The 139809-nt window shown below is 41.8% G+C and overlaps 12 protein-coding genes across 26 annotated transcripts; 6 read left to right on the top strand and 6 right to left on the bottom strand.

Annotated features, from left to right (window-relative positions):
• Positions 1 to 38945: 38945 nt before the first annotated feature.
• slc25a22a (solute carrier family 25 member 22a) lies at positions 38946 to 53504 on the bottom strand. 3 transcript variants are annotated; one of them, XM_028430239.1, is made up of 12 exons: positions 50063 to 50079; positions 49892 to 49956; positions 46630 to 46823; positions 46418 to 46543; positions 46268 to 46323; positions 45950 to 46040; positions 45288 to 45342; positions 44558 to 44618; positions 43596 to 43737; positions 43360 to 43514; positions 43199 to 43274; positions 38946 to 43046 (listed from the first exon to the last, which is right to left on the bottom strand). In XM_028430239.1, exons 3-12 carry the CDS (start codon positions 46647 to 46649, stop codon positions 42893 to 42895), a joined length of 936 nt encoding a protein of 311 aa, XP_028286040.1. In that variant the 5' UTR covers positions 46650 to 46823; positions 49892 to 49956; positions 50063 to 50079; the 3' UTR covers positions 38946 to 42892. The 3 variants fall into 3 exon arrangements, with proteins under 3 accessions (XP_028286040.1, XP_028286037.1, XP_028286038.1); XM_028430236.1 differs by lacking the exons at positions 49892 to 49956; positions 50063 to 50079 and adding an exon at positions 53353 to 53504; XM_028430237.1 differs by having other exon boundaries at positions 49892 to 50123.
• A 3404-nt stretch (positions 53505 to 56908) lies between these two features.
• pidd1 (p53-induced death domain protein 1) lies at positions 56909 to 62476 on the bottom strand. 2 transcript variants are annotated; one of them, XM_028430234.1, is made up of 13 exons: positions 61443 to 62476; positions 60922 to 61335; positions 60563 to 60721; positions 60423 to 60474; positions 60112 to 60313; positions 59361 to 59510; positions 59049 to 59222; positions 58827 to 58974; positions 58605 to 58740; positions 58365 to 58515; positions 58163 to 58286; positions 57909 to 58020; positions 56909 to 57016 (listed from the first exon to the last, which is right to left on the bottom strand). In XM_028430234.1, exons 1-12 carry the CDS (start codon positions 62107 to 62109, stop codon positions 57971 to 57973), a joined length of 2427 nt encoding a protein of 808 aa, XP_028286035.1. In that variant the 5' UTR covers positions 62110 to 62476; the 3' UTR covers positions 56909 to 57016; positions 57909 to 57970. The 2 variants fall into 2 exon arrangements, with proteins under 2 accessions (XP_028286035.1, XP_028286036.1); XM_028430235.1 differs by lacking the exons at positions 56909 to 57016; positions 57909 to 58020 and having other exon boundaries at positions 58242 to 58309.
• Positions 62477 to 68288: 5812 nt separating this feature from the next.
• Positions 68289 to 73607, top strand: pnpla2 (patatin-like phospholipase domain containing 2). Of its 2 annotated transcripts, XM_028430246.1 has the most exons (10): positions 68289 to 68307; positions 68544 to 68759; positions 69414 to 69646; positions 69851 to 69916; positions 70623 to 70832; positions 70969 to 71029; positions 71216 to 71416; positions 71575 to 71707; positions 71902 to 72024; positions 72533 to 73607. In XM_028430246.1, exons 2-10 carry the CDS (start codon positions 68573 to 68575, stop codon positions 72771 to 72773), a joined length of 1455 nt encoding a protein of 484 aa, XP_028286047.1. In that variant the 5' UTR covers positions 68289 to 68307; positions 68544 to 68572; the 3' UTR covers positions 72774 to 73607. The 2 variants fall into 2 exon arrangements, with proteins under 2 accessions (XP_028286047.1, XP_028286048.1); XM_028430247.1 differs by lacking the exon at positions 68289 to 68307 and having other exon boundaries at positions 68314 to 68759; positions 71902 to 72013; positions 72533 to 72729.
• Positions 73608 to 74389: 782 nt separating this feature from the next.
• LOC114451547 (protein phosphatase 1 regulatory subunit 12A) lies at positions 74390 to 85395 on the top strand. 5 transcript variants are annotated; one of them, XM_028430242.1, is made up of 25 exons: positions 74390 to 74753; positions 77716 to 77846; positions 77986 to 78104; positions 78580 to 78736; positions 78885 to 79029; positions 79127 to 79201; positions 79321 to 79400; positions 80235 to 80416; positions 80544 to 80653; positions 80735 to 80932; positions 81088 to 81170; positions 81264 to 81353; positions 81524 to 81625; positions 81716 to 81814; positions 81898 to 81988; positions 82078 to 82197; positions 82281 to 82383; positions 82485 to 82588; positions 82705 to 82764; positions 82855 to 82877; positions 82971 to 83034; positions 83115 to 83219; positions 83667 to 83717; positions 83913 to 83963; positions 84635 to 85395. In XM_028430242.1, exons 1-25 carry the CDS (start codon positions 74478 to 74480, stop codon positions 84719 to 84721), a joined length of 2706 nt encoding a protein of 901 aa, XP_028286043.1. In that variant the 5' UTR covers positions 74390 to 74477; the 3' UTR covers positions 84722 to 85395. The 5 variants fall into 5 exon arrangements, with proteins under 5 accessions (XP_028286043.1, XP_028286041.1, XP_028286046.1 ...); XM_028430240.1 differs by having other exon boundaries at positions 80211 to 80416; XM_028430241.1 differs by having other exon boundaries at positions 74478 to 74753; positions 80211 to 80416; positions 80738 to 80932.
• Positions 85396 to 87387: 1992 nt separating this feature from the next.
• Positions 87388 to 92567, top strand: pgghg (protein-glucosylgalactosylhydroxylysine glucosidase). Of its 2 annotated transcripts, none has more exons than XM_028431144.1 (14): positions 87388 to 87613; positions 87974 to 88302; positions 88371 to 88581; positions 88657 to 89092; positions 89182 to 89301; positions 90149 to 90280; positions 90358 to 90469; positions 91019 to 91091; positions 91175 to 91311; positions 91404 to 91537; positions 91672 to 91767; positions 91839 to 91936; positions 92030 to 92241; positions 92342 to 92567. In XM_028431144.1, the coding sequence occupies exons 2-14, from the start codon at positions 88059 to 88061 to the stop codon at positions 92416 to 92418; spliced, it is 2082 nt and encodes a 693-aa protein (XP_028286945.1). In that variant the 5' UTR covers positions 87388 to 87613; positions 87974 to 88058; the 3' UTR covers positions 92419 to 92567. The 2 variants fall into 2 exon arrangements, with proteins under 2 accessions (XP_028286945.1, XP_028286946.1); XM_028431145.1 differs by having other exon boundaries at positions 87602 to 87741; positions 87826 to 88302.
• A 622-nt stretch (positions 92568 to 93189) lies between these two features.
• On the top strand, positions 93190 to 100916 carry incenp (inner centromere protein). Of its 2 annotated transcripts, XM_028430858.1 has the most exons (21): positions 93190 to 93379; positions 94213 to 94361; positions 94518 to 94628; positions 94732 to 95327; positions 95417 to 95447; positions 95713 to 95806; positions 95905 to 96025; positions 96105 to 96138; positions 96305 to 96389; positions 96485 to 96625; positions 96777 to 96794; positions 97302 to 97411; positions 97490 to 97610; positions 97703 to 97807; positions 97920 to 98086; positions 98876 to 98996; positions 99334 to 99432; positions 99594 to 99629; positions 99847 to 99909; positions 100003 to 100159; positions 100641 to 100916. In XM_028430858.1, exons 2-21 carry the CDS (start codon positions 94222 to 94224, stop codon positions 100814 to 100816), a joined length of 2526 nt encoding a protein of 841 aa, XP_028286659.1. In that variant the 5' UTR covers positions 93190 to 93379; positions 94213 to 94221; the 3' UTR covers positions 100817 to 100916. The 2 variants fall into 2 exon arrangements, with proteins under 2 accessions (XP_028286659.1, XP_028286660.1); XM_028430859.1 differs by lacking the exon at positions 96777 to 96794.
• A 2141-nt stretch (positions 100917 to 103057) lies between these two features.
• On the top strand, positions 103058 to 106679 carry LOC114451551 (ferritin, heavy subunit). The gene is given in 5 exon segments (XM_075353440.1): positions 103058 to 103148; positions 105663 to 105766; positions 105868 to 106014; positions 106138 to 106263; positions 106354 to 106679. Coding segments are annotated over 4 exon segments (534 nt in total). The 5' UTR covers positions 103058 to 103148; positions 105663 to 105664; the 3' UTR covers positions 106513 to 106679.
• Positions 106680 to 107770: 1091 nt separating this feature from the next.
• On the bottom strand, positions 107771 to 110637 carry best1 (bestrophin 1). Its single transcript, XM_028431512.1, has 9 exons — positions 110486 to 110637; positions 110284 to 110378; positions 109966 to 110199; positions 109716 to 109870; positions 109556 to 109633; positions 109327 to 109479; positions 109164 to 109244; positions 108932 to 109083; positions 107771 to 108851 (listed from the first exon to the last, which is right to left on the bottom strand). Exons 1-9 carry the CDS (start codon positions 110635 to 110637, stop codon positions 107771 to 107773), a joined length of 2181 nt encoding a protein of 726 aa, XP_028287313.1.
• A 1014-nt stretch (positions 110638 to 111651) lies between these two features.
• rab3il1 (RAB3A interacting protein (rabin3)-like 1) lies at positions 111652 to 118407 on the top strand. 4 transcript variants are annotated; one of them, XM_028431257.1, is made up of 13 exons: positions 111652 to 111785; positions 112067 to 112353; positions 114032 to 114215; positions 114345 to 114440; positions 114680 to 114757; positions 115083 to 115319; positions 115483 to 115602; positions 116010 to 116138; positions 116221 to 116333; positions 116545 to 116568; positions 116904 to 117003; positions 117088 to 117154; positions 117234 to 118407. In XM_028431257.1, exons 2-13 carry the CDS (start codon positions 112145 to 112147, stop codon positions 117317 to 117319), a joined length of 1443 nt encoding a protein of 480 aa, XP_028287058.1. In that variant the 5' UTR covers positions 111652 to 111785; positions 112067 to 112144; the 3' UTR covers positions 117320 to 118407. The 4 variants fall into 4 exon arrangements, with proteins under 4 accessions (XP_028287058.1, XP_028287060.1, XP_028287059.1 ...); XM_028431259.1 differs by lacking the exon at positions 115483 to 115602; XM_028431258.1 differs by lacking the exon at positions 116545 to 116568.
• Positions 118396 to 123433, bottom strand: epx (eosinophil peroxidase). The gene is made up of 17 exons (XM_028430458.1): positions 123416 to 123433; positions 123257 to 123338; positions 123092 to 123182; positions 122836 to 123011; positions 122544 to 122676; positions 122321 to 122450; positions 122035 to 122241; positions 121258 to 121624; positions 121026 to 121186; positions 120698 to 120956; positions 120453 to 120623; positions 120025 to 120262; positions 119740 to 119951; positions 119487 to 119651; positions 119252 to 119335; positions 119065 to 119161; positions 118396 to 118955 (listed from the first exon to the last, which is right to left on the bottom strand). Exons 1-17 carry the CDS (start codon positions 123431 to 123433, stop codon positions 118898 to 118900), a joined length of 2649 nt encoding a protein of 882 aa, XP_028286259.1. The 3' UTR covers positions 118396 to 118897.
• A 1175-nt stretch (positions 123434 to 124608) lies between these two features.
• hps5 (HPS5 biogenesis of lysosomal organelles complex 2 subunit 2) lies at positions 124609 to 133692 on the bottom strand. The gene is made up of 23 exons (XM_028431826.1): positions 133492 to 133692; positions 132107 to 132236; positions 131784 to 131894; positions 131634 to 131698; positions 131343 to 131535; positions 131120 to 131250; positions 130780 to 130998; positions 130631 to 130702; positions 130461 to 130549; positions 130179 to 130357; positions 129846 to 130004; positions 129566 to 129725; positions 128610 to 128727; positions 128015 to 128161; positions 127845 to 127913; positions 127189 to 127769; positions 126926 to 127046; positions 126589 to 126738; positions 126387 to 126506; positions 126098 to 126211; positions 125905 to 126011; positions 125261 to 125552; positions 124609 to 124994 (listed from the first exon to the last, which is right to left on the bottom strand). The coding sequence occupies exons 2-23, from the start codon at positions 132212 to 132214 to the stop codon at positions 124934 to 124936; spliced, it is 3366 nt and encodes a 1121-aa protein (XP_028287627.1). The 5' UTR covers positions 132215 to 132236; positions 133492 to 133692; the 3' UTR covers positions 124609 to 124933.
• Positions 133693 to 134122: 430 nt separating this feature from the next.
• On the bottom strand, positions 134123 to 139470 carry gtf2h1 (general transcription factor IIH, polypeptide 1). 2 transcript variants are annotated; one of them, XM_028431138.1, is made up of 15 exons: positions 139302 to 139470; positions 138656 to 138824; positions 138373 to 138565; positions 137804 to 137969; positions 137607 to 137700; positions 137206 to 137355; positions 137049 to 137128; positions 136823 to 136956; positions 136658 to 136745; positions 136476 to 136564; positions 135925 to 136042; positions 135603 to 135693; positions 135359 to 135474; positions 134948 to 135040; positions 134123 to 134864 (listed from the first exon to the last, which is right to left on the bottom strand). In XM_028431138.1, the coding sequence occupies exons 2-15, from the start codon at positions 138807 to 138809 to the stop codon at positions 134778 to 134780; spliced, it is 1653 nt and encodes a 550-aa protein (XP_028286939.1). In that variant the 5' UTR covers positions 138810 to 138824; positions 139302 to 139470; the 3' UTR covers positions 134123 to 134777. The 2 variants fall into 2 exon arrangements, with proteins under 2 accessions (XP_028286939.1, XP_028286938.1); XM_028431137.1 differs by having other exon boundaries at positions 139307 to 139470.
• Between the last annotated feature and the right edge of the window lie 339 nt (positions 139471 to 139809).

Genomic DNA, 139809 nt, shown 5'->3' with positions numbered 1-139809 from the left:
CTTACTTGATGGCTTTCTTCTCCCCTCGCCCACGTGCCGAGTCTGGAGTGTCTGCCGTTTCCACTCCTGGCTTATTCCTCTTCCCCTTGAGCCAAGCGGAGGGAGGGGATGACAGAGAAAGCAGAGAAACAAAAGGTTAGCTCAGATTTGTCCTTTGAAGATGTTTTGGCTGTACTAATATCAAGTGTGAATGCCTCCCCCATTATCACAGGGACACAGTGCCATCAGTCCCTTTACCTCATGGTTTTTTGATTACACTAACCAGAGTCAAATCAAATCTGCAGCGAAGAGCCATTGTGGACTATGATTATCATTCACACCACCCTGAAATTTACATGGCAATTGCCTCTCTAAGGTAATCTGCTGGGTGCTACTGAGAAACCCACAGAAAGTCCTGCAAAAGCCTGATTTCAAATAGCCAGAGCATGACATGCAGTAACCATGGAAATAATGGCAATTTAAAGGCTTCAGGAAGTAGGGTCTGCTGTGCGCATTCTTCTGGAAAAGCTCATTACAGGTAATGGTGTCACATGTGTCACACTGCAGGTAATCTCTATTGACACTTTGCTACAAGTGCAACAGTATGGGGATCAGTCTAAAGCTGCCCTACCTGCCCAAACACCACGAACATGACCCTAAAAATGATGCTCCACTGGGCATCAAGGAGCCGTGAGGATTCTCTGTTTGCAGAAAGTCAGTGGGCGGGGGGGGGGGGGGGGGGGGGGGGGGGGGGGGACACTCTTAGCTTCTAGCATGGGTTGGCACAGCTCAGATCTTAAGTTGGCTGAGCAGCAATGTCCTGTGGTACATTTGCTGGATGGGTGGAAGCTGAGCGTAGATCTGCAGGTTTCAGGTCCGATCGTGCCGACACTCCAGTGTTAGACTGCGGTTAGGTTTCTTGTTTTCCTCTGTCTCAGTCAGAACACAACATACACTCCTAATTTGGAAATGCAACCTTCACATTATACTTAGGCAAATACAATATTCATATCACCCAATTACTGAATTGGAGGTGGGTATGTGCAATATCCCTAAATCAATAGTGTACACAGTAGCAACTGCTAAGGATCATCAATGTAACCAGTCTCCAGTTTGATCAATACATAGATGGACCATATCTAACAGAGTCAATAATTAGGCCTACAAACCAGTTCAATCTTATGTCCAGTACATGCTGTTTTTGTGTTTGTTGATGATTAGCTATGTAGAAATATGTCTACCAAAGCTCTGTTTGATCACCACCACCAATACAAATGCTCCATTGCTGTCCATCTCAGTCTAATAATCAGATTCACAGTCATCATGGTAATGATGGTTTGATTCTCAAAACTGTGAATGATTTATTAGAAAAGGTGAACAGGCGATAACGTTGATCAATAAAATATTGTTGGTAAAGGCAGATTATTATTATTATTATTATATATGACAAGCTTATGAGGCACAACGAGTTTGTGACAGGCCTAACATGTAACCCAAAAAAAATATATCTCGTTGCCTTATAGGAGCTGTTGAATTATGTGTATTTGGCTCTTGGGATTGGTTTGGATTAAATGAATTGGTCTTCAAAGCAACACGTATTGTTGCTTTGAGGTTTAGCCAATTCCAAATTCTAGATCCAGGACCTGTTTGTCCTCTCACAGCCACATAAGATTTCTTTCAGAGGTGACTGAAAATAGCCATTTGCTATTGTCTAATCTGTTATTTAAGACCATGCCTTATATAAACATCAACCCAGGGATGCAAGCACCGAATATGAAGAAACACAGACAGGCAATCAGTGTATGTATGTATGAGTTTCTAAATGACACTGGACTGACTCAGATCTACACGATCAATATAGTGCAGATGAATAGCAGGAGCATATGGAAATGTAGGAGCCTTTTTTTATAGTGATACAGACTCAACCCACAGCTTGGGCTTTGGGATTCTGTTGGACGCGTTACAAAGCCAGAGTTGACAATAGCAGTGCTGAGGAAAAATGATAAAGCCCACAATAGCACTACTGATGATATCCATTACACACAAGGAAACAAAGCGGCTCATCTATTGTATAATTAGCAATAACCTGAACTGGAAAGGTCAACAAATGAATAAACATGGATCTGACAGGATGACTAGTTAAACAGCTACATATAAGAGGTGTGTTTAGAACCTACACACTCTTTATAAACTGACTTACACATGCAAGTATGTTGACAGTCCTTACAGACCCACATCACAACATGCCTGCTCTCAGCCTCCATTCCAAAGAGCAGTCATGATCTTTTATAGTCTGCTTTAGGTGTTTTCAGTACTGCTAACATGCTGGCTGAACCATAAAGCCACCACTTATCATCCCTAACTGCATTTTGCCATGCATACAGTTGCAGCCATTAAAGCTAAAGACATCTGCATGCCCAAGTGGTATAGACAAATGCACATAATCACAACACAACAAACACTGTATCCTTGCAAAGTATACTTTCTGGGAAGGCAGAAATGTCTATATTTCTGTGAAGCAAGGACAAGCTATCAAAGGAAACTCATGTATCATTCAATGAAATCTTAAAATTTTCAGGAAGGTGGGAAGACACAGCGGACAACAGGAGTCTGGTTGAGAAGGAGGAGGTGATAGCTGAAAATAGAAATCAAATTTAAAAAAAAAAAAAAAAGATGCTACCAGAAGGGAGGAAAAACAAAGAGAGCCGGACAACATGTGAGACAACGGGAGGGTAGAGAAGGACAGGTGCAAATGGTGAACTGAGTGAAACAATGAGTGACAGATAGTCCCAAGTGGGCTGGATGTGAAAAAAGCACTGCAGTGGTGGCACACCTTCCTCTCAATGCATACACACACATTGACAAAGATCCACACGACACTTCACAACCATCTCCTCCAGCTCATTCACAAGAATAAAAACACTCTGCTCCTACTTCAAAGGAGGACTGAAGGCTGCAGAAATGGTGATGAATATAACAAATCTACACACCAGACAGAATGGAGAAAATCAACTCAATACCTAACCATTCAAATAGAAGAGACTTTGCCATACAAAACTAGTGAATGTAAATTTGACAATGACACAGTAAAGGTCTTGGCGCAGACTCAGAACAAGTGGCCGAGGCCGTGCAGAGCGCTCTGCAGGAAGCTGTCTGAGCTGCCCCACAACCTTGGAAGAGTGAGGACTGTTTAATAGAGACACAGGCCGAGCATTAGACAGGATACCATTGTGCTGTGGCAAATGTTACTGAGCCAGAAGAGGAGTCTGTGAACAGCCCCATTACCAGCAACCGCCAGTATTTGCAGAACTTACTTTGTAGACATGAGATTTGCTGTGATCCAGATGAGGGCCGCGTTATAGGGAAGGTAAGACGCTGCCTAGTCTTTAATGTGAGGAGGGCGAGAACCTCGGGGAAAGATGACCAGTTTGACATGTCAGGAGACCTGATGTTCAGGTGAAGGAGTGCCTGATTTTTGTAGATGGCCTCCATACTGTGCGTATGGGGAAGTGGACGGGTGAGCGGCGACCGGTACAGAAGTCTGTCGGAGCTAAAACCGAGAATAAGCTGGACGCTGAGACTGAGAAACAGGGTCCGACAGCGTGACAGCGTGTCTGCCAGCGAGACAAGCGAAAAGACAACGAGGAAGAGCGCAGATTTTTAAATGGGAGGTGACGTATCCAGATAGTATAGACTGTGATTGGATGAATGAAAGAAAAAAGAAGAAGAGGGGCGGGGCTAGGAAGGCGCGTCAGAGAACAGGATTCATCCTTGAACTACAGTAAACGTTCTAAGTAGGGCCGCACCAAACGACACCTCCCTCTGAGGCGACAGAGGGCTTCCAACGATCACAGCGTTTAGTGGCGCCTGGCTCTGAGCCATTGCTCCATTAAAGCTCCAGTTCATATGATGAAGCAATTATGAGACATATCCAAATTGCAGAAAGCATCCACTTAGGGAAATAAAACACAATCCACTAATACAGCACTTTTTAACAATCAAAACAGCAGCAGAGCATGTTGTTAATGACATTACTGAAGAGCCGGCTGTAGCAGTGGAGGATGTGGTGGAACTAAGTACTAGTAATGGGAATTTTGGCTCTTTGAGGAGAGCCGGTTCTTATGGATCGACTCACTACACTTTTGGCTTCCAAGTGGCTCCTCAGATTTTTTTGTTAAATTAATTTTTTTAAAAAATGTAAAGTTATTTGTGAAATTAAAACATACATGATATCAACAAATGTGACACATGACAGGAACGTAATTTTCTTGCCTGACAGTGCTGGATTTGATTAATGTCTCTCACCCTCTGAAAGTTAACTTTGTCATTGATTATACTCATCTAAAAGTGTTATTTTGGGAGTAGTTTATCTGTGAGGGTGTGTTGAAAATTTCAGATTGTTCAGAGGAGCAAACGCAAACCCTTCAGTGCAGATAAACAACCTATGTAATATCAGCTGAGGATGCACATGCTGTCTTGCTGATTCAGTCATTTGTTGGCCACAGGCTTGACTGTGAATTGTTGTTTTTTTTTGTGTGTGTGTCCTACCATTGCAGATGAATGAGAAAAGCCACAGTGCCGGACAGCCCAGGGTGGTGCTGAGGGTCTTCTTGAAGAATCCAGACATGAGTGGAGACGGAGTGAAACTAGCATTCTCTCTGTCTCAGTTGGCAGTGCACTGCCTTCCAACACCCAGCTGTGTTTGTTTGCTGTGAATTAGCAGGCAGCAAGAGTCTACATGCTCGCTCAATATTACCCACATCACACCATAATTAGAGAGGAGTGCACTATTAAAATGGTCGTCTGCTGCTAAATCATCGAGTGATCATTTGTTTTTTAGCATCTGTCAAAATATTTTTGACATACCTGTGTGCTTTTGTAGCATTTCACATGGAGATGCATGTGATTACAGAGGCAATAATATATGCACCGCCAACACTAACTGGTATTTAAATGCAACACAGGCTGAAGACTAAACATGCAGCTGTTATAATACTGCGACAATCGTCCACTTAAATTCTATCATTATCCATTTTCACATCTTCTCCCTCCTCTGCTTGACATCACATGATCCCACTAACAACTGTAAACTACAACTCGCAGTTAATGCAATCAAAATACTGAAGGGTTGTTGCTACAAGCCCAGCAGGGACTGTATCAGGCTGTGAGTGTGGCCGGGTCCAATCTCAACCCCGCTCACAACTCTGTCAAACAGCACAAGGCTCACAGGAGCAGGCAGAGGGTTTGTGAATGCCAAACAGCCACAGCTCAAACAGATGTTAGCAGCAGCACCTCTGATATCCAAAAAGCTCTAGCAACACCTACAACACAACCCCTACTAACAGCCACCAGACCCACAACACAGGCGCTCATCAACAACTCCTCACTACACTATTTCTACTAAACCCTCTTTGTCTCTAATTATAAAGAGGGTTTAGTCATTGAAATCAGAACAAACACAGACAGGAACACAAACGTAAAATCAATCAGTACTGACTCATAATTACTTTAAAGGAACAGTTTACCCAGAAATCAAATATTCATATGTTTATGCAGCCTGCAGTGCCTTTAATCCACCTAGATTGATTTAACGAGAGTTATAGAGTTTTGGAGACATAGTGGAATTACACCAAACATTAAACACCACAGAGCATGTTGTCTATGTAGGAACCACTTTCTCCTGGTCTATTCCCAGCAGCTATATATCTCTGCACAGATGGCAGTGTGCATCTATCACATTGTCACATATATCTCAGCATCACGTACAGGTATATGATGGCAAAGGTCAACAACACTGGTGCTCCACACCCAGTGAAGTTCTCCTTAAGGCTGATGAAAGACATACGGGGTGGTAAAGGGAGCTCTCCTGCTAGACTTTCAATCAGGATACCTGGGTTGGATTCTTTCAGGTGCCATCTCCACTTGAGTTTGGTGTTTACCTCCACTCTCTCTTTGAAAAAAATATGTGGCTAGGTTGAAGGAAAAAAACATCATGGTTTGGGTCAGAATTACAACTCCCACCACTCTGTGATAAGATTTGTTAAAAGGACCGACATGTTCTTATAGCAAGATGCCCCAGATCCATGACTACAAACTCATGCTTGTAACTGCTTGATTGGACACAGATGATACCAGGTTCACCCAAAGGAAAAATATAAACATTTGATTTTGTGATGAACTGTCTATTTACAACCTGAGTTTCTTGAAAACAACATTGGCTTAGTGCATATTTTTAAAAAGCTGATGATAATGATAAGCAATGAGCAAACAGACAGCAGAAGAAGCATTCAATGTGCAATACTTCCATGGGGGCTTAGATAACAGAAAGCAAAGCAGGAGGCTTCAGGATGATTGCACATGAGGACTTTTAAAATAAAAAAAAAAACCCTCTGCACTGGTTGCCAGAGCTAAAACACTGACAGCAACACTCGCACAAAATGTCTTGTCTATTAACCTATGAATCATAACCAAAACTGGCGTGGGGCCACTCACAACTGACACATGAAGCTTCAGGCAAACATTTGTCTTTATGAAAGCTGACATTGTCAAAGAGTCCACAAATATCAAAAATGAAAGTTTCAGACGTGGACTGCCCTTTGGTAGCTTTATTTTTGTAAAATGAGCATTTAATACTGAGCCCTTTTTTACATAATAGGAGAATATTTGTGCATAGGAAACAGTTTGCGTGAATTTATAGCAGTCTATAATAGGGGGTTTTAGCTGAAAATAACCATGTTTATGCAAATTGTACTGTATATACAGGGAATCTAGGTTGTCATGGAAAACAATAGAGAAAACGGAAGCTGCTCTGTAACACAACTTTTTTTAGCCTTATTATAAATTGGCTAAGCTTTCATAGTTGGTCACATATAGAAAAACACACATTTTAAGGATGATTAATGTGAGAAAAGGATTTTCAACAAGATTAGTAGTATTTGGCTTTCATCAATAACAAGTTTCTCATCATAGAAATGACTGCCATTTATCTCAGTCACACTTAATTATTTTGTACATTAAGCAGCTGCGTTTAATGTGGTTTCACACCAGTGGGTGGCTGACATTTTTCCCAAAGTAAGTGGTCCGAAGTCTACAAAGGCCTTAATTAACATCTTAATGCCACTCTGTGTTAGCCACAAACACCCTGAAGTAAGATCTAGAGATAAGAGAGAAAAAGCATGAGGCATGCACAAACACAAGCGTCTCCAGTGAGATCGAAGGAAATCATCTTTTTTTGTGTGAGGCCATGGTTTGCCGTGGCCTACGTCAGGTCATAAGGCCAAAAGATTGTCACCCTGCCCCATCCCGCTGCTGATCTGAGACTGAGTCACACTGTCACGGATGGAAAGAAGATCCATTTACAGCAGTGCTTCACAGAGGACCTGGGGGACTTTCCAAGGTGCTGGCAGCAGAACTACCTCCATACACAACAGGAACACAGAAGTCATTCACTGCTCCATTTACTTTAAAGTGGAATATCAAATATAATACGATGTTCCAGCCTGCGTTGTAGCACTGTGTCCATTTCCAGCACGGACCATTTCCTCTCTATATGTTGTAATAACATCAACGTGTAATCTAGGTACAGTCACCTTACTGGTGATTCTAGTGAATGATATAATGTAGTGAGGCATGTGGTGTCTGCCACGAGGCCAAAATCTGCCATCTGTGAAACCAGCAAGTTTTATAATGAGCTGCAACAAGTTGGAGCCAACATTAAACTTAAAATAGGTGACCTGTGTTTGTGAAGTTGTACAAGCTCAGGATAAATCAGAAATCAATTACCTCTAAAGGCATGCAAATCTAAGAGAAAAAAATCAGCCGAGTGAAGTGGCACTCAGCCGTACAGCTCTGTCTGTCTAATGAGTGGTTGCCTCCCTTTAATCAATCACATTTCATACCACATAATCACAATGACATGCCCTCTGTCAGAGGTCAGTCTGTTTGATCAGTGTTCTGTTTCTCCTCAATAAGCGGTCTGCTGCTGATGCTGTATCAGCACAGTTTACTAATGTCTGGGAGATTAATTAGTGCAAGTCTGGAGCGATGAAGCACTGATGATGATGTATGTATCTTTTTTATGATTACTTTGTACATGTGCTTATCTACATGGAAACATTGTACTTTTTAAGTGGCCAATTATCGTATTAACATGTATGTGCACATGTGCATGTACGAATATTGTTTAAAAAACATTTTTACATTTCTCATGTGGGTTTACTAAATTAACTGAAATGAATACAAATATATATAGACTACATGTTCCCTCACCCCTTTAATGACCATTATATGTACAAATTTATTTCTCTAACTACATTCTAACACTTGCATTTGAAACCTGTGGAAAAAATAAACACTCAGTTGTGATGACTGCACATAAAATATGCACACATTAATGCACTAAAGTGTCTTTCTCTAGTAATCTCACAATGTTTAGTGGGGCTCTGAATATGAAAGCACATTGAGATGGTAACAAATGTGACTGGAAGCTACTGTGTATCTGTTAGCAAAGCTTGTGTGTGTGTGTGTGTGTGTGTGTGTGTGTGTGTGTGTGTAAACTCACCAGCTTGCGTTGACACCAACCACAGACGCCACAAAGAGCCACCAGCCAAACAGCACACACTGTCACTGCAAGGGAGACCAGGAACACACTGAGGGACACTGAGCCTGTACGTACAAACACACACATCCACAGGGAGGCAGAAACAGAGAGGAGAGGGGAGGAAAAAATGAGTGACACTTATTTTTAGCATACATGGAGATATTTTCTTCATTGTGTGTAAAATAAAAACATGCCACAGAGCTGATTGTGTGCCAGAGAAAATCCTGTTGTCAAAGGGGGGCAGGCCAAAATAAAGCTGGGTCTTCTCCTTCACGTTTAATTGAATAGCCAAGCAGAGCTGCCATTTTTACATTCTGTCATAAGAGGCCGAGAAATACAATCTCATCACTACCCCCTTCGTGCCGGAGCATTTCAATACCTTTCCAATAAGGACTGCAGGCAGGCATCACTCAGTTGCACACACATCACTGTCACGGTGTCACAGCTTGTTAACTGACAGGCTGAAAGTGAAGGGAGGGTGGGACAGGAGAGGGGAGGCTGGAGAGGCTGAGCTGACAATACAAGAGAGCTCATGATTAATGGGTATCAGTAGATGCCCAGTGAGAGAGGTAGCTCTGGAAAGGAGTCATAAAAAAACATCATCTATTACTGTGTCTCAGTATGTGTGTGTGAGACAGAGAGAATTCACACATCAACACTTTGCTTGATTCTCCACATTTAAACAATCAGACAGCCTTCACTTCAGAGAACAAGGATATACAGCCTCATTGAGCGTGGATGTTGGCGCAGCAGGGAGGATGCTAATGTATTTAAATTCCTGATTTCCTTCAAACAATTCTGATTCCTAAATATACAGTGATAAATGAGTGTCAGAATACATTTTCACACCGCTGCAGTGACATACACTGACAAACAGCCGTTCTCTGCTTTCAGTAACTGGGCTTGTCTTCTGCCTAGCTGTTGTCTCCTTCCCTTCCTTTTGCCTGTCACAGCTGGGCCTTTTCATCTCACTTCTTCATCATGTCTGTGCCTTCTCCTCCTCCTCCTCCTCCTCCTACTCTTCCTCACATTGTCCTGTGGGAACACATGAGCTCAGAGAGGAGGAGTTGTTTCATATGGAAACAGTTTGCCTCAGCCTTAGCAATTATCATTGTGACACCTGAGGCCATCTCAAAAAAAAAAAAAACGGCCAGAGACAACAAACTTAATGACAGGTAGTTATACCACACATTCTGCAACACATTGTTTTCTTTCTGAAGATTTGGGATATGGGAAAAAAACTAGAAAGAAAATCTGGGCTGTCTGCAGGAAACGCTGTGAGGCAAACATACATGGTGCTGCCAGGGCTGTCCAACCCTGAACAGGAGCGCATAATCAACCACAACGTTAAAACCACTGACAGCTCAAGTAAATAACATTGATTATCTTATTACAATAAAATTCTGTGCTGGAAAACACTGAGTCCTGGCATTTATGTGCTCTACACTGAGCACAACCCCACCCATGGCACTGGCACATGTCCACTAGCAGGAGAACACACCCCACCAGACCAAAGAAAAGCGGCTCAGGAACACAAACAACTCCCCCGGATCTTGGTCTGATTGAGCAAAAACGGGATGCACTGCAACAGCAGTCCCCACCCTGCAGCCAACAAGACCCAAATGCTGCCAAGGTCCAACTGCCAAAAACACAGGACACTCAAAGAGGCCTTGAGTCCATTCTGTGGCAGATCAGAGCTGTTTTATATTTTTAAGCAAGTGGTGGTCGTAAATCTGCTTTTTGTATGTTGATTTATCATATTTGCTGCCTATATGTACATAAACAGAAATACATTTCTGTTAAAGTTTCTGCTTGTACTTAATGTTTCTAATGAAAATGAATCATGTGTATCCTGTATGCATTTTATTTCTTCTTTACTGCTTTACATGTATTTCTACTTGTCCTCTTATTGCTCCCTTTCTTTTGCTACATTTTTTGCCACATTCTTGTTAGCTGAAGACATAAACCTGGACCCACTCATAAATTTGAATCCTTGCAGGTGATCAGTGGGATGCTGAGCTTTCTGTGGGGGATTGAACTGTGCTCTCTGTGGCTGATGGAAACCTGCTGCTGCATCTGTATCACATCCGAGATAAGAATCCTAACTCTATGCAGGATTATCTCCAGACAACATCAACTGACCCAGCCTGGAAAACACCCGGCTTGACTGATCTTGTTCAGATTGTAAAGATACAGATGAAATCAGCATAATTGTCATTACCTCCATTATTTATCTATCTTTATCCAGGAAGAGTTTGCTAAAGGTAAAGAGGCACAACTATGACCCCCTTGACTATAAAAGAGGGTCGTAAATGATGAATATGTCTACTCAAAGATGTTCAGAAATAGACACTATATACTGTTACTGTGTATTTATAGAGAAGTCAATAAAGTTGAGTCCATTACCATGACATTAGCAAGAGTAGAAATGGATCTTAAATAAAGAACAGGTCTCCAGCTAAGGGCATCTGGTAGCATGAGTGCTAAGTGGTTCAGTGATGGATGTTTTGATCTGTGGCAAGTCAGGTGGGTCTGTGGAAGCCAGCAGCTGATGCAGGGTCCTGTATTCTCTCTGAAGGTCAGAGGGTGGGGGTATGGTTTATGAGCTGTGTCAGTCAAGTGAGCTGAAGGAAGAAAAAGCTTCCAAAGAGGCCATGTGACTACACTCAGTAATGGACAGCTGGATTCTGCTTCCCACTTCATGCTATATATGTTCCATTTTAGAAAGTACAGAGAGCTATGGAGGTTGTGCAGAGGAATAGAACGGAGAAATACACTGCACCGAGGTATTACAGAGATATGCAAATCCTCAAGGAGAAAAAGAGGCATCATTAGAGTAAGGGAAGTCTGTGTGATGCACAGTTATGACAGCACTCAGGAAATTCAATTTATCTTTTCCCAGAAAGACCAAACTTTTAGTTCCAGCAGGTGACAGATTAGCGAGGGGAAAGATAAAAGAGTGTTTGTATGCTGAAGCTGGAAGAAGCATTTGATGCTGAATGAGAACAGCTAATAGCGTGTAGTAATCTTTAATATGTTTAACCAAGTGATACTTCCAAATGAAGGGTGGTGAATCGCCTCTGAAATGGCACCACTCAGTAAAAGTGACAAGAGAGCTGAACAAGCCAGTGAACCCTTTGATCAAAAGCCTTTAGAAGTCAGAGCACTCTTGAACTTAAAAGTCGGTTGTTTGTTTTAGATTTCAGTGGCCATCTCTTTTATATGCACATAAAAGAGAAAATAAATGGCACTATGTAAGGGGGAGAGTGGTGACAATTATGGTGTAAATGAACATTCAATAAACCCCTCCACTGAAGAGGGACAACAAAAACTAAACCCTGCAGGAGGTTAACTGCGGACGCTGAAAGGTGAGGACTGAAAATATCTTTAACATAGCTGCATTGCCGTGGAGACACAGTGTGATGCTGTACATGCAGGTGATCTGATCCACATGCAGCAAGCGAAGCCAGGCAGAAAGGGACCAGTCCTCAGGGGTAGAAGAAATTGCTAATTGGACAGGCGGAACTGGAGCAGTGTCCAGTCAGCAAAGCTGCCACACCGTGTCTTTATGCTCAGGCTGAGGTGAGGAGGGCAGAGCCTCAGAAGCACTGGGTGCAAAGCTCACAGCCTGATCGCCACTTCAAAGTACCCGCTTCTTGTACTTGAATCTGGGTTCTGGCCTCTTTATCACCACTGAGCTGCTGGGTAATCCTTAGATGTCACTCAGATGTCTTTACAGTCTGTCCCCGCTGAAGCAGAATCTGCATGCTACAGCAAAAACATTATTTACATTCCATTTGAGCTTTTTACACTTCATTCCTCTTCCTGTTCCATTCTATGCTGCATATTACTGCTTTTGTTTTGCAATTATGTCTCAAGACAAAAAAACCAGCGTGGCGGTAAACAACACTCACATATGCAGCCAGTCACAGTAAATATTTCTCCTTTGGTCAATCACGTGGAATAATTTCTGTGAAAGGAGCCAAAAATTGATTCAATAGAGGAAATGTGGATAAAATGAAAAATAACTGCGGTTCCAGGTAAATAATGCAATTGTCAAAAAAACTGATGAGGTGACATTTAACACAATGAGCTGGGAGCTACTAGGGCTGTAGCGCGTTCAAGGAATGAACTGCTGATTGGGCATGTTTTATGCCTTACAGAGAGCCTGGCATGACTCGATAGAAAGTTGTGAAAGATTGCTGTGTCAAGAGGGATGGATGACAGATGATTGACAGCCCTCTCCATCATGCAGACAATGCAATAATGTCTGCATGAGCTGGTGGGTGGGTATTGGTACTTGCTTAAGAGTGACACATAATTTTATGTCTGTAACCTCTAATGATTGTTTACACGGTTGGGATGTATTGATAGTCAAATTACAATTTATTTATTTTTTGGTCCTACATCTGTCATCATGTTTACTAGACAGAGTAGGTCTAGAGATTTAAATTTTGGTAAGCGATGATCTAAGCTGTGAAATATGATCAGTCACTTATTTCTTGTTAAGCTCATTGTATGTTATTGTTTAACAATGAAACAGAATGATGCTTCATGGTGAGAGGACATTCAAATGTCCATTGCTTGTACTTGAGAGCAGCAATAGAACAAACACGCATGCAAGCAGCTCCATTTGTTTGGACTCCCTGACAACATATTTATGTTTGCTTATTGTTGGTTCCTGTTTGAATTTCTGACATCCCGCTGCAGCCTTTTGAACAACTGCCAAGGGACTGACTTCTTGGATGTCAGTGCTTGCCAACACCACTTTATATTACCAAGAAATGAAAATTGTGGAGAAAAAAAAACATACAGACAACTCAACGATAACTGTGATGGATTACCAATCTCAAGTGAGTTGACAGCAAGGATCAAGGCAAATTGATCTCAGCATTGTATGGGGAATATCCATTTATCCTGCAGTAATGTTTTCTTCACGCGATTTGCAGTAAATTGAGGAAAACAGGCAAAAGCCTGGTATCATCCTTTAACCACTTGGAAATCCTAGGCCACAGTGGACACTAGAGCCCCATGTGCTGCAAATCATAGGCATGCACAGAGTAACCAGGGAAATTTTGACAGGTGGAGAGCACCTGTGGCGAGACTGAGTGTCTCTTGCATCCCCTGTAGGCTGCAGGGAGCTTTGCTGGTTTTTTGTCCCTATATGCACCCTGTGGCTCAGCTGCAGCACGGCTGATCTGTAACAGAGGCTGTTTCACAGCAAGCGTGAGAGGACTGCCACCCACGTCTGTCTAAGATGAGGAGAAAGATCCATCTCAGCCCAGTGACAGGCTGGACTAAAGTTTGACCAGCAAGGCATTACATGACACATGCCTGGTGTCACCTGCAGTATGATGGCATCATCATCCTATTAGCACCTGTGACAGTGAATGGGCAAAGTGTCCATGAACCCAATATAAACTGGACACTTGGGGTGTAAGTGAGCTGAAGCTGTCATAATGTGTCTGTGTAACACTTTTAAAAGGGGAAAAGGATTCACTGTATATACTGTTGTTTATTTTCTTATTAAAGGCTCAGAGCGGTGGATCCTACAGTCACCATGTTTCACTTGGAACCTGCTATTTGATTTACTAGCAAGAAATTGTCCTTCTTCGAAGGTCTGTCTGATTAGTGGAATGATTTGAGGCAATTGGCAGGTCTTGCATCACTAACTCACTGATCAGGAATGCTGCTACTACAGGCCAAGTCTTCGTAACGTCTATTCAAATCCTCCATTGCACGATGAGTCCTTAATATCACCCTAGATATTCTCAACAAATAGATTCACCGCAAAGAGAAAGATGGTGTTCTTATCTGCTGTATGTAAATACTCGGGAGTGAAAAACAAGCAGCAGCCTGCTCGCGGTAAGAAGCCGGCTGAATACACTGAACAGCTTAACGACTGTGGGGTAAATAGGGCCGTATAACACTGTCAGAGCGACATACTTTAATAAAAATGCAAAATGTCTTTTCGACATACATATTTAAAAGGACATATACATAATCAGATCTGCGTTCACCACTGTACTTACTCAAGTATCAATTTCTTCAGCCTATTCCTTTTATGAAAACACAACACATAGTACACAGCAAATACATAAATATATAAATAAAGTGTCCATTTTGGACTGTTTTTTAATGTCAGGATCTGAGCTGGGGGGGGTGAATTAATATTATCTGTTTTTAAATCTGAATTAAGAGATAAAGCTAACATTTAGGTTCAATCTATTCCTCACATGTCTTTGATAAGGACTTTGTACTATGTGCATGCTTCAATCTATCACATTATCTATCAGTGTCTCTGCCATCATTTTCTCCCTCAGCTCTGCCTCAAAAAGACTGAATTAACCAGCCAGATTGAAATGAATGACTTTCATATGTAAGTCTCAAAGAGCTGCTGCTTTTACCAGACCCTCTCTCTTTCTCTCTCTCTTTTCTCTCTCTCTCTCTCTCTCTCTCTCCCTCTCTCTCTCTCCTTCCTTGCCAGCTTGTATTTGTAAGTGCCCCTGCCTCACATCCAACACACATTAATAATGCATTATAGCCATATATCACAGGATGACTCCAAACGCTACTTTATAAGACGTTAACTCATCCGTCTGCTTGGATAATATTTTAGTTGGTGTTTGTCGGTGCAGTTTATCAGTTAATTATCTGTCAGCACTGAAGACATAATAAATCATGGATTCAACTTGTACCTTTTGACCTTGTGTTCCGTGTGTTCATGTCAGTACTTCACCTCTCTCCTGCTTTTCTCAGGGCTCTTCTCTCTTTGCACCTCCTGAGCATCGCACTGGGACAAATGACTGTTATATATTAGAGAAACTTGATCAAGTCGAATGACCTTCTTGAAGTCCCTGAGCTTTAGGATGTTATTCACACATTTACAAACAACCTATTATTCACCAGTCCCACTGATGCCCTTGACTGTATTGATTTAAGTCCACATGTTGGCTGTTTGCACTCTAGAGGACTAGTGTCCATCTCAGTAATGAGCTTCTGAGCCGTAAACTAAGTCAGCCATGACTACCATTACTCCAGGTTCAATGCCATTAAATTTCCTGCATACATTATTTGTTCTACTAATAAGTGTGAGGGCTCACAGTGAATAACACCGTACTGAATTGTTTTTCTTTTTCTCCAGAGTTTCCTTCTCACCCACATTTACAGCACACCTATAATTACTCATTGCCTCTTTTGTTAAGCCATAAGTCATAATGATGCTGAAGGTGGTCCAAGAAAAAAATGTCAGCATCTATATACAGTATATAAGTTAGTTATACGCCACCTGGCATCAATATTAAAACTATTGACACAACGGCACCTGTTATTAAGCAACTCTAGAACAAAAAATGCTAAAAACCTAAATGCTGGCTATGATACAAAGCTGCAGACAAGTCAGGGTCCCCCAAGCTAACCACAAAAACATCTACAAAGTACATGTACCATGGAGCAATGGGAGAAAGAGACCTGGTTTGATGAATCCCATGTTGTTTTTGTGAACAGTGTGGGTCATTTACTTTGATAAGAGATGGCAGGAGGATGTACTAGGGGAAGAAGGTGAGGCAACAGAGGTAATGTTGTAGACCACATACACCCCTTTATAGCATTAAAAGGAAGGTTTCTTTGTCTTGAAAGTCAGTGCGGTGAGCAGAGTCCACCAAACATGCTAATAACTACACAACAGCAGTAAAAACGGTTTAATCCCTTAGCCTACACTTTAGAGGAGAAAAAAAAGAAGCACCATGCTTTAAATACTTTAAATGCTGTGTATTGCTATTTCTACTGTATACTCACATGCACATCATTACGTGGGGAGCTCTGAGTGTTGACAAGCCTGCTGTGCCCGGACGCAGCAAGGCCACAGACAATAAGTAAAACCTACATTTCTTTTGCTTTCTTTTTCATCCCAAGCAGACATTCTGAATGCTGTGGCAATCTTTTTTTTTTCCTCAGGCTCCTCTGACTTCCTACATGCAGCCAATGTTCACTTTCTATAACCAACTGTAACTTCTAATTTATTAGCCTTTACCATCTGTGTTTTAGTTGCAGCCCTTCTAAAAATGTGCTCAAAGCTGCACACACACCCTCTTCCACTTGACACAGCTTAAGCACGGTGACATGAGTGGGAACGCATGCACTTTAGGGATGTGAAGGAACCAAGAAAGTGGAGAGAGAACAGTGCAGTAAAAAAACACAGAGTGGGAGTGAGGGAAGAGCGACTCGACTGTAATGCTATTGAGATGCAATTTGTAAAGCTTGTGCATATGCATACAGGCCTACAGTCCCCATCTGCCCACATCATCAGCTCACTGCTGGTGACATCAACCAAGACAAAGAGGTCTCGGATGCTCCAGATGTATTATGTGGGTGGTATTATAAAATCTAATCCAAGTCAAAGTCAATTGTATTTGCCTAAGGATACATACAAGGATTCATAGTGTGTGTATGTGTGTCTGTGTGTGTATGCATGCATACTTCTGCACTTTTTTATCCATGTTAAATTTCCAGTGCTGCTCTCCATGTGATAAAAAAATATTAGCCTAAATATTCTCTGTCTTTTGAAAATGGGAAAACAATTATTAAGTGTGTAATTAAAGTATTGGCAGGACAAGTGCAACTTTAATTGAATGACAGCCAAATGACAGTCAAATCACTGTGAAGCAGTCTAGTCTCTGCATATCCGTTATGGTCCATATAAAATCTCATCAAACACCACACAAGCACACAATGAGCTTAGCTTAGGGCATTTACATGATTCTTCAAGTATAAAACAGACGCACATCTACCGAGTAAAGTTCATGTGAAAATGCCAGACATTTGTCATAAATGAATTAATTTTGATTCATGACTACCTTGAGGCCTCTACCTTTGCCTTCTTTATTCGATTAAAGACTGCTTGTAAAAAGCACTTTATTACCATCTGGACAGACCTGGCAGTAAAAACCCAGGACAGGGTAAACCAGAGCTCCTAGCTAGAGGTTAGAGTATTGACTCGGCCACAACCCCACCAAAGTCGTTTCCCTTTAGACTCCATAAAAAAGCCACTAAAAGAGAGACCTCAAGTGACCCGCTGCTATCACCGTCTGTCTGTCTGCCTATGTATGTCTTTTGTCTTCCTGGCACTCACTTTCCTCTGGAGTCAAATCCTCACACTGACTAACTTTGTCTGGAGTGATGAGGGATCACTCAGCCTGTGACCACAACCTTCACAAAACTGGTGTCAGGAGTGCTGACAAAGGGAGGATGTACAAGTGTACGACAGCTAAGAGCCACCCAAAGGTTACTTTAGATGAAAACAAAGGTTGTGGTGTGTTTGTATGTACAACTGTAATTTACACTTTCACTCTACTACAGGGTGCATTATGTTTGTTCAGTGACTGCTGGCCACCTACCCAGTGACCACCTTCCTTCCCAGGTGACCTTTGTACATCGAAGGTGAAGCTTTACTATGGTCGAAGTGTTCCTGTCCTCTTCAGTGTTGAGGACTGAGCACAGGCCCCAGGGACGCCACTGCATTGGCTCTGTGTCAGGAGGAGATTTAAATACCCCTCTGCTTTTAGACTCCAGCTGGAGTGACACCACAGAAAATAACCCTCATTAGCATCAGCCAATGTCAAAGGAAGGACAAATTAAAGTAATGAAATATAACCTACTGTACATCTACTGTACATTTTAAAGTATCTTCTGATTCAAAATGGCCAGTTTCATCCAAAAAAAACACATTTGATAGCTGAATGATAAAAATTAATATGTTCCCCAGAATTAACTTTTACCTGTTTTTTATCTGCCAGCTCTATATAAACATCATTTGCTCTTCATAAGAACAGGGTTATTTCAGAAAGGCCTTCAGCACTGCTGTCTGTTGCTTGACTGCTCATTGATGTGTTTGCTTGTATAACTGTCAACAATTTACAGCTGGGTAGTACCCAGCAGACTGAGACTTATTGACAATGCCACGCAGCTGCTCGCTTGCAGCAGGATACGTTCAAGAGCTCATGGGAAATATAGTTTTCCACAGCTACGGGTCCTCGTGGCCTTCACTTCTGCAGGGAGCAGTCTGTAATTTTCCTTCCACATTAACTCAATTACACAGCACCTGAGGACATTTTAGCCCTGCTCCACGTTCTAATAGCTTGTCTTAATTCTTCCTCACAAGCATATTAATAGTAACTGTTGTGGTGATACAAGCTTGACACCCATACAAAGTGCCCGTTGCTGGGGTCAATATCACCTCTGTATTGTGTGGGAGTGGCCATGATACCAGCAGAGTCGTTCATGTCACTGTTTGTTATGTCAACCAGCACAGCAAAGTTTTCCATCTGGGCTGCCAGGGCAGCGGAGAATTAATGGCAGGCTTGGCTGCCATTAAGCAGAATAATACACACACACACACACAGAGCTCTTACACCTACTTGACATTATCACCCTAACATCATGACAAGGATGTCATTTGGCTAACTACGCCTGGCGTAGCAGAGGGAGAAAATAATAGAGGGAGTGTGAGTACAGGCTGGAGAGGCATTAGGAGAGAGACAGAGAAGAGATTTAAGTTATTACTGAAAAGCACTGTAAACGTCTGTTCTGGCAGAGCATTAATAAGCAACTCAGATATATAATTAAAGGTGGAAAGCCGTGCTAAGTTGCTTTCCGTTGCTTTTTCAATTTACTTGACACCCTCTTCAGGGCTTGCGGTACTGACTGGGCTATATGCAAAGTGAATTGTCACAAACAATCTTAGCAGACTGTTATTTATCGTAATTGGAACGAAAAACAAAGGCTCCGAACTAACCTGATTCACAGCTGATTAATTCATTCGCTTCAAGGAGCTATAACTCTCGTCATGTGTAATGGACCAGATGAAATAGGCAAAGAACCGCCAATGCTGTTGAGGCAGCCTCTCAGACTTGTATCTCTATGAGGCCTGTTAGATTACTAAAGAGGACAAACAAGGCAGTTGTGTGATTTGTATGCAACCTAACCTTTAAGCCAATCAAGGGGCTCTTGAGAACACATCCAGCAGTCTCAAAGCAGAGGTTCCTGTTAGATTAGATTTAGTGGTATCGAAGGTTTTTTCAACATAACCTTTTCTGGGTTTTATAAAAAGGACACTCATTTTAAATCAGTTCCTTGGTAGAGAAAAAAACATTTTCCTTTTTTTGTCTTTATTATAGTGGTCAGATGAGAGAGAGAGGAGATGCAGTAAAGGGCACAGGCTGGAATTGAACCTGCACTACTGTAATGAGGACTATGGCCTCAGCTCATGTGGTGCCCACTCTAGGGCAACAGGGTTCTAGGGATGGAAACATTATCTTGTTGATCACTCCGGCATTTTGATTGAGACAGATACTTAATGTACTACAAATAAATTTAGTTGGGACATTCAAGGATGATTCATTCACTTGATTAATGAAACAAGCACTGTTATAAACAAAAATTTCCATCCCAAAACGCACACGCACACATAATGAGCACCCCGGTGATACAGCTTTAACATTAAACCTCCTGTAAACAATCAAGAAGCCACCTCAGACCTGGCCCTTAAACTGCTTTTTAGTCTTGGCCTAAAGGAAATGTAGATATTGGCTATATCATATCAAGAAACCAGCAACCACTGAACTGTACCCTTTCAACATGCAGAGCTGATTTGTATGGCTTAGGCGAGAGGGGGGGGTTGTATGTGGAGGAATGTGTCCATGCTTATTTGTGTGATTGTTAGTACATGACTGAGCTGTGCATAGCCCGTGGATGGAGGGTGATTCACCAGGCTATTCTGGAGGATTCCTGTGTGGGCTCACCATCTCGGAGACAAGTGAGGATGGGGAACAGGAGGGAGAAAGGCACACAGTCAGCAAGCAAAGATGTGCACTTCACATTTTGAGCTTTGCATTTTTTAACCAGTCAAACAGCACAAGCTATTTCCACAATGTAAGTGGGTAATGTATGGTTAAACATAAGGATGATCATAAACAGATGATGTAATACGATGAAAGGTTTGAGGCGGGAGCCTGAAGTGTCACGCCTCCCTCCCTGCATCTGGGCTGAGGAGATTGTGAAAACCTTTTCTCGGAAAGCAGCCCCCAAAATAGGATCAGCAAGTTAAAAAAAAAAAAAAAAAAAAAAATCAAACACAGACGACTGCCAGCATGCCCTACCTCCAAGCTGTGCTAGTTGGGGACTGGCAGGAAGGAGGCTGGGGATGGTGAGGGGGAGTAGGGACCGTGCTTATGGCTGGCTGTGGCTACACAGCCTGGCTGGAGGAAGGCAGTGAGTGAGTGACAGGGAGTGAGGATGGAGAAGCAATTTGCCCCTGGGATTAATAAAGTATTTCTAAATTCCGATTCTGATTCTGATGCAGGCCTACAGATGCTGAGGGTTTTCTATTAGTTTGCTTTAAAGTGCAAAGCCAAAATGAACCCAGAAACACCTAAACATTTTTGTTACAACAACGATATATTATCATATATATTTAACACTTATTTTTTTCCTTCTGGTAATTGGCCTCAATGTTAGGACGGCACACAAGCCACAAGCAAAGAACAGCTGTTCCACATGTGTTTCATGCAAACAACTGCATCCAGAGTGTCTCTAGAGGGAGCTAGAAATGACACTTGGCGTGATTAAAATTGTTTCCTGGCACACATTTGATTTTTTCTATGTGTGACTGCAAATGCTGCTGAATGTTAAAAGCACAATACTCCAGATATACAAAAGACATGCTGTGTGTTACCCTCCCTCCTGAACTGACTTCAAAACACAGACCACGCTGTTTGCCACGAACAAACAACTGGTCGTCCTGTATGCACGTTGTACAAAGTTGACCCCCACGGCCCTTGCATGCAGTCAGGGAGGCACTTGCTTTCACACTACACTGAGCATGCAGTCACATGCATCACTGGTCCCTTCTGAATGCTGTTTGAGCTGTTTGATAACAGGAGATCTGCAAAGCTGTTTTGGTGAAGAAACACCTGTATTACCCACAATGCATTAAAGTGCAACATACAAACAGTACAAGTCATAAAAAGCCCCTATTCTACACATATTTTACACAATGCTGAAAGCCAGGAATGAGACCACCTTCCAGACAGACTTGCCATATCACTGTATTTTAAAGGGATCCATTTTCAGCTGCAGCAGTTCTCCAACAGATACGTGCCATACATTGGCAGATTTCAATCTAACAGCATACATTTTGTATGAGGCTGTACTTAAACATGTAAACAAAAATGCACCTCGATCAGATGTGCAGGTTTCCATTTTTAAATCAGTCAACAAGTGGAGAGTGAAGTATCAAATGCATCGGCTTATATTACATCTTAACATCCAACAGCAATGCCTCAAACCACAGGAAGAGTGCAGCCAAATGATTGCATGCATTGGATTTTTCCTTACCCATCACTGCACACAGTAATAACCTCAGGTCAGAACCATAAACTACACTACGGACTACTCAGACATGTTCAATCCGGTTACACTGAAATCCGGAGTGACAAAATAATATGTATATATCGCATTTAAAATTGAATTCTTGTTATTTTGGCCAACGCTTTTTTGGTTTCTCTGCATATATTACCAGCAGCAGTTGTTGTTATTGTTGTTGTTGTTGAAGTGCCAATTGCAGTTCCTCCATCTCCTTAGCCTCCTGGGTTGAAATGCCAAATTTTACAGCAGAAATAAACATGTTTACACCTTGAATTTGGTATAGTTTGAAACAATATTTCTCTATAAATATAAATATTTTTGTTCCTGTGTGCAGATAATTGTATATTGTTTATATTAAGGCTTAAAATTATGGAAAATTATTGGCATGAACACTCTGAGTGACAGGTGGTTCTCCAATAGCTAGCAGCCTGCTTTGGCACCCACCCATCCACCTCAGCTCCAACCACAATCCATTGCTTTGCCCATATTTAGGTTAGGTTAGAAGATGCAGCTCTATCTTCAAATCTATTGTTTTTATAATGGAGCAAAGCTCCATTTTCAGGGTTGCCGGGGTAACAAACACCTCCCCAAATCATAAAATAAATTTGGCATCTCATGTTTATATGTATGCTTATGTAACCTAAGCCACATATTTAGGAAGGCTGAGTGGGACTTTAAAGTCAGAGGATGACTGTTTGTTGTCTTGTTTTTCCTCCCTTAGCCTAAACCTCCACATACCTGGCTTTGTCATATCTTGGTAGATACTACACTAACAGGAAGTATTTTATGGTCCAAGTCCAGACTGTCAAATCTGTCTGGAGCACATTACACAAAGAGCTGCTGCAAATGGTTGGTAATAAACAGCAGGAAACAGAGCGCAGCATGCTGTGTTTGGAGGAAGAAGAAGAAGAAGAAGAAGAGGAGGAGGAGGAGGAGGAAAATGGAGCAGCCGAAAGGACACAAAATGCATTTTCACTGAACTTCCTGAAGCAATTCCTTGCTCACACTACAATACTCCCCTCCTCTGCACACAACCCCCCCCCCCTCCTGTCTGGCAAGTTTTAAAATTTCAAAGGTAATCTGAAGTAATACTAAACTGACCGGCAGTTTATGAGATGCAAATAAGACATAGAATTAAATATTTAATACAAATTGGCTATTACATTATATTAATATTTCAGAGGAGTTAGGGAGAGTGTAGTGAATATGGCTCAGGGATTTGGATTGAAACAGAGGTGTGTGCAAAATCTGTCTGCTCAGAATGATAATATTCCCACAGTTATTATACCAAGGCCCATCATTTTTACACAGAGACACTAGCAAGGGACCGACTGTAAATACCCTGTATTACATATACCACTGTGTTTAGGTGAGCACTATTACAGTGTGAAATGCTACAGATAGGTGCTGCTATATAGCCTTGGATGTTTCATGTTTTATACATGACTCTTTCTTGGTATGTCTCATGTCACTGGACCCTGCGTGAATTGCCCTTAATTAAGTTTGTCAGGCCCTTTAAGATGGAGAAAGATTGTCAGAAGAAGCTGGGAGCCGCATGCCTGTCAATCCTCAGCCATGTCCGATGTGCAGTCATTGTGCATTTCCCTCAGTCAGAGCCTGTGTTCACTGGAGGATCTCAGATTGCAGCGATCATCAAATATTAACTGTAATTTTTAAGCAACGCTCTCTTCTAAAACAATCCTAATTATGGGCTCCCTCCCTGTCTGGCGTCACTTTCTCATTTCCACTCCTCCAGTTACATCCTTAAGGCGTTGTCTTCCCCTGTTTCTGCTTGTTTCTCCCACTTTGTCCTCACCTCCTCCCTCTGTGGCTCATAATTAAGTTGTGTTTTTAGAGGGCAGTGGACTCAGAGATGAGAGAGGAACAGATATACCCCTGGGAAAGATGGTGTGAGAGGCAGATACCATGACGTCCTGCATGAATGCGTTATTCCTCAATGATAGCTCATTTACCAAATGAAGATCTCCATCATCTCGTTAAGGAAGTGCTGACTGTCACTGTCGGGCGAAACATTTCACTGTCACGTATAAGATGACATATTTCACACAATTTATGTGTTGCAGTTTAGAACTATTACCGCCGAGGCATGGCTATCACCACAGGCAGAATGCACTGCAGAATCCGTACACTGGATGATACCATGACAATTATCATATAGTGGTTTTCAGGCTTTTTGTTTTGATTATGTAATCACCGTGCTTATTTTAGTGGCGAGTGAGCTGAGATGAAATACAGTGCATTCTGGGAGTTGTGTGTTTGACCTACGTGTTTGTTTTTAGGGCTGTGCAGCAGGATCCTGCCTGTACCCAAATATCCAGAGCCCACAGAACACACCATGGGACTGGAAAGTCAAGACTTCTCTGTTTACTTGTGCAAATGCATGGCTGAGAGCATTTGAGCGTGTGCCAGCTCTGTGGACAAATAGACTCGGAGAGTGAGTGACCAAATATTGAAATATCACCCAATGTCAAGACTATTGGGGTGTATAATTCTTTGCCTTTTATGACTCATTAAGGGTATCAGTGGCCCATCCCAAACCTGAGAGCCATAATCACTAAGTAGGGCCTGAGGGCGGTTGGCATTAATCAATAAATGTTGCGTACATGAAATATGATCTGTGGGTGTAGAAAAGTGCTGCTGTTTTTAAGCATGAGAGAGAGAGAAAAGAGCAAATACACAGAATGTCAGTCATGTGGCCCAAAAGGCACATTTCAGCTGTATAGCCCAGACCAATCAGAAATGTACTGCTTGGACGAGCCAGCCCAATCTGGTGCGTCTCAGCTCTACTGAAGTCTGAGGCTGAGCTCTTTCAGCTCACTCCTGTGCATGCACAATTGCTTGCATCCAATTCATTGTGCTCTTCCAGCTGCACCAATTCATGCTGCTGCCAAATCAAACATAGGACGATAAGCTTGTGGCCACATAGAAAGTTAGATGACTGGTGGGGAATCAAGAGGAGCAACGAAAACAGTAATCCAGATCATTTTTAGCCATGGAGTGGGAGGGAGAGAGAACAAAAACACCATTATCCCAGCTGTTGCTATCAGTAATTTGATCTTTTTGTGTTCATAACAGGTACTCATTCAGTTTCAGCCAAACATTCAGCTGATGAATCCCTGAGCCCCTGAATCTGCACCCCATACAAGCACATTTTTCTATTTTCCTAATGAGCCATATTTGAGTTGTGTACTTCTTTTGTCTGTGTCAGGTTTTCTCACATCACCTGTCCCTCCTGCCTAGGCTCATTACTCTCTGTTCTGCCTGCTCCTCCTCCTGCTCCTCCTCTGTGCTCCCTCCATCCAATTCTCCACAAGAAACTCAAAATGGCTAGACACATACTAAGCAGATGAAAAACAGTAAACATGTTTACTAAATAATCTTTTCTTTTTCTCTGAGAAATGCACCTAAATAAAAGTACAACAATAAAACCAACCTGAATATGTAGCTCTCATTGATATGTGTCTATTATTGTCACCACTGTTCTACACACAATCACTCTGCTGCCTCCTATTCATGACCCAGCCCAGTCCTGCAGAACAATAGCTGTCTCTTCATCATCATCCAGCATGTGTGTATTCTCTAACTAATCCTGACGCAGCCACAAACTGCTAATGGAAGAGAGCAAGGCAAGGACACACCGACTGCTCGCTGCCATCCCTGGCATGTTAACCTCGCACTGTCAAAAGCTACCTCCTTGGCTGGAATCACAGGCAGAGACAGACCGGGGCGGCTGATCCATCATTTATTAAAGCTACAGTTATGGAACAGTGAGGTGACTTAGTCCATGAAGAGGGCCTACCTATACAGATAGATAAGGTGAATGAAGGAAAAATATCCCTTGCCCTGCTGGTTGCCACTGAAGCAGGGTACAGGGAGATGAGACAGAGTAGAAGTGCTCAAGGCAGCCAGGCTGAGGAGATGGCACTCATACAGCCCAATCTGTCAGTCTGACTACCTTGCCAGATACAGGGTGGCTCACACAAAATCACACACTTTCTGCTAAATACCAAGAGACAGAGCAGCTACACACACATAAACACACAAATTAATGCGTGGAACATGCTGTACTGAAGCAAACAATGTGATACTGTTCCTGTATAAACACTGACATTTTTAGTGAAATACCTGCAGTCCGCAGTGATTATCTCACCCTCATTTGTGACAGAAATCACCTCTCACACACCAGCAACATCCGCAGGAGATCTACAGAAAAGCTACCTGCAGTGACCTTGGTATGGCCCACTATAACTGTATTCAGTAAACAAACATGCGCCCACCTTTCTACACAAATACATGTGTTGCATACAAGCTAGGGTTTAACAGCATTAACCATTGGAATGTCCTTGTAATGTGAAGCATGGTCTCATTAGCTTGCTAGCATAGGGACTAGCAACATGGGAAAAAAAAGCTAACCTGGCTCTTTAACCTGTAATGCACACTTGTATGTTTGTATTTTCCTGTGAATATTATGCTGCATTACAGGACAGGACAAAATGATACAACAATGATGATAAACAGTAGAAAACTGTGAAAGCCACCACCTGCCAAAGGACGGATGCTTCTTTATATAATGTCAGAGTGAGCAGTTAATGTAATTGTATAGATATAAAAAGAAATTAAAGGAAATAAAGATACATTCTCAAAGGATGCACAAATATATTGTTTATTTTGACAGGCAGACCTGTTGTAAATGGCAGATGAGAAGACAGATGAGACCACACAGAATACTAGATCGCCTCTATTTATTTACAGTCTATTCTACTAAAGCAAATAAGTGTTTCAAAATGTCAAACACTTGCTTTAATGACTTAAGGCTGTTTTCTTAGTGTTCTCTTGTGGAGTGGTTCCAACTGGGGACTTTTGTTTTATTTTATATTATGCATTACCCTGCCTCATTTTCTGCCTTAATTTATCAGCAGTTTAATAATACAGGAGTACAGGGCTTGTTTTATTTTACTAGCTCACACTGCAGATCAGCTCGGCAGTGTCTGTTAAGATGAGTAGAATTACAGTCTGTAACTGACAAAAAGCTTTGAACCCATTATTACAGAGGCTCTTACTCTTCATCTGTGTAAAATCATGGTGTGGAAAGATGAATTATGCTTTGGAATGGTAATGATGTCTGTCAACAGGGTAATTTGCTGAGAATTCAGGAGTCTCAAACTGAATGAGATTGTGTGACCAGTGGAGGGATAATGTGAGGATTAGCTGTGGTGATCTGTGAAAAGGACATTTCTCTAAAATACATCAATAAGGTTTGAATACATTAAGAGTATATCTGAAACAACGGCACAGGCCCATCCACAGGGTGACCTCTTGACCCCCTGCAGACGTATTCAGCATACGGTATCACAGCTACACACACCATTGCTCCGGAGAGATAAAGTCACAGAGCACCCGAGCCACCTTACATCTTACACATCAGCACCTTGGTGTTCCAAAACACTATGGTAACTGCTCACACACGTAATCTCTCCTGGGTGTAAGGTGCATGCAAGAGCTAATATGTTTGACGAGCAGCGATGATCACATTTCCATGTGACTCTCTCCATAATGCTACAATAACCAAATAAAGAATGTTTGCAGCAAACCACAACTCTCCTTTCAAAAACACTTGATCCTAAGATGACAAGCACCAGTGCTCTCCATCATGCAGGTCTGCCTTTCTCCATCACTAATCAAAAGTGGAGCAAGGTCCTCGGATGAGATTACAGTCTCTTCCTGTAGTCGCTTTGCTTTCGGAACAGGGATATTGTGTACCTGCAGTACTGCTGTGTTAGTTCTCAAGGCGCATGCACTTAACACAATACGTCTACAACAATGGGAGCTGCAACCAGGCAGTGAAGGTCACTGAGTGGAGAGGGGGGAAAAGAACAGAGAAAGAGACTGGGGAGAGAACATGGATCAACACAAGAGGACTGGATGGTTATGCAACAGCATGCATGCACACACACACAGATACAGTAACCATAAACAAACTGCTGCTGAATTTCAGGCGTGCTAAAAGTTAGACATTAAAACCCTCCTGTCATAAATACTGGGTTGACGAGAATATTAAGAAGTCATATTACAAGCTCTCTTCATCTCTCCCTCTCTCTTCTCTGCCTCCACTGCTTCCTTTCTTCATTCCTCCCCCGTTAATATCCAGCATCCCAGACTAAACCAATCCGCTGTCACCAACCCTTCAGTCTTTACTATGTAGGCCTCCCATCCCCACTGTTTTTCCCTTTACACACACACACATAGATATATACACACAGGGCCTCCTCTCCTCTGTGTGACCTTGACTGGCTAGCACTCCCGGGCTTGTTCTTTGCTTCTGCCTCTGCCTCTCTTTCTCTCTCCATCTTTTCACGCTCGCCTCCACTCCATCGTCTGCCTCCCTAGCTTGTGCTTTCTATCACTCTTCACCCAGCCTAGCTGCTGTTAACCAGCATGGGCCTCTTTGTCCCCACACAGAGGAGAAAGGGACAGAAGATGGCAGAAAAAGGAGAAGTGAAAGACTTCCCCCTCCTCCGCTCAGTCAGCTGAGAGAGTCCATCGTAAAAATAACTCCAGCACTGTGATGCTGCATCAACAAGTCTTCTATATGGACTCTGGCTTATTTCCTGTAGAGCATAATGTGAGGATATGAGAGAATGATACTTTATCATCCAGACAACAGGTATCGGCCACAGCGTTTACTACAATAAATGTTTAAATGCAATGTAATGCATCTTTACATCATATAACATTAGATCTGCATTACTTAATCCATAATTATCTGCAGGTTAATCAATAAAAAACAAATTCTATTCTTCACAAATAAGATTTTATTTCTCTGCTGTGCAAATTGCTTGATTCAAAGTGTGATTAGACTTTGCTGTAATCAGCTGATACGCCTTCCTGTTCCACCGGGGAGGATGACGAGCCCTCTCAGTGGAACGGTGAAACAGCAGGTCCAAATCCGTGTTTCGTTGCAGGTGTTCCTACAAAAGCATCTAATTGCCTTCATTGCAGCCTGTTCCTCTGACTCCAGTGATCCTTGAGATTTTCCCAATGGCTCAGCTCGCACCATCCATCTGTACCATAAATTGGAGCTGTTAAACATTTGACTATCCATTCAAAGCTAAATAAACTTAACTTGAAATAACAGGGTGATCCATTAAATGTCAAAAGGGCTGATTAAGCGCTTTTTGCAATTACACTATTCCTGTGTTAATTTATGAACCTCACATATCTAAAGCTCTCCACACCTGATGTGAATATGACATTTTAATCTACTCTACATCTGATACTAATACAGCGAGCTGAGAGGACAACAGGATAGCTTGCAGCCGTTTATTCTTAAACATATTAGGAGAGAATGGATGAATACCTCCATTAATCTTCCTCTTTTGAGTTTGTTCACAGAAGCACAGACTTGTTGAAAGCAGCTGCTAAGCTAAGATACCTTTTCTGCAAGCATCCTGCTCTTTTTTTTTCATTTCATCTGGCTCTAAGAGGCGTGGACATTACAAGACTGCCACAGCAACCCCACCAAATAATTTCCCATCCCACATTAGTGAAACGGCCATGAAGTAGAGGGACATCATCAATTTCTCCAGGGCAATAATAACAAAGAGGATAAGAACTCTTCTCTTCGTCTTCTGCTGACACCTATACTTCACACCATGTTAAAAACACCACGCAAATCCTCCTCATTTTCCATTTCATTTCCTTAGCAGTTAAAACTCCTTTGATGCATGCTAACAATTGACATCACCGAGCCAGTAAACTGTTAAGACAGGGGCGCCTTTTATTCAGAGGTACCCGATGGTGGAAAGACACAAAGAAAAAAAAGACAGTGGTTTGAACAACAGATTTAGTTTTCCCATATGTATGGGCTGGTAGCTATTTTTATATTCTATGACTCCACAGCCTAGAAGGTGCATTATCATGCATTTTGATGAGTGATAAGGAGACAGTGACCTACATTACTTTGGTGACTTATTGTGGTTATGTGATTAAGTGCATGTGCGTCACCCTGGCGACCCATAAAAGGAAGAAAAAGTTTGCCTTGAGGGTGAATTGTTAATGCTAGGCATGATCTTTTCCTAAATTTGACCAAACATGTTTTGCCTCACAAATAGCAACAGAAAATGAAAGATAACTGAGCAAAACCAGAATAAACAACAACAACAGTGGCATTCATAATCATCTATTACCCCAAACTACATCCTAATCAGCACAAAAGACTTGTCATAATGACTAATAATGCACCGATTGAACTACTGGCAGGCCATTTGATTGCACAGTAAAGGGACCTAATAGCCATTATGCATGGGTCTAATAACAAGTGGTAATGCTGTGAGATCTGAATGTGTGTGAATGCTGACAGACCATTTTAACTCATATGGCTACTAGTAACAATATCTGGAGTTTGATACTGGAAGAGTTTTTCAGTGCTTTTCTCTATTCATTGTCTGCCATTGTCTGTTATTGTTGTTGTTATCACTACCACTACCATTTCTTTGTATAGCACTGATTGATTGCTAACGGTAGTAAAACTGGTAAGCTAATGCCTATACCCTGAAGCTACATAATAATTATCTGAAGATGTCGATGAAATCAATGCCTCATTTAAATTTGTGGAATCAACAGATATTTCAACTTTTCCAGAATTGCTTGGAGGCTGCTGTGACCACATTTGTCTCAGCACTGTGAGGGACTTATGTTGGACACCACAAGCAGCAGTGGTGACGTCTCACTCTCTCTCTCTTCCTCTCTAGTGTACTCTATAGTCTCTCGCTCAGATGTAGTTTCAGTTTAAAGTGAAAGGAGACACAGTAGTACCATCATCAGCTAAGAGTTTGTTACCATAACCAAAACCTCAGCTATCTGAGGCTGTACTATATCGTCAGCATATTACCACTGTCAAAGCTAACATGCTGCAGTATAGCAGGAAAAATATGTACCATGCCACTATTATTCCTGAATACAAAGCACCCTACGACTGAGGCTGATCATTTGTTGTGTAGGTATTTGGTCATAAAACTAATTACTAGGCAAATTAAATTTTAACTTGACAGTGGAGCTTAATTAAAAGTAATGGGATCACCAAACTATTACATTCATATTCTGGACTTCATCCAATCCAATAGTTGTTGAGATAATTCACATTCATGATATTCCTCCTCTAAAATGATGCCATCTGCTCATTGCATAACCTTTTCAGGTTGCAGATTTATCTTTGAGGGAGCCAAACGAAAAAAATAGGAGCTGTCTTAGTGCAGCTTCTGCACGCCAAACTTAAGTCATTTAGATCAGTAGCTCTGACCGGAGCTTTGGACCACAGCCCAAAACCAAGGCCAGCATCATCCTAAATCAAGTGAACCTGACGGTAATACTATATATCATATTTAAGTTGTAGATAGTATGGGGTGCCAGACAGAGTACGGGACCACACATCAAATCCATTTAAAGCAATTTATCCCCCATGCATAAACTCCAGATAGCTCTGCTAAAAGAAGGAAGACCGCACATCCGTGTGCAGAGAGATAATATTTTAGAGTATTAACCACACAACTGAGTTCTTCATTTTGTTTAGACATTTTATTTATATTTGGAACAGGACTTTCAACATACAGAGGGGGCATTGCTCCACCCAGAGAGCTGTATTAGTGATCTACATCTTGTCAGTTACACAGATTATAGGGTGCTTACATGCAGGATACATGAAGTCAGTCACTCACAGGTTCTCACTCTGGTTCATGTCTCCCTAAACTTAACCTGTACCTGAACCTTTCTTCCTCAGTGCAATCGATCAATAAAGGCATCAGTGCCCGTCCAACAAATCTATTACAGTCACTTCATCAAAGAAGTCATCATTAGGTGAAGCTAGAATGCTTCTTGTTTACTGCTCTCCTGCTCGTTGATGAACTGAAAATGTTTCAGCTGGAGAGAAAATCCTCCAGTTTCATTCCCCGCTGAAGGAGCACAAATGCATCACAGACATTTCACAAGTAGGGACGGCCTTCTAGTTATGCATGGGGTGATGATGCTGCCTGCCTCACAGAATTTTCACACTCGCTGATGGTCGTTAAAAAGGAACACACACTATCACGTGTAAAGCTGCACACAAACACAATCCGCTGATACACATAAGCACAGTTATGGTTCATTAAAACAGGCTTTAGAGAAATCCTCTTCCAATAGTGACTTAAATATGGCTCTCTAGATGTAAACATGGACATGAGCAGTTTGACCACAAAATGAATCTATACCCGTCTTAATATTTAATTTCTTGTTATTTTCCAGCAGGAGCTTGGATATGAGGATTTGCTGCTCCTCTCTGAAAGTGGAATACATATCTTTGTTTCTTTGTTGTTTGTTTTTCTTTGAACAATTTTAAAGAATAAATCAAAAATTATTAGGACCTTATTAAGAGTAGTCATAATATAACAGAATGGTTTGTTCCAGTTTCCTGTCAGACTGCTCCTCAATGTCATGGTTGCAATGACATAAGCACACAGCTTCAACAACAGGTGCACACCTGTTTCGTTTTTAAATATAAATTAGCACGAACAGTACTCTGGTGGGATGAACCAGAACACTGTGACGATGCCTAAAGCAGCAAGTGCCCTTGTGTGGTAGAAAAAACACAGCACATGTAAAATCTGCTGGTACCCTAACCATGGTGGCTAAAAAAATGGCAGAGAAGTTTGTTGCAGAGGTGAGATGTTTGCCTCTGAAAACCTTGTGAAACCTTTTCATATAAGCAGGTTTAATGCCTCGCCGACCCACACAGTTCTGCAATCTGCTGTTGTTGCAATCACGCAGGGTGCTCTATTTTGGCCATGCGTTTGGAATTAGGTTCATTGTTTTTAATGTGAGCTGGCCTGGACACACAGAAGTAAATAACAGCAAAGGATCCTCACAAAGGTGACAATATAACAAGCACATATTACATTTATATATATATACATTTATATTATATATTACAAACCTTCATAGTAGTATTAAAATATTTGCTACATTATACAATTAAAAAAAAGCTCAGTTTCTTTTCTAAATTACCTCATACATCAAAAAAGCTATTTTAAAAGCGTGCCATCCTGCTTAAGCATTTAGACTGAGATTTTTGTCATTTTTGTCCCACTGCCAACAGCACAGTGACCATTTAACTGATTAGTTATTAATAACCTGTGTGTATTCTTTATAATTTCCCCAATTAAGGCATCAAAAATTTATAAATATTTTCACCGTGATTAGGAAAATCTGTTTGTATGTGTGCTGGACTGATAGAATATCCCCAAGTTGTCCTTTAATGGCCTACAATCAAACCCTGCTGGAGCTCACACTGCAGCATTTTACCTATCAGTAAGTAGTCTAAATAGTTGCAGATTGTTTTCCAGTGGGTATAAAGAACGAACCATTTAGCCGTCAGACTGAAGAGACAATAATATGGTGCCATTTTATCCCCTGTATTCACTCCTTTCTACTTTCTGTATTTTTCTCTTAAATTCAGTATTGATCAGAGCCCACATTCAGTCTTATTTCTGATGTTTATTTGACAGTAGCTGACAGTTTGTCAGGCTCACATATGATCAACCTGTTTGTCCTTAACTCCCTTTAATCCTCTGGGGCCATAATCAATATGTCCCTGGTAGACCTTTCTCCCTCTCCCTGCCACTCCACCTTGAAACGCGGTGTGAATGTAAAGGCCACAGCAGTGCAGAGAGGGAAACACCTGGCCTAGTAAATCAATTAAAGGTGTCAATCAAGTATTAAGTTCTTTACCTGGAAGAGTGGGACCAACACACTGAGCGTCCACCTCTTCATAGCCCCACTACCTCTAATGCCTTTTGTCTTTTAGCTAAAAGCCCAACAATGTTGCAGCTACTTTTTTTTCACTACTTCGAACACTCAGTGCCTCTGTTCTCCTTTTTCACCTCGACAGCTGCGGCTGACCCACATGAACTCCTCGATGTTCCACAATGTCCTCACACAGTAGAGTCTGATCTTCCAGAGATTTCCCTTTGCAGAAAAGTGCCAGTCACATTAGCAGCCACATGAGGCTATAAAATGGTGATTGGAGCTATATTTAATGTCAATTATGCAAACATGCTCACAGGGACAAAACGAGCTGGCACATGTTTGGGTAGTAAGGATCAGCATCTAAGTTTGTCATGCCTTAGCAGGCAACTTGCTCATATACGTCACTAGCAGCACAGCAAAACAAACAAAACAACGGAAATGTACATGAATGAAGAAGGTGTGGGCTAACATAATTCAATGTTATTTGCATGGTGTGTATGGACTAATGCTAATGCTAAGTGATCATCAGCATAAACAAAACATTGTAAATATACAGTGCTATGGCTCCACACAACACTAAATAGGAACATAATGACAAACATTACTTCAAACTGATGATTCTTTATGAGTTCAAATAGATCAAATCACTGTCATTGATCACTGTACACATTTCCTCAGAAAAAAAGGTCCCAGGTGGGTCCGCCCAGTGGGACATTCCAGCTAAAAAAACAAATTGCCAGGCTGGGATTCATTGATGACCTCAGTGAGCCCTTTAAAATAGTGAAACCAGGTGAACAGGTGTCACAACTGTTCTAAATACCCTTCAAACGTCAGGGAGAGTCAGGCCTGCATGTGTAGAGCTCATACACTCATCATCATTGTTTCAAAGCCTGCACGGATGCTGATGCTGCTGCTCACACACACACACACACACACACACCCGAACAGTATCATTTTGTGGTGTGTGTGTGGAGATCACATTATCTCACATCACAGGGAAATGAACAAAAACGGCTCCTCCCACTCTGCCTTTTTGCCTCACCTCCCTCCCTCTCTCCCTCCCCTCCACCTCTCCCGGTCCTCGGTAGCAGCAGGTGTTATTCTCGTATAACCTGGAGATTTAGGTGGTAATTAGCATTACCTCTCAGCCTCGGAGAGTTATTTATGCTTCATGGTAACAGCAGGGGACGCAAGTCGAGTGTGTTTCAGGGCGCCCGATGAGAGAAGAAATCACGCCTCAAAAACACGTGGGAGAGATTACTCAAATATTCCTCCTTTGTACCCTCTTTACCCCTCTAGCTGCTGCACGGTGATCTGTCGGCGATGAGCCGCAGCACATTTCGTTACTATTTCTGCAGGATGTCAGACGCACCAGAAACATCAACCTACATCTGCACTTCATGGTAGCTACAGGCTTTGACCTTGTGTTTTGTTGCCCTCAAGTAGGTGCACAACAATTGCAACAATGCACTACACACCTAAAAAAAAATCACGGGCATGACAAAGTGGCTATGTCCACAACAGGTTTACAATGATGCATTGGAATAAATGCGGGATCGCACTGATGATAAGCATCCGATCCTAGGAGGCAATTAACTGCACTGATATTACATAATGACAGCCCACACTTTTCACCAACATCCACGGTCCATGCCAAAAGGAAGAGGATGTGTGTGTGTGTGTGTGTGTGTGTGTGTGTTTCTCTTAATACGTGAAGGGGGATGTGTGACAGTACACCCGTACCTTCTCCGTGTCACCTCAAAGAGGAGCAGAAATGAAACACCTTGAAACTGTCAGGATGCTCTTCGCAAAAGAGTGCCAATTCTTGTCAGGATCTTACCTTTGCTACTGTCCTCTTCCCTGTTCAGATACATGGCTGTGACTTCACTCCGAGGCAAATACGATGGCGTTTGTGTCAATTATTCGTGGGGTACTCCTCTGGTGCGTATCGTGAACTCCGCTGATGTGGTTTGTAGTAGTAGCTGTTTATTGTTTTGTTGCTCATCAACAGCCTCTCCTCTCCTCCTAGTGGATAGGTAGGCTAACCAGTTTGAGACTCCCTCTCTCTCTCTCTCTCTCTCTCTCTCTCTCTGTCTCTCTCTCTCTCTCTCTCCCTCCCTCTCTCTTTCTCTCTCTCTCTAATAACCACCGTACGCTGTGGCTCAGAGGACAAAATGGGGAAAGTGACTTTTGCAGCTGTGTAAAGTGAAGTCTGCTGCTCAGCCTGTTTGCATTGGTGCCACGTGAATGAGTCCTGGTTCCTGTTTGGTTTGTGCATCCATTTTTTCCATCCATCATTTAAAGAAATACATATTGTAATGAGGGGTGCATTCACAGCCCACTGGTGGAATGCAACCAGGATCTGTATCAGCAAAAACTATACTGTTCTTTTTATTACGAGGTAAACTGTGTGTAAAATGTGTAAACTGGGCTCATTAATACTGTTATATTATAGATGTTCATTTATTGCTTTAAAGGACCTCAACAAAATTAAAGGTAAATAGCTCTATAATGTTGTGTGGATTTATAGGATATATTAGAGGAGATTAATCATGTACACCATATATTATGGCACAATGTTTTTTAAGCACAGTAATGCTGAATCTGATCTGCACAATATTAGCTCATTAGCAAATTCTGATCTTAAATCATGTAAAATGTTATGTTAAGAATAACTCTTTAATTTACTAATGAAATAAATTGAAAAACAGTTTAATCATCAGTAGCAATAATCATTACAGCCTTAACACAATTAATACACATGCAAAAGTACAGGATTGTTTTAATTAAAGTATAGAAATCAAAATATTTAAGTAGCCTGAATAGCTGCTGTCATTTTATATTAAGCAACAACATACTGTGTTTTGAGTGACACATGTTAATTGATTGAAGTCCTGAGAAAATGTCTGCTTGCCTAATTAATGCGAGGAAAGCTGGACTCCCTCCGATCACCTGCCTTCCACGGTCTGTTATGCAGGATGCTGTCCTGTGCTGACCACGCTATGAGGCACAGGGCAGAGATTAAGAGCTCTCCAGCAGTAATTGGCTGCGTCCTCTGCCAGTTTTTGATGCAAGGTGGATGTGGCCGCTATGCAAATACTCCCAAAATTAGATGCAGAAATGAGATGTAGATTATTTTACCCCTCAGTATTCAGGCTGCCTTACATCACACACAGGCAGCCATGTGAGAGGAGAGGGAACAATCTGTCCATGACCTTGACTTAGTCCTGGAAAAAGCTAGTTAGAAAGCAATTTAAAACAATTTCTTCAATTATTTTTTTTTTCCTACTTGTTCTCAATTTTCTCCAATTTGTGATGGAACCCGTTGTTGCTTGAAGCTGGTACAGTCAGAGACATGGAGCTTTGTCTAATAAATGGGATAAGCTGTGACAGTTGTTAAAACTACAGCATGATGCAGTGGTGGTAAAAACAGAAGTTGTGTACTGAAGCTGGATTCTAATTAAAAATGGACACTATTCATCCAGTTCTCCTGTAATGTTTTCCTGCACTTCGCAGCCTTTCACTGCGAAGCTAATATTGCATTCAATCATGTGGTTTTCTGATATCACCTATTAGAAAGTCAATAGGATATGAGTGGAGCTGTACTGTAGATGCAAATGTAGTGAGCATTTGCAATACTGCAACTATCTGTTTGCCTGCGATTTGTCAATATAACCGGGAAGGTCATTTGCTGAAAACATCCTGCAGTGATTTCCATTTGATTATATTTTGTTTTGCACTGCACTCCTTGTTATTGGTCCACTGCTGAGAATCTTCTCACCATTTGTTAGGAGAATTCTCTGTAGACTAATTTGACCACAGTCTATTCCCAGATGTTCCTCCCTCTCTCTCTCTTACACACACACACCTCAACCCCACCCCTTGCTCCCAGCAACATTGTGCCTGTCACTGATGCATCTGTCTCCACTGGTATCTATAAATACATCCCTTCTCTCCCCTTCAAAAACCTGATTCCTATTGATTTAGTGACCTATATACACATCACCACCATCCACTTCCTTCCTCCAGCTCTCTGCTCCTTCTATCGATGAGTTCTTTACTGTCTTCACCTCTTGATTCCTCCCTTTTACTCGGCCATTCCTCCCCCCCTGTAAGCCAACTAAGACTACCTCTTCCTCCACCTTCTCCCCTCCTCTTTCTAGAAAGCAAAAATTGCTAATAATAGTTCGCGGTGGAAGCTTAAGTCATGACACATGAAAAGGATTGGAGCGAGCATAAGAACAGTGGCTGGGTGCTCATTTCTACATTTCAAAGTCTTGTCATTGTGGTAAACTGAGCTCTCGGCTAATCTCTTGTGTGTGTAAACATTGGAGTAGACAGTCTGATGAAAGGAGTCGCTCAAAGAGGCACAAAATTCAATATGGAATCTGACTCTTGAGTGAAATTAGATCTGGACACAAAGACAGAGACATATAGAAATACAGTGGGATGCGTGTGTGTGTGTGTGCAGGGTTATATGAAGGTGCTATGATGTAATTGTGCTGCAGGGTGCTGCAAAAAAGCAGCAAAGAAAGTAATGTTATAATGTTGAATATGTTAACAGAGGATTAATAATGAATAAACCCCTGTGTGCAGGATGGCACGTGCGCGACACGTGCGTGACTATGTGGTAAAATCCACATATTTCCATATGTTTTCATGCAAGTTACAAACATACAAATAGAGCATAGTATGTTGTGAAGCCACAAAGATCACAGGTAAGAGAGCCACGCCTGTAGATAAGCTCTATCTCAGCATGACTGAGAATGAGATAGCTAACAGAGTGCGATCGGAGCGTGTGACTTACTGGCACACCAGCTGAGCTTATCATACACCTGTAATATAAAGCACTGCTGACACTTCCCACTCCCACCACACAGGACTACTGCTTCTCCCGCAACCCCACACTGACACCTGGTGGCTCCACACGGCAGCAAATCCTCACCGCAGTCTCAGCTGCTACCGTGCCCCGAGGAGCCACAGTGTCATCCTTGTAGTCTTCAAAACATAGCCCCGTACTGTTTAGTTTTCACAGCGCTATTACAGACAAAAATGCAGTGTCACCTCTCTCATATTCAGTCAGACAACCACAGGACCTTGAGAGCAAAGAGTGCGACGGTCAGCACAAAAGACTCCATCAGGCGGGTTAAGGACAGTCAGTTTATTGAACAGCAAATTGTGACAGGGAACACAATATTTTATGTATTTTTTTCCATTGCATCGTAAACAATGTCTAGGACAGCTGTGTCATTCACCACACATATTCATAAACACCCTCACATAGAGAGAGACTTCATCGATGGACAGTCTGGGTGGGGTCATTGATATAAAGTGCTATAATGCACAATTCCTCTTGGAGGAAGAGAACAGAGGCCATGATGCAAGCTCAGACCCCCAGAAGGCCTCCAAGCTCCCCAGTTGCAATACTCATACACTGTGTGATGTTGTGATTGACAGATTGTGTTTGTTGTTGTGTTGTGTGTTTTTCTTTTCTTCTACTGTGTCTGTGTGGTCTCTACTTATTGCATATCAGTGAGCTGGTTCATTAATTTCTCAGTGGACGTGTAAAGCATAAATCTTTAGATTTAAGTGTAATAAACTCTTCACTATAATTATAATTACATCTAATAGTATCTAAGGTACATTCTTATATTTGATTTATTTAGAATATGTCAGCGATATACATTTTTCTGTAGATAACTGCTCATGGGCAACACAGGGGACATGTCTCAGCCCTATGGATCCATTTTTACAGACTTTACTCACAAGACTAAAAAAAGTTCATTTCAATCAACACCTGTACAGAAATAAATCTGACTTCACTGCATGTGTTATCACAGAACGGTGCATGTGTCTCTTGTGCCTAATAATAATAATAATAATAATCCTTTGTGCTTTCTTTGATTGTATATACATTAAAGTCATAACATTTGGTGTTGTAGGAGTTCCTCTGTGTTAACCTGAACCCTGGCGTTTGGATGCTGGGATACAGTAGATGTACAGAGAAGAAAGAAAAGCATGGGACTAACAATCAAAGAGATAAAACACTGCAGCATCACACTAACAACTACACATCAACTACAGCACTACACTGTCAGACACACACATACATAACCAAATGCACAAGTGTCAGTGGAAATTCACAGCTGAGTAGAATAAAGAAAAATCGACTTCCACAACATTTTCAAGATTCATCAGAAACAGAGTCTGGAAACATTTAAGGAAAGGGGGGTGTTTAAGGGGAAGGAACTCATACCAACAATCTCAACAACACACAAATAGGCAGTGTGAGCACAATAGTAGCATATATGAGATGAACCCAAAAGTTACAAAAAATAAAAACTACACCAACAATTTATAAAGCTCACATGAACAAATGGGTGTTTTTTTTTTGCCGTTCTCCTGTGGCTCATCATCGGCCATCCATACTGGAGGTGCCAGCTGATGTCTAGGCAGTCCCTCCCCCTAAACCTATGGCTTACAGGTTAAAGATCAGCATGTGGTTCAGTCGGTACAGCCGTGGTCGACACTTATATTGCAGCTATCTCATGAAAGAAGCACCGTTTACATCGCGGCCTCATGTCTCTACTGGTACATTTCATTTTCAGAACTCAGCCACTTAAAACTAGCTACATCTCTGTCAGCATTATACAACGCTTCATTTGGTCCTCAGGCGATTAAAGAGTAGGAAACAGGTGGACCCCTCATTTACCACTAGCTTGAGCAAAATGGCACCTCCAAATAAAACATCTAAGTAGATCCCTACTAGTGTTCCCCTTTGCATACTTGGTGCATTGATGTTCCTTCATTTGATATGTCCGGATCAACGTAAAATCCAAACAAATATGAACTGAGAGCAGGGCGGGGGAGCTGGAGAGGTAGGTGTGCAAATAAGCCATCAACAATAACTCCTAAAGTTCATATCATCTGCATATGTACAATACAGTTAAGGTGGACACTTTGACACAGAAAAAAACAACATACAAATATATAGTGCTATACTGCCTATAGAATGGAATATTGATAAATAAAGCTCACTCCCACAAATGATATTGCACTGAGAAGTTGCATCGTGTGTATCTACAGTGCAACAGTACAACCGATGAGCTGTTTGAACAGTGGGAGTAAGGAAGGAATGTGATTGGATAAAACACATAAAAGTCACCTTGATCTCCAACGAGATAAACCAATGGCAGGGCTTCAGTGTTGCGATGCATTAACAAGATAGGACTGGGCTGCTTTCCCAAGCAGCTTAAAGCAAACAAAACCTCAAAAGCAAACAACCAGAGATGTTTGGTAGAAATCATAAAACACAGAGAGAACTTTTTTTCATTAGCTCTGTAGGTCCTGCCACTGCATTCGCAAAAAATTAAAACCGAGTATGAACTCATCTGTAAACAAAAGTAATTCAATCTGTATTTCAAGGGGCATGAAGTAGTTGATGTCTGTGCTCACAGGCTTTAGCCAGGGATGTCTGACCATGTCATCAACATAAGTAGTAATAAACTCTTAAAATTACTTTAGCCTGTTTAAGCTGGGCTCAGACTATGGGAGTTATGATGCTGAAATCACCAGTGATCTCTTGAGGAGGCACATGTAAACAAAATAGAGACTGTGTTGAAACAACTTACTGTAAAATCTGCAATACTTTTAGGTGAAAAAAGAAAAAACGCACGGGTGAGAAACACAGACGTTGTATTCCTCAGCAAGAACTGGCAGGTGAAATTTTAACTGTAAACACAATGAGGGGTGGCTTTAGACATCTCTCTTTACATACACATGCACTGCAACTTTTTTCTAGGACGTCAATCCAGGAGGACACGGTGGCATCACTAGAGAAGGGGGCATGTAGCATTTTACCACAGAAATACCACAGAAGTTATTTACTTTAACCCTTCTTTATAGTCAGTCAAAGAGTGTTATAATGTTTTGATGCTGGATTACTGGATAATGTGACAGGTGTTGATCATGGTGGCCAAGCCACACTCGAGACGGGTTTCACCTCCATTTGTCAGGAAGGTGAAAACAGAACAAAACTCCTGGTAGTAGTCTGAGCCCAACTTTAGTGGTAACAACGAATGCCTCCATCTGTATCACCCACACAGCAGAAAGCTGCTGCGGCACACAATCCAATCAGTGATGTCACAGCAGGTGTGTTCCAACAATGGACGAATGCAATCACTGATTGTGGTGTGACCACAGGTATGACATGCATATGAACATTTTGACCCATAGAAAGATGTGTAGCTGCAGGTTTTGTAATTCTGTGTCGATTTTAAACAATGCAGTTCTTATTAGTGCATAACAGGGATATCTTTCAGGGAGACAAAACAGTGGAACCATTGTGGTAGCAGTAAACATCAGATGGAACCTGATCGACTTAAAAAGCCAAGGCAATCATAGTCTGCTCAGAACTGAATGGCTGATTTCATTACAACCACTTACAGGAAGGGATGCGGCTTCTCAGGAAAGATCAAAGGGGTTGTGCTGGTATCGCATCAACACATTGCCTGGGTCTTTGTCTGAAACAGAGGTATATATTTTACTCTAATTCTATGTCATTTGAATTTTTAAGATATTTAAGCCTGGAGGGACATTTTTCTACCAGTTAGTGTTCTCAAATATTTCTAAGTATGTGCATTTCATTTTAATTTAAACTGGTTACAGTTTATAATTTCAGATTGACTGCTATGGTTTGAAAACATTAGGTACTGTAGGGCTTGCACAACTGCAGCAACCACGGGCAGTACATCTACTTTGAAAATACAACAATCATGTTCATAAATACAATAAAATTTTGAAAAGATAAAGCAATATTCCTTTAAAAGTTAAACTGATATTTGTGGCTTCATTTTCCAGAGAGCTTGCTGAGCCTGCCAACTGGAATTGTGTGTGCCACCATAGGCAGCTTGGCAAACAAAGGCTCCATCCTGAACTATTTTTATATAACATTCAACATAAGACATTTAAAACAAAATGTACCGGTCGTGTTTTGACCCATCAAAAGCCTCTTTCAGAATGAGATGAAGATGAATCCTCGCCTAGTTTGTGTAATGCATTATGGGAGGGGAAAGGCAGAAAATGAGGTGCTTCTTAGTGGTCTTTTTTAGGCAAGAAACTGAGGATAAATTCACCCACACCCAGGAAGTAGACCACCTGAGCGATGCCAAACAGAGGTGCGATGACCAATGCTCGACAGTAGGCTCCCTTCAGGAAGGCTGACGGACCTTCGTTACGCAGAATTTTCCTGAAATTGAAAAAGTGAAAGAAAAGTGAAAGAAAAAATGAAAAAGAAAAGAAAGAGACCCTCATTAGATACAAGTAGTCCTGGTAGACATGATGGTGAACTGTGCACACAGTCTCCCACTTGTTTTAATGGTAGAGACATAATGAGGTCACCTGATACAGTCAGTCACTCCGCTGTACGTGTCTTCTGTGCTCCCTCGCTGCAGGGACTGCAATCTGGTCTTTATAACTGCAACACAATGAGCTCAGGTGAATATATAACATCAAGTATCTGTGCACTGGTCACTGCTGACACGCTGAGTCCCACTGCTCACCATCAACAGGGTTCACAGCGACAGCCGCTGTGCTCCCTGCAACGCAGCCTGATACAAACGACACGTAGAAAGGAGCAGGGCCTTCTACACCTTGTTTTCCCAGGTTATTCAGGTTGGCAAAAAGGGGGAAATAGATGATGGAGAAGGGAACATCCCTACACAAAATGAGAAATACGTCATGAGAAATTGGTCAGAGTTTGTAAGTAAAACTGTCCCCTTGCTGCCAGATCTTTTACCTGAGCAATGTGGCACCAAGGCCTTTATACAGCCCAGCAATGCCCTTTTCCCTCAGAAGCTCTCTGGTGAGCTGCATGGCTGTTGGGGACTTCTCCACAGTCCCTGCTGCCACCGTCTCTGGCATCAGCTTCCTCTGAGCAGCTGCACAAAAAGCCAAAAATGAAACACAGGAAAAGAACTTCCTTTCGCAGACATTTTGAGTCCATAATAAAAAAAAAAAAAAATAGGACAAAACTGCTGTAATCTCTAATGTGACCACATGAGGCTGCTGTTTCTCCAGTGTAACCACCAACAGCAGCACAGAGGCTTAATGAGCACATACCTGCCGGGACGAAGCAGAGACTGAGAGGAGGTGGATGTTAACTCAGTAGAGTGTGTTGCTGACCCACAAGTGAGCTGCAGTGTTTGTGCTGTTATTCAATGAGACAGATGCCCCAGTAATTTGTTCCTCTTCATCCAGTGTGCACCTATAATATCTAGCTAATGTGTTAGTTGGGTTAATTAGCAATGCTATCGGTGCAGTTTGTGCTATATTGTTAAGACTGTTCCACTCTATGCGCTGTATGTTATGGTATACGTGAGGTTGTATTTCCAGTTTAGCTTGGAAACAGTTTGTTGCTAACGTGTTGTTCTTTTATAAATATTAGAGCTTTGTGCAAAAGAGAGAAATACTTATTTTAAATCCACAGTGCCTGGTGGCTGTTTGACTGTATCAATATTTTTACTTCAAGGTATCTAACCTAATGACTGCTCTGTTGTTCCACTCACTCCCATCTACATAAGTAAAGAGACATAAGTAAAGTAGAGAGAATCCTTGTATCTTTATTATATATATTATATATATTGTGGCGTTAAGTTGTGTTCAGGCTGACAGACTGCCGTGAAACAAGTGACGAACCCCCAACCAGTGACACATTGGACCAGTGGGGGTCTGGGTCTCTGGTACATCTCTGAGTCTTACCAATTCGTCCAGCGTCTTGGAGCTGGATTTTCAACATCTCCATAGGAGTTGTGACAATAACCTGCAACAAAAACAAAACAAAGGTGTCCTCTGTCACACACTCTAAACAAGTCATTGACCTTTTCTTCAAGTCAGCGTTTATGCCTGATTAAAACTGAGTGTGTCAGTAAAAACGTGCATCCGGTGTAAATCTACTGGCATCCATTAGCTTTATGTCAACTCATGTTTTCCTCTGTGATCCACAGAGTAGTAACTAGTTAACTGGATTAAGGGTGAGATGGCCATGTTCTCAGCAGCAATCTTAATCCAAGGTCTGCTGCACTTAATCTAATCACACTCCTCTGGCTTCAAGCCTTTGCCCTCATTGACAACAGGCATCTCCCTCTGACTCACTTACACATGGCCAAGTACTCTCACAACATCTTATCTGATCACTCAAGTCGAGCTGTCGGTGTATGTGCTGCTGCTAACAGGACAGCATTTCAGTGATTAAAAATCATTCATTTAAATGCAACATTCCGGGTCACACTCAGATAACACAACCTCTAGAGACAAACTCTTTAAGCGTGTTTCTATGACTACCACCTCTCATTTAAAGTGGTAGCGCCTAATTGTAGCTGCAGGCAGAGACAGATGAGGCAGAGGCGACGGCTCGTGCGTGATCTGACACACTACAAGTGCTGAAGTCTGGAGTTCTATGACAACAGGCAGATGCAATTAAGTATCTCACCTGGCATGTACCTGCCCCGCACCCAGCCAGCATCTCTTTCAACAGAGTAAGTTTTCTGCAAGAAAAAAGAGAGATAAAAAAACAAGATCAGATTAAAGCACACAGTCGACTGGCAGTGTGAGAGCCGGACAACTTTATTTCCACAGTCCATGAAAAAAGAAGTTGTCAACACCGGTGGATGTGATGCTAATCTTTGTCGTCCATATCACCATGTCAGGCGCAAGGGCGGATTAATAATTCACAAGGTGAGAAGCTGGGCCAGGCAAGTCAATCATTCATCAGCCTGCATGTTTGTCACCATAGAGAGGAAGATAGATGCCCCAGAAGGCGTTATCTACACAGACAGCATGCTTATAGTGGACAATGGCTGCCTTCTTTCCGTAGCACCAGATGATGGTCACTCATGTTTGACATGTGATACCATTGCATGCTAATTTTACTTGGTAATGTGATTTTAGCCCGACCTTCAGCTGACACACAAACTCTGTATGTATAATAATGTAGCGAACAAACCAGCATGAAATGAGATGACAGAAGGTTGGAGATTTACCTGGCAGCTAATGTGTCAGGTTATATGTTACTAAACACACCAGTTAATCACAATGCAGATGAGAGGGGTGAGTGTGAGTGTCAGTGCGCCTGTCAGCACTTTAATGCCTCACCCATCCTTGGAAAGGTGATGTCTGAAGAAGTCATTAGCAGCCAATTTGATGGCTTTCTCTGGCGTGACTAGTGTTAAATTCACCGCAGCTCCTAGGAGAATAAAAAGGACACACAGCCAGGAAGAAGAGGGAAAGAGCAGAGGAAATAAAATTAGGTGGTTTACTGTGGGAGGTTTCTCCAAACGCACAGATGGCTACAGTTGATGTCTGTAACCTCACTATGAAGCACAAAGGCTCTTATACCAAGAAGCTGAGACACATTTTCACACAGCTGACAAATTAGTTTCAAATAAAACTGAGTGAAAATTTTAACCTCACCTCGGTACATTCCAAAATACCCCTCTGACCGGATGGTCTTAATAAGGCAATCTGACCTGAAACACAAATATAACAGTTGTGCTATATTACCAAAGTGCTGCCTAACAAGAAGACTTATAAAGGCTGTCAAACAATGCATCAATGTCGTACATGCTGGTGTAAAGGCGAGATCCATTTTGCTGGTTTTGTAGGCGAGTCTTGGCCAAGTCAATGGGAAACACACAGGTCACTCCTATTAGGCCAGCGATCCCCCCATTGATCAATTTGGCAGGCAAACTGAATGAAGGACAAAAATATTAACCATGGAAGGTCACAAGATTTAAAAAAAGACAAAGCTGCAGTTCCGCTTTGTTGCCACATACCTGATCTGTTTGTCAGCCATTTATCTAAACCCCCAAATGATCAAAGTGCAACGTGTCAGTCAGCTGGTCACTCGGTTGCCGTCTTTGCTTTGTTGTAACAGAAGTGTTCTGTTGTCCACGTGGGATTATGTGGCGTAGATATTCTTCGTCCTCTCGTGTCCTTGCAGTTATTGTTAGTTCAAATTAGTAGGTATCTGTAAAAAAGGAAAAAAAGCAAAATATGATCAGTTTAGTAACAAGTTATACAGGCAGCAACTGATTGTTGTCCCTTTTTTATTGTACTGGTTGCACAGCATTTATAAGAAAGTTATCATAAAGCCAAAAGCAGAGGTGAAACCATTACTGATTAAGATTAAGATTAAGAAAACCATAATTTGTCCCACAACTACCAATAAGAGATATCATAGACAGATATTTAAAGAGGATGATAAGGTGCTGCTTGTTTTCAATCTATAGTGAAAGAAAGCCATGACTCTGCAGTCCCGATCTCAGTGAGTGTTAATGTCACTCTGCCAAAGCTCTTAGAGAAACTATGAGTCAGCCCTTCACAAAATAAAAAAACTCTGCAATAACATTGTTCAATGTTGTGATGACCAGAATGACTCAGGTGGAGAGCTGGGTGGCTTCAGCACCCATCACTTCAATTCTAATGTGTCCTTGGAGGAGACACTGAACCTCACGTGGTTCCTGAGCGTGTCGTGAGTGTGTGAGAGTGTGTGAATAATAAGAACTGAACCACAGAAACTAAGCTTTTCTAAAATAGTCTCCTAAAATGCTGATGCTGTATTTTTGTGTGTACAAAGAAAATGTAGGCTGAATGGTTATGTAAGCCTGTGGGTCAGGGGCTGTGTAGCAATAAGAAGAGGTTCATAGCTCTGCTCACAGGGGTGCTGGTGAACAAACAGCTCTTGGAAACCCAAATGTATTCAGTTTATAATAGAAACGAAGGCAGTCAATACTCACAGCTCAGTGGCGACAACTTTTCCTTGACAAATCATTGTGAGACTTCTCAAATATTAAGTATGTCACTCATCAGTTCTGCCCTCACTGTCATACAAAGTCTAAAGCAAGGACAGTCACACTGAAAACATTTCCATATTGAAAGATAATTAGGCAACATTATTGACAGCTCCCTGAAAGGGAAGCTTTGGCTGTCACTGTAGAGGAAAGGAATTACTTTCTGTTAAACAAATCTATCACCACGTGAACATCTGTGCGTCAAATGTGTCCTTGAGTTTTCATGTTTTATTCAGAATCACTGACATAGTTGTGGAAGTGGGGTTTTACAGGGGAAGCTAAACAACAATTCAGAGAAAACAAATAAAATATGTCTGACGTGGCCAAGATGCTCTCTTTTTTTGGTACAGAATGCCCTTAGTATGAGAAGATGCTTCCCATTTCCCCTTTTTTTTTCTCCACCCCCTCCATCCACCAATCACAACCTGCCTCTGTGCGTGCAGGACGCCTACTTCTCCCTCCTTTCCCTCCCCCCATCACTTCCCTAAGTCACGAGTCACGACTCTCAAACACAGCTTTTCCAACTCAGATCTTTGCTGACTTGTGGTTTTTCAGCGCACATGTATACAGTGCAGTTGCACAAAATCAATATCACTAATTTCTGATATCTGGTGTCATCTTTCAATGTACACCAGTGAATCTTTAGTATTCCAACGTTGTGTGGATATGAGTACAGCTGCAGTCTGGTGTGTTTAGTTTGGATGTGGACTTGAGTCCCTCACTGGCTGCTCCAGAGGTGCAGGGGGGAGGGGGGAGGGAGGCTCTGCTTCCTGGAGCTTCACACAGCTCACCTTCAGCTCTCCACTGTTTTCTCTTCTTCTAGCCCTGACACTGCACACATCTTTTCACCTTAACGCACACTTTCTTTGTTTCTGACTTCCCCTTGAGCAAACACACATTAGCTCCATAGTGAGCAGGGTCTGTATATACCATAATTTAATGTTACATTAGTAACAGAAGAAGATATATGTTGTGAGGATCACTAGTCAGACTAGTCAAACTGACATCTCCCGCCTTCCCTGCCATGCACGCCTACAGCCTTTACTGCATCTACACCACACTGCTGTGTCTACATCAGGGCATTTCTCTGACCCTTGCCATAGCCTGACAATTGGAGCCTGTATGGAAACAACAAGCCCCAGTGTGCAGTGTCCATAGCAAGAGGCATCTCTAATCAACCAAATCTCCAAGGAATTCCTTTTATTCTCACAGCGCAAAGGGAAAAATAACAAAGTCAGGAAACTGTGGTTTAACTGGTATCACTTCTCTCAAGCAGACAGCCACGGCTGACTCAAAGTTTTCAGTTTACCTAACTAGAAAAAGGAGCAAAATTAAAAATGACTGAAAAACTTCTTTATCAAAGCAGTTTAACATCTCACACATTCACCCTGAGGTCATATTTTGACTGTGTCACAGACGCAGATAAGCCCTGATGAGTAAACAAAAGGTGATTACACAGTTTTATGCAGAACCTTGAACTTAACAGCTTACGCCGTCCCCCTTAAACAGCCATTTGAAGCTCTTGATTAAAGAGGCGAGTCGCAGGCAGATAACAGTTCAGCTTTTGACCCTTGTTCATCACCGCGACTTGAACAATGAACCAATAAACACCACTTCACTTACAAGAACAAGCAATATAAAACCATATGCTGCAAGATCCTTGCAGGAAACTTTTTTCTTTAATGCTTCTGTCTAGAAATAATACTGCCAGCACAATGCTTTTACATACCACATATAATGACCGCAATTTAAATACACAACAATCATGTAGATGAAAGAATCAACACAGCAAATATGGGGACAGCCTATATAAAGGTGGTTTAAGATTATTTTCTATCCTAACAGAAAACTCAATTGATTATATTATATTGTAACTAAGATCAATATGATTATTCAGTCATGTTAAAAACCCTATGCAAAGCCGCTATTTTTAACCCAAAGACCTGAAAATTACCTAACAGACACATTCAGTTCACACATACATAAAGTCTTAAGAAAATTAGCTGCAATATTCACTGTGACACTATTGGAACAGCACTGCTATAAATCACAGAAGAGAAGCTGCAGTTCCTTCTAATCTGCTCTAAGCCGTGTCCTAATGAAAAGAGAATTACAGAAAGATAAAAAATAAACCCTAAAGATACTGAAAATCTGCAAACAAATCCACCCCTGGAGAACCTCAGCAATTGTTTGTATATTCATTTCATTCAAATCAGTCAAGGAGGATAAAAAAAAAAAAGACTACCTTGCCCATCATAGCTCCTTAGCTGCCTCTCTGTTCTCAAGCGCTGGCAGGGTGTAAAGGTCTTGCTGACAGAGAGTTTGGATAAAAAGGAAGTAAGTGGCTACTGTGACAAAGCAGCATTGGACTCATGTGACCGTGGAGTGGTGAAGACAAAAAAACATTCACACAGACCCTCCTCATTAGCTCAGCAGCAGGCTGTTGTTACCAGTCCATCTGTCTCACATGAACTGGCATGACTGCAAACTCTATGCCATAGACAGGGTTGAAGTGTGTGTTTGCAATCCTCAGTCAGATATCGAGTACTTCTCTGAGGCGTGATCTAATATTAAACTCAATCTGTGCCGTTTTACATAAAACATCACTTTGAGCTGTCACTTTCTGGGTATTGCAAAGCTACTATGAGGCAGTATTACAGGTTATGGCAAACTTTCACATTTCTGTGCAAGTCTGATTACGGTACCTATAAAAAGACTGGGATTACATAGGCCTCTGCACAGCTGCCATCTTTGTCAAATAATGATTTATAAGATGCCATCTATTTATGAACATCCAGACCCAGGCACGAACATGAGGTGCAATTTATGGTCTCACAGATAAATCTGATAACTATTTCCTCTTCCCTACAGCATCAGGATTATAAACCTAATACCTATTTATGAAAGCTCTCTCTCTTGCAATCTCCACTTACAACCAGAAGAGTGAGAGTTACGATCTGAGCGTGGAAATCCATTTCTCCTGTACTCTCTGTACAGAGTTCCTGCACAATCATGCATTGTGGTAAATCACCTGCTGTAGAGCAGAATTTTAAAGGCCGAGTCTGGCTTTCAGTCGACAAAGAAAAGGCCCTTCTGTGCGGGAGTGGTGTAGTGTTCACTCTCTCCACTGACACCACAGGTATCCCTTGTGGCCCAGTCACCTGAGGCTTTTCTCTGTTATCTTCTGAGTTTTACCTCCATCTCAGCTTTCCTACAGTAGAGCTTTGATAAGGAAATAATAATAACACTGTCTCCTTGAGTATCTTGATGTATCTGGTTACCGTTTCCAAAGAGAATAGTCTGCACAAAACATCTCCTATTCAGAGAACATGTACCCATGACATTTAGGAGTTTTTGAGATTTTAGCAGGCTGTAGTTTATTTATTACAAGGCTTCTACGTGTAGAAAAACACATTGTGAGGTATGACAGTTCCAGTGGAAAGCACAGGATGTCACCCTACACCCAAGAATGGCTTACCTCATCAATTATTACAGGGCTGTGGAAGGATGCATTATTATTACACAGCCTGGCCTCATCATAACACTAATATGAAAATAAGGAATATGTAAAACATCCATTGCTGCATGTCTGACTTACATTGTGCTCAGGAGTTAAATGCTACCATGTGTGTGCTCTGGAGGGGTTCAAGGCTTTGGGAGGGAAACATGCTTCATTTTGCTCGACTATGACAATGCCTGAAAAATCATTGATATAAACATTGACATTGATATAAAAGAATGCTCCTGTACTCTGCTTTTTTTGGTAATATTTTGTATTGTGCACTTTGTGCTAGCTGTAGCCACTGTTTTTACTACAATTACTTTTTATAATTGTTGCCATGGCAACACAGTCTAACTCGCTATGTATGCCACTGTTTTAGAGCAATGAAGCAGAATGTATTTAGGTGTGCCAGTAATATCGGCGATTTGGCAATTATTCACACTGAAAGATCCAACTAGAAAAAAAACGGGCTGCCAGATTCAGAGACAGCAGTCTGTGTCGTAAAGCCTACAAAGACACATCACAGGAAGAAGCAGCCAGTTGAACAAGGCAAAATCAGGAGAAAAGCATAACCAGCAGTCTCCACTTTAACCCAAATGCTAAATGTATACTGCGCTAAACTCCAAATGCTTTTAGCAATTTTAAGACATTATATTTTTCAATATGTATGTATTTTACAATGCAATAATAGATACAGGTATTAAAACGGATCATAAAATTCTCATATCTAAATTTGCAACGGAAAACTATGGCAGGCTATTAAAATATCTCTTAAGGTGACACTATGCTAATCTTTAGCCTGAGTGTGTGTGTGTCTGTGTCAGAGCAGCTTGCCTTTGCTCTACCAATGAAAAAGGAGGTGGGTGCAGTTTACGTGGGTTAACTCTCCACAACCAACATCTCAGCCCACGTGATCATTACACCCTCACTAGAGCCGGAAGCTGGCTGTTCTGATATGGTGACACAGAGCAACACAAACACACAAATCATCGCCACGCTTCTCTCTTAACATGCATGTCCAGACTCAGGTTGAGTGTAAATAGCAGCACAGCAGTCATAACACTGTGATTTAAGTGTTTTGAATTCCTATGAATTACTATTATAGTGGGGCAAATGTGATTTCTCACTACCAAACACAGCCATATCTGGGGTCCCTGTGATCACTGTACAGACTTGCTCCCAAATAACTCAGTGGGTTCACCCTTCATCTGTCTAATTCACAAGTAAATACTGAAGGTATTTTTTTACATGTCTAAAAAAACAAATGATTGGGAGAATTAAACATTATTAGGACATTGGTACTGTGTGGTAAACTTGGTGGCAGTAATTGTACAGTTATCCAAACACGCTGTAGGTAATTTGTAGCATAACATTAGCTTTTTACTTTTGACGCATGTACGGTATTTAGGCTCAAATAGGCTATCAATAAAAAATTGTATTATGATGATTATCCTGGCGAACAAAACATGTCAGTACCATACTCCTTTTTGCCCATTTTCTACAATAATCCAAAAGCAAATGGTGGGAAAAAAAATCACATGTACTTTTTGTTATTGGGAACTTTGACATGCTAACTTCCGGGTTGGCCTAAGCAAGCTAACAGGATCAGAGCACTGAAGCTTTAGCGCCCCCTAGTGGTAGCGACCGAAAGGACCGCACATATGGATTATTGTAGGAGACATTGCACACGTATGTCAGAAAACAATTCATAAAAAAAATATAACATGTGGTATTCATTTTTGTCCGTCAATAAAACAATGCATTTACAGGAAGTGGATACAAACGGGGACCACTGGGTGACTGGTCCAGATCCTAAGAACGGACCGGCATGACCGCGGTCAGTGGACCCACCGAGGAGACCACAACCCAGTCTGCACATCCCGCTGACCATGATTTAGCCGTGTTTCATAACGGGAAACAGGCCCGACGTTACCGTTAACTCCACATCTGTAAACCCAGCATAGGGTGAAACATGAGCTGCCTCTCACTGAACATCCAACCACATCCCAGCAGCCTGATGCCATTATTACACCGCTTCATATCGCGTTATATCTCCATTTTCCACACTGACGCTCAACCTTCCCGTTATTCCCAGGTGAGATCTTAACGGCAAACAGCTACATATCTCTGATGAAGACACACATTCATAACATGACTTTTAAAAAAAAAAAAAAAACCCGCATCCCGTTTTGTACAGTACGTACCGCACTGAGCCGTTTCCGCTCCCTCTCCTCAGTGTGGCTGCACGGTGGGAAATCAAAGCCTTTTAACACTCTGTATCTCTGCCTGACAGACAAACAGCAGCTAACCTACCGGCGTTACTAGCGTTTGAGTGAGTGGAGGGAGGCAGAGGAGGTGGGAGTGAAGGCAGGCAGAGGAGGAGGAGGAGGAGGAGGAGGAAGAGGAGGGGGGGGGGGCAGCCTGGCAGGCGATGGAGTAGGATAAAACACACACACACAGAGGGGATTTAAAACAGGGGTCCTCTAGTGGTATGTAGTAGAACTACAGACACATTTTGTGCAGCAAAGGTATATTGGGGGGAAGGGAGTCGACGTCATCATGACGTTTCATCTCAACACTGTGACCTTGAACACCAAAAATAGACAAACATCAATAGTTGAAATATTTGGGGCTGAAAGAGGAACATGTTGCAGCAAAATGCATCTAAACCCACCAGTGAGTCACCACAAGGATGACACAAACAACAGGCAGACTTTATCATAAATGATAATAATTTAACATATTATAAAATAGTAGCAATACAAAGGCATACATGGCACAGATCTAACATCCTGATATGTTACTGAGGGTGTGCTGCAGCTAAACTGATTACTCAGAGTAACCAAAGGCACACAGGGGTGAAATTTAATCAGCTGTGGAGGAGGAAAAAAAGTCCCACAGCTCCAGGTGTCTGAACAGGTACCAGTGAGAGCTATGGAGGTTCTTTTCTGCCAGGAATCTCAAAAAGCTGGTTTTACAAACAGCCCCATTGCAAATGGTAAATAATAATAATATTAAATGAAAACAGAAATGTATAACTTCATAGTTTTTTTAAAGAGTGACTTGGTAGCTCAGTATGGCGGCTCCAGACAGCCAGTGATCTGAGAAGGCACCCACCGGTTATTAAAAGTGGTCAAATTCTTAATTAATAAATTAGCATTAACTCTATTTCAGTGGGTGAGTTATATAAATATTCACTCATGCACAGCTGTCATGATCAGATGAAACTTTGTTTTTGGGGGGGTCTGTAAACATGTTAAAAATATATAAACAGGGTTATTCACATTTAAAGCCAAACCCAAGTGGTCATTCAAGGAACTGCAGTTTTTGGTACTAGTGCACTACACACAAAAAACATTAACATTATAAAAGAGTATTTTTTGAAGCAATGGTGTTGAAAGGCTATAAGAAAATAGCTTGCTGGTATGTTTTCCATACACTGTTGTTGTTAGATATCTTGTCTTGGCCAGTTTTCAGTTTAGCAAAATGTGTAAAAGATGAGATACAAGTAAAAACCATGATAAATAGTGCTGAGGTGCAACGTTACATTGTACAGTAATTAGACATTTGAAGTAGAGATAATTAAAAGTGCAAAAGTCATTGTGAATTTATAAAAAGATACTGAGTTAAATTTTACTTAAAAAAATACTTAAATTACTATTATTTTATACAAATACTGGTATATACAGTACTTTGGGATTTTCCTGGCAGAGCTGGACCTCCACAGCGCTGCCCTGAGACAATTTATAAAAAGTGAAAAATCTCAGAAGCATCACATATTCCATTTTACCTTCTTTAAAGGGTTTTATGAAAGCTGCTGCCAAGCTGGTGTCTGTTCATCATAACTGCGACAAAGAGACTTTTTGTACACCAGGATTGTTGTTTGGACAGCAAGATGAGATGATGGGAGGCACACTGTAAACAAACAGGTTACTCAAGTGTAAGTCAGCCATCTGCGCCCAGCGTGGGCTCATCTACTGCTGCGTTTCACTGAGGGAGGAGCCCTCTGCTTCCAGGCCTACTCTCCTCAGTGACTCACAGTATTTTCTCTTTCCTATATTGACAATGTCCTCAATCTCTTCTGCAAGGTCTCTCCTGCCGCTCTCTATCATAGCAGTCATCAGCCTGGACACTGCCCCAGGTCCTGCAGTTCTCTGTCCCTGGGCCCATTGGAACAGCATGTCCAGCACCAAAGCACCCAGGTTGTCCCTGTGAAGCAGAGCAAAACATAAGCAAGAAATGTTGCATTACACGTCTCCAGCTGTGGTGTCCTTCCTATGTTTGGCAAGGTGACTAATGTAAAACTATATGCTGGCTTTTTCTCTGTGAGCATCAAACTATATTTTAGACACCTTCCAGTTGAAGTGTTTAAATGAAATGTCCGTTGAATGCATCAAAATCAAAAACCCACTGAACTGACACTAGTACATGCACATAGGATTTTTACATAATGCGTTTTTCTTCCACCTCCAGGATGCGTCATGAGAGGTTTTCTGAGCACGAGGAAAAAGAGGGGGAGGGCCAGATGAACATCAGTCTGTGTGTAATCTCCTGCAGTGTCCCAGATGGCTTAGTGATGGCTGACAGTGCAGATTAAAACAATCAAAATTCTGTACCACTTCTCTCCCACTGTGGGGTTTCCTCCAGATACATACGGTACTGTTGAGAATGATATTTTCCTTTAGCTTTATAGTTGCTATGGTTTATATTTTCTGCTAATAATACATTACTGTTTGATGGAAAAACACCCACAGGGTCCAACTTATAAAAAACATGTGTGCTCAACTAGACCCTGTCTCGATTGAGCTAACCGTATTGTGTTGGAAGGCAGCGTGTAGGCGGAGTGAAAGTGTGTGGTTGTGTGTATGTGTCTGTGTCAAGATGTGCTCAAAAGGTATAAGAAAAATAGAAGACAAATGTGATCTAACAAGGAAATAAGTAAATATAAGAAATGAAGAAATAAAGGAGTCTGATTGTGTTTTTTTAATATTACATTAATGCTTAGTAAATGCAAGTTTCATATCAAGCAAGAGTATGTTTTAAGTTTTTTACTCATTAAGAAAGGTCAACAAAAGGAAAACAGAGGAGTAAGGGGAGCAACTGGGTGCCAAGAGGCTGAAGACCCACATGTGCACCAACAAAGGGCAGGCCCAGCTATAGTTAGCCAATCAAATGTTATTAAGCCTATAGTATATAAATGTCTGTTTAAAGAAGATCTGCATCCTTTTTTGGGAGGTTGATTACAATTAACCGCTTGCAGCCTGTGATTTTCTGAACAGAAAAGAAGTAACATGAGTTAATTTCTACCTGTACTTGTACTGGATGCGGTCGAGCTCTTGATAACTCAGGCCAAGATTGATGCCAATAACACGCCAGTCCTGTCCGATCTGAAGAGAGATGGACAGCAGGTTGGCTTCTGTCAAGTAGCCACTTTCAGGGTCACCCAGGTTCAGAGGGGGACACTGCAGCTCCTCCATGAAGCGATTGTTCTCTGAGTTTACAGCCTACAAGACAAATATAAACACAGTGTTGCACTGAGGCAGTGTGCATATACAAATTTTGGTAACTGAAATAAGTATCTCGTTTCATCATCATTTCAAGAATTTCCTTCGGGATTAATAAAGTTTTATCTTATCTTATCTAGTCCAGACATTAAATTATGAAATGTGTAAGAAGGGAACATAAATATCACATGTTAATATTACGCTGAAACTAGCAATATGAAGGAGAAAGAAAAATAAATCTTGGATTTGAACTGACAGGAAGCTTTAGTGGTAAAGTTGCCAGCCACTGGTTGTCAAGTCCTTTCCTTTTTTGGGCCACTTCCTCTGGAAGATTGCTGGGTATCTCTCCTCTGTAAAAAGATACCTGTAAAAGCAGTCCAAAATTTAGTTAACTGTCTTTTTTACTGTTGTCTTACTTGAACACAGAATTGTTCATAGGACAAAATAACAACATGGCAGCTGCATCCCTAATCCAGGCTGTTTCTATTGCATGATCACAAACATTAAAACCTCTGTACAATACACCATAAAAATAAAGTTACTTTATTTTTTCTTTATATATTTTTTCTTAAGTACACTACAAGCTTAAGCATAAACAAATAAAAAGCAGTGACAGGAATGTGAAAAACAGTTCACTTTGGACTTTGGATACTCCCCCTGGGAACAACTTGAGGTTTCTTTTCTAAACATGCGTCTGTGGAAAATTAGGCAGCTGATGCTCTTTTCAGTTTAGAAGAATGATTTTTATTGATAAGCAGCCTCATTGCCTTCTATGTGGTAATCAAATAAACTAACCAAACAAACAGACAGGAAGTGTGGAACAATCATAAATGTTGCTATTGCCTATTTTAGATAATAAGGACCAGCACACAAATTTGTGCTGTATAATTCTTTATCCAACATATTTAGGTAAACTGAGCTATTACAATATTGGATGTATCATGTCAGCTGCACTGTGTACTAACAATGGGACTGCTTTGTGTGTCTATACAGACAACATATCTCCAGTTAGGTCACCTCTTTTTTAGGGTCATCATTCAAAGCATGAAGTCAATTCTGGATGCTACACTGGCTCACTATCCATTTTTGTGGAGCAAAGTGTTATGTCATTGGACAGGCTGGAACAAGCTGGATAGCATATTAACTTCACTAAGTATCTCTGCAGCACAATACATAGATGAAGTATGTATGTTAGGAGGTTGAGGTCTGAGATGGTACAATAATGCAGAATCTAAAAGAAACAGCACAGTACATACCTGTCCCCTCACTGGCCCTTTTTGACCATGAACTGGACAGATGTACACCTCCTTCATATTCTTCAGGCTGGAATAAAACACAAAACACAGTCTTCCTTCCACACAGTCTGGTCTGTCTAAAGAGAAAAACATGACGATATTAGCTCATCTTCCAAATATCTGTGTCAAGACCGTAATTACACAACAGCACATCATAAGACATTAAAAGAAAAGGAAGCATAGGAAAAATATTTATTTTGAGATACACTTCAGACCTGATGAAATATCTAAGCCTCTTTCAAAACCAGCAAAGAACTGCTCTCCTTCCAGCAGGTCGCACAGGTCTGAGGGCTGGGGTCCCTCATACTGCTCTGACAAAGACAGCACTCTGCCCTCTACCTGTGCAGGAGAGAATGCAAACACTGTTTAAACTAAATGGTTAAACAGTTCTTCCTACAGTAACAGAACATCACAAACCTTGTCAGCAGGCAAACATTGTAGTAGAACCTGTGAAGGATCAATCCTCCGCTGGAGGACAAGGAACTGGACTTTAAACTGTTTTAGCCTTTGATAGACCTTCCTGACCACCCCGCTAACACAATGCTTTGTGGTGTACCACAGCCAGTACCTGCGAGCAAGAGACAATACACATTCATTACACCATGGTGTAAAATATAGATGAAACGTACACCATGGGAATACAGCACAGAGACTCACCAGGAGAAATGGGTAATGTAGAAGATGGCGTACAAATGGGTGACAGAGAGAGACACCTGTGATGTGATGTCAGTCCAAGTTTTGCCATTGGGATCTCCATGGAGCAGATGTAAGCAGGACATATCAACTGTATGGCCTGCAGAAGCACTAGACATGTTAACACATGCTAATATAATTATACAGTTACTATATATGTGTGAGAATCAGGACGGTATGTTGTACCTGTGACACCAGCTGGCAGAGGGATCTGAACTTTGACTGGATGCAGGAAAGGCATGCTGGGAGTCTGGGTGAGACAAAGGAGGGGGCCGACTTTGGCCTGTGGATCACCACACAGGGCCTGAACCTCTGACACAGACACCTTCAGCACCTACAGATGGAGAGAAGTCAGGCAGATGCTCTTGCATACAGAGTGATGATACTCTATATGTTCACTGAGGCTACCTGTAAACCTATGGTGCGGGTCTGCACAGTAGAGTCTGGAGGAAAGCACAGCTTTACTCCAGGTTCAGAGCTGGACACCAGCATGGCTCCAGCTGGTGTAACAGAGCAACTGTCCTTTACCAGACGGCCCACTGCCATGAACCAGGAGAAGTGGCTCACGGAGCAGCACGCCAACTGCAGGCACAAAAAGTCATTTTTTACCCCCCACTAAATAACATTTGTGATAGCATTTTCTACAGTGAAAGGTTTATTGCATATATATATATATATATATATATATATATATATATATATATAATATATATATCTTACCCTTGCTGGATGACCTCCTGGATGACTGCTGTGACTGCTACTCCCTCTCTTGAGATGAGTGGGCAAAGTGCTCGATGACCATCCATCAAACCGTTGCACCACAACCTCCCTTCCTTTTTTTCGATGATATGGCACACACACTTCCACAGGCTGTAAGCATTTCAAAGTACATTTACCTTGTGCATGTGCAAGAATGGACTGAATCAGAAGATGCAACAAAAACAACAACCTTGACCAAATACAATAAATAAAATGAAGTGAACTGAAGGTTAAGGTTTATACTAAATAAGTGAAGCTGTAAAGTAACATCAAAGATATGAGAACATCTCATTTTGGCTACAACACACAATGAAGGCTACTTTGTTTATGATTTGTATTTCTGTAGGTGTTGAATAATGGATAAAGACTACTGTCACCTGTTGAACAGATTTCTTCTCATACTTAGTTCAGTGTTGGTTGTAGTCTTTGCAGTGTGTGTTCAAATTCAACTATCTGGCAACAACACCAGGTGACCTCACAGTCTCCTTTGGTAGCCACTAAGAAATCCTGAGTCTCTTAATTAACAATAATAACATTTCCCATGATGCAACTTGATAAATCTGCCCACCCTGGTAAATTCAACGAATCTCTAAATCTCTATGGCTTTAAGTTGCAGAGTTTTTGTTGTAGATACGTGTAAAGGCCCAAGCTGAGGTGACTATTGCAGTGACAAAAAGTGGCGAACAGCTGATTTATTCTCTTTTTATCATACCTTTAAAAATGTAACTCCATGAGGGCAAAGCTCCAGTGGATGGCTCAGTAAGATGTCATGCTCTTCCAGCTGCACCAGCCTTTTCTCTGGCCTTTTCTCAGCCCACTTCAGTCTTGTGGTTGTCACCAGGCACCCCCGGGGGAACACCAGCTCAGCCCCCCTTGGGAGAAACACATGACACCCAGCAGACGAAACACAGAAACTAAGGAGCAAAAGGAGCACGAAACCTTTTATTGACCAGCAATGCCTTAAACTAACAATATTATGTTGAAGAATATAAACATATAATCCCGCTGAGAGTGACACTGTACCTGTGCTGATTGAATCCAAGGTGCAACTCTGGAACCTTTGTGTCTTCAGTATCTGGAAAGAAAAGGATGATGTAACAGCACACCACAGTGAAATTAATTTGAAAACTAATTGATGTGCAGCCCCTTTTTTCTCTGCTCACCACTACACCATGCAGGAGGGAGAGGAGGCGGCATTGGGGGTAGTCCCAAAGGATTGTCACGGACATCTATTTTAAGCAGAGGCAGTTTGTTCAGACAATGTGGGATCAGGCGGAGGCCATTGCTGCAGATGACAAGCTCCTTAAGTGAACGCAGAGAGCCTGAACAACAAAGAAGATACTGTAAATATATGATTCTAAAATTCAACTTTAATCAATCCATGATGCATGGCATCCAGCCTTCTTCCAGCTGTCAGTGTGCAAGAAGACCAGTACACTCTGGACAGATCACCAGTCAACTGCAGGAAAATTTGAGTCAAATGAAACACAAATTCTACTTTATTTCCCTGACACACCCTTACCCATGCTCTCTGGTAGACATGTCAGATTGTTGTGGGATAATTCCAGCTTAACAAGCTCCCCCAGAGAACCAATTTCATCAGGCAGCTGCGACAGGAGGTTATGCGACACATCTAGCTGTTGTAGTGCTTTCAGCTGACCCAAACTGGAGGGAAGTGTTGCCAGCTTGTTCCCGAGGAGTGAAAAGTAGGTGAGGGAGGACAGCTGGCCGATATCAGGGGGCAAATCTGAGAGGTGGTTGTAACAGAGTAGCAAATACGACAGTGAAGGCAGGCTAAGCAGGCAGGATGGGACACAGGACAGCTGGTTGAAGGAGAGATCCAGGTGTACCAGGTGAGAGAGACTGGACACTGTAGTGGGCAAAGTTGTGAGGAGGCCAGGCAGAGGATCTCCTTGTGAGTCATAAAAACGGTGACCTTTACGAGGAAAGAACAGTGCAGTTATTATTGGTGTGTATGTTTTACAGAAGCAAAAAGAATATATTTAAATGCCTGTGTTAAAAAAAACTAAACAAGGAAAGTACCTCTGATAGCCAGAGATCGCAGCTCTGTCAGGTGGTGTAGGACAGCCAATGCATCATCCAACCCTTGTCTATGCTCAGACCCCAGTTTTAGGTACTGAAGACCACTCAGCCCTGGGGTGGACCTCAACAGCAGGGGCAAGGCAGCCGCTCCTCCCTGGTACACATCCAGGGTGAGTTTTGTGTCAGTCAGCACAGCTGAGAGCTCCACCGAGGGAGGCAAGGGTGGACTCAGACACAGAGGAGGTGGCAATGGTGGGGTCAGAGATAAGACAGAAAAAGAGGAAGAGGATGAGGAGGGTGATGAAGACTGGCGAAGGCTTAACAAAGAGGGATCACAGGTGTCCATCATGAGGCTGGAGGGAGACACAGATAAGGCATTTCTCTCTGGATCAACAACTTCTGCATGTCCCTCAGACACCACGCCGCTTGACATCGTTGGTCCAGTCTCTGATTTCTCCTCATCCCGGTTTACAAGACTTTCGCAGAACCTACGAACTAAATTGTCTGTACAGATGTCTTGATATGCACCTTCGGATGCGATCCTTTTAGATGTTACTTCCACGACCTCCTCTCCATCCACCGAACTGCATGGCTTCTCAATCCAGCGGGCTGCCTGTTCTCCATCACCTTCATCAAGACATGTTTCCCCTTTGATTCTTTGTTCCATTTGAAGTCACACTAGGCAGCTAACCTAGCCTTGCCTTCCCGTCCAGTGCTGCCCGGAGGTTTTCTTTTTGTCATGTTGTCTGTAACGTTACTCGTGACATGACTTGTTGTTTTTACAGTGAAAAGGAGCGACAGGGCTGCCATTAAAAGGGACGAGCAGTATAGTAGACATGTTTTCAGAGTGAAATTAGCCGTAATTCTTACAATAGCGAAGGTTACTAACTCAATACAGCTATTCAATTTATAAGTGGTAACCAAAGTCTACATGTCCGAACTTTATATCCGTTACATTAGTAGTGTTCTTTACCAGATAATGAGTAAAATTTCGTTTTTAGACTGCCCTGTTTTGAGCTGTGGCGCTACTTCCTGGAGCCCGAATGCTTTTAAAAGAGAAGGGTTTGCGTCACAGGTGTACGTTCGTTTTCTACATTGAGGACAGGTGGGCGGAGACTAGTCATTAGCCTCCAGTAAAAAAAAGGGGATGCCCGCTTTTTCGGTTCTTCCTGTGTTTGAGACCGAGCGCCTTCAATGTGGCGCCGCCAAAGTTTCAACTCGGGGCGGGACAGCAGTGTCAACGTGTGGAACATAAAAAAATCAATGCCAGTCCCCCGATGTCCATCGGGCGGCGCTGTTGAGCCAACTTTATTTTAAAACACACTGTAAGCAGAAAAACATTTATTTACATTAACCCTCATGTGTTGTTCGGGACATTTTTGTCCTCTGAGAGAAATTTTTCTGTTTATATTGGCCATAACTTTGTCAATATGTGGACAAATTGAATCATTTTTCCTCAATAAGCTTAATTTTACATAAATTTTGTTAATATGATTTTAAAATTTTTCATAGGTCAACGGTACACTGTGGGCAAATTTTACCCCCTAATGTGTTGTTCGGGGACAAAAACGTCCCCTAACTTTAACGGTTTTAAAAATATATTAGATAAATATTTTTTTGAAATTTTTTTGCATAGACCTTTTAATTAACTTCAGTTCTAATCAACAGTAGTGAAAAAATCATTTTCCCCCAGGATTTTAACCCTTTAATCACCAATTTTATAAGGGGTGGTGCTGAAAATTGAAAAAAAAAAACACAAAATGGCTCATTTTTAATAGAAAAGGTGAATGTGGACTGGATTCTTTTTAACCTTTATTATAGTCTTGGTCATGTCAAACATCAGTAAAAAAATTGACTTTATTGCATTATTAGTTTTTGCACAGCACTGGATTTTCTTTTTTTCTCCCATTTTGTCCCATAGACTTACATTATAAACACACTTTTTTTGACTGCACAGCCATGGCACTAAATAATCATGCATTCTTGATTGTTGGTGGTTTACCCTGTTGGTAGGAGGTAACATTTGTGATTTTTACAGTTAACAACTTAATTACCATATTAACCCTTTACCTGCAGGCCTGTGCTCATGTAGTGTAGTTTCTGGCTTGTATATGGAGTTATAGGGAGTATTTTAGCACATAATTGTGTGTCTACACACTGTGTGTGTATGTTAGAGAGGAAGAGAGCCATTTGCACACTGTCAGGGAAGGAAAGTCAGGAAAATAAAGTTACTAAGTAAGTGAAGTGTACCTAATTCAGACGTACAACGGCGATGCATAAGCATGTAAAATGAAAACATCCAGGAGTTCTGGCGTCTGAAGTTGTGGATGGGTAAAATAGCTGTTTTTTTTTTTTTTTTTTAGCTTTCGGAAAACACGTCCTCCAGTAGAGTGACTTTACTTTTAGGTTAGTGTCTCAGTTGAGATCACTGAATTATTCTAAGTGAAGTCTAAGTGCCCCTTTTCCATGGTGTGTTGCGCTCCACACGACCATACGTACATGTGCATGTTACTAAATAGACACCATAGATAGATAACTTGATAACATAATAAATAATCATTGACTAACCAAATCTAATCTACAGTTTAGTCCCCTACTAAAATTAGTATTAAAAGTAGTTTAGTAAAGTAAAGTAAAGTAAATTTGTTGCAGCCCTAAAAGTAAGTGACGGGCCCTTTGATGCTGAGAGGTTCAGACTAAACAAAACAAAAACACTAGTGGACTTGCATGCATCCTCCTGGTCATTTAATGGTGACAAGAGCAGCAAGCAGCATGAAGAGAGGATTCACCTGTGCATGAGTGAAGGATTCACTTGTGAACGAATGAAGGATTCGCTTGTGAACAAGTGACGGATCTACTTGTGCAGCCTTCACAGCTTCACAGCCTGGCCCTTCATAGAGCCAGGCTGCACAATCATTTCCAGAGATTGTGCACAAGTGAATCCTCTCTTCATGTTGCTTTCTGCTCTTCTCACCATCAAATGACCACAAGGTCACATGTAAGACCACTTGCCTTTTTGTTTTGTTTAGTCTGCACCTGTAGACATCAAAGGGCCACACATGCATAGCAACACTTTCTTTGTTTTTGTTTACTATGAAGACTCTGTGGTTGTGTGTACTCACAGACAACAAGATCAGTGTGCAAATGGCTCTCTTCCTCTCTAACATACACACACAGTGTGTAGACACACAATTATGTGCTAAAATACTCCCTATAACTCCATATACAAGCCAGAAACTACACTACATGAGCACAGGCCTGCAGGTAAAGGGTTAATATGGTAATTAAGTTGTTAACTGTAAAAATCACAAATTTTACCTCCTACCAACAGGGTAAACCACCAACAATCAAGAATGCATGATTATGTAGTGCCATGGCTGTGCAGTCAAAAAAAGTGTGTTTATAATGTAAGTCTATGGGACAAAATGGGAGAAAAAAAGAAAATCCAGTGCTGTGCAAAAACTAATAATGCAATAAAGTCAATTTTTTTACTGATGTTTGACATGACCAAGACTGTAATAAAGGTTCAAAAGAATCCAGTCCACATTCACCTTTTCTATTAAAAATGAGCCATTTTGTGTGTTTTTTTTTCAATTTTCAGCACCACCCCTTATAAAATTGGTGATTAAAGGGTTAAAATCCTGGGGGAAAATGATTTTTTCACTACTGTTGATTAGAACTGAAGTTAATTAAAAGGTCTATGCAAAAAAAATTCAAAAATATATTTATCTAATATATTTTTAAAACCGTTAAAGTTAGGGGACGTTTTTGTCCCCGAACAACACATTAGGGAGAAAAAAAGAAAATCCAGTGCTGTGCAAAAACTAATAATGCAATCAAGTCAATTTTTTTACTGATGTTTGACATGACCAAGACTGCAATAAAGGTTCAAAAGAATCCAGTCCACATTCACCTTTTCTATTAAAAATGAGCCATTTTGTGTTTTTTTTTTTCAATTTTCAGCACCACCCCTTATAAAATTGGTGATTAAAGGGTTAAAATCCTGGGGGAAAATGATTTTTTCACTACTGTTGATTAGAACTGAAGTTAATTAAAAGGTCTATGCAAAAAAATTTCAAAAAAATATTTATCTAATATATTTTTAAAACCGTTAAAGTTAGGGGACGTTTTTGTCCCCGAACAACACATTAGGGTAGTGTTTGCGAACAATGCATGAGGGTTAACCCTCTAAACCCTGGCCATATTAAAAGAAAAAATCACCTAAAAAGACATTCCCGAAGAAAATGAAGAAATGCACCACAATAATAATGTGCATATGCATGTTCTTGGTGTCTAGGGACATCTAGGGACCTCAGAGAATGCATTTCTGTTTGTTTAAAATATTGTGTCTATTAGTATGCCTGAGTAAATTAGAAAAAACTACAGGAGAAATGTAACAATTTTATCCTCGCCTGAGTTTTTTTCCTATTTGACAGAGGAAAACATTATGCTAACAATGATTCTATGTACACAGATGCCATTGATCACATTCAGCTATTTCTTGGCTACAAATATACCAAATTTGATAGAATTTGAACAAAGAGCAAAGCCTTCACAAAGGTTTTAGTAAGGATATCACCAGGCGGACACTCAGTTTGGCACAATTTGGCACCACATTGCCAAATAGGATACTATAGCTATAGCTAGCTTACTCATTTCCAGTGGAAACTGGCTGGAAAATACAATTTATATCCATTTCACTAGTCTATTGCCATCTACTGGAGCTTTTGGGTATGAATTTACCTTGCACTTCATCAACTTCTACCATTATGCACAGTGTAAAATCAATAGGAAAAAAACATCATTAATGAAAGTCCAACCAAATATTAGGTAAAGAAAATAAAAATAACAACAAGGAGAGGTGATGCCTCAGCGTTGAGCCCAGATGGGCCTGGAACCTCACTTTCCTCTTCTCTTCCCTCTTGTTGGCTGTGAAAATAATAACAATTATTATTATCTGTAATTGCATACATATTGAAATACACATATTATGTAAATAATATGTAAAGACAGTATTGAATAGGATTGAATCATCCTTCTTCATCTCTGTTCAGCTGTTCCCTTAGGGGTTGCCACAGTCAATCATCACCACTATCCTCTGCATCCTCCTCTCTCACCCCAACTACCACCCTGCTGTATACTATATTGTGTACACGTATATATATAATAAATCATTTTATCGATCAACACGGATATTAGCAACAAATAGTTTACACTTCAAAATAAATGTACAAAACTTACTCAACTTACTCAAACTGGGTCTATCTTTTCCAACGTTCAACGTTGCTGGCAACGGGGTCGAACGAATCCGGAAATTCCTGCCGTTGAAATTCTGCTCCATGCCCCTCTGCTCCATGCCCCTCTGCTCCATGCCCCTCTCGTCACGGTATCATGAAGAGATACGCTAGCTAACAACCTAAAAAAAAACCTCTGACACTTACTGAAACTCACTGAAATTCACCGAAAGTCACTGAAGCACACTAAAGCAACTACAACCTCCACAAACACATACGCGTAGTTAGCTAGCGTTAGTGTTGTTGCGTCTAGTCTTTACACAGGGATTTTACGTCAGCTGGGTATTGTAGTCCATTAGATTTTTTTGTACCATTCGATTCAGTAGCTTGTCCTCTTTCATTGGACTACAAACATGGCCGCAACCGTGGCAGAATTTGATCAGAATTTGAAGTAATAGTGCCTGTACGTTTTCGGCCCTTCGGCGGGCCCATCGGATTAAACAGGTTAACGAACATGTAACATTACGAATAAAAACGATTTTAGAACAGGCCTTTATAAAGACATAACATTTTATCCTATCAGGAATACTTTGATTTTTTTATAATGTAATTTTGGCTATAAATATCAATGGCACGCTGACTCCAGGAAACAAAGAAAACAATCAAATTCCCCTATCTGTTTTTGTATTAACTATTAAAAAAAATATTATTACATTTATTTATATTACACTCATCACAGAACTGGGTGGGTGACCCATTTTTGACCTGTCATAAAACTTATTTATATCAGGCAATTGTGTCAAAAGTTTATCTCTGTTGTGGAAACCTTAAAGAATCTGAGGGATACACAGTTCCAAAGGCCAAAATGGGCAGAGCTATGAGGGTACAATAACAAATTCTCCTTAATGTAGCTGCTTGTGGTAATTTCACAACAGGATTTTCTCTCCAGGGAAGTCATGATGTCCTTAACAGAAACTGATTCTGTTCCCACAAAAGTGAGTATTTGTAGTCTCATTCTCTGAATACTTAATTCAAAGAAGAATCCTAGAAAACATTTCATTGTTATTGACAATTTCATTACTATTGTAACAATTGTATTGTATTGTAAACAACTCAGATATATTTGGCTGTATATTTTACTTTGCTAAGCAGTTTCTTCAACAAATGTTTTTCACTTCTTAGAAAAACACAAAGTCCCCCACCCCCCTCCCTTTTTTAGAAATACCCCTATGACAATGACTGAAAGTTCAGATAATTTTCTGCAAGCATTATGGCAGGTTTTCACTGATCGATGTGTAAACATCTTATCGCTTAAAGGAAATCAATAGACATTCTTCCTATAGATAAGACCTATTATTGATTAGGACATTAGGACATAAACAAGAAGATAAATTTAGAAAGGACAGGACAAAACGTCTGGGGGCAAACATTATTTTGACAGCAGTCATTAGAGAGAGTGACCGCTGACTGACCCCAGCGGTGCGGATTATGATTGGTCAAACCGCTACCTCACTTCGATTCTGATTGGTCAATTTTTCAGCTGCACCGCTTGTCATTGGCTAAGTGGTTTTATTCCCCACCCACATGCAAGTACACACACTGTCAAATTATTGAAACAACAACTCCCCGTGGTGAGAAACGCCGCTTTATTAACCAGCTCAGGACCGTGTTTGTTACAGTTTACTTTCAGCAGCGGTCAGTTCGTTGCTACTTTAAAATAATGTCAGTTTGTCTACGTTTCTTGTAACGTAGAACGTGACTTCAGCTAAAGCTAAAAACAGTTAGCATCTTTAACAGAAAACAATTTGGGGGTCTGAAAGCAGACTGTGGTCGTGGTTTTTATCTCTGTGTTAACGTCTACTTGAAGCTCTGAGAGACACCGCTGCAGTCATTGGTATGTTTCCCCTCGACTCGCCGTGGAACATCTCCTTCGCCGGTTGCGGCTTCCTCGGTATCTACCATGTCGGCGTGGCCAGCTGTCTGCTGGAGCAGGCTCCGTTTCTGGTCCATAACGCCAAGCACGTTTATGGAGCATCAGCTGGCGCTCTCACTGCCACAGCTGTGGTCACAGGAGTATGCCTAGGTAGGTTCCTTTTGGAGCAAAAGTGTAAGAGATGACGATGAAAGTATGATTAATGCAAATATTGAATTTTACACTTTTACAGTGTAGTTACTGTCCATATTTTAATATAATATTTAATCCCTATTTATCCCAGTTGTGCACTTCAAAGTGAGCTTCTTATTTGATAGAGTAAAGGCCAAACAAGCTATAAGCTTTGCTGCCATTCATGCTTTTACAGGTGTAGTTGAGAATGATTACCAGTGGTGGAGAAAGAACTGAAACTTGGTACTAAAGTAAAAGTAAAAATAAGAAAAAAAATGTGCTGATAGAGCCACCTGATTAGTTTAAACTTCAGAGATAGCAACACAATCCATATTTTGTGTAGATCGAGGCAAAACTGTATTTATAAAAACAGAACCAGAAACATTGTTGAAATGTAGTGGAGTAGGAAAGTGTAGATAATAGCAGCAAAATGTAACAGAGTAAAAGTCTAATTATTAATTTTACTCAACATTCACTGATCTAAAATCTGCACATTTGAAGCTACAGCTCTTAAATAAAGTAGAAAAAAAATCTTTATTAATCCATAAACTTTCATACAGGATGAGCAAAGTTCCATCTCACATTTATCTAATCATTCATAGCAATGAGGGTGTTAATGCTGATTTTTCACAGGGGAAACTGGTGCAAGTATCATCGAGGTTGCCAAAGAGGCAAGAAAGCGATTCCTGGGACCCATGCATCCCTCCTTTAACCTGGTGAAGATTGTGCGTCACGTGCTGCACCGCACTCTGCCAGCAGATTGCCACCAATGGGCCAATGGGCGGTTGGGAATCTCTCTCACACGAGTTACGGATGGAGAAAATGTCCTAGTGTCCCAGTTCAACAGCAAGGAGGAGGTGGTGCAGGTAGAGTATATAGAAGGCTAAATGTAAGAGTAAAAAGCTGAGCCATAAGCTTTCATTTCCATATTGTACTGAGAATGTGATTGATGTGATTATATTGTTTATTGTAAACCATTTATTCATCAAAAAAATCCCAACAACTTGTCTAAGAACTGTATTTCTTATGAGATCTCTCTGTTTCTTGTTTTGTCTTATTTTTTTAAATAGGCATGTGTGTGCAGTGCCTACATCCCTGTGTATTGTGGCATTATTCCTCCTACACTGCATGGAGTGGTAAGAAAAAGCTTTGTCTGTTGTCACACGTTTCCATTAATGATTTACAAACTCTGCATACTGCTGTTGTGAAGGTGGAGGTGTACTGGCCAGCCCACCGTGCTGCTTTGTTGGAATTATAAAACATATTTCCTTTCATTGTTTTCCTCCATAACTGCACCCTCCCTTCCCCAAGAATGTGTTTGTTCTGAATGGCACGCGTGGAAACAGTGATTTTAAAATTCCTAGGGAGTTTATATTTGTCAGGGACATCACACGAAAGGGGAAAATACAACTTGTGTTTTTTGGTGGATATGTTTTTAGCACAGAGGTTTTCTGGGAAGTATTATGGTGCAATACCAGCGGTCCTCCCTCTGTGGCCTTTGTGACGAGTTTTTGGAATGTGTGTGTATGTGTGTGTATGCAGGGCTTATGACCAAAATTAGAGAGTGGCAGAGCCAAATGTGCCCATGCTGGCAGGGGCTCTGAGGTTGTTCTGTCCTCTCCTACCCTCACTGGCTCAAGTTCAGAATGCTGATGTCACTGTCTGACACAATGCTTGACTCCATGTTTGTAATCTATGACAAAAACAAACATTTATCAATATACGGGGTATGATGTCACTATTATCAAATCCTGTGGAATAACTGCTGCACGGCCAAACAAATATTTTGTTTAACCGTTTGTTTCTTATCATCCTAATACGTATGTTTGTGTTATCATGCAGCGATATGTTGATGGAGGAATCTCAGACAACCTGCCTCAGTATGAGCTGAAAAACACCATCACTGTGTCGCCATTCTCTGGAGAGAGCGACATCTGTCCTCGAGACACATCCACCAACATACACGAGCTGCGCTTCACCAACACGAGTATCCAGTTCACTCTGACCAACCTCTACAGAGTCTCCAGAGCACTTTTCCCTCCGGATCCAATGGTAGGTCAAATGATTACAAGCTTCTGGATCCATATATAAACTCTCAGATAAATGGATTTTCTCAGATGAACTAGAGTAAACTTATTGGTCTTCTCTGACTCATGAAAGATTAATGTATGTGTCTTTTTGAGTGCAGGTTATGAAGGCCATGTGTAAGCAGGGATATAAAGATGCTCTGCACTTCTTAAAGAGGAACGGTAAGACTTGTTTGTGCTTACCGGGTCACCCTGATATGCTATCAGAAAGCCTGCTTCCTGTGAACCACTTAATATCCTCTGGGGATCAATAAAGTCATTTCTTATCTTATGTCATCAAATCAATACGGTTGTTTGTTGTTTTATTCACAATGGTTAAAACATTTTTGGTATTTCCTTTGTTTGCAGGATTGCTTAATTTTAACGGACCGTGCAGAGATCAACCCTTGCTAGCTAATGCAGAAGAAGAGGAGGAGTATGAAGAAGAGGAGGATGAGGATAAAGGTGACAAGGAAGAAAAGTCACAGGAGGAACAGACAGCAGTGATGGTTCATGCAAGTCCTTCTGTAGAGGAGCACATCATATATCTCCCACCAGCCTTGCACGAAGGTAACATGATTGTAGGTGTCACACAAGGCATGCTACTGAAAAATACTTTTCAGAAGTAGTAAAGGAAATGTAATATACTGTAAAGTAAAACTCCTGTTTGTCTTAGTTGTAGCTTTACCTGACGGAGGGTAATTCTATATCTTTGCCTCCCTTTGCAGCTCTAGTCCAGGCCTGCATGGAGAGGAGGAGCTTGGCGCAGTCACTAGGCAACCTGCTTCCTGTCAGGATGGCCTCTGCCATGATGATCCCCTACACTCTCCCTCTGGAGTCTGCCATGTCCTTGACTCTCAGGTGCACAGTGACTTAATTACATCTGGTCCTTTTCTCTCAGTGTTTAATCAGGCATTGTCTGAGCCATAGTTGTGTAATGTTTCAAAATATTTTATGCATATTCAGAACATTTAGGACTAGGACTATATGCTGGTTATACCTACTATATATACGTACTATTTCTGCTGACTAATCATCAGATGTTCTGTATGTAGACTTCTGGAATGGCTGCCAGATGTCCGGGAAGACGTGGGGTGGATGCGAGAGCAGACTTTGAAGATCTTGCAGCATGTTATGTGTCAGGCATCCAGGAGCTTTTCTCAGCAGGTATCTGCCAGGTAATTTACCAAGCAGTTATACACATACATACATACAACCTCTGATTTTAGTTATACCACATGTTTACATGTCTACACTTAAGACTCTATGGCTGGAATAAACCTGCCATATTCGATACCTTTCACCAGTTGGAGGCAGCAGAAACAAGTTAACGTTGTCATTATCAACTTTTAAGATAATAGCTAGCTATTTGCACTTTTAAGTGATACAGTGTTAAGTCACATTACACAGTCATTTTTTTATATATTTAATTAATCTACAATTATGAAATCCCACATCACCCTGAAAACAGTGCAAACATGCAACATGATCCTTGACTTAGAGATGTGTGTGTTGCCACAAATATAGGCTTAAACATCGGATGATATGCTTTACTTTGATCTTTGCCTCTTACTTTTAAAGGGGTAAAGTGGGTCACATCCTCACACGGTTATTAAAAAACCTAACCTACTTTATGTTACAGCTGCCTCCTAACTCATGTGTCTATATACCCTTCATAAATATTAGGTTATTCTGTCAGCTGGAGCTGCATCGCTACCAGTCCCTTCCGTCGAAGTTTAGCTCCACCAATTTGTTTTCCACCTGGGTGCACGGGAGTAGTTCTTCAGTTCAGGATGTCTTCATGCGTCTTGACCAGTACAAGAAGCAGCTGCTGACCGGAGGGCTCTGTATCAACATGGACCTGAATGGCTCCTTCAGAACTGGAGTGATGTTACCTGAGAACAGCCCCCCTTCTCTGGAGAGGTGATCAATAGCTCGTGTTCAGATCAGGAATCATTTCAAAATAATTCAAATCAGTTTTCCCCCTTACATTTAGTCATTTTTAGGCTGCCATGAATGTATGTATCTGATTGTCCTTTCTTTATAGCAGGTGAAAATGGTATTAATTTATCATATGACTGCAAAATAAATATTTTTGGATGCATGACACTCAAATAAGCCACAGTATATCAGGCATAGTGGGTCTATAGATCCACAGAATGTTGTTATACTTGGCATATGTGCCCAAATATGTGTACAAACTTGAATTACAGGATGTTACAAACAAAAATGCACACTCGAAGCATCCAGGTTAGCATCAAGTGTGTATGTTTTTAGTGGAAATCTGACAGACCAGCAGTCTTCCTGCTGTGTCAGGTTATTAGCTTAAACTCCTGCTACACAGACAGTGTAGGATTGGAGAGAAAACAGATTAATCAATCTGTTTGTTACAATTTACTCCATGTAATGCTAGTGTCAATGCACTATATTGAAAAATAGTGTTTCTTTTTACTTGAGATTATTTTGCTTTTTTGCCAATCATAGAAACCTGTCTGTGTTATCTTGATTTATATGTAAGTCAGTTTAAATCTGTTGTTTTAATTTACTGCTAATAATAGTGATTTTTTTATTAAACAAAAATCAGTTTAATCTGAATTGCACTTTTACCTACATTTTGTAATCTCTGCGTACTACAGCCCCAGAGCATGCCTTGACCTTTTGTGCAATAATTGCTCAGCGAATTTGTAATATTGTAAAAACAAAACCTCCTAAAGGGTTTAATATTTATGTTGTGCAATAAAAATGGTACTACTATATTTAACTGCAGCTTTTGAGTGTTTTCTTTGTTTCTTGAATTATTTAATAATAACCAGAAAAGCTGACTCAATAATCAGTATACACACACACACACACTTACACATGCCCAGCAGTAAGTGAACAATGGCTCAGGGATGGGATTTTTATTAAGTTTGTTTACAAATTAGCCTTTAAAATTCCGAGATCACCAGTGAGCAGTAATTCACATCTCAAGGATAAAGTTTATCATGCTTTTGTCACCCCTTTGTCATAGGGCACAACTGAAAAAATGAATTTCTCTTCCTCTCTTAAGTGCAACATGTGATCTGACAAACATACAAAACAACATTAATCTAATAAAATAGATGGTTATGTTGTAACAAAAGACATTGTTTTTAGGTTAAATTAGTTGCTGACAAATCAAAACTTATCACTTGTGGTCTGTTGCAAAACCTGTTTTCCTCTGTATCATCCATTGACTTAGAAAAAAACAAGTAAAAACACGTTAAATAATGATATATTATTATTAGTAATATTAGTAAAATAATAAAATCTTAATATTTTTCTTTTGAATTACTCCTCATACGCTTATCTTAACCCACGAGAAGTAAATTGTGTTTGAGTTTGTTCTTAATATCTGTAGGAAAGAGGGGGAAAAGAAAATAAACTGTCAGTGTGGTTTTAGAAAGATGATACACGCCCCTTCACTGGGTGGACAAAGTTCCGAGTCGCACTTGAAGGCAGCGCAGGACTGCCACTCAGCAGCGGGGATCGCGGCCTCCTGTCTGTGCCTGTCCGCCAGGGGGCGCAGCCCAGGGGAGGCTCAATCCAAACACAGCACTCCGCTCTTCTCCTCGTACCATGAGCTGAATCTGTCCGGGACAGACCAGGGAAGATGGCGGCCACTGACCATTCCCGGTCCGAAGCTGCCAAACAGCGACGGCAGGATCAGCTGCAGAGATGGCTAGGTTCGGAGACGGATCGGACGGGGTCGGAAACCCGCGGAAGCTCGGGTGGATCTGCGACGCGGCGGGCGAAAGTCCGGTTCGCCCAAGGAGCCGTGTTTATGGCCGCCTGCTCCGCCGGAGACCGGGAGGAGGTGGCAGCGCTGCTCCGGCAGGGAGCTGACATCAACCACGCCAACATAGACGGACTGACAGCGCTTCACCAGGTAGAAGTTTGACTCCTTGATTACAGAGTTTATTTTTATGTGTTTTTACCGCGGAGCTGCAGCGGACTGTAGCTAAACTAAAGGCAAAAGTTGATCCGCTAATGATCCTCAAAGGAGAGGCATTAGCTTAACTTATGTCTGCGCTACAACTATCCATCCTTTTAATTAAACAGTGCAACATTTGCGTTGTTTTTTTAGCGGAACAGCTCCGGAAAAGCTCATCTTTCGGTTTGTCTTGGCAGAGTTTCTGGCCTGTGGGGATGGCACGGTTAGTTTATCAGCCTGTTGGTAGGCTGGCTCATCCCTAAAGTTACTGGCTTCTTTTTCCAGCTTACAGGAGGGCAGCAGTCAGTAAAAACAGGTCACCTCTCAGCCTGTGGGATCATTTTTAGACTTTAATAGGCACTGACTGGCAGGCGAGTGACAGACAGTCCCTGAGGAAGACTCAGGAAAATGGTGTCATGATCAACAGGTCTCAAAGCTACGCAGCACGAAAACTCTTTAAAAGTAGATGAAAATTATTTAGGTTTATAATTTTGGGGATTGTTGCATTGGTGAGCACTTCTTCTTTGCATGTCTGTCTCGGCGTCCCTCCCTCCACTTCACCTCAGCCATAACACAGAGGCTCAGTCTGGAGAACATCACTGTCACACAGCCCTCTGTGAAGCAGCATTTCCTCTACTTTCTGTGATAAGAGAGTATCATAAACACATCGCTGTCTCCTCACATACAGTGAACACACCATGTTAGATATTACATCTGAGAATACATAAAAGAGTTTCCCTCATCTGCCCACAGGAGCTGAGAGCTGGTTCTGGCTGGTCTGTGTGTTGTGATGTGGACTTTTCCACCAAATTTAAGCCAACTCCTTGTTTTAATGATGTTGTCTCTCCATAATCAGTTCAAATGAGCTGAATGTTCTATCTTTTGGTCGATCCACATGTCGGAGCGTCACCCAGTGTGGTCTCTCTCCTGCCCTCCATCACTTTCTCCCCTGTTGCTCATCCGTTGCCTGGCAACCTGAATTAAATATAGGCCCACACTCTCTAAACTTTCCATCCTCTCCATCCAAAGCCTTCTGTCTTCTCTGCTGCTGCCCCCCCCCCTCTCTCTCTCTCTCTTGCTTCTCCATTCCCCAAGGAAGGGACTTCAGGGACTTTGAATGAAGAAATGGAAAACATTCCTCAAACAGCACAAGCTGCTGTTGTCAAAGGCGATCGCCACAATGAGTCACTTGATGACCCAGTGAAGGAGCTTGCTGGGAGCTTGTGTGTGCACCCTCGTAGCACGCAGGGTGCAAGAAGTGCCCTCTGTTCATTCATTCCTTCAGTGTGGAGCACCCACTTGTTCAGAGGACTCCCCCACTCCTCTCCGCTGTGCTTTGACTCACCAGGCTCTGGCTGCTTCTTCAGGTCTGACAGTGACCACATTTTTGGCGTTTCCACACTACTACCACACTAATTATCTCGTATTATGAGGATGGGAGGAGGCTTCTAGCTGCTTTGTGATTAGTCGATTTAGCCCAAAAGCAAAGCCTCTTAGGTGGCTTATGTCAGGCCTGATGGTCCTTCTGTGTGAGTTACACACACTTGGCTTGACTGTATCGTCCTGCAGAGTGACAGTGACTATAATGAATGGCTGGGAACGCCAGTCTTTATTGAGTATCATCTGATCAGCTGACCACCATTGGTGAGACAGATAAAGCTGCTGCTTGGTAGAGAATCACTCCATAACACGTTTGTTGATATTTACCTGAGGTATCTGCACTGTAGTCAGTTATTAATTGCCATTGACTTGCTGTCTGTTCACCTCAACTATCACACCATGTCTGTGTGACAGCTATGTAAGTTTGTATAAACATCCATGCTCCTCTAGTGTCATCTTGGTGATGATTCATAGCAGTTGGAGAGATCTTAGAGTCTTTTTTTTTAACCTGTAACTATGAATGAGAGGTTTAGCTTAGAATGAGCTCCCGCTGTATTCATTAGGAGTCTGTTCTCCCACTGAGCCTGCTGTGTTGCACCTCCATGTTTCCCTAAACAAATAAACCAAACTCTGGCTTTACAGAAAATTTAACAGCCACAGCTTCCTCCCTGTTCGATGGTGAAATATTCATGGTGCAATCTGTGAGCTCACCACTAGATGCCACCCAGTTCTACACAGTGGTTCTTTAACTACTCATCTTATTTGTTTCGTTTATGGTGAGATGCACAAAAACCAAACTACACTGTATATCTTAGCTGTGCATTGGCCTGGATTATACCCATTTGTAGACACTTTAGACTCTGTAAATGTGTAGTTGCGCTTATTATACAAAGTTTGCCTCAAGAAAATCTTACACACACGCACAATAGAACAGTGCCCACGCTATCTTTCATTTTACATTTTAACAATTTAAACTAAAGTAGTGTGAAGATCCCCTTTATTCTCTTCTGGGGTCTTGTCTTATAAATTGGACATCAGCCAATCCTACTGAGTTTTATTTTGTCGTACTAGTTTATTAAATTAAAGCACATATCATAACCTAATCCCATGAGGTCCTCGTGGATTCATCTTGGGACTTGTGTCGGATCATACTGAGAGATTTGCTAGCCACGGCCTCAGGAAAAGCTGCTAAATAGATTCACTGTTTCACTCCTGCCACAAAATGACTGTTTTGGAAAGCACTTGAGGGCTTTTAGCAGTCCACTTAGCAAAAGTCATTACAGCCAGTAGACACAGTAGTCATTGTTTTAGCCCTGGTGCTTTAGTTGAGTTTAATAGATTTTGGAAGTGTTTTGTAGAGGTTTGCTTTTTCACAGCAAACCACAATGACGTAGGTCAAAGATCTCCTCTACTGCACACAAACTGTACAACAACTGACAGCTGTTTGGTAATTCACACCATGGGGATTCTTGGTATAAACAACAAACAATAAACACTTGTACAGCAGTCCATCATGTGGCTGTGTGTCCTCTGGCAGGCTTGCATTGATGAAAATGCTGAGATGGTGCAGTTTCTGGTGGAGAGCGGCAGCGATGTCAACAGAGGGGACAACGAGGGCTGGACTCCTCTGCACGCTGCAGCCTCCTGCGGCTTCATCCAGATTGCCAAGTGAGTGTTGACAACTGTCACTCTATCACTCTGGCACTTCCATTATGATTTAAGCGGTTCTGACACGGTGTGTTTATAGTAAAGACCTGCATTCTGTCTGACCTGTGCCTGTGTGTTTACTAAACTTTTGTTTTTGTAGATACCTGATAGAACACGGTGCTCACGTTGGGGCGGTGAACAGTGAAGGAGAACTTCCACTGGATGTTGCCACAGAAGACGCAATGGAGAGGCTGCTCAAAGCTGAAATCAAAAAACAAGGTGAGGTATCATTGCGTAACCTCCACTCCTTATAGCATCTTTTCCTGCTGAGATGTGTGTGCATGTGATCTGAGACATGACTGTTATGATGGTACCTATGATGAGTGATCAGGACAAATTAAAAGGACTCTTTACAGGCAGTCAGTAATCTTACTGATGGGCTTTATTGTGAAAGGTTTATAAAACAAACCTATGAATTATCAGGTTATAATTTTAAAGTGGCATCTTAAGAGGCATTTGATGTGGAGAATAAGCAAAGCAATGTGTAGATGTGCTGTATATGACAGTTGAGTGAGTGCTTTATTATGTCTTATTTGCATTTTTATCCAGTTTTACACGGAGTGATTATAATTTCTTTGACCTTCATTGTACTTCAGTGTATTCAGTCTCCAGGTTGATACTTGTACACTATATTCTTTCTCTGCATGTTCAGTTGCAGTTCAGTTTATCACTGTGCATCCACATGTCTTTGCAGTAATCGACGTAGACAAGGCCCGAAAGGAGGAGGAGAGGATCATGCTGCAGGACGCCATGGCTGTGTTGGCAGGAGGTGGCACACTCACACCTCATCCAAACACTAAGGCCACAGCTCTGCATGTCGCCGCTGCCAAAGGCTACATCGAAGTACTAAAGTGAGCAATGGTGCATGTACACAGAGAGCCTGTTAGCTTTTGTCTTATTTTGGTAGCACAGCAGGTCAGGCAGCTTTTATTCATCATCCTGTCCTCACCTCCACCTCCTCCTTGTCTCATCTCCTCCCTCTTTCCTCGCCTTGGTCAGGGTACTTTTACAATGCAGGGTGGATGTGGACAGTAGGGACATCGACGGGTGGACACCCCTACATGCGGCAGCTCACTGGGGACAGGAGGAGGTCTGCACCCTGCTCACGGACAACATGTGTGATATGGGTGCCGTCAACAATGTGGTGAGGGCAAGACAAACAACATGTGCTTGGTGTTTAGTCTGCGATTGCATCTTTAGCTTGCACCATGACTGATCAGCCACTGCGAATGTCCTTGTAGGGACAAACACCCCTTGATGTTGCAGATGAGAACCTCGCGGACACGCTGGAAGAGCTACAGAAGAAACAGAACGCAGTAAGTCTGCCTCCACGCAGGCCCCGACTATCTCTCTGGGTTAGATAAACCTGATATGATTGATGGTGTTACGGCAGTGAATGTTCTCTGTGTTTATGTCTGTTTATATTCCTCTTCAGTTACGCAGTGAGATAGAGAAACAGACTCCTGTTATTGAGACCAGTCCACCAATCTCCATGGTACCAGTTCGCACACGCAGGTCAGTGCCAGTGTGTTTTTGTGTGTGTGGATAGATGCTATGCTGAATCCCAGTAATCCCTGTTACTTGTTGTCTGCATGCAGGTGTGAGCAGCATTTTTTCTGGTGTTTGTTGTAGCACAAGACAGAAAGTACAAAAAAATCTAGATTATAACAGACTTCACAAATGAGGACTACAATTAAAAGAAATTCTTCTGAAGTTGACGTGGCAGATAGTGTTAGAACTACTTGAAAAAGTGCCTTTGGAAACTGACACAAGGCGATGACATGAACCAGTTGGATGGTTTTATCATTCTCACCCTCACACCTAAAACATGCCCATAGCTGCACTTGTTCATCATTAGTCTGAGGAAGCCTGGCAAAAGATGGATTGTGGCTCGTGGATTTTAAAAGTCTTGATAACCGCCTTTTGATTTGCTACAGTATTAATAGCTAATATGACTTCCTACTCAAAGATAAACACCAATCCAAACCAAGGCGTAACCTTTGTGTAGAAAATTGTGTGCATTGTATGCATTCGTATTATAAGTATTAACTACAAAAAATATATACTTTGAGACACAGCATTTGATTTGGTATTTGTATTGCAGCAGTTTAGTTTAAAGACGGTAAACAGTGCAAAATAAGTGACTTTTTATGCAATAGAAACTCTGCACATATCATCCCAGAAAGCGACCCACTGTTCCACCCACTGGTGTGTTCATTGATGCATGCTGGCTCTAATTGGCTGCACATGGAATGGTTGCCCTCACTGATCAGCTCCCCTGCATGCCACCTGTTGTTCCACCCCACCTTGGCCCCACCCCTGTAGGACTTCTATCTCTCGTATGAGCAGCAAGGAGAAGATCTGCCTCCACGAGCGGGAGAAGCACCCGCCTCCTGCCCTGCAAAGCAGTCCGACTGAGGACGAGGAGGAGGAAGGCCACACAGGACAGAGCCAGTCTCAGAGCCAAGCGAAAGCCTCCAGCAGCTCCAGCTCAGAGGAGGAGAGCGAGTCTGAGAGTGACACAGAGTCAGGTAAGGGAAGCTGCGATTGTTTATATTTTGAAGGTCTGGGGCATTGCTTGCCAATATAGAGCAGATTAATAACAGATTTTTATGATTTTAAGACGTTTATTGATTATTGAACTTTGCACTGTTGTAGAGAAAGCAAAAAACCGGGAAATCATAAACAACTTGAACAACAAACGCAACACCACCAGTCTGCTTCCTACCTCCATGTCAACAAGTACCGCTGCAAGCCAAGTGAAAAAGGTACAGCACAGACAACATCATCTGTCTGTTTTGCTGCATGACACTGAACAATACAAATGATGACTTTCACTGCTTGTGAAGCAGGAACCAAGCAAGCCTCCAACAAACGAAGCCCCAGGCTCATGGAGAACATCTCTGAGGAAGGCAGGCAGCTCTGTTACTCTGGGCACAGTTGGTCTGTCTGACTCCAACCAGGACCCCAGCAGAGCTCCAGACTCTGGCCTGGGCATGACCCGCTCTGCCTCCAGCCCCCGCCTCAGCTCTGAGGCCGAAACCAAGGTACACTCACATGATTCAAAGATTCACACACTCATGAATTCACACTCATTATTACATAAATCTAACATGACTGGCCAAATAAAGGCTTCTTTTACAGTTTCCATCTGCTGATTCGCATAAATAACTGATAACCTGCTCCCTCCCCTCATTCTCAGGAGCCCAGGCTCGCTCGTGTACCACCCATTCCAACACGGAAACTCTTCAGTATTCCAGATAGCAGCCCTGACAACTCCAACAGGTGGGACTGAACTGTCACATGTTTCTGCACTTGCGAAACCAGAATCTCAGTCATCACAGCATATGTGCCCCTGTCACCCTGTGTCTCCCTTAGCTGGCTAACCCGTAGCTCCTCTTACACCCGACGCCTTCATAGTCAGTCAGGGAATGATCTCACTAGTTCCACCCCGTCTTTGCTTCACAGGTCAGTCACGCTGCTCAGTGTCGATTGTGCATTTGTTTGCTCTGCTTTTTGCTGTGTGGTTGTTTTTGCACCACTTAACACCATTACCCACCAGTGAACACTAATATTTGTATGTGTGTGATGCTGTGAAAGATGTCTTTGTATCCAATGGGTTCTGCCTTGTTGCTTAGCTCGTCTTACGGAAAGAGACTGGATGACCCAACCGTGACCTCAGCAAGCACAGGAACGAGCTTTGCTGGACTCAGTCGCCTCAACAGTGTCTTAGCTCAGAGGTATTCTATTTTTATGGTGTGGGTCCTTTTTCTCTGAAACATTTTCCTCCTTTATCAGAAAGATTCATTTTATCTGTGTTTCACTGAAAGACTTCCTCAGGAACAGACAGAAAAGAAGGATCAGTCTGCTGTCACATCTAACTCACAGAGTACAACTACAGGCGAACAAGAGATCAAGCAGAGACGCAAGTCAGTCGCAGCTCTGTGTAGATTTTAATGATGTTCCTGATGGTATTGCTTTTTGAATTAAAAATTTGATTTGATTGATGTAGGTCTTATCTGACGCCTGTGCGGGATGAGGAGGCGGAGGCACAGAGGAAAGCTCGCTCTCGACACGCGCGGCAGTCCCGCCGCTCCACTCAGGTACCGATGTCAGCTGTTCAGATGAACTTGACAAGGACAATTTGTCATTTTGTTTGGTCATGACTCATGAGTGTTTGTTTTTTATGAAGGGGGTGACACTAACAGATTTGCAGGAGGCAGAGAAGACCATGAAGACGGACAACAAAGGAAGAGAAAAGGAGGAAGAAGAAAAAGAGAAGGAAGCAAAACAGAAGAAGGGAGAGGAAGGGGTGAGAGCCATATATTAGAGTTACATGATGGTTTGCTGGTGCTCTTATTCAAAGCAATCTGACATCCCCTTTAACGTTTACAGGAAGTAAGCTGGAGGTCTCGTATTGCCACTCTACAGAAGTCAGATTTGCTGGGCCTCACGCAGCCTGCCGGCACTCCACGGCCTCAGCCCACTGACAGGAGAGGTACACACGACCACATCTCAACTAAACACTGCAGAGTGTGGTTTTTGCAAAAATATTGAATTTGGTCATAAAACTTGGACTGCTGCCTGGCTTTGTTCCAGATACTGAGGCCAGCACAGGGGAGAGTGAGACGGAGCGATGGGCCAGAGAGCGCAGGGAGAGGAGGCAGGCTCGGGCCAGAAGGAAGGCACAGAGGACCGGGGAGGTAATCGCTGTAAACATTCTTTATCTGGAAAAATGATGCAGGATAGACTCATAACATGTGCATGGAAAAAAAAACCATTTTATAAGACTGTACTGAGCTGTCCGTGATATCTGCAGAGTGACGACAACGATCCCAGCGGAGAAGAAGAGTTCTCAGGCAGTGGGCTGGATCCACAGGTGTGTGTTGATGTGTGCATGTGTGATCTCATTGAACTGTAACCTAACACAGCATATATATAACGTGTTTGCTTTATTCTCTGTTTACAGACAGGCCAACACTTGAGTTCCAGGTATGAATCCAGCCTTTGACCTCTCTGATCTCTTTCTGTCAGCATAATTCACAACCGTGTTCTTTCTGACCTCTGCTCTCTTCATCCACTCAGGCTGGACATGTCCTGTAACGACCGTACTCAGGGAGGAGGATCTGAGAGCAAGGATTTTAAGAAGGTCAGGAGACAGAACTGATATTGAGGACATGTATTTTTTGCTTCATTTGTCCCCAATATTCATTGCTGTATGTGTGTCAGTTGTTTGAGGAGGTGTCCAGAGAAAACAGCCAGCTCCAGTCTCAGCTGCAGGACACTCAGAGGATTGTCACTCAGACCAGGTTGGACCTGGAAAAGGCCACACAGGTGATTCTCACACATAAAATCAGCTAAACTGCCATTTAATCCCCATTTAGGCCAATAGGAAATACATTTATTTAGCTAACTCACTTACCTGAATAGTATAAACTACTACTACCTATACATGCCTACTACCAGTGGGCATGTATAGTGACTTCCTGTTTGTGGCCAGTTTCAGTCTACATCTTGAAAATGTATAGATGGAAAAGTAGGAGATGCAAAAGATGCTGAACATCAGACATTTTGTGATAGGCAAATAGGAGTTAAAAAATGATTCTGTGTTGTAGACATCAGTCAGAAAATCAGTAACTTTAATCACACATGTGAAGGGGGCGTCTTTGCAAGAGAAATTCTCGCTTAATGTATAGAATATGACCCATATGATGGTGTTGCATTGAGTCTTTTACACACAGGCCTCATAGAGATCATGTGAACCTTTGTTGTGTCCAACAGAGACAGGAGCGCTTCACTGACTGTTCAGCCCTGCTGGAGCTGGAAAGGAAGGTAATGCATCGCTGTTGGTGATGTTACATGTTGTTTCAGCTTCATCTGCCTCACTACCGCCACCCCTGCTGTTTGTTGACACTTTCTCCTCTCTCCCCCACTCAAACCACTTCCTCACTTGTTTTCACTCAACTTTCTTCTCCTCTACGTCACTTCCTCCCCGCCTCCCACTTCACATTTTCCTCTTGGCACCAGGATCGGAGGATGTTGGAGCGGCGAATGGCAGAGCTGGAGGAGGAGCTAAAGGTGAGAGACGCTCAGAGCGAAAGAATCTTATCATGGCCACGGGCACTTTTTGCATGCTTCTGCTTGATTAGCTTGGCTTTAGCTTGTGCAGTCCAGCAGGGTGGTGACGGCACACATGTACACATGTATTCAGGTAATGTGATAAAGTTTGCGTTACCTCAACTCATTTAGTAAACCCATAAGTATTACTCACCTTAAAAGAATACAGAATAAGCTGTTTACTGTAGCACAATAAGGTGCTATTGCATGTGTTATATTTGCCAAACACACAAGGTTGGAAGCTGATCTGAGGGATTGAAGCAGCAATATGAATGTTTCCATTAAACTGAAAAAAGGTGAATCAGTAATCAGTAATTTTCATTTTTGGCACAATCTGATTAATTAATAGAGATGTCTTTTAAATGTAAATTTAAAAAATGATTCCACTTCCACTTGGGAAGTTATTCACAGTTAAATAAGTACCATATGATATTAGTTACACATTCCTGGTGCTCTGTTGAAGGAGAAACATGACTACATGTAATGACTCAGAATTTCATGGCACTTGCCTATAACGAATAACACATCAATCCAGTAGTGTAACAAAGCAACACACTAATATAATAAAATTAAATCTGGTTTTATATCTTAAAAATGACTTCTTTTAATGTGAGCTTAATTTTTACCAACAGGTTCTGGTTGACCTGAGAGCAGACAACCAGCGACTCAAAGATGAGAATGGAGCACTGATCCGTGTCATCAGCAAGCTCTCCAAATAGATGGGAAGAGAGAGAGAGAGAGAGAGAAAGAGACACAGACATACAAAGAGCAGGGAACCCCCACCCACCCTCCATCCATCATCCATCCATCCATCCATCCATCCTTCCATACATTCCTCTCAGTGCCAAAGATCTGGAAAGAGGGGGGTAGAAGCAGCAAAATGTTCTACATACATGAGCACTACAGCTTGACTTGGATTGTGATGCCTGTCTATGAACAGCTGGAGTGTCTTTTGTGTGCCTTAATGCTCTACTGTCACAGGAAGACATGTGGCTACAGCCAGAAACTCCCACAGTAGCAACATGAGACCCTGACGGCAGCCAGAACTCACACGACTGGTGCAACACACACAGAACACAACAATGTACTTTTAAGATTGTGTGTCACGGGAACGCAAACATGCACACAAAAACCTATGTGTGTATCCATACTTCCTTGATGCACATTCCACTCCCACCATGTATTTATTTTTTGTGAACACATTCACATCACACACATTCACAGATTTCTTTTCCCCACTCACAGTTCAAACCTGACCTGCTGTCGAGCAGTGAAGGATTTTCTCAAACACATCCTGACGACAGGGGAAGTCAATGAAGCTCTGTCGGGTTGTTTTGTTTCCACATGCAAGTGTTTGAACCCACCTACCTCTCCACCTATGCACTTCCCCACATTTTTTTTTTTATTTTTATTTTTATGACCACAGACACACTCCATGCTCTTAAAGAGAAATGACCGCAGAACCAGATCAGTCGATCACAGCACTTTACTCTGCAAAGCAATAAAAGATCTGAGAGGCTTTGCCTGTCCTGCAGACAGACCACTTACATTTAGAGCAGCACCTTTGCATGACTATGTGTCTTTTTAAGTACAGAGGGAATATACCAATAGCTGAAGGTCAAAGGTCATTGCACAGTTTCAAAAATTGCTGTCTTGTCAAAGCCTATTATGCGATGAATGGTTTTAATTATTGCCATTGATAAAGATATTATTTTTCATAGTTTTACATCGTCAATTCCTCTCTAACAAAAGAGCATGGTTATGTATATGTGTATAAATGTTAGCCTTGAATAATACCCTAAAATTCCATGTAGCCTTTCTTCACATGTTGGTTTTCTAATATATTAAATGGATGTCTGCACCCTAATAAAAAAATGTGTGTTTGTAGCAGCTGCTTGGTTATTATCCACACTAGTAGCAGTGGAGTTTTTATCCACTGCAATTGTGAGCAGCAGAGGCTGCAGTCATCCAGTTGTTCACTTTCATGTTTTATGGTACATGTTTGATTGTCTCAGTCACACTGTATTTGTAAAGTGTCCATTTTTCTATTTGCTGGCAGCCAGATGTCCCACATCACTAAGAAGGAGGGGACAATAGGAAAACAGACCAGCTGCAACACTGCAGTGCTCACACTATGGTCCTAACAGAGGAAACAGGGCAGCGCAGATGTATTTACAGTATGTTTGCACTGTTACATTCATTTACTGCTTCTCCCAGGTGGACAGTATATCACAAACTGCTTGACTGACATCACAGAAATTAGTGTCATTACGAGTGCTGGAGTACTCAGACATCTGGGGAAAGCTCTGTGTGTGTGTGTGTGTGTGCTTTTTTGAGCTACTGACCATTTGCACTGAAGTGCAGTTAACACAAGTCATCCATCTGTTTGTCTCATCCAAGAGCAGAGAGATGGACCGCTGTCTTGTAGGGTATAGGAGTACTGACAACAAGCTAAGCTCCTAATAAGGGAGGGCAGGCTGGCCAGGCGCTCTCTCTGTAAATATCCCTCAGGTCTGAGAAAGACAGAGGAAGGGAACTGGGGAGGAAGAGGGAAGCGGATGGATTGCAGCCTTATATGGACAAAGCACTGCTTTTCCCAGGGTTTGTGGCTCTGACCCCCGGCATGAAGCCAGATGCTGCACAAATGGCTCCTTGACGCCACCAAGAGGGGGAACTGATGCAATGCTGCAGTCCAAGAAAATGTGCTTATGATTGGGAAAGCAAAACTAAGATCAACATTTAAAGTAGGCTCCAGAGCTGCAGGCCCTCACATCCAGAGGCCTTTAGGTTGTTTGACCTTGCAGTGTTTTGGTTAAAAACTGGTAACAGCATATGGTGGGATCACATCCTGTCTAATATATAGAAAAACTGCTGCCTGTAGCTCACAAAAAGCAATCAAGTAGACATAAAATTAACAGCAGTAGATGTGGACACATCCTGACTTTCAACCCTACAGTGTGACTTATGTAACAGAATAACATCTGCCTCGTAAATGTCAGGTTTACAGGAACATTACGCAGCTGCACCCGCACCCGCACCCGCACCCTCACTTTTTTATCTGGGCAAGTCAACATGAGCAGAGCAGAGCTGAGAAGAAGGGAAGCTGACATGATTTAGGTCGGAGAGAGTGACGTGATAGTTCTCAGAAAAGATGCAAATGTAAACACTCTCATGTAACCTGGAGAACATTATTCTGCCTTGGCCAAGTGTCCCTGCTGCTTTAATTGTAAATATGTAAGCATAAGATGGCAGCCATATAAACTTGGCTTGAAGAGACCAAACGGTGCATAATCTAATAAGCACAACGTGGGTTCACCCCCCACATGAAATCCATGCCGTGTTTTTCTGCAGACCGAGTCCAGGTTTTCTGTATAGCACAAAGAGCAGCAGGGCCTCCTCCTACTTGACACTACTAACTTGGATCCACTTTATCAACAACTTTTTTCTGTGGTCTTTGCTTTCAGACTTGACATCAGAGCACATTAGAGATATTTTACATGTTAAGCTGTTAAGAACCAGAGCTTTGGGAGTTTCCCTCCATGTTTTGCCTGCACTTTGGTTTTTACCCGCATTCCTCTTTGTTGCAGAAACAGATGCTACTTCCTGTTCACGTGAGAGACTGAAACATTCCCACTGCAGTAATGTGTTTAATGGAATTGTGCAGGATGTTTGTGCTGGCAGGCTGCTGACAGAAACAACTCAGCTCAGCTTGATCATTAAGATTGTATCTGCATATTATGTCAGTATTCAAACTAATTAATGTTGTCAGGTTTGATGTGGATTTCATTTCAGTGTTTTTTATTTTTATCTCTGTCTTTTTAAGTTTCAGCTCAGCATTGTGAGGTCACACTAAGACACATCTTATGACACAAACGTGTCAAAGTACACAGTCTACAAATAGCCTCAGTTGACAGGAGCCTGTGGAAAGTGTGTACTGAAAAAATAATTTAGTTTCTTATTCTCTTATTAAGAGTTGACAGTGTGTTAATTAAAACTGCTGGAGACCTTCAACAACCCTTTGACTGGAAAACAATTTCCAAAGATTACCTCCCCATCATGTCCTGTGACGCGGACCCATACATCTTCACCACAGACACTCTACCCACCAACCTCCGCTTCCTTCCTCCACTGACCAATGGGCTTCTAGGCTGGATGGTGTACAACAACATCATGCATATGGGAAGTGTTTACAACGGGGAGGGTGGACGTTGCCACAGAGCTGACGTCCCCTGTCCTTTGGCTGTGAAGCTTGAGACAGACGAACCTGCTCAGCACACCTACAGCCTGGACACACACACAGGTACAGTATCTGCAGTGTGTGGGATGTTTGAGTTGGTGCTGAGAGTTATAACTCCTTTTCTTATCCAGGCATTTTTAGCCACACTCTGAGCACAGACAGCTTTACTGCATCACAGTCCTTTTATTCCCACCGATATTACTCCAACATGATGGTGATGGAGGTTCTGCTGGTGCGTAAGGTGGCCTCGGAGGAGCCACACACAGTTAAACTGCTTAGTTCATTCACACCTCAGAGCAAAGACATTGCTTTCGAGTTTGGCCCTGATTACAAAGGAGGAAGGTGAGGTTAGCACAATTTTTCTTTCATTATCAAGTGTCAAACCACTACACAGTCTACAATTGTCCTATTCCTCAGTCACATCCAAGGACAGACAAAGGCAGCTGAGTTCCCAGGAGGTTCCTGTCCCACAGTGCACCTCATCTGGACTCCGATACCCACCACTCTGACACTGATACCAGAGCAGAGTCAGGCTCGCTGGGGCTTCATTCTGATTGCGGCCAACAGTTTAGACTCTGCAGAGGCCAGTTTTGATGAGGGCCGGAGCCTCATGGCAACTGGTAACCTTCGCCCATCTCATGAGAAGGCCTGGAAGGAGCTGTGGCTGCAGAGCAATGTGGAGGTGGTGGGGTCAGAGAGGCTCTGCAGGGCTCTGATTGGCTGCATGTTCTACCTACTCAGTGCCTTCCCATCCATACATGACAGCTCCAAATCTTTTGGTGGAGTCAGCCCAGGCGGGCTCTCTAATGGTGGGGATGGTCAGGATTACTGGGGCCATGTGTTCTGGGACCAGGTGAGGTTATATTCTCCACTAATATCAACCTATCCTTTTTGTTTATGCAGTATGATATACTACACAGTGACCCTACCTTTCTGTGACAGGACATTTGGATGTATCCTGGAATCGCCCTTTTCTACCCTAAGTTAGCCAGAGCTGTGCTGGAGTACAGAGTGAGAACCATTGATGGTGCTAAAGAGAATGCCCAGATGCAGGGATATAAGGTATGACTACTCAATGACAGAGGTGAAAAAAGTCTTGTCACATTGAGGTTACACTATAAGCAGGTACTCTGGCCAACAGGTTGCAGTATGTCTCTGTATATACCTGTATTTTTATATGTTACTATGTTTATGAATAATAATAATAATATTAATAATTCATATAATGATTTATATTGTATAATGACCATCTGTTCATTACGGTATGACTCTAAATGTTCCTTTATAGCAAGCACAACAAATATCACTTAAAAACATACAAAGTCCACAAATATAGGTGCAATATATTCCATCCAACATGCTACTAAAAAGCCTGGGACCCTTTAAACAAACATTTGAAAATGATCACTTGAGCTGTTTCATGCTGGAGGAAGACAAAGACAAAAAGTGCTTTTTCTTTATAAATATTAACATTAGTATATTATCTGTTACATTGTGAGAATCAAGCTGTGAAACAGAGCAGTAACCAATATGTCTACATAAACCTGATGTGTCTGAGAGATAAACGGGAGGACCTTCCTGAAACCTGTTATCCCTTCCTCACTTTCTCAGAAAGCGATCATAATCTTAATAGTCTTTGAGAGTCCTGGTGCGTTCATGGTGCCTAGTTTTTGAGGGTACATATGAAGAAGGGTTGAGGGGAGAATTGACATTTCTAGTTGTTGTTTGTGATGTTTTTTCTTCCTTAAATTATTTCCTTTTACAAACTGCGTGCTTTAAATAATGTTATGTAGCTGTCAGTAGTTGCAGGATCAGAACTAAAAACCTGACCAACACAATGAATCCATCTAAGTAGTGTCAGGGCAGGAAGTATATTGTTAATGACTTTGTGTGGATCTGGTCTTTACAGGGGATAAAGTTCCCGTGGGAGAGTGCTGTATCTGGGAGAGAGGTGTGTCCAGAAGACATTTATGGACAACAGGAGATTCACATCAATGGAGATGTCACGCTGGCCTTCCAACACTATCTCTACCTCACCGAGGTAAATTTATTGTACCCACACTCACCCTCACATTGTCAGCCCTGGTGTCGGTGTGCCTGAGCCTGCTGTTGTTGCAGGATCTGTCCATGTTCAGTGAGGGACGGGGCAGCGAGGTGATCTATGGTGTGGCTGATTACTGGGTTTCCAGGGCGACGTGGTGTTCTGAGGACCAGAAGTATCACCTCCTAGGTAAATACCATTGTTAGAATGATGTGCTTACACTTTATTTAATTAGCTTGTCATGGTTGCCTGGCTGGTTGTTCTGTGAGAGTGCCTACCTCTAGAAAACTTTACACACTAATAAACACTATAAAACCTTTAAGACCTTGTCTGCACATGGACAACATTGGCTGCCATCAAAGAAATATAGATTTGAACTTTTCAAACATTATACATTTAAATACCTATATATGTATTTATTGTTCTTTGATATATGCTGCTGCCACTACAACCTAGTTCCCTTACGAGGATTAATAAAGTAAATCCTAATCTTACGGGTCCCCCGGGAGGAGAACCCGGGGGAGACCCAGGATGTGGTGGAGGGACTATGTCTCTCGGCTGGCCTGGGAACGCCTCAGGATTCCCCTGGAAGAGCTGGAAGAAGTGTCCGGTGAGAGGGAAGTCCGGGCGTCTCTGCTTAGACTGCTGCCCCCGCAACCCGGCCCTGGATAAGTGGTTGAAGATGGATGGATAGATGGCTCTTAATCTTAATGCTGTGATTCAATTTGTTGCATTCAGGTGTCATGCCACCAGACGAGTACTACTACAATGTCAACAACTCTGTGTACACAAACACAGTGGCCAAATTCAGGTGCAGTACTAGTTCTTTGCATTTGCATTTTACACACTGGCCCATGAAACTCATACTATAATACAAAGTTTCATATTTATCAGTCTTGAGTTTGCTGTAGAGCTGGCTGATCTCCTCCAACATCCTGCACCAAAGGAATGGCAAGAAGTGGCTGAGCAGATCAAGATACCTTTTGATGAAGAGTCCCAGTACCACCCAGAGTACGATGGCTATGTTAAAGGTCAATGTTTGCACCTTTTTAGACATTTAGCTGCATATCAACAACAAGCATGCAGAGCATAATGTTATGAGATCTTTCCGGATGTCACACAGGTCATCCAGTGAAGCAGGCGGACACGGTAATGTTGGGCTATCCTCTTGGGCTGCAGATGTCTCTGGAGGTGAGAAGAAATGACCTGGAAGCATATGAGCCAGTAACAGATCCTCAGGGTCCAGCCATGACATGGGTAAGAGAGACACAGACTTATTGCTACCACTGTATTATAGAGGCAAAAAGAGTTCAACGCACCAGCAAATTAGGAAAACATTCAAACATTATTTTTGTTGTAAAAACATTTGCACTGTTACTTTTCATTGTCAGGGTATGTTTGCAATTGGCTGGCTGGAGCTCGGGGAGTCTGAAAAAGCTCAACATTTACTTGAGAAGTGCTTCAACAACATCCAGGGACCATTCCAGGTAACTGTGGAACTCACACAAACTCCCACACAATGACAACATGTATTGAGTGAATGTGCCTCTCCTCTCAGGTGTGGAGTGAATCATCTGATGGCACAGGTGCAGTCAACTTCCTCACGGGTATGGGAGGATTCCTGCAGGCTGTGCTGTTTGGTTATACTGGTTTCAGGTCTGTTAATCAATCCTCCTGCCATGCACTGTGAATACATACACAGCATGCACGCAGTGGTACATTGCTTCACTGCATGTGTTTATTTTGTAGAGTTCAGAGGGGATGTCTGGCCTTTTCCCCACTGCTTCCTAATGATATTTCCGAGCTTTATGTTCGTGGTGTGAACTACCTTGGGAGTCAGATGGACTGGCTGCTGAGGAAAGGTGAAGTATGCATCATACTGAGGGAGCAGGCAGGCAACACTAAGCCACAAAATCTACAGGTTGTCCTAAAGAAAGGAACTAAAATTCCTCTCATACCAGGTAACACACTAGACTAGAACTAGAACTAGAACATTCATGACCAATTCAGTTTCCCAACCCTCTCCGATTCAACCTGACTTGTATATATCTATGTTTACAGGGCAGCCAGTAACATTTCCTCAAGAGCCTGGGTTCGTCTGTAAATTAGATTCGATGTCTTCCTGCTGGCCCTTCTGAAACCATTCCATTTCGTGAAAAGTGAAAACATGGTAATCAAGTTATATTTTAGGTTGTATGAATATATACTATCCTTTTAAAGTCAATGAAGAAGGGACAGGAGAATTTAAGTTTATTATTATGCCTACCACACAGCATGGCCACATTTAAGCATGGAAAATAATGAATGAATACAATACTTTCAATAAAATGCAATCAAATGTATGGGTTTGTGGACTCACTGGTTTTTGTCTCTGACAGTTGTCTATTTAGCAACTGCAAGCTCACCGGCAATCATTTCCTGCACTTTTATTTACAATATTGACTTGGGCCACCACAGCCTTGTTTCCTGCAGAGAGAAAACTACTGTTTTCTAGTGCGAGACATCACGTTTAAACAAACATTTAAGGCTCGCGGTAAGTATGTAGAAATGTACACAATAAATGTACACAATAAGTAAATTTATTGTGCACATGTCTAGTACTGTTTTTATCTTTAAAATGTTTCAGTTTTACTCATATGCAGCACAGCGAAAAGGCTTGCTGCTTATGCAGGAGGCTGGGAGGAACAAGCTGCCATTGGTTCATTTAAATCTGAGAAGCACCGTAGCCCCGCCCCCGACTTCAGTTGAATATGCACGGTTTGTATTCACATGTTGCCCGGTGGCGGACTCCACACAATTTCTATCTGCCGTTTCCGGGATAAGCCCCGCCCTTTAAATATTCTGCAGCGCTCAAATCGAACAGCTCCTTACGTCAGAGGGACTCTCGGGATTGGCTGGTGAGGTTTAAACGCGATATAAACGGTTTCAGCGGGTCAGCCAAGAGCACTGCAGTTATCGGCCGGGATTTTCAAACAGAGGAGACTTTACACATGAGAGTGGGACTTTTATTAAGTTCAGCATATTTATATATGCGACTGTTTTAGTTTTTAGAATAAGCAGCGATCACCGAGTTCCATTTCAGCGACTTGAACATCAAAGGTAAAAAAAATTTTGATGTTGAAGAGCGTTAGCTTAGACAATGAACGTTAGCTGGCTAATAATGTGAGGTTAGCCTTTAAACACAAGCTATAACAGATAAAGGCGTTATTTGTTAATTTAAGTCAGAGCAGCACACCTCATACCTTGCCATTTACGCTTAGTAGTCTTTAATATTGTGTTTATTGTATAAGTGTTTAATATTGGCGAAGCTAGCATGTTGTTTTGGAAAAGTTAGCTGGCTAGGTTCGCAGTCTATGTTCAGTCGCAGTGTAATATTAGGCAAATATAAAGATGCTGATTCTATAATGTTGTGTCAGTGCTGCTGAAACAACAAACAACGAGAAGTCATTTATTGTCGGCCGCTGTAGTGTTAAATAACCACAAGTTGTCATGTCATGCACTGAGCAGAAATAGAGGACACTGCACGTTCAACTCACAACAGAGCTGACAATTAAAACAAACATACACAAACTGATGCGGGTTAGTTGTAGAGGAGTTGTTTGTGAAAGTGAAGAAACGGAAGAAAGGAAAAAGGGATGAAGACATCGAGTATTTAATAGACACCGTTGGTCTCCTGTTAAGCACAAAAACATTATATTACACACATAACTAATGGAAAAACTAATGTGCTATGTAAACATTACGTTTTGAAGTCAGTTCAGTCTGGATTTGAAACAAAGATTCTATTCCATATTTCCCAAGGAAGCTTCCCGTTATGTCCATAGTTGTTAAGGCTTTGTCAATGGGCTGCAGCCACTTTAGTGGTTATTGATGTGTCACTGATGACTTGTTTACCATGTTATAACTGCAAATTTCATACTTTTTCCTCTCAGGCTGTCACCATGAACTCTGTTACAACAACTGTACATTCCCTCATGCAAATGTTTGATGCTAAAGCACAAGCATTCATCGGTGAGATTGATAATGTCCACATGGTTTGGCTTGAGGAGATCAAACAAGAAGCTGATCGCATGTTCTCAAGGTAGGCTTAAACCCTGTCATAATATTCAGTTGAATGAAGTTCTACTTGTCTGCTTTGTTTTTTTTCCCCATGAGTTTCCATGTTTTATAATAATGTGGTATTTGTAAATTGTTGGTACACCCATCTTTGACGTGTTGTGTTTTTTTGTTATTACAGAGATTTTAATACTGAACCAGAATTGATGCCCAAAACACCATCACAGAAAAAGAATACTCGCAGGAAACGTGTGTCTGTGGGGCGACAGGAAGAAAATCAAGGAAGGCGAAGGTGAGTTTCTTAAATTACTGTTACTCCATTTTTCATTTCCTTAAAATGGAGCAAACACACCGAACACTTAAGTGATTAAATTACAATTTTCTTTTATGTCTAGATTTTCAAAAGGAAGGCGCAGTAACCTCCGTGGGTCCTCTGTCAAATCACTAAACTTTATTCCAGAAGACAATGCTGCTACTGAGGCTTCCACCTCTGAAACCAGCAGTACCACACAGCCTAAACGCACCACTCGCAAAAACAAACAGGTAAAGCCTGAGGTTGCAGAGGAGGTCAGTCAGTGTGAACCCGGTGACAAAGGTGAAGAGGAACAGAACAAAACACCAGAACTGGTAGAGAAAGATGACAAGGGAAGTGCTGAAGTCAAACCTGATGGTGCTCTGCCACAACCCCCATCTCCATCTCCGCCCTCGCTTGAGCCTGTCGTCATTATCTCTTCAGAAGAACGACTGTCTGCTGAGCTTGCTGTAAAGCCAGAGGCTTCTCCTGGTCGCACAGCGGCTAAGATTCCAATAGCTGGAACTTCTCAGAACTCAAGGCGCAGCTCTGTGCGATGCTCTCTGAAGCTACGCCACTCGCTGGCTGGTCTGCGACACAGTATGACGCAGGAGTCTGTTCGCCGTGCTTCACAACGCTCTATGCTTAAGAGAAAGGCTGCTCGTGCAGGCAGTTCGACGTGTAGCAGCAACCTTGATGGTGAGACATAGCTGGCATTGTGTATATAAATTCCCACACTTCTTGAGTCTAAGCTGTGTATAATAATCACTACTTTTTTCATATTGCAGATAGTTCATGCACAGAGGATGATGAACAAGTGTGAGTAACATTTCTTCATTTTTTGCAAATAACAATCAAATCAAACAAACTTAAGGTCATAAGATATTTTTTAGTTGTTAGTGTCACAGGCAAATACAGGCTGCTGACCTCTTCTATCTTATCCTTTCAATGACTCTTGGTGTGTTTATATTATTGGGAAGAATCCACTGTTGTACAACTTTTCACAATAATTTTCGTACCACAAACTACACTATTGATTTGCATTTAGTGTTTCTTACCTGTGTAAATGTATGCACTGCTATAGAATGCCAGAAGAAGCATCTGCTGACACAGCTGATAATGCCACACCTGCTGACACAGATGAGGCTACACCTGAAAAATCTAAGGAAACTCTAAAGGTGTGATAACATTTGTGTCTTAATTAAAATTAACTTTGAAATCAAATTTTCATTAACAATGAACCCTTTTTTCCTCTTTATTTATATTTATTAAACAGTGTGTACGTCTATCTGTTGGGCGCATTACTCGTTCTGTGGCTGCAAACTCTACTGCTCTGGCATCTCCAGCCAACTTGTTTACTAATGATTCAAAAGTGAGCACTCCTGACAACAGAAAAGGTAAACAACAAACAACTTTTTACTTTTTTTTAAACCTTGCACTAAAATACAACTTTCTAAATTCATGTTTGTCTTTCAGTTGTGGCTGAAATGCAGCAGACATCAGCTCAGAGGTTAGTGCTGTGTGTACAATGTATAAAGTGTAATGATTGTTGTGTTCTGTCAATACCTTATTGGTTTTGGTAGTTGTCCTAAATGACAGAGGAGAATACTGTATGTATGTCTGCAATGATATGAAAGAACATATAGAGAACTTTTGCATTGTGTCTCTGTCTTTAGGCCTCGCCGCAGTGCTAAACGCAAAGCTCCAGATACTGTAGAAAGTCCTACAAAGAGATACTCTCCTCCCAAGAAAAGTCAAAGTGTAAGATTAATTTTTTTTTTTTTTTGCTTAAATGTAGAGTAGCCCTTGTCTTTGAAATGCTTATGTATGAAAACATCCTCTGTGATGCTGTGTAGGCAATCAGACCGAACATGAGGTCTTTCCTCCACACTGTGCAAAAGAATCAGTTGCTGATGATGACTCCAAATTCCCTTGGCCGGACTGCTGTCATCAGGTCTTTCATCAAACACACCACTCCTCTAAAGGTTGATCCTAAGGTGGGTTATGCACTCAACACTTTTTGTGTTCCCACAGAAAATGCAAGTTGTTAATAATGTCAATACTTTGGTTGCTTTTGCCATTTTAAACGTAGGACATTTTGGATGAGTTTTGTTGAAATCTTATTTGGCTTTGTTTTCTCCTCCTCAGTTGGATGTTGGTATAGTGGTAAGTGCATTGTTGAGGCACTGTATGTTTTGTGGGCATTTGTGGTGTCTAATAGTCCTGCTGTGCATCTTGGTTAAACATCTCATTTAGCGCAATACCTGGAGGAACCCCTTTCCCACAACCATTGATTTAAGGCTCTGACATTGTAAAGAGATTTCTAGAGGTAACCGCTATCTCAATGAATTACTGAGTTTGACCTCTGGCTGTAGAACCAGACTACAGGATACAAACTTGTGTCATTTTACAAGGTTCATGTGTGGAAGGGGCCACCATATGCCACATTTCCTGTCCAAATTCACTTGTTGATGGTGTTTAATATCCTGTGGGTAACTAAATGTCATTCTTTGCCATCTGGTATGATCTAACATGTGTTAAAAAATAGCTAAAATAGCTCTGGTAACCTCACCGTTTGTCATCTTGTGTAATCAGAAGTTGAAATTAATCTTATCCTCACATTTTTAGTTCGAATTGTCTCGTTGAGGTTTCATTAAAATTCTCCTTTCTCAGACAAAAGAGCGCAGCAAACTGGAAGCACTAAAAAAGAAACAGGAACAGGAGCAGGAGAGGATGAAGAAAATGGAAGAGGAAAAGAAAAAGAAACAGGATGAACTTAAAAGGTTGACATCTCTCAGAGTCGGTAATCGTATTTTAGAAATGTCTTTATTGTTTTAAATGACCTTTAAAATCTGTTTTAGGAAAAGGGATGAGAGGTTAAAAAGAGTGTTTGAGGCCAAAGTAAAAGAAGAGCTGAAGGAAGAAGAAAAGAAAAAGAAGATTGAGCAAAAAATGGCTCAGATTGGGGAGAAAAATGACAAGGTATGCAACAGGTTTGATGCCTCTTCATCTGTATATTCAGCTAAAAATCTACTTCTCTGATGTACTCTTCATTTCTAATACGATGTTTGCAGCGTCTTGCAGATGACAAGACCAAGAAGAGATTGGCCGTGAAGCGTCAGGAAGAGCTGGAGCAGAAGAAGAAGTTGGAGGAAGAGGCCAAAAAGAAAAAGCAAGCAGTGAGACAACTCCTTTATTTGTGGCTGTCAATGAATACAATGTCTTCCAATGTGTCCATGCAGATGTTTAGCCACAAATACTAAGGCACTTGATGGTGTTTGACATTTTCAGGAAGAAGAAAAACGGCAGCAGGAGTTGCTGGCCAAGAAGAAGGCAGAGGAGGAAGAGGAGCAAGCTCGTAAGCTGGCTGAAGCTCAGAGAGCACTGGAGCTGAAGAGAGAGCAGGAGCGTGAAAGGGAGAGAGAGCTAGAAAGAGAACGACAAGCTGCTGCAGAAAGGTGACCTTTTTTCTTTTCTTTTAATGATCAGGTTATCATATTTTGTCCCAATTTGCAACATGAGGGCTTACAAAAGGTAGAGATTAAGGCGACTTGGATACATGTAACTAGGGATGCATCGAATTTTCGGCCACCGAACGTTATTGGCCGAAAATGGCCCAAATTGCATTTTTGGTTTTTGGCCGAAACACGTTTTTCACTGAAACAGAATATTGTTTGATGATGCTCCAGCATGTCTGTGGTGGCTCTTCTTGTTCCATTTGAGCAGCTAACTAAAGAGATCTGCTCCTCTGATGCATCTGCAGATGACGTAATTCTTTTAAATGCAGCACTAAAGCGTCTAAGTAAAGAGACGTGGAGTGAAAACAGTGAAAAGTACACTCGTAGTCCGTCAGCACGCATTTCACTACTCGGATTTTCTGCACTTCATCATGCTATTGATCCGCGTTATAAAGCTCATACTTGGAGGGTACACAAAATGATCCAGGCCGCGTGGATGCCTAGAACCTGCTTGGAGACAGGGAAGGGCATAGCGCGCCCTCGCTGTCTGATATGTTCAGTCGTTTTGTTTCTGTTTTCGGCCTTGGAATCCTCATTTTCGGTTTTCAGTTTCGGCCAAGAATGTTTATTTCAGAGCATCCCTACATGTAACATTCATATGATCTTTCATGCTTCACAATGGCACCATACAAACTAACTTCATAACTAAGAAACTTAGCTTCAACAAAAATAATTTCCATATACCCCAGATTGTTTCCTTTACATGATGTTTTGGTTTGTGTCCTCCAGGGAGCGTGTGGAAAAAGAAAAAGCTCTCGCTCTGCAACGTGAGCTTGAGAGGGCAGTGAGAGAGAAGGAGATGAAGGCACTGGAGGAAAAACGGAAGGCGCTTGAGGAAAAAAGAAAAGTGGCAAGTTTTTTTTCTTTGCAACAAAAATTTGTTCTAATTGGGGATTTTAGCAAAGACACATAGTTTATAATGCAGAGATCAGATCATGTAGGTTATAACGCCTACATGGTGATGGGAATTGACAATTAGTTGCATTTATAAAACAACAAAGGCAACAAAACGAGCAATTGGTGGCATCCAATTCGAACAAACATTTTGACAATGGCTTTGATAGATGTGTCTAGATGTATAGACCATTCGTACAGCCCCAAGTTATAAATATTCTTGGCATGTCTTTGTTACTCCAGCTGCTCATCTATCTGGTTGCTCATTAATTCTTTTTTTTTTGTTCCACCAGGAGGAGAAACAAAGGTTGGCTGCAAAAGAAAAAGCTGCTAAAGAGTTGGAAGCTGCTAAGCAGAGAGAGGCTGCTGCTAAAGAGGCTGCTGCCAAACAGGTACAATTACAGAGGAAAATAATTAACTTGCAAAATCAATGATGATTCTGAAAACATTTTCTTAACCTTACACAAGCAGAGCAAGGAGCAAAGATGTGGAGTGTTTCTCTAAATATGACTAAATGTTCCTCTGTTTTTTTTCTTCCCTGTCTGTTGTGCAGACCTCTAGCTGCCTTAATGTGACTATGGATATGGAGGTAAGAATCTAACCACACCCTCTTGCTATAACTTTTCACATAAGCCTCGGTTAAACATGTTATTACGTTTGGATTAAAGTCCTCACCAGTGCGAAAGGTCATGTTGTATTTCTCATGTCTAATTGTTTTAGTGACAGTGTTTAAGCCACATGAATTCTTGACCTGAGTGTTTTTAATGGCTCTGTGTACATAAAATTGCAATGTTTTTCTCTTTCAGCACTCTGTAATGAGCACACCTGTAGGGAAAGGAGGTGGCCTCAATGTGACTGTGGATATTGAGGTTGCTTTTTTATTTCCTGTGCCCTGCAGCATCTCATCAGTGTACACTTAAATGATAGATTATAATGCTTCATGTTTCCTCCTTCCTCTGCAGCAAACCTCACCACAGTCATATGTCATCACACCAAAGGGCGGAAATAAACCTTTAATTATGTCCAAGAATCCTGAGGATTATGGGATGGACCAAAACAGTGACGACTCCACTGATGATGAGTCTGCCCCCAGAAAAGCTATTCCGTCCTGGGCAGAAGGTATGTGTGACAGTCCTAATGTTTCAAATGCAGTCAATCCCATAATTATGAGGGATATACCGATCCCATATTCAGCATAGAACCGGTACTGTGCAAAATTTCAGGATTGGATATCGGACAATAAAACTGTAATTATCCAATTTATTGGCTTAAACTATTGTTAGTTTAAATCTAGGCAACTGCCCCCCCCCCCCAAAAACGATCCTTGAGTCCAATATCATGTAAATACTTACTTTATGTTGGACGGTCGTGCTAGTTTGTATATATATACTAGTTTGTATTCTATACAAGTATTATTTAACACTTTAAAAGACTAGAAAAAGGTATCGGATTGGAATTGGTATTGACGGATACTAAATTTTGTGTTATCGGGCATGAAAAACTGGTATCGTGCTTTCCCTAATTATACATAAATGATCATTTCATGCTTATTAGCAGTCCTTTACTAACGGATCTTCTGATCTTGCATTCTGTCTTCCAGGCCCAAATTTGCAGCAAACGATAATGAAGCAGTACTTCAACCCTCCTGATTTAGACTCCTTCTTTGGAGTAATCGAGCCACCAAAACTGGAAAACATCTTTTACAAAAGCAAGCCTCGATATTTTAAACGCACTAGCTCTGCAGTGTGGCACTCGCCTCCATCTGGGACCATCTAGTGTCTGTATGCTGATACAGATATTTGTATGTAAATACACTGCTATATAAGTTTACTTTTTAAGCTTCGTTTCAAATAAAGTAATAATGTTGATTTCTGAATGTTTTTAATTACATTTGTTTAAATTTAGAATTCTATTTTCATGGGATCTATTCAGGCTTGATGTTTTGCACGGTGGTGGTTATCTTTTTATATATATAAATGACTTCACATTTATACTAGAATTGTCCAGAGTGCAAACTTTTTTTTTTCTCCCTAAATTGTAGAATTGCTACATTTCTTTAAGTACCGTAGATGATTTGATTACCTGCATTCTGCAAAAGAATTTTAGCTTTTGGTGTTTAAAATATGCTATACATTTCATACATAGTAACAGGATGTGAATGTTCTTTTTGTGTAAACCATAGACTATATTATACAGAGCAGTAACCTGATGTTGTGATTGTTGGTCAGCATCTTTGTTGCTTTTTAATGATGCATTACAGCATACATACTATTGCTCCAAGCCTGTTTTATTTGACAGCTGTTTTGTTTTTTAAACCCAGGTTTTAGATTTGACATTTTAGACGTACAGACAGCTGTATGAAACGTAGTCTTTATATAAAGTATATTCGTCCTATTTACCAGTTTTACTGCCATTTATAGTTGTTACTAAAAGTTATATTAGAGTACAGTTACTCCTCATTCAGTTACCACATCTTTTCCTATACTGGCATATTTTCAGAGTTGTCTATTACCAAAATGTTGGTTTTTATTTATTTATTTCACGTTTTGATTGAAAAATGTAGGCGTCTCTGAAGCTCTAATGAATTGCAAATTATTATTATTAGACAAATTTACAAGGCTTGAATTTGATCTTAGCAAAACAAGAAAAGTGTCCTTGTTTAAAGTGACCTGTTAAATTCACAAAGTAAATCTGTCTCAGACAAAAGTGTTTTGAAGTTAAAACACTCAGCACTGTTACATTAAGTTTCTATTATACAGGCACTTTAAACACAAAAATTCTGTAATTGTAGTTATTAATAAGTTTATAAATAAAATGAAAACAGCACAGGCATGGAACTAAACCATTGAATCATACAAAACAAGAATAATAAACAAAAATATCATTTGAGAATCACGGATCATAATGAGATGGGCGGTAATGAATGCACTGCTTCCTGGTGTAAGGGAGGATAGAGGATACTCTCGGGAGGTGTTTCAGAAAAACATTGGGAATCTCCGAAGTGAACAAAATAGAGACAAGCCTAGAAAAACAGGAGAAGACAATAGAGAAGAAAAAAAGATAATGGCGTTCTTCAGATAAGACTGGACAACAGTACCTCCATCTTTTCTCTTTCCTCTTCTTTCTGTCTCTATCTGGTGCCTCATGTCAGCTCTTTTACATCCTCCCCTGTGTTCATTGTGGCCTACAATCCAGCTTCACCTGCTGTTAACCAGGTTAGTAACTTCTTAGTAACATCTGCTCTTGTGGAGCCATTTCCAGGTCTCTGCTGGCATGCTTTTTTTCCAGCTAGTGGTTGCAAGCCTGCTAACTATATTGTGTAGCCTACCTGGAGCACCTCAGCCCAGGGCCCACTACTTCCAGCCTGGCCTCCTCTAACCTCACTCTCATAGCCAAACAGTGATCCAATCTCTCAAGGATTCACAGGGGCCTGTCGTGGAAGTAGAAACCATGTACATGTATCAGAGACGATGAAATGAATGTCATGAATGTACCTTCAAATGCATAATATAGAATTTATGTTTTGGTGGCTGGAAATACCGCCATCTAGTGTTTAATTTTTGAAACTGCAGCCGCTCGTATTATAGCACAAAGGGCTATGGTAAGTCTTACTGAAGAAAATACTGTTAGTAATGTAAATTCTAAAAATATACTCAATATAAACATAAAACGTTTAATAGAAGAATATCTTGTCAGTACAGCTGCACCCTCGGAAGATGACCCCACCACCAATGTGGATCACTTATCAATACTGTGGTCCTTTTCTGATACCCTATAAACTGTCTCTCAATTCAACTCGGGACATAGCATAATGTTGTAATGTAATGTTGGTGTGCAGAGCCTCTACAACACAGCAGAATACACTACATAGGACTCTATATAGTGAATGGGGGGGGGGGGGGGGGGGTGAGCCATCAACAATCAAAACGTAGTGACGTAACGATGGCTGCGTCGAGACGGTCTATGGAGCGACGTAGAAACGTACTCAGGCGTAAGTGTGACCTAACGTTAACTAGTGTGCGGCTAACTGAGTGGAAAATTAGCATCAAGCTGCAACACAGCTGTGATTGATTACCTCTGTGCAGAGTGAGAAATCAGTGGGTATCAGGTAGGTGCTTGTCGCCTCCAGCTGCTCCGCCTCCTGTGGTGTTGTCGATCATATGTATTTGGGTCATTGACAAATCAAGCTTCTAAAAGGCTATTTTTAAAAAGTATTTTTTTTTTTAAATAATGTAATGCATATTTTTGAGTCCAGAATGTGTTTAAACAAATCTCATTTATTAAATAACCTTTCTAACAGTTTTAACTCATATTTTAACAGCTTTTTTCAACGTTACAAGCAAGACATGTCAGGTGGCGCAACCAAATATTTTTTAAATAAATATATATATATATATATATATATATATATTCCTAATATTTATTTCAAGATAAATCTTTGGCAAGTATCCATTAGGGTGTGTACACTAGGTAACACATTATTATTTGGTAGTTTTGTTTTGTTTATACAATAATTTAAGATTAAATAAGAGTAAAAGAAATCTTTTTTTCAAGAATGCAAGTAGTAAACATCTCATCAAAACCACTTAATACATTACATTTGATACAACCCTATAGTAAATGATAACTACAAAAAGGCATTTCCTGAAGAAAATGTAAGTTTGATTGCTGCAGCTGAAGCATTGCTTCTGGAGAATCAGAGGAATTCAGAGCTTTGTATGCCTCTGTGTGTCAGCCTGTCACCATGGTAACAGCAGAGGAGACCTCAAAAACCACTCCAACTTTAAGAGCCTGGTGTGCGGAAACGATTCGGAATTAGAAAATGTTAAAAATGACACCGAAATTGCTTAATATTTGAAAAATTATATTTTTTTGAGAAAAACTTCAAGTTGACCCGGAATGTCCTCTGTGAGAGGAACATTTTGATGGTTGAATGGCTAAAATCGGTCAATGTATGCTGAAGATACGCTGCGCCAAAAAACGTACGGAAGAATAAGAAAGAAAGAAAGAAAGAGGGTGAAGAACAACAGTTTGATTGCCTAGCAGCAATCAAACTAACACTAAAGTGAAGTTTTAACAAAATTGAAACATTTTCAAATATGGAGTAATATTTGTACAGGCCTACGGAGCCCCTCTGATGACATGGTACAGACCTTCTCAGGTCTGTGTAATAAAGAATTGTCAGTCTGAATGCATTAGCCATGTGTGCCATGAATTGAGAGGCTCTGGTTCATATATCTCTTTGAGAACTTCAGCTGAGTAGAAAAAAATGATGTCACCATGGTGGGGCCAAGTGAAAGCATTTTTTTCCTACCAGCTACTTGAAGAACTTGCCCTACAAAGCGGCATCTAAAATGTACATATTATTATGTAAAACTGTGGAATATCTTTAACTTAAAACTAGTAAACATTTTAGACATGTCACAGATATATTTAGAGCTTTTAATAACATTATATAGTGACATTCTTGCAGTTGTGCCACCTGACTAACTGGTTGCACCACCTGACTTTGGCAACTTAAATTAAACAGGCTTCTGTTTGGATGCTAGCATTAGCATCTACCCATGTCATCATATTCATATAGATCAATTTTTATAAATAAAGTGTTGTATGATAAAATGTATTTTTTCTAGTTTTCCAATGGTTGTACCACCTGACATAGAAAGTGTACCAGTCTATATATGAATTGAAAGTTGTTATTTTTATCAATATTTAAGAGAGACCTACAAACCTTTTAGCTTAATCCCAAGGGTCCCTTGGGGTCCTCTGGCTGATACAACATCCTGTTTACGGCTATTGTCTCTTCACTTTAAAATAAAAGCCCATTATTTATGGTTGCACCGCCCTGACATTAAGTAAATGAAAATTGCGGGACGTTTTTCAGTTATCTCAACAGCTTTAAAACTATTGATATGAGAAAAAAATAGATTATACAAAAGACTATAAACATAAAAGTATGCCAGAACAATTTATTTTGAATGTATTATTATTAAAAGAGCATTTTTAATAGGTTTTTCAGTCTGACCATTTGCTCGGACAGTTGCTCCACCTGACATCTTAGGGGTTTGAGAAGCCAAAACAGAAAAGAATATAATTATTTGAATGTACTGAAAAATGTATGAAAATAAATAGGTTTTATAGATAAAAGTGACCGATGTTATGAAAAGATTACATTATTTTGAAAGAAAATAGTGGACTCGGACTCGGACGAAAAATATGCATGTCATGTCATTGACCCATTTACGCATGCTTGCTACCGTTAACTAGCATCATTAGAGATGATTGTGCGACTTGTAGCATAGTAACTGCTCTAAGCTGTTGATAAACAGCTGCGGCATATCGACCAGAAACAACCTTATCACGGTCCAATTTATCAGTGATGCTTTGCGAAATTACTACTACAAAGTGTGCTTTCTTATTAACTTTGGGTTATTGTTTACAGTCAATAGATTAGAAAAGTATCTCAGCATGTTTCTTTAATGTGATGTTTTAGTTTGTATTTTTGATATGGATGCATATAAATATGGACGCCCTGCAGTCCTGAGAGTCAGTTTTATGGGTGAAAGTCATGCCTGAGTCATGCTGTGATCTGGTGAACTTGTCTTTTTTTTAATCTTTTCAGTAATGAGTTCACAAGTCCGACAAAACTTCCACCAGGACTGTGAGGCTGCCATTAACAGACAGATAAACCTGGAGCTGTATGCCTCTTATGTGTACCTCTCTATGGTAAGAAGTGCTTTCAGGCTGCCAGTGTCACCTGTATTAGTTCGCCGTTAATCTAAAGATAGTATATCGTTTTCATTCTGTTTTCTTCTTCTTGCTTAAAGGCATATTACTTTGAGAGGGATGACAAATCACTGCCGAATTTTGCAAAGTTCTTTCACATACAGTCCAAAGAAGAGCACAAGCATGCAGAGAAGTTGATGAGTCTGCAGAACAACCGTGGAGGCAGAATTTTTCTGCAGGATGTCAAGGTATGTGAGGACACTTCTCACAGTCACTGTCGCTTTTTTGGGCCAAAGCTGCTCTGGCAACATGTTCAAATTGCTGTTTTTTTAAAATGTCAATTGTTCAATATTGAATTATTTATGTATTAGAAACCTGAAAGAGATGAGTAGGGGAGCGGCCTGGAGGCACTGGAATGTGCTCTGCAGCTGGAGAAAAGTGTAAACCAATCCCTGCTGGACCTGCAGAAAATGGCGACTGAGCATAAAGATCCTCATGTAAGGCAGCAGGAATAGAGATAAAGTATCTGCCAGCTGAACCTGTCATACTGCTAACGCACAGCATTTGGTTCTTTATTTTGTTTACAGTTGTGTGACTTCATTGAAACACACTATCTGGATGAGCAGGTAAAATCCATCAAACAGCTGGCTGACTGGATTTCAAATCTGCGTCACATGGGAGCCCCTCAGGACGGCATGGCTGAATACCTCTTTGACAGACACACCATGGCGGAAGAAGCTAGTTAAACGACACTCTGTGTGTGTCCTCTGCACTCATCTATCCTGACACCGCCAGTGTGCACCAGTAACACTATTTATTTATTGTTGGACAAAAGCCATAAATAGCTCTGGCAACTTCTCATTAGAGTCCAGAGTGCAAATAATCACAATATGTTTAGAAATAAAGCTGACAAAGATTAATATAGGTTGCTCATGTTTTTGTATTTCCTGATATTTAACTATTTCTGTTGGGGTTTCAGGTAAAAAGAAGGATCCAGATGCGGATTCAGAAAACAAAATTAGATTTATTACACTGTTCGATTGTACTCAAACTCAAAACGCCCTTCTTGAGGAGGTCCAGCCACTTGCTGTGGAGGAAGGCACGCGCCTAAAAGAAAAAAAAAAAGACAGCAAAAAGGCCCAGCGGGCCAAAACCCTAACAATTTCTTTCAGTTTAAATAACAATTTGAGCCGCTTGGGGTCTGACATTAAGAATCCCTCATTTGTGTGCTGAATTCCCTGTATTGATCCCATAGGGGGCCTTCACAAGATAATCTATGAATTCATAGGGTAAGAAATCCATTATTATTTATTATTAATATCTTTTAAATATAGCGTTCTTCTAGCACTTTATTGACAAAAACCCCACCTTGTAAGAAAGATAAATTGCCAATACACTGACAGTGATTGGACGTAGACTGATCCTTCCCATTGGACACTTTTAAGTCATGAGATGCAACATTTTAAAGAGTTTCATGCCAATATTGTTGGTAAACTACAGCCATGCACAGGATTCTGGAAACACTGTGTTATTCGTAATGTTTGTTATTTGACTGCCACTACTTCTTGTGATTTTTGGTAACGTTATATTCCGTTAAAAATAACAGCTGATGCACAATAATTAGTTGGGCAGATTGCTTCTCTGTTCTCTTCTGTTTTACTGTAGTTGCTGTGAATTTAAGGCTAATTTTACTTATCGTATGCCTAAGATGAATAAATATTTAAGTACAAATATTTATGTTGTTTGAAATATTTATTGCAAAAAGTGTTCATAATGACAAAAGAAACATTCCTATTCCTAAAAACGTTCCTATTTTTTTCTTGTCCTCATATTAACAGTTAAATCTCACAAGTAGATTTATTCTTGTTATGTGAGAGCTTATTGGGAGAATGACGGTACCTTTCTGTTGTGTGTTAACTGACTGTATACTGACTATATCATAGTCCTGTACCTGTTTTTAAAACCACGCATGATTTAAAAAAAAAAGTGTCACACATTCTGTTTTCAGTCCTGGTCCCTTCCTCCTGCCGTCTTGTTCACCCCACCATCCACCAGAACACCCAGCAGGTCCCCTTCAGCCAATGAGATTCCAGAATCATTGGGTGAGTTTTGCTGATTGGTTTCTTGCTGTGATGGCGCTGAAGTGGAAACTGTGTTAATGTTATTGCTCAGCCCGCCATTGGTACCCCCGTTGCTTGCCCTCATGTTGGTGCTGAAGTTCCCATGGTTACTAAAACTACTGTGGCTCGTACCATTGCAGAGATTTCCTGCTGGGCCAGTGCTGTTGGTGCTTGTTGCATTAATGCTGCTAGAGCTGCTGTTGGGATTACTGGGATTTGTTGTTGATGCTGTGCGAGAGGGAGGGGTGAATGAAAACACCCTTTCCCCTCCATTCCCAGCCGTGCGAGCACTTGGGGGTCCAGTCTGGTTTTCAGTTGATGGGAGGGTGTCCAGAGTCAGGCGAGGTGGTGGGGGACGGCGAGACAGGAGACCATGTCCTGGTCTGAGTTTAGATATTGGACAGAGCTCAGGTAGAGGATCAGGGAAGGAGAATGTTGGGGCACTCTGCATCTCACCATCCTCGCTCAGCCAGGGAAAAGCAGAGGATGGTGGTGGAGGGATATGGTTTGGAGTATCAGGAGGGAGCAGCTGTGAGCCCACCATTGGTGGGGCTAAGGAGCTACAGCTGCGATCCCACTCATTTTGGTTCCTCCGGGCGGGTCGAGGGCGGGGCACAGCAGGGGGCACACAATGGATGGGTGTTTGAGGGCAGCTGTAGAAACCTGGTCTTTCATACAGGGGCATGGTAGAAAAGGCATAGTCTGGGTCTCGCTCCTGGTTCAAAGGCTGGCGGGTTTGACTTAGAGTCAGCGGTGCCTCTGAGTGCAGGTAAAGAGGGAAGCGGCTTAGCGGAGCTCCAGGCCGGCGGCGCAGCAGAGAAACCCGGGAGGAGCGAGGGAAGCTTGGGGACTGGACACCGAGTAGACGACCCAGCCCTCCAAGCAGCGGTGTGGAGTAGTTGGCTTCCTCGTTTTCTTTAATCTGCTCAAGATTGGACTGGAACTCCATCTCCTCTTTAGGAACACTGTGTTAGATCAAACATAAGGTTATAAATATGCAAAGCACAGGATTCAAGGCTGCTTGAGAGTAGAAACTTTAGTAAACCTGATATCCAGCGCTGAGCCCATGAAGGAAGGTTTGCGGTGTTCAGCACTGGCTGTAGTGTAAGGAGGTTGCGGTTCAGACTCATTCCAGTACATGTCCTTCTCCACCAGTGGTAGGCTGTCGTACATCTCATCCACAGACAACAAGGACACCTGGTACAAAATTAAAACCACAAGTCCAACAAAACCGTCACTATCAGCACTCAAGGAACAGCAAGTAGACGGATCCGCACCTGCAAATTCCGATCCACAAGCCAGTTGGTCTCAAAGTCATCATCATCTTCACCAAAAGGATTGATGAGTTGCTCAGCCACCTGACGTCATGAAAAACAGAAGGCCACCCTCAGAAATGCTCAGACATTCATGCAGTCATGGACTCATATGGTTGTGTCTCACCTTTAGCCAGCCAACATAGAAGAAAAACTGCAACAGTGTAAAAACAGGCAGGTAGAAGTCCAGATCATGACCCGGGTATCCCTGAGCCGGATCCAGGAACTGACGACCAATCAGACAAGCCAGGAAGAAGCTGTAGACAGCCACTGTTACCACCTAATAAAAAAAACATATTAGCCAAGTCTGGCAGAGTCTGACAGCAACCTCCAAGAAAAATGTGTTGGAGCCAAACCTGAGTATAAACGAGAGGCAGGCTGATCCAGTCATAACCGTACAGCTTCATACACTTTGCCCGTAAACTATTCAACTCCTGAACAGAGACAGAAGTAGGTCATGAACAAACAGGAAGTGAAGTGGTTAAAGAGGTTTAGGCTCTTCTATCCAGCACCTACGGTGAGAATAGCTGTGAGGGCCACATCATTGTTGATGCGTCCCTCTGTCCGTGCCCTCAGGGCCAGGCTGACAAACCACATACAGGGCACCCAGAACTTGTTGTGTGGAGAAGGCAAATCCTCCAGGTGCCTCAGCTCCTCTGACGTCATCAAACCTGAGAGGCCATAAACATGTTGACATCTTCTCTATGATGCAAACTGAGCATGCAGCTTTGGGTGTGTTCTTTGTGATGTCTTCATCATATCATACCTGCCTGCACCAGATGCTCCATGGTGGGAAACCTCTTGTAGACGGCTGTGCTGACAGAGCGGTAGATGAGCACACCAGAGAGGTTGGCGTACCTCATCAGGGTCCTGCGGGTCAGCCTGGAGGCCTCATCAGCTCCACGAACATGCCCTCCCACTAAAGCCGCCAAACGGTCAGGCCAGGGAACATTTTCAAACTGACCCCACCAACGTGACACGACCAAGGTCACATAGAATCCTGGTAAATTAAAAAAAAATGGGAGTCCAGGCATGCCGGAATCTCTGAGATTTTAAATTTAAAAACAGGAAAATACACACTCACCCAACACAAACGACACAGGGATGAGCTCTGCGTAGCGGTCACAATATATAGACAGCTTCTCAAACAGCCTCCTCTGGTCATCATTTAACACAAACCTGGTGAAGAAAACTTCTGGTGAGTCCCTAAATTCTACACTGGTAGATCTAGTGCAAGTCTATTGGAGGTGATACTGGTATTGATTGATCACTCTCCCAAAGAATACCTGTAGACAATGCTGAAGAAGTAGTAGAGCAGAGTGAAGATGATCAGTTCTCTGTACAGCAGTTTGTAGATGCTGCCCTTCCATCTCAGGAGCAGATGGAAGAAGGTCCCCAGACCTGCATCAGCGACTCTGCGGGAGTATGTCACCGTCATTGCTGTAGTTGTTCGCTGGCCAACCTGCTGTCTGACTGTGGCCTGACATGAAGGAGAGCAGTGAGGTGTTGTTGTTTTCTGTGCTTCGTCTGTGCTCCACGTCAGCACCTGGCCTGGATCTCATAATCTAAAAGGAGTAAGACAAAGTTTCATAACCTAAAGCCTAATACATGTTTTGATATATATTGAAATGTATAATTTAATATGTTTTCTTCATTTAATTGCTTGATAAAAATACATAGGTGATTCTCAGAGCTAAATCGAACAGGAGAGAAAATTTTTAAAGGTGACAACAGGTCAAATATACACACTTACCACTGAGACGGTCTGGCCATCGTACTTGTGGCTCGAGATGTGTCGCAGCAACGTTGAGGGTAAATGCTGGAGAAAGGAAACGAGGAAAGAAAAAGAGAGCAGGGGACTCCTACACCTCCGGTCACTTGATGTGTTAATCTGTTTCTGCAACAAAGCAGCATTGTGAGACCAGGCCCTGTTAATCTGAACAAATCTGAGGACAGCGGGGCTGCGGGGCAGCCACACTGCCACAAACAGGCTGGTTAGATATATAACTCTTTGAAACAATTCCTTTCAACCTTTGCAGTATGACACATATTTAATCTCTGGATTATAGAGGCTGGCAAAACAACCCAACACAACTTCTGTTGCTACATTATTTGTGCATCCACAGGAAAAGTCGGCTCCCTGTCACGTTACAGTTTTACCAGGGAGGCCCGCTCAGCTGTAAGGTTGCACAAACTGTGCTGTTACTTGTTACCTAATTAGTTAAACAGTAACTAATTAGCAGACCAATTCAACCTTAACCCTTTTCATCAAGGTGGAAACATTTGTTATGGAAATGATGTACTGAATCAAAGAAGTGACCCTGACCTGCAGTAAAACAAGTGGGAGGCTGCGGTCAGGTGAGACTGTGTGTGGGACGACCCCTGCTGGAAAAAATGTGCACAGCTGAATTGTTACTGGTCAGAAGGTGTTCTTGGTTAACCCTTCCTGTCTAACCAGGAGACTAGCAGCGGGTCGAAGTGCGGAGAGTTGAGTGATCTGAAACAAAATAAGATCATCAAAGCAGATTTTATGCTATATTTGCAGGTTATTTGCTACACTGGAAACAACTCTGAGTCTCAGCTTCGGTGAGTATATTCTATTATTAAATCACCCTAAAGGTGTGAACTTATCACACTGCACATGTGAATGATACCTACATGATATTGTATTGTGGCTTAGGTTACATTTGCTCAGACTATGTCAATGAAACAAATTCCTTCCTGTTTGCTCATTCTGAGAGTTGGTAGAGCTGTTTAAACACTACAGAGGGCATGTCGTATCCTCTAGAACAGTTTGGATAAACTCTTATGAGTCTTTGAGTTTTGATGTGACTGTAAGTCTGTCTTTTGTGTTTCTCTTTGTGTAGTCACAATATTAAATCTGCACTGAAGCTTTCCATCAGCTCCTGATGAGTCTCTGCACTACCTGAGAGAAAGACAGACACATGGATGCATTCGAGGGAATTCACAGCATCCAGATTTCCTCTTCACCACCGTCTTCAGAGTCTTCAAACCTGGGATATGAAGTACTAAAGACTAGGAGCCCTGGGATAGCAGTATACTCCTCTGCAGTCTTCTTTGGGACCCCTCATGTGGCTGCAGTCAGGCACGAGTCCAGCGGGGTCACTATAGAGGAAGGCTGTGTTGTTGGACGGTAAGTGTTACCCCCTAAAGCACTCTATTTGTGTGTGTGTGTGGTTTAGGAAGGCGTGGGGGTTTAAAGGACTGAGTCAGATATTGGCGTTTAAAAGCCAACTTCAGTTTTGTTAGGGACATGATGGCTTTGTTTCAGAACAGAATATTGTTTTTGTATATTACGTGACAATATTTACAACGTAAAAATGTTATTTTTGCATGGGCTGTGTCGCCTCTCCTGGTGCCAGTTAAGGATGTATTCAAATTATGTTACAATCAATGACTGTCAAGTCACACAGCATGCACATCAGTAGACAATGTCTACGTTTTGCATGTCAAATCTCACTGTGCAGCGCTGACACCATAAAGATATAGCAGGAAATCTGGGACAGAAGGAAAAACAAGGGGATTCATACAACAAACTGAACTTGGATTTAAAATCCAGATTACACAGAGTGAACATTAATCACCAACAGGCTGGGTAACACTGTGGTATTCATTACATGTACAATTACACATGTAAATGCAGTTAGTTTATACTTTATGTACTATATTTTCAAATAATGTGATGTAAAAATGGTTGGATCAATGAGGGGTCAGTAGGGGATCAATACATTCCTGACACTAATGGTTTTAAGATTGGTGTTAAAGCAAACCATGAATGAGTTGGTACTGTAGTGGACTGTGTGTGTGTCTGTGGACAGGACGTGTGTGTGGGAGTGGATGCGCTGTCATGTGACCTGCGGGAGGAGGAGGAGGAGCAGGCAGAAACAGAGGAGACACTCGTTTACTGACTTGGACATTTATGAGGGGGAATACACAGAAATGTGTTAGTGCAGAGTGTGAAACCACCCCCAGTGTTTCACTCCGTCTGCGTCCCATCGCTCTGTTTGTTTTTGTTGTTTGTTTTTTCTGTGCGCTGCTGCTGCTGTTGTTGTTATTTTGTTTACGTCAGCGTCCGCATTCCTCCGCTCAGATTTAAAACGATTGGGATTAGTGTTAGTGTAACTAGCTAACATTAGCTGAGTTTGTGGAGCTTTTTTTAATTTAACAACCGAAAGCAGCTGAAAGAAGCTGGAGGGGAGAAGCTGACAGACACACGGACAGGGTGGGAGGTTTGTCTGTTGTCCCGGGACTCTGACAGGGTAAGGGCGGATACTGACGGGAGAAAAGTTGTTAGCTAAGTGGCTAGTTAGCTGCCCTGTGTGTGGAGATAACAACTTTGATCAGATTCTGTCTAATGAAATGTTGGGTTAGCTCATGTTGAAAGAGAGGGTCTCAATCTGTGGATTGGGGTCCCTCCTTTGGTCCTTGACTGTAACTGAGTGGGAACATGTGTGATACATTAGAGGAGGGTAAGATGCTTCCAGACACTCGATATGTGGGATAAACAAAAACTTGTCTTTTCTCCATTCTGACATGTTGGTTAATTGCTGCAGGTTCAGGGTCTGGTTATTTTCCATATTGACTTATTGTTTTATGGCTTAGTGGGACAAGTAATACATGTGTACTGCCTGCTGTGAAAAAAAACATCCATATACCTATTATCAAAGAATCAGTGCTCAATAATGTAAAGAGCAGATATATAGGTTGTAATGATCTGTTTGTGTGTGTGTGTTCAGGTTAAAGCACCACAGTTTGACGTGCAGCTGAATATTTCCAAAGTGTGTTTGTGTTGACTATAAATTTGTCTGCAGGTTGGTAGATCTGGATCCAGAGCCAGATTCCAGAGTGGAGGGAGGAGGCCAGGCTGGGCCCACCTCAGGCAGAAACCATGGCGACCTCACCAGGCTCCGCAGCTCCTCGCTGGAGATCAGAGAAAAAGAAATACGAGAAAAGGGCTCAGAGATCCTGAGGGAACAGCTGGACGCTGCAAAGAGGGTGTTGTAACCTACTTTGCTCTCGCACGCATAGATACCCGAAAGATAGTGTGAACAAAAAAAACTGATGACATTGCAAGTGTTCTTCCCTGTTAAATGTGGTTGTGACATTTTCTCCTGTACAACTCAGGAACTGAAACTAAAGGACAAGGAGTGTGAGCGCCTGTCGCAAGTCAGGAATCAGCTGGAACAAGAGCTGGAGGAGCTGACTGCCAGTCTGTTTGAGGTCAGCAGTAACAAACGCTCTCTGCAGAGTGCACAGTCATTTTGACAGCTCAGCATTAGGGGAGTGGAGAGATGCTGTATGGGTCCTAAATTTCACACTTTGCATTTAGTATCACTTTGTTTATATTTTTCAAACACAAGCAACAGTGTCAGTTATTTGGAAGTGTTTTACTTCTGTTTTGGTGTCCACCAACCTCATTTGGTGTGTAAAACTTTGCTTTTTCCATTTCCTTTCAACAGGAAGCTCACAAGATGGTGCGTGAAGCTAATGTGAAACAAGCAACAGCAGAGAAACAACTGAAGGAGGCTCAGGGAAAGGTGTGTGAAGTTGTTTCAGCAGCCACTAAACCACTAAAAAGACCCATATTTTATACAGCCTTTTATTCACAAGGAACAGCCTAATGCCACCTTAATACACTCTCTAAAAGGCCAAGCTGGTGCTGCACAATCAGTCTTGCCATTTGTCTTGTTTGATGTGTTCCATTGTAGTGCTTCTTTCATTCAAACAGTGGGTGATGCGGCATTATGACTCCGTCCACTGACAGCCCTGAGGCACAACAAAATACCTCACCAGTGGCTGAAAACCCACAATTGCTTAGTAATTCCATATAAATAGCCTTATTTTTTTTTCGCATGTTCCCAGATTGATGTTCTGCAGGCAGAGGTGACGGCGCTCAAGACTCTAGTGTTGACCTCCACACCTTCCTCACCAAACCGCCAGCTGCATCCACAGCTGCAGTCTTCAGGTACCAGGGGAGGGTACAAACATACCGGGGGTCACACCCGCAATAAGAGCGCCAGTGGCGCATTTCCATCTTCACCTGGAAAACCAGAACCCTCACCAGTTTCCATACAGCCTGTGGCCAAAGAGGACCGAGAGGTAACTTTGTACATCACTTTAAAGTTTCTAATACTTGTGTATCCCTCTTTCCTGCTTCTTAGTTCCTGTGTCAGCTGACTTAGCTGTATTTTTCTGTCTCTCACTGCTGGCCTCTTCCTGACCTGTTCTTCCTCTCTGTCTCTGGTGTGTCCTGCTCTCTCAGCCTGCAGCTCCTGCTCTCCTCTCTTTGATTTTCTGCCTCATACCTGGCCAGTCTGTCAATATGACCTATGACCCTTATTGGCAGGAGAAGGGGGAGGGGTTAGGCACTGACAGCCGACAGGTAACTTGCATCCTTTCCACTCTCCGTGCCTCAGTCTTGTTCTTGTTTGTAAAAGAATTGGTTATTTTTAGTGTGGTTGTATGAGGAATGTGGGCTCACCTCTGCTGAAAATACATATTTATAGGAATTGGTTTTGTATTTTAAGCTAATTTTGCTTTATTTTTTGTTTGGAAGCAAAAAATTGAAAAATTGTTCACATACAGTATGATTAGTTCATTTACAACTATGACACCAGTGTCCTTCCAAAAAAAGTTTTTTTTTAAGGTACTACAAGCATACACTCATCATTGGGTAATTTAGGTTAAAATACTAAAACAAAGCTGACGTGCCCTCAGCAGCTTAGTTTGACACATTAGAGAGGTGACGTGTGGGTGATGCTTATGGATGGGTGTTTTCTCTGTCCGCAGATGGACTCTGTTCTGTTTGCAGAGTTTTTGATGTGGAAGGAACATCCAAGTCTGGACCGCTCCTCTGCCTTCCTGAGTCGTATTTACAGAGAGGACATCGGACCATGCCTCTCCTTCACCAGATCAGAGGTCAGATTCTCACTGCTTCTTTGTGCCAAATCCACAATGCTACATTTGTTAGTTAACAAGTTAATGTTACTGTTCTCCACAGCTGTCCCAGCTGGTTCAGAGCGCCGTGGAAAACAACTCTCTGACCATCGAGCCAGTGGCTATGTCAGCACTACCCATGGTTAAAGCCTCTGCTATAGAATGTGGAGGTCCTAAGTGAGTTTCTATAGTAACTGCTATCCTCTGTTTCACCACTCACTGCTAGAGTATGGCCGAGTCAACACTGGAATCCACACGTTTTTCACTCCTCCACTGATGATTTATGATGATAGCTGAAGCCTTTTCACTCTATCACTGGGATGTTTCTGGGACAGATTTAATCAATAGGCACATTTCTAATCCCTGATCAGAAATCTTTTTTTTTCAGTGGCTTTAGGGCTGCAATAGAGACGTAAGTCCTCTTTGGAACCAATCACCTGTTTTCACTAACTCGGATTATGATAGCATGAAAAATCTGTCCATGTGCACAGTTGTAACAAATGTTTATTTATCCAGATGTGGTCTGCACGTGTCTGCGTTTACATTAACACAAACTAGAACCATTGTCCCATCTTTCTGTGACTAACTTTGTCCGTGCATCTCTGTTCATTGTCTGAAGTGCTTTATTTATGTCTCTTACACACCTGAAGAGCTATGATCAGTGTTTGCCATCATATAACACAGACTGTATATCCACATATGTTGTAGCTGCATCTTTTTTTGACAGATCATGTTCTCTGCTTGTAGAAAATGTGCATTAAGTGGCATGTCACGTCTCTGCCGACATCGCATTAAGCTGGGCGATAAGGGGAGCTACTATTACATCTCTCCTTCCAGTCGAGCACGGGTAGCTATCACTTTCATTCTGCAGGTTTCTACATGTTACATTTATGTTGCTAGATGTCACTTTGTCCTGATTTCACCTTTTTAGATCACAGCAGTCTGCAATTTTTTCACTTACATACGGTACATCCAGCAGGGCCTGGTGAGACATAATGGTAAGTTGGCACAGAACACTGTATTTATATTTGTATTTGAATACAGATATTATATTTATCTTTTTGTGTCCTTGTCAAGCGGAGCAAATGTTCTGGGAGGTGATGCGTCTTCGAAGAGAGATGACTGTGGCCAAGTTAGGTTTCTACTTCACAGACCAGGTCTAGACGACCTGACAGGTCACCCCAGAACCTTGATTACTCTGACAAGTGATTGTGGGGTAGCTGTGGTCACACACAGGTCTTAGATCAGGTTTTAATTGGGTTTAATCAGCAGCATAGCTGAGATTGACCAACAAGGGAAACACAAATGTCCATGTTCCATTTTTGGAAAAGCAATAATGACAATTGGGATCAAACAAACATGGCAGGAAAACCACAAATGTTACCAGATATTTTGACAAATGAAACTAACTGCTGTCCTCTAATAATTATCTCCACTACTGTGGATAATATATATTATCTGTGAGCTTTGGATCTCCCGGGTGGAGAACACACAACATAACACAATAGATTCAGGTTTCAGGCATTGGTCTGACCACAACTGTAAATGAAAGCAGTGTACAGAGTTCACTTTTTAGTGTCTTACCTCAAGTATTACAACTATGTAATGTAATATAAGTTTTATTGTTTCCACAGAGCAATGATTTAGTTGGTTTTCTTTGTTTTTACGTGACTACAGAGATCTCTTTAGCTGACACCACAGCCGATACTTCCTGTCTCAGCATGGCCTTAATTTTGTCAATGCAGTCGCGCACTTCCTGGTCTGGATGCCAGACTTTAGGCCTGTATTAATTAATCAGATGCATTGTGAATGAATGAACACTCCACACCTAGTGAGAGCTTTAAAATGCAGAGAAACAAGCTTTAATACAAGTGAAAGCAATGTGACAACTGTAGTTTTGAATGTTTGCAAAAAATAGTATATACACACAGTAAAAGCCATATGTGACTTTGCATGAATGCCGACCATAAATGCACAGAGGTAGCACCTCATTATATGGATTCTATTTTTGGCCATTGTGTCAGGGATTCTTCAGGATATCGAAGTTAAGACCCACAAGTTTGAAGAAAGGATTCTTAGAAGTGTAATCTCTGAGAAAATAAAACTCAAATATTGGCACAGAGGTTCCAATCCTCTTCTGTCAAAGTTTATTAAGAATGTTGTGTCAGAAAGTGCAATAACTGATTCTATAGCCTTATTAGTGTCTATGTAAACACTCCATTAAACACAAGGCATTGTAGCCTGACTCTCACCTTTGTACTGTCTTACTGTTTAAAAATCTGATGACTCATTGCTGTGTTTGATTTCAGCCTGGTACAACCAGAGCATACAGAGATTTGTTTTACTTGGGGCATGTCACTAAGTGGGTTTTAGAATAAGGTCACTGCTTGGAACCGCCTGATTACCGCAGTACCACACACTCCGATACACAACCACAGTTGCCTAACAGGTTTTAAAATAGGCACAGGGAGGAAATGGCGAGGAAATACTGAGACCATGTACTGCTCAGAGGGGCTTTAAGGTCTGAAAATCTGTTTTTGGAACAGACATTCCAGTAAGATTTCAGTTTCCGGATAGAAAAAACTTCTGTAAGCTTCTGTTTTTTTTGTAATGTGTGGTCAGGTCATTAAATAGGTAAAAACTGTAGTTATAAATTAACGGGACAACTATTCTGCTAATGTTGCCAGTTAAATATCAAAATCCCATTTACTGTAACAGACAAATGCAACAACAAAAATAGTTTATCTTTTGTCCTGACAGCATCCAGCAGTGACCAACTCCATTGCCTTTGGGAAATATCTGTAAAAACAAATCACAATATCTGACCATATAGGATGGCTTAACAATAATATATAATTACCACTGGGCTAAAACCTATCAACCACAGCTTCATTTTTTAGTGACATACCTGCGATAACAGATCATAATCAACAGAAACACGGCCACGCTGCCAATCAACACAATCACTGCGGTGACGATGGAGACAGCAGACAGCGTGGATGGTTCTGGATCACAGGAGAAGTTAAATCAGAACTGAAACTTGTGTCTTACATGTTAAAAGTATTTTCATCAGTGCTTGAAATATCTGGACCAACCTGAACAAATGAAAGACCCTGGTATGTTGAGGCAGTCCAGGTGTTGTGGACAAGGAGAAACAAGTTCTTCACATTCATTGATGTCTGCAAAACCAAAAAAAATATAAATAAAAAAAAATAAAAGCGCTATATCATGTGAAACTACTGATAAGAACCAACTCATTTATATTTACATTTGAACATGAATTTCTACCCAGAAACCAACAGGTGGATTTCTTGGTTTTGAGCTCTGCACCTTGACATGTTGGTGGTGTGGAACTCCACTGCTGGCTCTTTGTGTCACAGCTGATAGATGAAGAGCCCAGAAGGGTGAAGCCAGATTGACACTGATAGAGAATCACAGAGTTGCAGAGCAGGGAGTAGCCAGACTGAATCCTGGGTATTGGACCGCAGCTCGGGTCTGTTAAAATAAAAAGTAAAAAAAAAAAAAAAAAAAACATTGCACAACTCCAGATTTACACTCGGTCTATCATCATCATCATCATCACCTGTGTCTGGTTCTTTCCAGGGGCTAAGGTCGAGGTGAGGGATGAGCGGGTGGGAACATGGCAGCATGTCGTTCTGGCTCTCTGTGCGTGAGAACGGGTCTGCAGGGACATGCGTGATGTGGCTATTGTCACAAATGATGCGGGACAGAGAGGTGGTGTGTAGGTGTCTCCTCTGGGAGCTGGTGAAGACGCCTTCCCGCTCCCACCAAAACCTTGGGGAAAAAACACAGATTTACATTCCACACCTTGCATCCTTATCGTAGTAATACTCTGGTAAGTCATCACCTGTCTCCATCTCTCAGTGCTCTGAACTGTTTGGCCAGCAGGCAGGATAGGAGCGGTCCGACTCGGCCTCCGGGCAGAGCAGGCTCAGAGATGGCCCCCACCCACACGTCAATGTTGTGTGGTGTCCCATATAGGAGCTGGAATTTGTGAGCCAAAGTGAAGTTGGCCAGAATATCAGCCAATTCAGATGTAGTGTTAGGAACAGAGAGCCCACAGAACCTCCGCCACGAGCCGTATCCTGATGGACATGATAAGGAGGTTAAAGGTTTGGCACTGAGAGGCGTAAAGAAGAACTAAGCATCTAAAGGCTTATGTATACAGGAAGTAGAGAAAAAACTGTCCTTGTTTACAGTCAGTTGTAACTGTTGACAGCCAACAGGGTGAAATGATACAGTAACTAACTGCAAAGATAAGGTACAACTTGTTACCAGGCAGGCCGTGGTCCCGCCCCCTCTGGAGATTGAGGGCCCCTAGGTCCAAAGGCATACCCCCCTGTGCCTGAAACAGCCTTTCTGTCAGTTCCTCCACCATCATCTGACCTGGAGTCTGCAACTTAGCTGGAGACAGAAGCAGACCGCGCAGCACCGGGTCTATTCCACCTGAAACACCCGAACAAAATAAAAATGTAGTGACAGAAAATCTAATATAATTTAAGCACAGCATCATTCTTTACCTTCCTGCACAACCCTCCATGAAGCAAACAGTGAGTGATGCAGGGGCAGTGAGGGATACTGGGAGTTTGTGGTGTATCCTGGTCCCAGCCTGGTCAGCACTGGCTGCACGGTGACGTGGGCAAAACGAAATGCAGCTGTTGCAAATACATTAGCGATGCTGGGATCCACAGCAGGGTCATAACCCTGGTAGGGAGGCATCAGATGAGACATGGCGCTCTCACCGAGAACCCGCAGCAGGTAGTGCTCCCATGTAAGAATCTAGAACAATAAAAGAACAGAGCAGAGTGAGAATGATCAAAATAAATGTGTTGAATGTCCATCTGGTACCTGGTGAATGGCTCCTATGATCTTGCGAGCCTCCTGATAGAGGGTGTCCGGGCTCCAGTGAGGGTTGAGGAGGTGCAGCTCTTTGACCAGTCTGTTGTGCTCTCTCAGGAAGAGTGTGTGCAAGGCGATCAATCCCAGATGTTCATTGGCTCTTGAATCACCTGTGAAGCATTAACCATGAAGAGCAGACACACTGAAGCCTGCAGAGAGAGAACATTCATCATTCACTCACCAGCCTGAAAACAGGATGAGGTGTTGTGCCGGGGGACAGACTGGTCCAACAGTCCGGATCTGGTGGAGTTGCGAGGGCCGCATGGGTCCAGGTGAGCCTGCAGGCGAGGCAGGAAAGGCATGTAGGCCAGATCCTGGTCTGAATGCTGCGAGTTGAGGGCCATCGAGCCCAGAGGAGACGAGTGGTTTCTGAGGGCGGAGGCCAGACTGGAGGAGCTGCCATACACCATACTGGCATCTACAAAGGAGTTGATGGCGTTTAGCTGCTCCCGGTGGCGGTGAGGCAGAACTCCTTCACTGCAGCTGGGAGCAGAGCGAAAGAAGGGCATGCAACTCTGGACACTGTAACGAGGATCGGACAGTGGGATCTGAGAAGGAAAGGAATCAAGTTTTTCACCTTTAAAAGATCACTTTGCCTTTTTGTCACTGTATATGTTTTTCATTGTTTTTTGTGTTTCTGAGTTTCTTCATGTGCACATAGGAAAAAACAGGTTATAACTTCATCCTGGATGTGTTCTATTACATATAAATGGATTCTCCAAACAGAAACTTGGAGTAGTCTGTTAAACAAAAACATGATACTGTGAAATATAAACTGTATTTTTTCATTATAGCTCTTTGTTGTAACTTATAGGTACAATCAGTCACCAGCAGACATTGCTTTGTTTTGAGGTATCACACTGAAAGTATTGTCTTGTTTCCGTCTTCTCACGTTGTATTTTCAAATCAAATGTTAAACCAGAGCCCTGTGACAGCAGCAGCAGACAGTACAGCGCACCTGTATGGGGAAGCAGGGTGTGTCTCGGCTGCAGGTGTGTGTGCAGTCGGCTCCTGTCTTAAAGGCAGCTGTACTGGGGCTCTGAGGCGTCAGCACCATGTCATGGTCGATCCACTGACCCCAATCCACCAGCAGGTGGGACAGGGTGCAGTCCACAGAGATGTTGTCATTGTGAGTGTACAGCACTTCCTGAGACACAAGCCGCACCTGAACAATAGAAGATATTAAAGAGTGATGAAGCAGACAAGGTCAGAGGACAACTGAGAGCATCTTGCAGGGCTCATACTGGAGGCAGGCTGACGTTGTGGTAGGTGTGTTCAGGCTCCCACCCCCTTGGCGTCCCCCACACATCCTCGTACTCCGGAGGCAGCCAGCGGGAATACGGGATGTTTGCAGCCCCCCATCGAGGATGTTGTCTGAACAAGACACACAACAGAGAGCTTACAAACCCCATCGGGTCAGGCACTGTTGGCTCTGTTGATACGTGCATGTCTAATGTCAGCTCTGACCTGTTGTTGCACTCGCCTGTGATGGATCTGTAGCGCTCAGACAGACAGTCGGCCTGACAGCTAGGTGTCTGCAGCTCAGCCGAGCAGCCCGTCACATGCAGCAGGTTCTCCCTATCTCCTTCACTCAGCAGCTCTGTTGAAACAAAGAGCAACAGAAGTAATACACAAAGTGTCTGCATAAGCTCATATATTCACTGATGTAAATCATAAAAAATGACATTTAAATCACAAAATCACACAAAAAATATTTGTTGGAAAAAATATGAGCTCATTAGGAATCATATCTCAGTACCGTACGGGTTTGGCTGCATCATAGTGTTGGTGTAGACCATCTCTCTGATCAGCTCCACCGTGTTGTCCAGAAGCTCAGCAGCGTGGATCTGAGTCCTGGTTCTGGCTTCAATCTGTTTAAACTGAGCCAACAAGTCACTGGGTCTCAGAGCGCCTTCAGACAAAGATTTCTTCGCCCTGGAAACATCAGGAGTTTTGTGACAGAGGCAGCCTTTGCTGTGGGTCAGCTGGATGTGAAATATTTCTACATAGATCACCTTTCACTTGTGTGTGCGTAGGCAGCATCGGTCAGTTCAATCGCCCGCTTCAGAGCCTCATCAACATATGCAGAGCCCAGGTACACAGTTCCTGAGACACCACGGCAAAGTTAGAAAGGCTCTGTGCAGCTACTCTCTAAAGTAACAATCAGAGAGAAATCCTACCTGAGCTGTTGTCAAACACTACATTTAGTGATGCATTCTCAGGAATGGAGAGCAGGACCAGAGTCAGTCCAAGCACAGACACCTGAAACCAAAAGACACCAAACTGAATACCTTTAAAAAAACTGTTGAATGATATTAAATAAAAGAGCAGAAACTCACAATTAGTGCTGCATCCATCCCAAACCACAGGCGAAGTGTTTTCAGGTTTCACAGTTGCTTCAGTATCTGTCTGCTGCGCTGACTTTGACTCATCTTTGAGAGCCAGCAGGTGTAAGTGCATGTGTGTCTGTGTGGCTGCAAGTGTCGAGGTTGCTATGTATACACTGGCAGGTATGTGCAGAATCCCCTTATCGGTCCTTCTGGTGACAGGAACTCAACATCAAACAGTGGAGTGGCTGCCACGACCTAATAACCTTTCAAATCAAATTCACTTCTGTCTGCTCAGCCTTGATGAAAACCCTCTGTCAAATCAGAGTTTCAAACAAATTAAATAATTTGACCCATCCCTCTAAAGAACTGAGAATGTATGACTGCATTGTAGTGAACCAATCAACCAAACAAAGAGGGGGTCGAAATTTTAGATGTGCGAGTAACTTTAGTCACAGAAAAAAAAAAAGAGAAGCGCGTTTATTATTTTTTAAGCAGCCAAATCAAGCTTTTATAAAGTTACTAAGATTAGTGTTTGGGGGTTTTTTGTGGCATGCCATCAGGCTGAATCTGATGGTATCTCCGCCAGTGACATACACAGGTGGCTGAGCAGGAAGATGATGACAAGCCAAGTGCAACAGAAAAAAAATAAGGGATCTCACAAAAAGGTTTCACTGTGACTCATAAAGACTGGTTGTGTCCACTCTGAGCCTTTAAATGTGAAGCAACAGGACTCTCTGCTGCCCACTCTCTCCTCTTTGATACTCCAGGTGTGTGATACCATCAAGTGAGTCATCGGTCCCATTTCATTACACTGTTATTAGTATTATCTCTGCTGATCCAACTGTCCACTGTATGTGCTGAAGAAGAGCTGTAAAGTCCCTTTGTAAAAATGTGACCACATATTTGACATACGGAGAAATAAAAGGGTGATTTCACCCAATTTTACCAATGGTTTATAGAGCCTGTGTATTCTTTTAGGTGACCTCACAAACTCAAATAAACCACCAACTGTGTCAAAACTATATTTTTTTCTTTTGGCACGCAGAAATCAACAAAAGCAGATATCATTTGTCTGGTTGAATTAGAGCTAACTAATCCAATCAGATAAAGAACCTTTCTCCAAACATGGATTCCTGGTGGGAAATGCGGTCAGCAGACATCATGCTGACAAAATCCCAAAAAACAACTGGAACAAATAGAAGTTTCTTAAATAAACCTTTAATGACATATTAAATTATTACACCATTACATTGTAATTATTGCTGATTAATTGCTGATATACTATGTGAGGGACATTTGGATATATGGACATGCAAAAACTGCATTTAAAAACACAGTAATGTGAACATGCACCTGAATATTGATGATAAATGTTATGAGGACAAGCTAAAATCCTAAAATCATCTATCATATAATACTGTTTGCATTAGAGCATAAATAGCTTCATTTGATCTCACAGCTTTAGCAGCAGTTAGCGGGAAGACTCAGATACATACAGTGTTAGATATGTTGACTGGTGATGTGTAGTTAGGCATGTTGGGACCACAGGAAGCGATCGCAGCGCTCCAGCATCGTCTGGATCATTGCCCTGAAAAAGAAAAAACATTTTTTGTATTTGGAGGTCCTCTTTATGACAAAGAAAAGAGGTCCGTGTTAAATGGTCCAACTTCACAGCAGGAATAAACATGTTTACAGCTGACAGTGTTGATCACATGCTCAAGAAAACAATGCGTGGTCAGGAGCCACAAGACGTTTGTGCTTGTTTTGGTGACATCTAAAAACATATCTGAACTGCCAACAACTTTTATGAGCTTAGGAAAGATTAACAGCGTGGCAATCAACTGCCCAACCCACCTCTGCCTTTTCTCAGTAACTCTCAGCAGCTCACAGACAAGTTTTGAGTGTGGTGACAGGACCAGCTGCACTTCACAATCCTGCAAGACTGTCAGAGCTCGGTCAGGCCCGGCCATCCGGGCCAGCATCAGTGTGAGGTTCTCTGGGCTGATCTTTCCTCCACTGTCTGCTGAGCCGTTGGACCAGCTGCTCCCGTTTACACCTGTGACCTGGTTTGAGTCTGACACACTGTTGCACTGCTGAGACAGCTGGATCAGGAGCTTCCACTCGTCCAAGGTCTGGGGCTCAACACCTGGACAATACCGGATACAGGACAGTCAGTCTACCAGAGAGTGCAGACACTATCATTTGGGTAAATCATTAATTAGCTGGACTGAACTGTAAGTGCTGACTGGAAGAAGTGAGATGTTACAGTCATTTATTTTAGGTTTCATAAATACATTCAGGCATTCTACTTAAAGTCATAAACCATTAAATGTGTGCTGGTCCTTTTATGAACAAGCTCATTTTTGTTTTTTCTGTGGGCAATGTTAGATGCTTGTGTACTGTATCAGCATGCAGTGGTATCTCTCAGTAATAAGATGACTATCCTCTGCACTGTATCAGAGATGTAATTAATTTAACAGACAGTGTTTCAGTTTTACCATCAGGTTCCTCCAGCAGGCTGATATCATCCAGCTGACAAATGGTGGAAAATGCTTCAGTGCGACGCTGCAGCTCATTGCAGAGGTAGAGGTAGCCTGTCCAATACCTGCAAACACACATACATGTTATACAGAAGATCTGATTGTACCCTTACTCTCAAACGTCTACATAAAAGGGGGACATTAGAAATACCCATGACTGCGACAAGTCTCTGCCATCTTCTGCTTAGAGGAGAAGTCTGCAGGAAGACGGATCAGCAGAGACAGAAGACGTCCATAACCCCAACTGAAGCAATGCGAATGCCATCTGCAGCAAGAGACACATGAAGTCACACATACACCACTTTCACTTCAGTATCTAAACTTGGCTTAAACAAGGTCTAGTAAGTAAATCTGTTCCTGCACATTTGTACTATTAGCTGAGCTGTATCCACACAGGCTAAAAGACAAACTTGTGTCTACTGTGAAATACAGTATCAGACCTGGGCTGTCCATCAGAAGTCATGGTATCACAGTGTTGAGGAGCATCATGGGTAAGTGCCAGCTCCAGCCAATCCTGTCTCAGTGTTTCTGGTTCCAGAAGGGATTGCAAAAAAGATAACCTAAAAGAAAGACAGAAATGTATGATTCTGCAATAATGGCAGGCTGGGGTCATTTATTGTATAGGTAAATGTGAAGATGTACCTGTGCTCCTCCGTTCGTGACTGGACCAGATTGTCCAGGTATGCAAGGAAGTGGCTTTGCTGAGCCATGGTCATGACATCAGCAGGCGTAATTGTCGGATAGAACTGGGAGAATGAGCGTACAGCGGCCTCCCCGTGCTTCTCATACAGCCTGGATCATGACACAACACAACACACAAATTCTGCTCATTAAGTAAGCAATGTACTACAGAGGTAGGCAACACTTCTATCATCAAAAATACTTTCTGTCTTAAAGTCAGCTGGTTAAGAAGAACATTTTTTGTGAGGGGGAATTTTTTTTATGTTTTGATGTTCAGAAATATAGACCAGCTGCTGACCTGTGCAAGTGAGCGAGGAGGGGCGGTGCACTCCAGGGCTGCAACTCTCTCAGACTTCTCAGAGATCTCAGCAAATCCCCTCTCTGAATCACTTCCACCACCTTACTGGACTGAGTGAGCTCTGTAAAGAGCAACAAACCTTATTTGATTGTATAAAATACCAAAGATTAAACTACTGAAGAAGACTCAGATTCATAACAGCCAGATGAGATGTAGACAAAAGTTAGAGTTAACTAAGAAATGATTAATCTGTGGTTTAGTACCTAGCATAGCCTCGATGAAGGAGCTCTTCATTTCAGGCAGCTTCTGATAGCACAACAGGCACAGTCTCCTCACACGCTCTTGATCCAGCAGGAAGAAGTAGCGTCGCAGGAAAATTGTGCACCCCAGTGCTTGTTCATCCAGGTTTTTGAAGCAGCTCAGCTCTGTGTACAATGTCGCCAGCTCGGTGAGATTAGCAAGGACATCTGAGGGTACAGGTTTAGGGGACTCTACTCGGACAGGTTCTGGAGGGCTGCCATTTGAAGCATTCTCACTTGAGTCTAATGTTAGCTGGTTCTGACACTGGTCCCGTTTTGTTCCAAGCTCAGGAGAATCTTTCTTGTTCTCCATTTCAACTTTTGTGAGTTCTCCTGATAAGCACTCCTCTTGTTGCTCTGAGCCGGTGTTCAGGTAATCCTTCTCCCATCTCTCCTCTCCTGATCCCTCCATGTTTGAATCGCTCACAGCAGCTGACCCAAGCTCTGCAGGTCCGAGTACTCGTTCCAAAACCGGCAGCCACTCCAGCAGAGCGTCTCTCAGGCAGACTGGATCTAGCAGCACCAGAGGATCTTGCATCTGAGAGCTGATGGTCAGAAAAAAATATGAGTAACCTTGGATAAAATTTTATCACTGTTCAAATGTGGCACCCTGTGCTTACATTGCTCGCTCTGTGGCTGATCGAAGCTCCTGCATGTCAGACTCTGTGTTTGATGCTTCATCATACACTCTGTAACACAACATATAATATTTTGAGTCACTTTTATGACAACAACAAATCATGTTCTCTAAATAGTATCTGTTATTATCTGATTTTTAGCCTGTACTCACTCATTATCCATGTCCTCCGAGTATAGCGATATGCTAGTTGACATCTCAGGCTGTACGCTCTCTCTGAATTCAGGCCGCTGCCACAGCTCAGAGTTCATCTGGAGAGTGTTGATCTTCTCTGTCGTCTTCTTTACAAAACTAGACACACTGATGAGAAAAAAATCAAAAGTTAAAACATCTACTTAAGTTTTGTCCAGTTATTTTACAACCTGAAAGCCGAGCGGAACAGCAAACATGGACTCTTTAATACTGAGGATAGTTGTAAGTGATGCTGAGGAATGAAATGTGTGCCTACACAGATGTGTGAAAATGAAGATGTGGTTCTTCAGTGGAAAGGGGAAGTAAGCCATCTAAAAACAAAGCTGTGCTATTAAAGTAGGGGTTTAAATATCTCGATTTATATATATATATATATATATATATATATATATATATATATATATATATATATATATATATATATATATATATATATATATATAAATAAAGACAAAAGACAATTCATCAGTGTTGATGGATCACTGAAAGCTGCACATTGCTCTGATACATCGCTGATAGTGTGTCTGTCCTTCATTTCTCTTGGCGTTACATTCACCTGTCTTTGACGGCTTGCAGTGCGATGCGGGGGGGTTTGGGGCGAAATGAGAGCGGGAGGTGGAACTGCAGGCCTTGTTCAGATCGCTCAGCCTCTGTGCGCTCACTGCTCTGTGGATCTGAATGAAGATGGGTGCAAGAGTTGGAGGAAAAACACAGAGGGATGGAGTATTGGAGGGGAATGATGAGAGGCTGTAGACATAATGCAAGCAGATGGAGCAAATGTGGCACACACCACTATAGAGAAAATGTAAATCAAATGCTGCACAATACCAAAAAAGATGATAAACATGGGATACAATGAAACAGAGAGGAGACTCAATATTAACAGTGTGGCAATGATTATATTTGAAAAAAAGAGTCAGTCGTCGCAGTGATTGGTCAGCACTCATAGCAAATACAAAGGGCAGCAACAGCAGCATGATTAAAGTCAGACACATTCATTGTAGTGGCAAAACTGTATGCTAACAAACAGGTAATCAAAACCAACAGAGAGAAAGTTAAATTATTATCAGTGACAGTCACTTCTATGCAGAAAAAAGTGCCAGCAGCTTAAAATGTTCCAAGGAAATCCAAAACTTTGGATTTTTTCCCTTTAAAGTTTGATGTTGAAACTGAAAATAACTTTACTTTCTTGCATCACTGACATTAGGAGAGGCAGAATATAAGTTTGCTTCTGCTCACACACAAATCAGTGTTAGACAGAATGCAAAGAGGAAGGTCAAAGCATGAATAAAGACAGAAACAGGAAATAAAATTACTTCCTCCATGCAGTATATCTTTACTAACTACTCAAGTTACTTTTTAAATTCAGATCCACCAAGGAATAAGAGAATGTTATTTTATACACATACACAAAATACTGAACATATGACATGGCACTTTTAAATGTTTTGGCCATCTTTTTCTTCTGTTCTTTCTGTTTTCTGATACTACAGAAGAAAACCTGCTTCTTACCTTGCTCCACCTGATCTTCCTCCTGCACAAAACTGAATTCTTTGAGCCGCTCCTCCTCTGACATGGACTGATTCATGAGCGAGCTCGTCTCCTCATCCGACTGGCTTCCTCTGCGGCTGATCACACGATAGATGCCACAGTCCAGGACGTTGAAACTTTCCTGGACAATGTTGCATCAGTGTACTTATTAAATAAACATTGAATAGCTATTAAATAATAAAAAAGAAGACAACAACTGCTGTCTTATTATCTAAAAACTCATAAAATGAAAGGTTCTTACATGTGAGGAGATGCTGCTTCTACGGCTGCTGGATGCAGAGTCCAGAGGCTCCAGCTTTGCGATGACTTCTTCCAGCTGGCCAATCAGCTCCAGGTGGGTGCAGGAAGTGAGCTGAGATCTCAGGTGTTCGAGGCGGTCCATGGGGATTACTTTCCTGGCCTGAGTCACACATAAGTGATTTACTAATACTCAGATAAACGTACCCGAAGTAGTCACCTTCTGCACTAACCCACACATTTATCTGCAGCTTTGGCTGCAGATAAGACTGAAATCTCAGTGACAATGTGTGCAGATGTGAGGCTGACGAGCAAGCAACAGCAGCGGCCATCTTACCCTGCTGGCAGTGATTGCATGCTGGAACATGCAGCAGACCGCTGCAGCTAGAGGCCAGGATTCCCTCCGCATAAGACGCTCAACACAGCGCTCTGCAGATAACAAGGAGAGGTGGGAAAGACGCCCACTACTATGGAGACAGAAGAGCTCATTGCGGTAGACGGCAACATCAACCAAATCTGCAAAACAGAGAAACAGGTAGAGATGATCTTCTACTGAAAGTAAAACTGGAACCAAAGAAGGTTACATGAGTAAAATTAAAATGGCTATTAGAAAACACACCTTTAACTTCAGTCCACAGCAGTACTTGTCCATTATGAGGTGTGAAGATATAAATGGCTGAATCTGTCCAGGTCAACAGGTTTTGGTCCCTACACAAATAAACAAATCGGACTGTTATTCAAGCTCAACTACAAAACTAATCAGATGATAAAATGTTTTTATGTAATTACCCCAAATAGAGCAGCTTAGGAAAGGCAAGTGACTGTGGACTCTTTTGAGGTGGGTTGTAATGTGGCTCCTTTCTGCAGGAGGCAGACATAGAAAAGACAGTTTGGTGCTTATATCACATTAAAGAGAGATTATAATTTTTGTAACTTACCTATAAGTAATGAGAGGTAGTGGAGGGCATGCCAGGAGCTGTTTAAACTGATGCGTACTCAGAACCTCTCCATTAAAATTAGCCTCCCATATCCGAGACCCTGGGCGGGCACAGTACAACAGTGGAGGCTGACCCACTAACAGCCCCCTGTTTTGTGGGAAAAAACATGCTCCATATTCTCCGTCACGCTCCTTGTTCCCGACACGCCAGAACTTCTCTCTGAAGGCAGACAGAAAGAAACATGCATGACCACCAAGTTGTGCTTAACATAAAGAAAAGGATCGCCTTCACATGAATGGATTAAGGCCCTGAAGGCAGATGGAGCCTCTCCGGTACTCACCTTTCCGTGTCACAGAGGTAGCACCGGCTCAGGGAAGACACAAGCAGACGGCCATCTTGGTACCCAAGCTGCACCACTCTAGAGTCAACAGTTGTGACTGTCTGGACTGGAAAGATGACAAATGCTGACCCCTGGAAAGAAAAAAGAGCATTAAATACTTACACACACCATGGAGATGAATCATGATGAAATTACCAACATTTTAACATTTTGTACTCACTACCTTTCCCAGTTTAGACGATCCTGCACGAAGAAAAGACACTTTGCCTCCAGAGTCCCCGACAAAAACTCTGAGCATGCTGGAATCCCAGCAGAGTGCAGTGATGTTGTGACCTCTGTGCTCCCAGGATACGCTAACCCTCTCTGGACGACCCCGCCGCTCCTGCTGGAGTTCCCACACCACCACCAAACCCTGACTGGACAACAGAAAAACAGTGTAACTAATACATGCAACACCACCATCAGATAGGTAGGCAGAAAAAAGAAGACTGAGTTTTGTACTTCATGTACCAACCTCGTTGCCACAGCAATAAAATCTTCATCATGAGGGCAACATGCCACCTGAATGATACATCCCTCCTGGACAAAAAGAGCCCACACATGGCAAGTTAATTTCAGAGTCACAGCAGTATGTGTTACCAGCAGGGTGTCAGTCACATGGTACCTTGTGAGTGAGGATGAGCCTTTGTTTCCAGCCCTCCCTCTGAATCAGGTGCAAACCTCCTGTGGATGTTCCTAATGCAAGCCACTTCCTTGACACTGCCAAACAGGTACACTGTAACACAAAAGATTGACATTTAGAAAATAATTTTCTTCGCCAGGCTTACACATCTTGTATTGAAGTCGCTTGAAGCCATTTCTAGGAATTTAGGAATATCAAAAAAGCTACTCTAACACTTCTGCTTTCAGTCATTGGTTGAACGGACTTAGTTCCTTTACTTGGGAGTAATTTAAAAAATATACTGCAGTACAGTGTGAAAAACCTACCTTGAGCCTGCCGGAGTCCAGACGTAGAGCAGTGAGAAGCGGGTCAAGGCAGTCAAACTCTGCCAAAACATGACTGTAGTTCTCTGGAACAGCTGGTATCAGAGCCATCCTCACTGCTGACCCAACTCAACTGAACAAGGAAAGGAGTGTGAGCCACTAAAAATAAGAGACTTGAAGTGTGTTTTCACTGCATACCACAGCGCCCTTAGCCGCATGGCATCACATGACTTTCAACAGTGTGCCAACCCTCCTAAATTGACTGGTCATGACTCCACTTACAGTACAGACAAACTGTCCATCTGTCTTTCATGAGACAGCGAGTTGGTGCACAAAAAGTACTTATCCTGTCTTACTGTATATTTCATGTACTGTTTGAAGAAACATTGGAATTGCAGTGTTGAATTCCAGTCCTGCAGCATTAGAGTAGTTGCCACAAGTAATTCACAAGAAGGTGAGAAAAAGCAGTCAATATGAACCTCTTTAAGGTTCTTTATTCTTTCCCTTTATGCTCCAATTTTCTTCTGACCACCAGGCCTGTTCTGGTCTCAGAGCAGGCAGCTCTGTTTCTGGATTTTTCTTTTCTTTTGAATGTGTGGATGTAGCAATGTTGAGTCACTGACAGTGGTTTTAGGAAGTGTTCCAGTTCCTGTACCTGGACTTCCACACCCTTCTCCACCACTTGCTTATCAAAGACTCATCATCTCTGTGATTTTCTTTAATCACTGGGATTAAATTAGGATGGCCCACCAACAATTACAGTTACTTCTTTTTGTAAATAGCTGTATGTACTATTTGATGTGTTGTTTGTGCTATATTTAATTAAATATAGACTTTCAATATTAGTTTTTAGAAGCCTTTGTAACACAAAGTTGCACTACTGAGCACATACATCTGCTGACTATAGCTAATGTTGTAAGCTAGTGCTAACAGACTCTCATAACCAAAACATATTAACAGTCAACAAAGGCAGCAGTAAGCTTTCTTGCTTTGTTCGCCAAACCGAGTTTTAACGCTGTCAGCTAAAGTCTTCTGATGAGTGCATTTGTGTCACAGTTTTCATTGATAACACACGATAAAAGGTGTATTGATTAGGGACTCAGCTGAAAGGGGGCGATATCAGCCGATTCATGCATCACGAGACCAGTCCGATGACACCGATGCTAATCTTCCTGTCAAAACTAAAGATACCGCACGGAAAACCACTGAAATAGTACAAAAACGAAAGCATATCCACGTGGATTTAAATGTCTAGCGCTTTGTTTCAATCAAGATAACTCTTTAGAGACATTTCCACGCTATCCACGCCCCACTCTCACTCTGTTTACAAAGTAGCATGCATGCTAGCTTAAACACCGCTACAGCCATTCACTAGCATTTGAACTCACCAGATGGACAGACACTGCAGCCTGAAAAACCCCACACCAAAGATTCGTCTTTCGCTCACATTCCTGGTTGTTGCGTTGGGTTTTGCCGGAAAAGTGAGCAGTTCAGGCAGCCAGCGGACCCGTGACAGCTCCGCTCAGCTGATGTGAGCACACTTCCTGAAAGCAGCGCGTCCGTTTCCCCACTGCAACTCCGTGGATGCCTTCATAAACTAAAACTGAAAGCATACTCCAAAGTTACCTGCTTCACTGTCCGCACCTTCACCTCAATGAAGACTTCATAGATACTTCAGAAATGAGGAATGGACGGGACCGTAGTTTAATTTAGCTCTGTATTAATAAAACGGTGGACTATTATCTGCGTTTGCTAAACCGCTGAGTGTTGCTGAGCCCGCAGCTGTTTCCCATAGTGCATTTACCTGCAGAACCACACGACACCTGCATCCATTGGCACCGTGGCAATCTCCAAAATGAGAGAGCGGTGTGCGCATTTACGCATGTGGCACATCATATATAATCATCATATAATAAATGATCCCCGACACAGAGCACCAGTTTATAATGTAGACAAACATCCCTCTCAGATGAGCAAGGATCTCACACAAAAATGCTGCAGTTCAAATAGACAGTGGTATGAAGAAGAGCTTTATGCCTCACTTTAATTCACTTACATTTTTGTTCAGTGCAGACAGATAGTGCAGACATTACAAACCAGTGATGGTGTGATTTCAGTCACACACACTAATGCACTCGAGTGTGAAATGTCTTTACAGTATTGCTTTATTCGCTCCCCCTCTTCTGACTTTTTTGGGACTTCATTCCATAAATCCACTCACAGAGTTCAGAGGGGGCTCCTCACATGTCGTGTCTCTCTCAGTGCTCTGTGCACTGACAAAACACCGGCAGTCCCCTGCTTTGCATCTCACAGCTCAGTCTGTTGTCCTGAGAGCCTTTTGTTTTCTGTCCATCTTAAATTTGGTCATTTTACACCATTGTTTAAAAAGTCTTGTTTGACAATTAACCAAATTCTCAACTGCTGAGAACACACAAAGAAAAGAAAAGAGGATACTAATTACAGTTGTGACTGAGATGCAGTTAGTCTCTGTCGAACATTTGGGGTTGTAGCAGCATCTTTCAGCATCCTCCTCATTAAGCCCTTGTGAACTATGTTCCATTAGGCTGTGGTCTGTGGTCTCCTCACCAGAGTCGTGAAGACATTCACAAGCCATTTGTCCATGTACGGGTACTTTAATATCTTCCTCGGCTTCTCTTTGACCAACCGTCAGAGCTCAGGTTTTCCTCAACATCCGACGCGTTTGCCAGATGTGGAACTTGCTATATGCAGTCTGCAGCATGTCCTCCAAGTGCCCAGTGAGCTGTGGGAATGTTAAAACAGACTTAATATGAGTGCAGACTGGTGAAATGCCTCTGCATGACTGTGAATACCCAAGAGACTTACATTTGTACTCAAGTACTGCCGCTGGATTTTCTCCTGAAAAGGGCGAAGCTTGGTCATCTGAAACCTCTCAAGGTTTGACTTCATTTTCATCACCTGTAGGAAAACATGGCAGAAGTTACTTAATGACAGTCAGCTTTGTTTTACAGTAAAAGTATTCAGGATTTATTTTTGCTACTGATTCAGAATGAAAAACAATCATGGCAAGGCGACACTTACATTTATTTACTACATTTAAAAACTGAAAATCCTGATGATGTATGCAGAAATAGCCTAGCAGGGCCAGGTAAAAATCCCACAGTATCATATTTCACTGTCTCAGAGAAGATAAAGTTGTGCTGTATGCCAATCCAGCAGATAACATTCATTTTTTTGTATGAAAAATATTTTTGTCCAGACATAAATTTTACTCACCTTCTCCTCCAAAAACGGCGTGTTTACAGGAAAACAGGACCAGAAGTGTCTCAGTAATTCCCCAGCAGCTACATAAAGATGCTTCAACTCTCCTTGAACATCAGAGGGCACCATCTCTGGAAAAAAAGAAATGAAAATGAAAGCTGAACTAATAATGATATAACATAACAAGGCTTCACCACAGCAGCCTTTCAGCTAAGGCGACAGCCAGGTGATCACTTTTAAACTGAAACAACAGACTTACGGTTTATGGCTTGCTGTGATCCTGCCTGCATGAGGACACCACCTGGAGAAAGTGCTGCAATGGCAGAAGTTGCTGCTGTGCTGGACAACACCTGCAGAGAGAGTTACATATTAAAAACTATTGACAATTAAATCAGCTGAACATAAAACTCTGGTCTTTTTTAAAATTCAGTGTAAAAACATTTAAACTCTAAAATGTACCTAACTATATACGCTCAAGACTACAGTAAATAGTGACTTTTTAAAAGACTTTTTATCACTTAGACAGTAAATACATCATTCTCACAGTCAGCTTAGAATTATGTGACCTTTCATGATCTAACCTGAGTGAGGTTGGGTTTGTAATTGGCCATCTCGTGCTGGATGTAGTTGACAGAGTTGATGATGTCCTGGCTAGATGTGTACTGTTGGGACTGAAGTGGCACAGGACCATGAGCATACCTAAAAAAGAGAAGGAGCAGGAAACATTATGTTAGAACATTTCTGAATAATGTTTTTGTAAGGTTAAACATTTAGCCAGTATCTCCATAAGAAAAAAAACATCCTATACTTTTTATCTAAAACTGATTCACAGAGATTCATTTACTTTTGTACTGTATTTATGTAAAGTTAGAGCCTGACAGAGAATACAGTGTATCAGACCTGTTTATTACCAACCAGTAGAAAGTGAGAGGTCTGTCCAGAGGAAGTAAGATTCAACAAAAAATAAAACCTATTCCCAAATGTTCCTCAGTTAATCTTTTGGTTATGAAATGCGAAGACATTCTCTGTTTTATACTGAATAATGTAAGCATGTGGCAGACAAAAGAAGAACTCAATACTACTAACCCGTTTGTGTATGAAAGTAAAACTTTTAAGACATATAAAATGTTACCTGTCAGACTTCTTCAGGTTTAATGCCACTGTTTTTGGTCCGTTTTCCCTTTGCAGATCCTCATATTCTATGGCATCTTGTAATTTAACCTAAGAGATGTTTGCAGAACAGAGTGAATTAACACAGACTTTAACAGACTGACAGCTGCACTGAGGTAAAACTACCGTAAGCTGCCTCCATACCTTCTTAACAGGGGGTTGAAAGAAGTCAGAATCCCTGGAGTTTCCATCTGTGCTGCTCGTCTCGCTTGCTTGGTCTGTCAGTACGTCCCTTTAAAAAAATATGATACACTTATCAGAATGACAGCAACACCAGCAGGATGTCATTTTTAAAAGGATTTTCTTTACCCCTTGCGTGACCCTGCTGCCAGCACCATGGCACTGTGATGGTTAAAACGCTTTATAATGGCAGAGTTGCTGCTCTCCTTCACCGTCCTGTTTGCACTGGAAGTTGAGGGTGCTGTTGCGCAAATTCCATAACCCTGTGTCACACAAGATTTGTGGTTGAAAAGGAAAACAGATATATGAAAAGATGATCAGTGAGGGGAAAGATGTGCCTGCAGCTGGATCTCACCTCATCTAATGTTTTATCCTCCAATGACAGGAGATCAACCAAAGGATTCTTCACCCCTTGAATCACCAGAGACTTTAACCCTGCTCGGGACAGATTTCAAAACAGATTTGTGGCTCTGTGGTTTACAAGAATCAAAAATATATAGAATGACTCCTACCCTTCTCATCCTGTTTGGCACACTCTGAGAAGATATCCTGCGATCCTGTGTTGATACGATCTCTGTGAAAATAATGGGACTGGAAAAAGCGGGTCCAGAACTCCTTCTCCGTCAGGTTATGAGGCACATTTTCACTATACTTCTGCTTCACTGTAAGTACAATGCAAGTTCATAGGAATATATTTATTACAATCTTGTTATATACCTGATAAGGAACATCTGCTGAACATCTAATAAGAAAACATGGTCTACACAATGCAGTTTATTACTATTACTAACTGACTAACAGCATATTAAACAGACTGTGCTTACAGTCTATAGTTATGATAAGAATCAGAGCTCATAAGAGCCTTTTCTCATAATAGTGTTACAGTGTGTGAAGTTAGGATGTATATGTTTACCTGCAGGATATGTTCTGAAAATGGATTCAATAATATCAGCTGTCAGGTTGTATCTCAAGCCATTGCAGCCATCTGTCTGTGGTCTAATGTCCGCCTGTAAAGCATAAGGTGGAGGACATTTAAGTTCAGCTGTACCCTATGTTGAGAGGAACTTTAGAGATGTCATCACATTTATCGCTAACAAGACATGTACTCACCAGAAATGCTCCAGATATACCGACTTCCTGTTTGTTGTTGTATAGCGAGGAGTCTGTGTTGTTCACGCCTCCTAACCGATTAGCCCAGAATTCCTCAGCGCTGATCACCTGGCTCACCACAAGGTCTTTATACAACTGGAAAAGCACTGGATCCTCTTGAAGCATCCTGTAGGCGGAAATACAAAAAAAAAAACATCAGACTCTGCATTCTGTCTCTGAATTAATTTAGGAGATTACAGTAGCTCATCATTACAATTCAAATGCTGTTGCCATTTACGTCATGAGATATAAAACTGAAGACTGCAGGATAGAAGAAAAAGAAAAGGGATATGAAAACTCACACCATCTGCATCTGGCTACTGAATTAAGTATTGTGTGCAGATTTGCATTATGCAAACAATAACATTTCCTTGTTGTGTCATCAAGTTGTGTCCCCAGAACTGGTACATACACTACTCCTTGATACCAGCTGTTGTGTTCATGACATGCATTGACATATACTGCTGAAAACTATGTTGCCACAGCCACAGCTGTCCTCTGCCAACAGTCAACATAGCCTAGAGTCTTACCTGTTTTTCTCCTCTAGTTCTTTGTTGGCCTTCTTCTTGAACTTGGGCAGTAGCTGCTGCAGTAGCTCCTTGGCAGCATCTCGGTCTTTGACTGCACTGCTCTCATTGGCGAAGTGGAATGTGGTGCTCTCACCAGTGTGAAGGACCAGCTGCAGTTGAACTTTGGCTTTACCGTCAGGGCTAATCTTCTGACCTGTCCAGAGCAGCAGAAAAGCACAGCTACAGATCACAAACACTAACACACAAGTATTTCACAAACTTGTATTCAGACAATAATACTTACAGCGAATATCTGCATACAAGTGGCTGACTGTGAAGCGGTCTTTGCCTTCTGGACCCCAAGCTATACGTTCAGCCATCAGATATAGTGTTCCATCCTGCTTCCTCTGACGAACCTTTTTCAATACCAGCAGCACCTCCTCTGATAGTGATGCCATGGCTCAAACGGTTAACTAAGGAAACAGATACATTGTATCATGCCGTTAGTAATAATCATGCCTTGGTACAGTGTCACAAAAACCGAAGCTACACAACAGAGTAATATTAAATGTCTGAGCCTATAAACACTCATTTTAACCCAATGCCGCCTAATCGTTACAGACCTGCAGGCACAGAATTATCGTGAGCAATACTGTTAACATTAATATTAGTAGTAGCAACAAATACAGCGCGTAATTCACTACACATCTCTGCATGAGGTGCAAGCAGCACGAACAATGTCGCCGTACTACACCGCAGCGTCTTAAACAAATGTTCTGCCTCAGACAGCGCCATAATCCTCTGCTAGACAACCTTTACACGATCTGAACACAAACAAGTCACTGATGGTATGACTGCTTTATTGTATGAACTTAGCTAGCCAGCCTGACGTTAGCTAACGTTAAAAGTCAAGAAGAGAAAAAAGCCTGAGAAGTCGGCAGTAAACTTACTTTACCTCGAAATAAATCAACACTGCAGCGAACAGCTCGCTTTCCCTTAACACATACTGTCGAAACAATGTATTGTAGGTTGTAAGAACTGCAGAAGGAGTTATTTTTAACTGAATTTCGACTATTCCAACAGAGAGCGATCAGACTTCAGCGCCGACATGACTGCCAAGTAGTGTGTTACACTAAAAACGGTCCGTTGGGAAATGGAACAGGATGAAGAAACGTTCCGATGAAAGCCCGATGCGCTCTAAATATGCTACTGCTAAACACAAATACCCCCAAAAATTCCAGATAAATAAATATTCTATTTATATCCTTACTTACTTGGGTATTATTATTATTATTATTTCTCTACTTTTTTACTACTATTTTACATTTAAATAAATATTTGCTCAGGTGTCCAAAAATGTATCTAGGTATATTTTCCTAAAACCTGGCTAATAACACATTTCTTTATTTTCTATATGTGAGGGATCTAATGACTTATGTGTTGTTGTTAAGTTTGAGG

This window comes from Parambassis ranga, chromosome 19 (genome assembly GCF_900634625.1).
Source record: "Parambassis ranga chromosome 19, fParRan2.1, whole genome shotgun sequence".
In the NCBI taxonomy this organism is placed as follows: domain Eukaryota; kingdom Metazoa; phylum Chordata; class Actinopteri; family Ambassidae; genus Parambassis; species Parambassis ranga.
Note: the sequence above shows the minus strand (reverse complement) of the source record. Positions and strands in the feature narration are given on the sequence as shown.

Bases quoted from the DNA above. Each gene is read 5' to 3' on its own strand.
- slc25a22a (XM_028430236.1), bottom strand. From the start codon at position 46,649: ATGGCTGACAAACAGATCAG. The intron at 46,041-46,267 runs GTGAGGTTAAAA...TTATTCTCCTAG, and splicing joins GTATTTTGGAATGTACCGAG to GAGCTGCGGTGAATTTAACA. The intron at 43,047-43,198 runs GTGACCTCATTA...TTTCAATTTCAG, and splicing joins GGAGTGACTGACTGTATCAG to GAAAATTCTGCGTAACGAAG.
- pidd1 (XM_028430234.1), bottom strand. From the start codon at position 62,109: ATGGAACAAAGAATCAAAGGGGAAACATGTCTTGATGAAGGTGATGGA. The intron at 59,223-59,360 runs GTAAGATATATA...TTGTGCCTGCAG, and splicing joins CAGGAGGTCATCCAGCAAGG to TTGGCGTGCTGCTCCGTGAG. The intron at 58,975-59,048 runs GTAGCCTCAGTG...CTCCATCTGTAG, and splicing joins CCCGCACCATAGGTTTACAG to GTGCTGAAGGTGTCTGTGTC.
- pnpla2 (XM_028430246.1), top strand. From the start codon at position 68,573: ATGTTTCCCCTCGACTCGCCGTGGAACATCTCCTTCGCCGGTTGCGGC. The intron at 70,833-70,968 runs GTAGGTCAAATG...TTTTGAGTGCAG, and splicing joins TTTTCCCTCCGGATCCAATG to GTTATGAAGGCCATGTGTAA. The intron at 71,708-71,901 runs GTGCACAGTGAC...TTCTGTATGTAG, and splicing joins GCCATGTCCTTGACTCTCAG to ACTTCTGGAATGGCTGCCAG.
- LOC114451547 (XM_028430240.1), top strand. From the start codon at position 74,478: ATGGCGGCCACTGACCATTCCCGGTCCGAAGCTGCCAAACAGCGACGG. The intron at 81,626-81,715 runs GTATTCTATTTT...TTTCACTGAAAG, and splicing joins AACAGTGTCTTAGCTCAGAG to ACTTCCTCAGGAACAGACAG. The intron at 83,220-83,666 runs GTGATTCTCACA...TGTGTCCAACAG, and splicing joins ACCTGGAAAAGGCCACACAG to AGACAGGAGCGCTTCACTGA.
- pgghg (XM_028431144.1), top strand. From the start codon at position 88,059: ATGTCCTGTGACGCGGACCCATACATCTTCACCACAGACACTCTACCC. The intron at 91,092-91,174 runs GTGCAGTACTAG...CATATTTATCAG, and splicing joins AACACAGTGGCCAAATTCAG to TCTTGAGTTTGCTGTAGAGC. The intron at 91,312-91,403 runs GTCAATGTTTGC...GATGTCACACAG, and splicing joins GTACGATGGCTATGTTAAAG to GTCATCCAGTGAAGCAGGCG.
- incenp (XM_028430858.1), top strand. From the start codon at position 94,222: ATGAACTCTGTTACAACAACTGTACATTCCCTCATGCAAATGTTTGAT. The intron at 97,412-97,489 runs GTTGACATCTCT...AATCTGTTTTAG, and splicing joins AAACAGGATGAACTTAAAAG to GAAAAGGGATGAGAGGTTAA. The intron at 99,433-99,593 runs GTACAATTACAG...TCTGTTGTGCAG, and splicing joins AAGAGGCTGCTGCCAAACAG to ACCTCTAGCTGCCTTAATGT.
- best1 (XM_028431512.1), bottom strand. From the start codon at position 110,637: ATGACGGTGACATACTCCCGCAGAGTCGCTGATGCAGGTCTGGGGACC. The intron at 110,200-110,283 runs GTGAGTGTGTAT...TTAATTTACCAG, and splicing joins CCCTGTGTCGTTTGTGTTGG to GATTCTATGTGACCTTGGTC. The intron at 109,871-109,965 runs GTATGATATGAT...ATGGCCTCTCAG, and splicing joins GGAGCATCTGGTGCAGGCAG to GTTTGATGACGTCAGAGGAG.
- rab3il1 (XM_028431257.1), top strand. From the start codon at position 112,145: ATGGATGCATTCGAGGGAATTCACAGCATCCAGATTTCCTCTTCACCA. The intron at 114,441-114,679 runs GTCAGCAGTAAC...TCCTTTCAACAG, and splicing joins TGACTGCCAGTCTGTTTGAG to GAAGCTCACAAGATGGTGCG. The intron at 116,569-116,903 runs GTAAGTCCTCTT...CTCTGCTTGTAG, and splicing joins TTTAGGGCTGCAATAGAGAC to AAAATGTGCATTAAGTGGCA.
- epx (XM_028430458.1), bottom strand. The intron at 121,187-121,257 runs GTGAGTGAATGA...AATGCTTCACAG, and splicing joins CTCATCCTGTTTTCAGGCTG to GTGATTCAAGAGCCAATGAA. The intron at 120,263-120,452 runs GTAACAAGTTGT...CATGTCCATCAG, and splicing joins GCGGGACCACGGCCTGCCTG to GATACGGCTCGTGGCGGAGG.
- hps5 (XM_028431826.1), bottom strand. From the start codon at position 132,214: ATGGCTCTGATACCAGCTGTTCCAGAGAACTACAGTCATGTTTTGGCA. The intron at 130,005-130,178 runs GTAAGATGGCCG...TGTGTGACTCAG, and splicing joins ATGCAATCACTGCCAGCAGG to GCCAGGAAAGTAATCCCCAT. The intron at 128,728-129,565 runs GTAAGAAGCAGG...ATCTTCATTCAG, and splicing joins GGAAGATCAGGTGGAGCAAG to ATCCACAGAGCAGTGAGCGC.
- gtf2h1 (XM_028431138.1), bottom strand. From the start codon at position 138,809: ATGGCATCACTATCAGAGGAGGTGCTGCTGGTATTGAAAAAGGTTCGT. The intron at 136,746-136,822 runs GTAAAGAAAATC...ATTTTTTTAAAG, and splicing joins GCAGCAGGGTCACGCAAGGG to GGACGTACTGACAGACCAAG. The intron at 135,041-135,358 runs GTGAGTAAAATT...GTTTTCCTACAG, and splicing joins CGCCGTTTTTGGAGGAGAAG to GTGATGAAAATGAAGTCAAA.